Source organism: Anopheles gambiae, chromosome 2, assembly GCF_943734735.2.
Source record: "Anopheles gambiae chromosome 2, idAnoGambNW_F1_1, whole genome shotgun sequence".
Lineage (NCBI taxonomy): Eukaryota > Metazoa > Arthropoda > Insecta > Diptera > Culicidae > Anopheles > Anopheles gambiae.
In genome coordinates, this window is record NC_064601.1 from 108,276,309 (window position 1) to 108,379,020 (window position 102,712).

At 44.0% G+C, this 102,712-nt stretch overlaps 8 protein-coding genes across 11 annotated transcripts; 3 read left to right on the forward strand and 5 right to left on the reverse strand.

Annotated features, from left to right (window-relative positions):
• Nucleotides 1-291: 291 nt before the first annotated feature.
• Nucleotides 292-23,389, forward strand: LOC1270185 (uncharacterized). The gene is made up of 6 exons (XM_061644998.1): nt 292-987; nt 10,562-10,746; nt 10,835-10,907; nt 12,076-13,482; nt 13,550-13,769; nt 20,853-23,389. Exons 1-5 carry the CDS (start codon nt 900-902, stop codon nt 13,714-13,716), a joined length of 1,920 nt encoding a protein of 639 aa, XP_061500982.1. The 5' UTR covers nt 292-899; the 3' UTR covers nt 13,717-13,769; nt 20,853-23,389.
• A 3,648-nt stretch (nt 23,390-27,037) lies between these two features.
• On the forward strand, nt 27,038-92,860 carry LOC1270184 (EGFR adapter protein). 4 transcript variants are annotated; one of them, XM_061643182.1, is made up of 6 exons: nt 27,038-27,309; nt 30,408-30,912; nt 48,727-48,836; nt 90,717-91,119; nt 91,187-91,819; nt 91,918-92,860. In XM_061643182.1, exons 4-6 carry the CDS (start codon nt 90,817-90,819, stop codon nt 92,089-92,091), a joined length of 1,110 nt encoding a protein of 369 aa, XP_061499166.1. In that variant the 5' UTR covers nt 27,038-27,309; nt 30,408-30,912; nt 48,727-48,836; nt 90,717-90,816; the 3' UTR covers nt 92,092-92,860. The 4 variants fall into 4 exon arrangements, with proteins under 4 accessions (XP_061499166.1, XP_061499167.1, XP_061499168.1 ...); XM_061643183.1 differs by having other exon boundaries at nt 30,411-30,912; XM_061643184.1 differs by having other exon boundaries at nt 27,038-27,172.
• On the reverse strand, nt 53,233-55,490 carry LOC133391338 (uncharacterized). Its single transcript, XM_061644930.1, has 2 exons — nt 54,564-55,490; nt 53,233-54,486 (listed from the first exon to the last, which is right to left on the reverse strand). Exons 1-2 carry the CDS (start codon nt 54,930-54,932, stop codon nt 53,926-53,928), a joined length of 930 nt encoding a protein of 309 aa, XP_061500914.1. The 5' UTR covers nt 54,933-55,490; the 3' UTR covers nt 53,233-53,925.
• Nucleotides 70,464-72,780, reverse strand: LOC133392059 (uncharacterized). Its single transcript, XM_061649896.1, has 2 exons — nt 71,902-72,780; nt 70,464-71,119 (listed from the first exon to the last, which is right to left on the reverse strand). Exons 1-2 carry the CDS (start codon nt 72,732-72,734, stop codon nt 70,645-70,647), a joined length of 1,308 nt encoding a protein of 435 aa, XP_061505880.1. The 5' UTR covers nt 72,735-72,780; the 3' UTR covers nt 70,464-70,644.
• LOC133391004 (uncharacterized) lies at nt 74,760-78,454 on the reverse strand. The gene is made up of 3 exons (XM_061640538.1): nt 78,377-78,454; nt 77,444-78,302; nt 74,760-75,911 (listed from the first exon to the last, which is right to left on the reverse strand). Exons 1-3 carry the CDS (start codon nt 78,452-78,454, stop codon nt 74,791-74,793), a joined length of 2,058 nt encoding a protein of 685 aa, XP_061496522.1. The 3' UTR covers nt 74,760-74,790.
• On the reverse strand, nt 92,208-98,471 carry LOC1270183 (terpene synthase). The gene is made up of 5 exons (XM_308860.4): nt 97,875-98,471; nt 97,600-97,754; nt 96,781-97,289; nt 96,544-96,671; nt 92,208-96,402 (listed from the first exon to the last, which is right to left on the reverse strand). The coding sequence occupies exons 1-5, from the start codon at nt 97,944-97,946 to the stop codon at nt 96,292-96,294; spliced, it is 975 nt and encodes a 324-aa protein (XP_308860.3). The 5' UTR covers nt 97,947-98,471; the 3' UTR covers nt 92,208-96,291.
• A 436-nt stretch (nt 98,472-98,907) lies between these two features.
• LOC1270182 (signal recognition particle 19 kDa protein) lies at nt 98,908-99,733 on the forward strand. The gene is made up of 2 exons (XM_308859.5): nt 98,908-99,366; nt 99,440-99,733. The coding sequence occupies exons 1-2, from the start codon at nt 99,082-99,084 to the stop codon at nt 99,650-99,652; spliced, it is 498 nt and encodes a 165-aa protein (XP_308859.4). The 5' UTR covers nt 98,908-99,081; the 3' UTR covers nt 99,653-99,733.
• A 1,210-nt stretch (nt 99,734-100,943) lies between these two features.
• Nucleotides 100,944-101,680, reverse strand: LOC5667169 (uncharacterized). The gene is made up of 3 exons (XM_001688061.2): nt 101,598-101,680; nt 101,367-101,531; nt 100,944-101,290 (listed from the first exon to the last, which is right to left on the reverse strand). Exons 1-3 carry the CDS (start codon nt 101,674-101,676, stop codon nt 100,944-100,946), a joined length of 591 nt encoding a protein of 196 aa, XP_001688113.2. The 5' UTR covers nt 101,677-101,680.
• Nucleotides 101,681-102,712: the final 1,032 nt, after the last annotated feature.

The window sequence follows — 102,712 nt, forward strand, 5'->3', positions numbered from 1 at the left end:
ATTTTAACACTATGAAAATAGATTGATTTTGCTCTCACATCACATATATAATGTCTATGATTAAAATGGTAAAAAAGTCATTTGCTTTAGAAACAAATCAATCGTTGCGAGACAAAGCCAAAGCACAATAGCAATGAGCACAACTTTCTTCTCGCACTGGTACAATCATCCAAGAGTACTAAGTATGTTTGAATAGGAACAAAATGCGTGGCAACTTAATTTGATTCCACCGTCAGCTTGTTTTTACACTACTTAACAATCATCACGTTTCTTTTCCACCTTTACAGCTCACCGAACATTACCAATCGTCGGTTCCGGGTACCGCGGTCTACTCCGACACTCACACACAAACGCACGGACACCGCTCTCAACCCGTTCCGTTGAGCGCTGTGCAATCGTGGTGCAAAGGAAACCAAAGTAAGGTGTGCAGTGACAGCGAGCGACGACGGCAACCAAGGGCAGCTGCACAGGGATGCCGTAATGAAGTGCATACTCAACGGAAGCAGCATTAGCAGCGCCGGCAATGATGATGAAGCGAGCAGTTGACATGCAGCAAGTGCAACGAAGTGAAAGAAGGCATTCAATCGTGGTGATCGGTTCGAAGCTGTCAGAAATTCAATCGAACCCGAACAACGTTGCCCTGGAAGCTGGTGTGGTATAAGGCAGCAAAAAAAGCAACCAAAACGTAGTCCTTTGCTGTGTGTGTCTGTGTTTGCGCTTGAAGCTGTGACAGTGTAACGGTGAATTTTCGCTTTCGGGTGAGCTTTTTGTTTTTCCAGCGGTGGTTGTGCAAATTGAAAACAAGAAAAAAGGGGTATTAATTCTGTGCTGATCAGTGGAAAATATAAATCAGTGAAGTTAGGTTTCACTTCCCGGTTAAAGGAAAGTTGATCGATAAAATGGGAGGTAACATTGGAATAATGTCGACGGTGGCGGCTTTACCGGTAGTTATCGTGCTGCTACTAGTGACAAGGATGTCATTGTGTGGTAAGTTTATTTCCTCACTGAGCTGCTTATATTTTCAAACTGATTTTTAGGAACAAACTTTCTCACGAAAATGAAACCAAATGATTCTCCTATATATTTCTGTGGAGCTTTTCGCTGTGTAAAGTTGTTACCATCGTTACTCTTGTTGTAGTAGATCTGTCAGCGAGACATGATCCAATTCCATGGAAAATGGTTTGCTTTTTAAATGCAAAATTGCTTCTTTCACCCAAGAGACTGTTTGACTTTGGATAAGAAAATGGGAAAGATTATCATACCAATTTCAAATCCTTACTGAGCGCTAAAATAAAATATTCTCAGAAATACACATTCACCAAGTCCATTTGACCAAATAATGTACAAATAAATTAAAGGGCATCGCTAGTGAAGAAAGTATCAACAAAGCAAAAAACCCTGATCGATCCAAGGCTTATCAGATGGTGGAAAATACTTAAAGGGCGATGAACAGATTAACCTACCAGGAACGGGTCACCCAAAAACGGGGAAGCGGTTGTGGCGAATAATTATTCCTGAAAGCTTCATGCGCCGCTTCCGTTCATTCCGTTTGAAGCGGTCGGAAATGCAACCAAGCAAACGGAATCGCAACTGGAGGCACCAAAAGTCTGCACTCATTGCTGCCCATTTCGCCCAAATTCCTGGCCTATCTGAAATGACTGAGCGTTTTGGAAATGCTCCCGGTCTAATGAGCCTAGATGCTATAACGGCTCAGGCTTTTCCATCCGACTGTGTGTGTGTGTGTGTGTGTGTGGGTGCTTTGAACAGTGCCGTTCACTCATTTGTGATGCATAAAAGGGCGGCTCATCCATTCCCGGTAGCGTCCAGAAAAGCATCACCTCCCTTAATGAGATCGTTGACAAGTGCGAGGAAGCGGAAAGGAAATGAGCATTTAAATTGTCCATCCGGCCCCGGGGAAGGGGTTTTTTGTGGGCCACGGCACACACACACATACACACACTCTCACAAAGGAAACAAAAAATAATGGCTGAAAGTACTGACTCTAGCAAAGACGAACTGCTAGAGATAGGGAGAGCCAGAGAAAGCGAGCAATCGTTTGCTTTCGGAAGCTTTAACGTCCCTCAGGAACGCTGCCCGACGTCATGGCAGCTCGTTGCCAGGCGTTCATGTGCTTGGGGAATTCGATTATTGCTCGTGCCTTTTCCCTTACACCGGCACTGTGATGAGTTACTAATGAGAGCTGAAGTGTGATGGAAGCGAAGGTAATGCGACGCCTGTGACGGGGACTGATGATGTGCTGCGATGGTTGTTGCGGGGTCCGTTCCATTTTGATGCGGGCTATCTGTTTTGCATTCCTCACTCTGATGTAGTGTAAAAATTAAGTGTCTAACTGTAGCTGGAGACGGCTGGAGAGGGAGAAAGTTGATGTGAGGTTGAGCAAAAATTGTGTTCAAAAATAGAAGAAAGGCAAAAAAACAGCAACTGCGTATTTGATATCTACTTTGTTTGGAAGTCAGCCGGGGCTTCTAGCTGCGTCTCTTCCCTACAATGAAGTCTGCTTTTGATAAGGAGCTAAAAACTCTTAAGCTTCTTAACAGCACGATGAGCTCGCAAGCTTTCAATGTTTCAGTAGAAACACATTTGAAGAAGAAATGATATTTGAATAGTATTATTTTCGATTGACTTGGTGTAGATATTTTGAGCATGGAATTGAGAAGAAAATGGTTGACCTAAATATAATAATTACCATTGTTATTATTTGCACCTATAACTTTTGCATATATTGCTACTAAAGTACCGTTGAAAAGCATCAAACTAGGATAATAATAAATGTCAGTTTGTCGGTAGTTTGACACTGCCCTGCCACAACAAAGAGCCACTTTGAAATCACAATACAGCAGTTAAACGCTACCAAACTGCTTCGATAAAGGTTTAGCTAAAGCGGTTGCAATTTAGCGGAAAAAGTTATCGCAAAGCGCTTCCCAGCCTGGACGATAATACATGCTGCTCGGAACCATTTTGCAGAGACACACGATTAGGGAGGGATAGCGCGAGCGGGTAAGAATGGGCACAAACTTTACCGAACTCGATGGCCATTGTAAAAACTGCTGGCAAAGGTGCAGGCTTGATTAACGACACTTTTATTGCTTTGTGTGCTCCGCCGCTCGGCTTGCATTTGGTTGTTGCAGCTTAAGGCACACACACAGTGTGCAGTGTGTGACAGTGGCTGGGAGGCTGCATGGTTGGGACTAACCCAACCGGAGATGATGAAAGGGATTACCAGTGGGCATTGTTTGTGAGGATTCCATTCCCTTCTTCACGTAACACGTACGATAGCTCGTGTTTGGATGTGGCAACTTTTCCTATAAATATTGCCACCAGCTCGGTGCATTTCAGCTCCAGATGTTCGGTCTGGATCGTGGAGAAGGATTTACAGGATTTGAGAGCAAAACTGTGGTGCGTGTTTCAATGAAAGGAATTGGAAAGGGCATATATTAGTGGATTTGGTTTCCAATTGGGAAAGAATTCAGCTATAGTCATATAATTTTTATGTTCTAGGATTGTTGTTTCTCTAGTTTATCATCAACAGCAACATCAATTAAAGCTGTTAATGTAACAGTGATATTTTACGCACTTTTTAAAAGTTAAGTGATAGAGTACATACGTAAAAAAAGTATAATTCGGATAGATTGAACAACATCGACGCGTCTCTTTTCTTTGTTGATCGGCAACATAAAATATACACGGATTTGGGCTTGAATGGGAAGCCACAGAAACTTCTTCATTTTTGAACTGACACGAGGATCATCCGACGGAATCCCCTTCGTGACGTGTGTGAGATTATTATTGCATCCTCAAAGCAAGGTTCGTGCACGTGATAGATTGCAGAAGAAAATGTTATTTCCTTGCCTGGGTAGACTTTACCACAACCCTACTCCTGTCCGTCTGTACGCGTACGCTTGCTTCTGTGAGGGATAGAATTTACAAATCCAACGGTACGGAGAGAGAGAGAAAGCTCCGGTGTTCGTGGAAATGGTATCAAATCATCCTATTTACTCGTAATATCTAACCCCAGCGTATGAATACGAGATGAGACCGGGAACCTTTGCTTAACGCTGGACAAGAAAATCGATTGTTTAGCCCTGGAAAAAGATAGACAAAGGCGGACAGGAGGGCAATGGGGCAAGATTTGGATTCGTTTCCGAGAAAACCCGGTACATACGTGCTTGTATGCAGTGCGGTGTTGCAGTTGTTGCAGTTCCGTGTGCACAAATCCAGGCACTTCCTCGACAAGATGATTCCTCAGGAAATGTCTTCCAATTGCACACGGCGACCCGGTTGTAACCGGTTGTTATCACTACTGACACTAGGTTGTAGTGTAATCCCGTTGCACAATCGCCATTCACATGCACCATAGTGTAGCTGTAGTGTTTGGAGTGGCCGACCCGGGATGGTGGTGAAGGACATCGATTCCTGGCAGGCACTGAGTTCACCGAGATATGACATGCAAACAAACGGTACCGTGTGGTGACGACATTCAGTGCGCCCCGGCAACCCAGTTCGTACAGCTGCCGGCCACAGTCCCGCTTTGACAAGTGGTTGGCCGCGGTCGGAAGGAACACATGGAAAACACATACGGAGCAGCATGGGGATTTCGAATCAGAACTCTCAAATCTGCCGTCCGTTGGCAAGGGCATAGGGAATGGGTTTTGAAATTGGCTTAGTTTCTTGCGGTTGAGATGTTCAAAAGGGAAGTCTGCGGTGCAGCGTGGTGCATGGGACGCGGACGGATGGAACTTACGAGAGCTTGATTTGGTCGGCAACTGTCGGTCTATTCTCTGCGATGTGGTAGTTATGCGATGGGTTGGTAGCGTAAGGCTTACCCGAATTTATATCGGTATTATAAAGTGTGTGTGCTTCGCTGCTCGCTAGGGCACGGGGTTTTAGGTCACCGAATCGTTGGTCCGGAAAGCGGAAATCGAATATCGACCAGCGAGTCTGCTTCTGCTATTTACCATCATATGCTTCACCGGTGCGTGATGTTGAACGTGGACGTACGGTTGGCCTCCGATGGTCGACAAAAATCACGGCCGCACGTTTGGGAATAACAATTGGGAATGGAAAGCATCGAGGCATAACAAAAAAAAACTGCTACACAGCAGAGTGAAACAAAACCGGCGTCAGACAAGGTGAGACGTGACGTGTATTAGGTACCCTGCAGGTCGGCCTTGTTAGTGGACGAATTTCTATTTCGATCGCAAAAACCAGGTGCTTTAAGAATGTGCGGGGAAAGATTAATCGGCCGACGATTGGAGGAAATGTGACCGCTCAAGTGGAGCCTGTAGGGTTATGGTTAGGTAGACTGTCAAGGACGAACGGTGTTTGCTCGTGTATACGCTTGGGAAATGGAGAGCTTCGGTACGACGGAAGAATAGTTATTAGAAACACTTTACCTTATTTCATGCTCTGTGGAGTTGATGGAAAAAGGAAAACTATTGTTTTTGGGATTTTTGGCCAGTGCAACAACAGAGAAGGAAGAGAATTTTATCTTAGTGAATGTGGTATTTTGTGTTATTGACTAACATTATCTAGAAATCCAAAAATTTATCCAAATCATCGCGTTAAAAATGAGAAAAATCAAAGCCCCAAATTAGGATCAAAACGTAGCATAATGTACCGAAAACCGTATGTACTAAAACACGTTGCCTTGCTTTGCCGTTTCCTTTTCATTGCTTCTTCATCATTATTGTTATGCCTCGTGTCGATAAACTTCACACGCGAACGAAGCCAAACTTTCCTCCCGGTCCGGTTTTGGTTTATTATTTTAATGAGCCTTACTTTGACGGCCGCAGATCTCGCTAGCGGCAGTTGGCAAAACAGTCGCACGATGGATTTCTGCTGACTTGGCTGGATAATACAAGTTCACCATCTTGAGGCAGTTTTGGAAAAAAAAACCTGCGAAAGCATGGATCCTCCCTTCTTCCTGCGGTACGAATAAACTTTCCACTGCTGGTGCCCACTCGCGAGTAAGCGGTAAAGAGAGAAAGCGAGATTGGGAGTCACTTTGCTTTTTCTTCCACAGCAGAAGTTTTCTCCCGCCTCCCAAACGAAGTCCCTCGTCGACCTCGTAGTGTCTGGGTGGATTGTTTTTGGAAGGCGAAGTTAGGCAGCTACGTTTCCTGCTGCCCACCCGCGGGACATGGTGCTGTGAAATTTAGGCTCCCGTGGATCCGCTAAGACGGCAGCAGCTGATCCCAACATTGGCCCGCCGTGGCTCACCCGGACGGTGGCCCGGGTTTTGACACTTGCGCTCGGTGGGCGCTCTGCCACGAGCAAAGGAAAGCTCTTAATTCAATCAGCCGGAAAGCTATGATTTTCAATCCTCGCGAGAAAATTGGCGAGTTAGCGCGTGGAAAACTCGCGACGTGCGTGGGCAACGGGAGAAAATGCGACTGGAAAAACGAAATAAAACTGATCTCGAGTTCGGTTTCGTTGGCTCAACGGTTCAGCTGCACTTTGCAGCAGCAGCAGCAGCGGTGGGAGAAAAATTAAGCGCCGGGCATTCAGTAAAGAAACCATCGGTTACGCCGACACAGTCCCCATGTGGCCATGTGGAAGGCAAAGTTTTCATAAATATTAAAACTTCCTCTCGCGAGCACGACATTCACCCGGCCTAGTGGGGTTCCTTTCCAAGCCAAGCCAAGATGGATTAGAAGGTCAATAGTGTTAGGTCGGAAGGACGGTAGGTGGTGGTAGTTGTGCGAGGAAATTTGTTGGGAAAGTTTAATTGCATCTTATCAGCGCAGCTGATTAGGCTCTCACAAAGGTTTTTGTCGGCGCTGTCGGCACAGGGTACGGATTATTCGCGCTTGGATTATTTCGTAGGACGGACGCTCTTCCGCGATCGGACAGCTCTGATAGTGAAGTGTTATTAAGATTTAAGCGCAGGCTAGGAAAAGTTGGTAGCAAACATAGTTTATGATAAGCAAGTGATTGCGCAAAGTTGGTAAAATATATTGTCGAAAACGAATTTCGTTGGAAATTGGAAAAAATGTGCCGATCTCAATCGAATTCTGTTAAAATAAGATAGATTAAATTGTTTTTTTAATGGCATAAAAATGTACTGAATAAAGTAGTTTATGCTGGAACAATTATATTTATAAAAATATCCTGTTTTAATATCCTGTTTGACTCTACATGTTAAAATTTTAAATGTTAAAATGCGACCAAACTTGCTGTCCAATATGATATTGCCAGTAAAAACTGATGAGCCATGAGCCGAGCATTGTATGAAAACTGGCCAATTGCAATCATCAGCAACCGAAACCACTTACCGTCGGTTTCGCAGCGGGCACTTTGGAAAATTTCTATCTCTAAAACTTGTGCCGTCAACTTTTCCGTTTACCTGGTTGAATTCCTGCAGCACACCTGCGGGGGAGGTTTGAATTCTTCCTGCAAACTTAAACTGCTCCCGGTCCGAGTTTCCCTCCATTTATGCCACGCTCTTCTTCATTCTGCTTCTTGCAGACATTTCTAACCACAGTCTGAAAGAGTTAGCTAATATGCTAACATGTTGTGCGAATGTTGTAAAACTCCCTCGCTGGCAAAGAATGTCTTTTTTTCACAGATTTGCTAACAAAACCAACGTGCACAACAGCACGGGAGACAGGGTAGCCGCTTACCCGGATGGGCTAGCTGCAGTGGAAGGATAAACTTTGGCCAGCGGCTTTTGCAATCACGTACCAGTTAGTATGGCTAGCTGAAGAAAGTTTCATAAGTTTTCTTTTGAGCTGGTTGTTAATAGAAAAGTGCAAAGTGGCCCTGGCCGCATCCCAGGTGGCAATACTTTCATCGGTTTGCTGAGACACTTTCCGCGAAATGGTCTGTTCCGACTGGTGGGTGAATATGAACCCCTCCCAACTGGGGATTCCTTTGGAGAAGAAATGAGGTGGAAGATGAGAATAAAATTATAAAACTCGTCAACATTCCTGTGAGTGGAAACACAGATTTTTTCGTCGCTCTTTCTGAAAACACTAGGTTGACAAGTTGATGTGGCTTTCAAATGTTACTGCTTTTCTAGAGCGAAAGTCATATTTATGTATGAGTAGTAGCGAACGCAGAACAAGTGCTTAAAGCATTGAGGTGTGTTAAAGCGAGAGATATTATTCAATCATGTAAAGGTTATACAAACAAATTAAATCCAATGATAAAGCTATCCAAACGCGTGCTCATTCCCTATGAAAATGAAGTACCCTTGTATAATGACAACATAAGCATCCCTATTGACGACGATCGGTGATCTTGAGCATCCGGTTTTACAACTCAATTTTTGCACTTTATGCTCAAATTACGCTGAAAACCTCGACAAGGGGGGAAAGAAAACATTTGCTATAAAAATAACCGTAAAGTCCGCCCGATTTCGTTTACTCTGCGAGCCCTTGGAACGGGCAGGACATCCTCCCGGGGCGAGTTGAAACTTTCCAATCAGTTCAGCTATTGCCACCGGGGGATGATGGGGGCGGAGAGTGTGAGTGCGAGCAGCAGCCAAGAGCAAACTCTGCTCCCGACTACTGGGAACGAAAGACAATCGCTACAAGACAAATCCAGTAAGGAGGGGGAGGGGGGGTTTGTTGAAGAAAGTTCTGTCCAAAGTTACCACCCAAAGCCTCCTACCGGAACCCAGCTCCCCAGTGGTTGGTGGTCAAATCTGCTTTGCCCGGTGTGAAGTTCGGCCCGTTGTGCCCCATTGTATTGAGATATTCTTCTTCTTAGACTCGGCTCGAAGAAAAACGACCAGCGTCGTGGACGGAGCACACGGAAGGAAAATCTTGTGCGAATGGTTCGGTGGAGCTTTTTATCGCCCCATGTGAAAACATTGGGAACCATTATTTTCCTTTACTCCACGGAGCGTTGTGGTGGGTTTGGTTGAGCGGGTAAAGGAGGAAAGTGAAGGACATGGGTGTATGAATGTTTATGATATTTAAGGAAGAATGAAGACAACCATAACGCGCGCATAAAGAATCGAGCGTTGTAGCTTTATGCTTCGCTGCATGTTTTTGTTCAAGGTAGTTTACAAAAATAGTACAAAGTAAAGGGTAGCATTTATACGATTATCTAAGAGGAAAGCAAACCCTGTCTTATTGTTGTTCCTAAAAGCATTGCAACCTCCATTGCACTTTCTTATTTGTTTTCGTGGACATGAAGAAGACAAGTAGACGAAACAGCTTTCAGGCGCGCGCACACACACACACATCCTTTCAAAAAGGAAAGAGAGTTCAAGTACGCGCAAGCATGAATTGTGCAACGACCAAGTGCAAGCTGTGAATACTTTAACGCTCTGTCGCCGTTTTTGCCGGTCCGGCTGTCGTCAACCGGCTTCCCAATCGTTCCACAAGCTCTCCACAAACATCGTCTATCATTTTGGGTAAACTTGTAAGCAACGGTTGACGCTTTCGGTTCCCGCCTTCTTCTATTCCCCCCCCCCCCCCCCCATACCGTACCTCCTGGACGAGACAAGCAAAACTTGGAACAATTGTACGAACACTTGGCATACGATACGAGCGGAACGAAAGAAAGAGAATTTATGGAAAAAAAACATCGTCAAACGAAAGTCGGTGAAAAATTGGATCCTGTTCCTTCAGAGCAGGGCAGGCGGGAAGCGCTTGGAAAGAGTCCCTTTTTTGTGTGCGATCGATTTTTCACAGCACAGGCGAAGATAGCGGGAATAAAAAAGATCGTACAACTGCACTTTGTGGCTTTGATGGCAACCGATGGCGGCGAGGACAGGCTATCGGTTCGAGCATCCTTTTCTTGCCCTGCTCTCGAGTGGACAGACACACACACAAGAAGAAGAAGTGCTCTATCCATCGCGCTTGAGGCGAACACGGGCGAACAGTTGCGCAAGCATTGTAATGTGCATGTCCACAAGAAAACACGAATGCAACTGTATGGCGACGATAAGAAGAGTTGAACTTTTTCCTGCTCGTAGTTTAATTTTACCCGACTCCCCTACAGGGGGTGGAGTTTCCTTCTCTCATTTTCTCTTCCCATGTGGATGGTTCTGTGTGAAAGATGCATTATCTGCCGGGCATTTTGTTGTACTGAATTGAAGCGGAAATAATAACGATAAGCAAGTTGCGGCTCACCGAGTCGAGTCGTTTTGTGGTGAAAACTTAAATGGGCCGACGGTTGTTTATCATTTCAAGCAGCCGAGTTGCTGAATTGAATCCTTGCGCCATTTTTTTTGTCTTAGAGCGTTCTTCTAATGGGAGGAGCAGCAAAATGAACATCCAACGGCCCGTTGTTTTTGTTCCCAAAAATTCTACCAAGTGGTTCCCGCTCTTTGTATTGTTAATTCGTTTGCAGACGTGCTCCTTGATGAATGCTGTGTGTGTGTTAGTGTTTGGAGTGGATTACAAAGCTGTTCGCAATGGTGTGGCTCTGCTTTCGGGGTCGGATGAAAAATCACTCCCCGTGAAAAGTTTGCTCGTCCAATCTCGCCACCCCCCGGTGGTGGCGGAGATTGTTTCACCCCGAGATCGATTAATTAATGGAGGGATGCTTATGGTTTTTTGTTTCATCTTTTTCTTCTCTTTCCCAGTGCCGACACATTTCATGGAGATGGAGCAACACTTTCGCAACAGCATCGATCTGGACGCGGAGCAGACGGAAGCCCGGTACGATCAGGAGATGCTTTCCGACATCATTAACGATAACGATCGCGGTGAGCTGCAGAAGGCGGAATCTTGTTTGGTCGATGACTACAAGTACGACCATGGCCAGAAGGTAGGTGTTTGGAGAACGAGACAGGCTTTTCTTGCTGTGTTTTGCAACGGTAGAATTATAATATTTTTCTCCCTCCTTTTGTCGACAGATACAACGACTGGATCCGTGTGAAATTTGTCTCTGCATTGACGGGGAAATATTCTGCTGGTGGAAACAGTGCGGTAAGTGATGTACCGGGGACAAAGGACAGGGAAAATGATTGGATTCATTGAATGGAAAATCCGTTTTCATGTGGTTTTTATATTTTCTTTCACATGAAGCTCATGTAAGTGTTTTTAATACGGCTAAACCATGGTAAAGTACATAGAATCGATGAAATATGCTACAGGAAGACTATTTTCGATGAATATCTGATAAAGTTAATATCTTTCTAACCAAGTAATCTTGCATCATTTGTTGTATGTCAAACGTGGTGCTTACTATTTTCCTCCACAATCTTTCACCTATAAAGCAATGCTTCTATATATCTTGTATCGTTCGTACCGTTCTGCCGTTTATAGCTATAATTTAACTATTCCAAAACAAAAACGGATCCTCATGAACCTAACAATACAGGGTCCTCTTACACTAAACCCCTTTTCGGTCCGCAATCATACGTCACCTGCAGCGGAGGAGAATCTTTTATCTATCCGTCGTAAATTAATGCTGCCATCGGTTTACCATACTGGCACTGGTGCCGATCGATTTTTGCTACAGTCCAAAGACCAAACGAGCCTATCTCGTATGCTTTTTGGCAGCATTCAGGTCAACCAGCTACTAATCAGATGAACATTTTTCATCCACAAGCATGTGCTGCGGTGTACCAGGGCTCGTTCGGGCCTGTCGGAGTTTGAGTCTACTGTACCGGGCACTGTTGTGGGCTATCGTGATTTATCCTTTTTGCGGGAAACGGATCGGCACATCCCTTAAATTCATAATGCAATTTATGGGCATACTCTTGGTACGATAAGAGGGTGACCGTGGCCGGGATGGGCTGGAGATAGAATGCTGGCAAATTGAGAGTGTCACTTAAGGTAATGCAATTTTTCAACAGCTTTTTGTTACCGACCAGTAGGCAAAGGACGCTTTGGTACCGGTCCAAGTTGTGTATGGTGGTTTGGATGCGAAAAAGAATGCACATTATTATGGAGTTGGAAAAATAATGCGAAGGACATCAGCACATGATTCAAATTTGATTGTAAACGGGAAGGACTTGGATCTTAAAAGAGGGAATATTTGGGACATGAATATCTTAACAAAGCAAAAGTCCAAACTATGATGATTAATCCTTTTTAACTCAAATTATATTTCTGGTTGATATTTGAATGTAAATTCTTGACTTTATTGCAGATTCTTTGGCGAAAACAGTAGATGACGCGGATCCACAAATCAGTTCACCTCAGCAAGCACCCAAGAGTGATCAAACGTCAACGGAATTGATCTCCGAAGCGTCAACTGTCATGAGCACAGCGTATGAAGCAAAATCAAAATCATCCTTTGACGCCGTGGCCACAGAAGACAATAGGAACGGAGCTACACGGCTCGTGCTTCCAGATTCGCTTAGCGACGGCGGAACAACAGTCATAAGCAGCACCTTGCCGATTTCAACACCCGCATCGAGAGTGTCAGACAGCGATCATAGCTCCTCGGAGACGGTAACGCATCACGGATCGGTGCACACTACGGATGTGCTGGATGGAATACCAAAGAACATTTTAAGCTTTCCACAGACACCACCAATCATGATGTATCGTCCGGTATCGATGGGTCCCATCACGGCCACCACGTCGAGGGAGGGAAAGTATACGGACGGTGGTCGCAAGGTCACCAAGGTCGGGTCGGCGGCAACGGGAGTTCGAAAGGGGAAAGCCGGTACGTTGGGACACAAAAAGTTGAAAGAACACAAAAAGAATCTCCTGAAGGGGAAGTACGAAGGGGAATTTTCGTACGAATTTGATCGCAAACCGACAGTTTCGATTGCGAGTGACGCACTGCCGAAGATGTCCGAGATCGACTCTAGCAGAGAAGGTGACAAGTTCCGTGATCAGTCAGTGGAAGTAACCGAGAGAAACAACAATGCACCAGATGGCAAGAATGGGCCAGAACAGGAGCAGCAACAGTTCGGCGGGTACGGTTATGGGATGATCCACGAGTCGGAGTCCGAGCACCGACAGCCAACGGTTCCGATGCGGTCGCATGATCGGGATGTTCCACAGCACTACATAATCACCTCGTCCGGGCATGTGGAGATGTTTGACGATAGTGGAGCGATGGCAGGACCTGAGCTTGGGACCGAAAACCATGGCGACGGACTTGAGAAGCAACCGTATCGGGATGTGCTCAGCTTCGATGGACGAGTATCGTCCCGTGTGACTCAGGATCAAGCGACAAACGGTGATGAAGATTCCGACGTTACGGATAGTGACGAAGGGGACGATGAGGATGAGCGGCTGGATGACGTCGGTGCCGTTGCGCCAGCGATCATGCTTACTACAAACGTCACCCAGGGCAAGTACAGTCTCGGCGAGGGATTGCATTCGACGCAGCTGCCTCCGTCACCGTCGTCGGTAATTGATATCCTCAACTCAACAACGCTCGAGACGACGGACTATGTCGATGGAACGAATCACTCCGAGCTGATCTACCCGGAAGTCCCGTCCATGAGCAGTAGTGGTGGTAGCAGTAGTATCAGTAGTAGCACTATCACACCACCGACCACCAGACAGGATCAAAGTGAACAGCACTGCGTTGTTATGGGTAGGTTTGTGGAATTTATTTGCGGTTAAATGTGATTTAATATAAATTGAATTTCTCGTACGAACAGGCGTTACCTATCCGGTGGGGGCAGTGCTGAAACAGGAAACGGGCAACTGTCTGCAGTGTGTGTGTGTCGCCGGTCCCGAGAATGATCCCGCTCCAAGGGTTACCTGTACGCCCCTGAACTGTCCACCCTTGATACTGCCGGATATTCTGGATGGGGCAGGATTTTAAGTGGAGATGGGAGCAATCATACACAAAATAGGAACAAGATGCAAAATGTAATGGTAAGTGAAAGAACGTTGTTTAGATACGGTTTTATTAAGCTTTTGGTTGTTTACTGTATGATTTTGTGAGCCTTAAGTTCGACCAAACCAAGACTCTTCCAAAGACGATCGATATGCTTCGATTGTAGGACATGTACAACCTTTCAAAATTACCATACATTAGGTTATGTTGACATGACTACGCTTACCGCGGCCCACTTTCCGGTTCAATGAAATCGATATCTAACTCCAGTGTCATGCCAAAGCATTTACTTTTCCCGGTGAAAAGATGTTCAACCATAATTACAGTAATTGAATAGCAACCAGCCAGCTAACGACGACAAAATTTGCATTGAGAATTCAGATGGATTTCCCCCTGCCGACAGGTGTCTGCGGCTCTGTTCTAATGCACTGAGCTGGATGTAATGTGAGCGCAAAATTTCCATAACGTGCGAAGGGATTTCCCTGCCATGAAGAAGCAGTGAAATAAAAATCCCTCATCGTAATGTCAAATAATCAAGTATAAATTTGCATCACTTCGTTTCCGTGCAGTTCCCACGCGCGGCTCCGGCAGGGATGAGCTGAAATCGATCACAATTCGTCGCACACGATGCGAACGGCAATTATGATGCGCAGTTTCGCATAACAATGTTTGCAATGGTACCGGTGTTTCGGTTGCTCTTTTACGGTGAGCTTTATTGTGCTTTTAGTAAGAAGAACACACATACACACATGCGCGCACACGACCAGCTCGGATCGATGTACATTTTTCCATCAAAATTTTCTCACCAGCACCAGCTTCGGTGGCTTTCCAGTGGTGACAACTAAATCAATAAAATTTCAATTTCCTCTTACACCTCGAAAAAAAATCCCAATGCGATGGGCTTTTCCGCTGAAAAGGGGGATTGAAAAGGGACGTTGTAAGCCAAAGCTAAAGCGCTTTTTAGGCCGATCATATTTTTTCTCCAGTATTGACTGTTTGCTGGAACGGCGAATGTATCCGACAACCTGCACGAATGGACGCCATTTTTCATCCGTGGGGAGATTTATTTAGTGGTCAAAGTGTGTGCCGAATAGGGAAGACATGGGATGGAGATGTTTTGTGCGTGTGTGTGTATGGTTTCGATTTTGATAAGCCAGAAGTAGGTCTTCGGCCGCTCCGGATCATGGTCGTTTATGAGTCTTGCAGTTTTTTGTCCAATCGTTTTGCTACGAAGGGTAGGATTTTCCGTTTTGTTCAACATTTCATAGCTGAGAAAGCTAGCGTTAACGATTTACCAGATTGACCCACGTGCGACTGAGGGTGGCGTGAGCTCGATAGTAGGCATGGGATGGAAAGGAAGAGAGCCTGGAATAGGTTTTTGGTACAGAAGTGACATCTCAATTTTCCGCCACTTGAGATTTAGGAGTACTTTTACATACAGCGTGGTGCTGCCGGGGAATGGAGCGAATTTTTTTTGCGGGAAATGTGATCTTGCCTTTTGCATCAGTGCGAGAATACATTTGCGTAGCTGTTTGTATTTGCTGATACAAATCCTTTTGTTTTTTCTTTTGTTTCGGATTTTAAATTGGGAAGACATGCATATTGAATTGTTTATATTTTAATAAACTTCGGGTTTTCAACGTTTTCACAAACACAAATTCGCTGTTGAGTTTTATTTCATTGTATAGCATGATCTTAAAACTAGTTATTCTCATAGATATCATGAGCAGCAGTAATATCTTTCCAGAAATTAGACCTATCAATAAACCTGTAACTTCATCGCAAATTCTGAATTCTCTGTTTCCAAATTATAATAAATTGCTAACCGATTACATATCTAAGCATGGAGCAGGGGACAAATTTTATTAGGAGTTAGAGACGAACGTTCAAATTAACTGAACGAACGGAAAAAAAGAAACCATGAAACGAAGTTGCGTTACACAGTTTATTGACACGATTAAGCTAGCCTGAGGCGTAATACGTCGTTCGGATCGATGAAAAACATAAGCTTTATGAACAAGAAGCTTCCATCTGTCTTGATGTCTTGATAATGATTGGTTCCCGCAGCGATCCAACTTCCGGTCACTAAGGTAATCGTCGTCTGTGGGACATTATGGATTCTTTGATGTAGCATATCGTAAGATTCCATTTTGACCATGTTTGATGGTTTGATGTCACTTTTGCTAGATGGACATGTAATTTCCTCTCAGTCACTCACGTTGCAAAAATGTTTTACAATCTTTCTTGATTGGTTAGTAATTGAATGAAATATCAAAGATTGTATGTAGTATGTTTGCTGTAGTTTTTTTATTCATTACTTTGGTTAATATGATTGGTTGATACATGTTTTGCCACATAGTTTATGATGATGTTTACGATGTTGTACAAAATGTGGCGGCAAGTTTGCTTGTAATAATTTATTTATCATTATGTTTGCACCCGATGTTTTATGTTTATCTATTCTTGTTATGCCGTTCAAATTAAATATTGACTGTAGAACCGTATTTGTTGACAACAATGAATGTGATGACAACAAACAAATTGCATTCCACGTGCGTATTGTTGTACATGCCATGGGGTAAATTTTAATCTGCTTCATAAATTTGCATAATAGAGTAAACTACTTCATCATTGATAAATCAAACAAAAAGAGTGCATAATGTGATTGGAAATCCCTCCCTCCCATCCCTTTCTATTGCAATTGATCGATACCGTTTCTGCCTAGACACACGATACGCTTATTTAGCGCCGGTAGAGACTATGCTAGCCCGAGTTATTAATTTCCTCTTCGCTGGCTGACAGTTGTAGCAATCGATTTGATGCGGGATGGCAGCCGAATTAAGCTGTCAGTTGCATATGTGAGCGGAGGGATGGCGTACACAGCTGCGCATCCATCTGATCGGCAGCAGCAGACATCCAGCAGCGTTTGAACCAGCTGTGCATACGATCGAATGGTTTAACTACACGAATTTTGGTCCCAAATGACTGACGGGCAGGATTTGATCTGAACCAGAGCACGGAGCGCGAAAGACAAGGGAACGCTTGCTTTTCGCTATGGTTTGGGTGGTGGGTTTTGCGCTATTGTTCCATGGACCGCAACAAGCGGATACAAGCCCTGAACGGTGGAATCCTGACGACGAGATGTTGCACACTGGGCCGTGCTTTGGTGCAAGGGTAGAAAGCTGGCTCATTCGACGAGGAGAGCTTGCGAGCGCAGAGCGTAGCTGGCAATTGGATAATTGATGCAGAAACTCATTTAGCTGGCGCCTGTCGTTTGCCTAATTGTATTGTCCATTTAAGCGACTGGAAAATGGCGTCCATTACGATGCTCCATGATGCACGACGCGGAATGGCATAATTGATGAAGGAGTAAGCGGGAATCGTAGTTGCAAAGCGAGATGTGGAATGAAATGAAATATAAAAAAAAATCGCTTCATAAAACGGTACAGCATTTGAATTTTAGTGCTTGATTAATGTAAATTGATACTTTCTCCACACGTGACTTTTTTGTCGCAAAAAAGTCTGGAAATAGACTGACAAATTGTTCTAAAAATGCAGAATAGCCTTAACATTTAAATTAATTGCAAACGGTAAAATGCATCCCTTAGCGTTTGGCAACAATCAAGCACACAAAAACCAAAACCAAAAGAGCCGTGTTTTGAGCACGGCACGTAATTACAAACCCCCATCATCAGACACGATGTTGTAGCCTGTCGGATGAATTATAAAGCGGTACCGCCACTTAATTCGATCAGCACGATTAATAGCACGGAGCCTTTCGACCCCGTTTAGGCGCTGTGGGCATGGTACGGTCACCCCGGCTAAGCGATGGTTTGACATCCGTCCATCGTGGTGCCCTCGTGGGGCAGGACGATAATGACCAAACCGGGTGTCCAAAAATGCGTGATCGTGCCGGTGAATACGGGGTCAGCATGTTTGTGTATGGTAATTTCATTCAATCACGGGCGGGTAATCCTGCACCATAATCCTCGGAAAGGATAAATGAAGATGGTATGGGTATCCGGTGGTTGTCCAGTGTTTCCACGTCCTACGTGTAGGTTTTTTTTTGCTTTCTTCACATTTTCGGTGGGTGTGAAAATGGGTTGGTTCGCAAATTTAATGTCAATTAAAAGGCCCGATAAGGTGACAGGCGACAAGGCGATGCTTAAAACTGTGATTTGCCTGGCTTGCGTGTTAGTTTGTGCTTGGTTAATTAACATTCAAATTGTAATTGGAATCGATGAAACCATAATGCTACAATGTTGTATGGTGTGGTATGTTTTGTTCTTCTTTTCTGATCTACACTATGAAAGAAAATGTGAAAAGAAACATGTCTCAACGTATTTTCTTTTTGATCAGATTATAATTGTAGGTTACAATTAGCAACGAACGATGGCGATAATTAAATGCCCCGGTAACGATGGTTCCTATCATATGCTTGAATTCCAAAGAATCAATTTCCTGCTAGAGCATTCACAAAACATCGCCATGAGCAGCGTTCGTTTTAAATGTTGTGCCTGGTTTAGCTGCTGGGCAATCCATTACTGTAAAACGGAACCCCTCGATGTGAGGCGCCTAGTGTTATGCAATTTGCAGCACACACATCCAATTAGCAAATGGGCAGCCCGGTTCTCGAGTTCGGTTACGAGTTTTAGAAGAGTTATTAATTTTCCATTTTTGCTCGCCGTCGTGGGTGATACGGGGTCTACCGGTCCGGTTTGTATGCACGTTCTAACCTACCTGATTGATAGCCGTTGCCTTCTGATCGGAAGCTGAGGCATCGTTCCGTAAGGATGCTTTCGGTCCGAGCGGAAATGACCTCCACTTTGTGGTTGAACCCGGCGGTGTAGAGCGTACCAGTTCCCGGTGCTCTCGGTGGATGGAACGTTCCGAAAGGGTGTAAATTAAATTATCTTTTAACAATAAATCAGTTCATTAGCAAACCAACGGGATGCGGTGCTTAACCAGCCGGTGTAGTTTGACGGTGGGTAAAATGAGCGGGTGGTGGAGAGGATACTTAATGAAGTGGTGGAAAAAATCTTCCCATAATAGACCAGAGCATCCATAAATAATGCATTGATTTTCATAGGCAAAATTTTGCCATTTTAATTAATTAATAGAGATTTTGCTAAAACAAATCAATTAAAAGTGGTGCTTCGTCGCGATTGCCGTGCATCAAAAGGTTCAAATTGGAATGTGACGTGTTGCGAATGCTACCTGGAACGTTTTGTATCTTTCATGCTTAAAAGTCTTAAGTTATGCACAAACACATAATTCCTTGCAAATACCTGCTCGACGTAAGAGAACTGACAAAAATTAGCATTCTTGATGATAGGGGAAAATGTTTTATGAGAAAATTCCATCACTCAACAAGGCATAGTTGATCTTTGTTCAGTAATTGGTATTTCAACTCGTATCACGTAACTCCGTTCTGCAAGTGGAATGGCAGCAAACTGTTTTGCCCCAGGAGGTCTCGTTCACTGCGGCGGTGCTGGAAAGCCTGCCGGGGATTTTCCATTTTATTCTCAATTTGATGTATGCGCCGGGTGGTTTGTGGTTTTGCTCGGTAGTACCATAAATGTGTAGCAATTAAAAGCTAATGCGTAGGGAAAGGTGATTGAATAGTGATGTTTAATTTGTATGCTGTGGGTTGGTGAAGCATAAGAGAGGTTCTGCTCGTGCCAGAGCATCATGCGTTTTCCTCTGAAATGGTTATGGTTTGGGTCGGTTTAAATGGGGTACAAATCGTTAATGTGAGGTGCTTGCTACAAATAAACAACAAAGAGCTGCTCTATTAGCTTCGTGTTAGTGGAGTTAGCTAGGGTGGGCATCCAATGCAACAACTTTTAATGTTTTGGGGCAGAGTGCTATACGTTGAATAGCTCATTTGAATAAAATACCTCAACGGTTTCAAAATGGATTATGTGTCTGAGTTTTGCGCGTCGGAGAGCATAGTTTCTGCCATTTTGAACTGTTTGAAGAGCTTTTGAAACTTTGTTCGTCACCTTTTGATAAACACAATTGAATTAGGGGAAAGGAAATATCCGATTATATGTGTGGAATTTTCATGCTCCTTTCACCCAAAACTGGGAACCTCTCGATACATTGATAGAAAAGCCAATCCACCGAATGGCAGCAACCGAACATTCCCTAACCTCTGGCAATGTTGGCTTAAGTGTTTGTCTGTCGCGAACCACGCATTCCCGTAATGGAACCGACTTAAACCAAAACCTCCATCTGTCGTGTTACATCAATCTCGCGCTTCCTGTGGAGCGAGGATGGTCGCCCCGAATTGAACGGGATTTGGCATGCCCGCATTCCGTCGGCCATGAGCCGACGTCGAGAATATTTTCCCGCCACACACCACGGTATGTATCGAACCCACGGGCACGGGTTCTCCGGCTGCCGGCATTATTTCAAGCTAGGAATTTGGGCTAGGAATCGATCGAGCACGCTGAAGATGCGGGTACGGTCGTCCATATTTGGGGCTGCTGGATGCCGTTGGACTACTGTGTAATGCGAACGGCTTGAGCGACGTTTGACGGGTTCAAGTGTGTGTGTGTGTGTGTTATCAGTGCGGTTGGATAAAATTGCGTAAATTGGAAAACAAAATTGTTCCACCTTTTGCGGTAGTGGTGGGTTTTCATCAGGGAAAGTTGTACGAGTCTTATCTCGACGCGCTGGGCGTGTAAATGTGGATGAAGTTGGCATAGCTTTTGCGGAAACGATATGGGAAAAGTTGTTTCTTATCTCTCATACTTCCACGACGCAAATGGTTATCGTTATTCATTGTCGCGAGTGTAGAGGCGAGGCTGACTGGAGGTTTAATGGATTTGGGAGGGAGTGTGATGAAGTCTTAAGGCCACATTGGTGAAAATAAGTTAGCTGAAGCGTGCACTACAACAAGTTTGTAAAATGGGTGGGTTAAATCTGTAGAAAATTTAGAGCAAAAAATGACGATAATGACATTGGACTTTATTATTTGTTTCAAACCTACTATTATTATTTTAATGCATTATGATTTGGTAAAAGTTTGCCGCGTTTCACAAAGAATTGTTTTCGTTTAATTCTAATATCGTAAAAAGCAATTGCAGTATTTTTTTTCATAAACTTTCTCACAGGCAAAGTAAATCTTGATAATTCATCGCAGCTAACATCTTCGCGACTGATCACTCATGACACACTCCAACAAGGGGAAAGAGGAAAGGGTCTTGGCAAAAAGTATATCTAAACGTCACCATCTAGCCGCAACACAGTGAGGTAAAACTGTTGGAATGAGTTAGACAAAAAAAAAACAGGGGATAATTACATACATAGCGGATCAAACTTTTTAGCGTAGTGTTGGGAAGAATGGAAAGCAGAAGAATAGAGCAACAACAACAACAACAACATCAACCAAAACAATAAGCTAGTCTGCAACAAACGGACACACAATATCGAAGAAAAAATATCACACCGATAAGGGCTCAAACTGGGCTGCCCGGAAGGAAATATATCAAATGGTAGTGTAGAGCAAAAAACAAAACAAAACTTTCCAAACGCTAGCACTAGTGATACTATTAGACGAAGGTGCAGTTTAGTGTAGCGATAAGCCGGAGTGTTTTACGTTAAGCAAACATTTCCGTTTCCGTTCGTCGGGCCGGCAGATCGAGCCGTTCTCGATTAGATCAGTAGCAAATCTGTCAGATTGTTCGTTGTGAATATATAAAACTTGTTCTTACTTGCCGAACGGTGACAGCACTTTGGCACACAGCCATTCGACACAGCTCAACACGATAGGAAGCGTATTATGAAAAGCTGCAACAAAATAGACTTAAAATGTACACTCACCAATAACACAACGTGGCTCAAGCAAACTGAAGGTAAACTTTTCGTTTCAACCAATCTGCAAAGTATTAATTACAGATGGGCAGGAAATATAAACCGAAAACCGTAGCTTTTTGGGTGAGATTTGTTTTATTAAGAGTCTAAGGCAAAAAAAAACAGAACACTCCCTCAAGCATATTCTCTCATAGCAAAAACAAAAAAAAAAGTTTCACGAAGGACTATTAAAATGAGATTACCGGTGCAAAAGCTCGGCTAAAACCTCATCTACACGATGGCTTCAGTGGGGTTTTCGCTTGGACGTAGGATTAAACGACAGAATATTGCGGATGAACCCATTTCCTTCTTCCTTTCCGTTTCTATCGGTTGGTCAGCCTCTCATTTGGAAACGGTCACGTACGTCACGATTTGTTTGAATGGCGACAAAACGGTGGTTAGTATGGAATGGGAAGCGTTTTGAAAGATAAGAGTGTAGGTGTGTGTTGGAAAGGAACATAAAAGTTTAGTGGAACATTTAAATCGGAAAAGGATACTCCGATGATTTATGTGACGAAACGAGATATTCTCCTTACGAATTGTTGGCTTATACACAGCTTTGAGGTTGTATAATTTCAAAATGAATTACATATATGTTGTGTTCATTAAAAACGTTTTCAAACCGGAAAGTAATATTATGAAGAAACAAACGAATTTTAGTCTTCCAATACATTTGTAAACCGAAAATCCTGAAATGGTTAGCTTGATTGGCACTTATCCAGCAATTAGTTATCAAATGAAAAGCTTACTTGATTTACATTCATTGAACAATGGTTTCTTATCTATTACTGCCCACTCACACACTCTCTCCATACTACAGTGAGCTACAACAGTAAGCTTAGAACTGGTGAGGACAAAATGGAAAAGCCGAGTTTATTGAATCAAACATTTGATGTAAAACAAGTATAACTAAGGACCTATACTCTTTATAACCTACCACGTATATACATACTTAGAATAGTTCAACAAAGAAGGGTAAGGAACTAAGGACATTAAGAAGCGATCGAGAGTTCTCTGTAGACACTAACCCATCCCGTAACCCGTGTGTTATTCAGGTCGAATGTTTTCTGTCCTGTTGGCATCGGACTCTCTACAGACAGCTTGAGTGAAGGCAGCTCATAAAAAAACAAAACAAAAACAAATAGTTTGACAACCCCTTACATTCCCCGAGACACGTAGATCGCAGATGGCAAGATGAATTTGTTCTTAACTGTACTGTGCGCCCGTGTTGGGTGTTCTAGCGCGTTCGAGTTCAATCACTCGTGTTAGTAGTGTAATTTTCTTGCAGTTTAGTGCATTTTTCCCCGTCGAGCAGTGTACAAGACTCGATAGTGGAAAGAGTAGGGATGAAAGGCGTGGTGAAATATGACAGCCAGAAGAATCGACAGGAAGACAACAACAACATAAAGAAACACATCACGTACGGATCAAAGGATCGACTATTTATCCAATGAATGGTAATTAGGGATGAAGAAAATTGTACTCGATATATTATATATATACACGCATACATACATACATGCATACATTCATACAATACGGTGGTTATGATATGAAACACTTAGTACAGTGGGTGTGGGTAATGGGCTGAATCCCGATACATTCTTGATGGTAGTTTCGGTGCATTGTATTGCAGCCTAACGATTGCCGATCGCTCCTTGGATGTGTGAGTGTGTATGGACAATGTGCTGGAGCAAATGGGAGTTCCGGTGCGGTCGGGGTGAAGCAAAGTGAAAGTGTTACGTTATTTACGAAAAATAAATCGAAGATTTCTGAGAAAACTTACCGAGGACCGTGATGACGATGGATGATGGCGTTTTTAATTGTTTTTGGTTTATTGCTGCGTATGTAAAAAATCATCAGCGGTAAGTAATCGAAAGTTTTAACTTGTAAGGTAAGTGCTTCTTTTTAAGGTGCGTTATTAAATGGCTCGTAATTCATTTATCATTTCATTCCTTCATCTAAATGCTTGTTCATCTCGGTACTGAAAATTAAAGGTATAAATACTTCTTGAAATATGATTTGACAATCGAAGTATTATAACCTAAATTGTATCCTACACTGTCAGAAAAAAATCATCTAACATTGGTTAGATGAAATAAGGGATACATCTTTGAAATCACTGGCTTTAAAGTACATTTTTACATACTTTCATACCCGTAACATTATCGGAATTTCGTCAAAAGTCGGCCGTATCCGTAACGAATACACCACACCATGTAATCGAACGTTAATTATTATTATCATGATTATAAGATATAGTTTTAAGTTGTTATCTTATGAATTGGTGCAATAGCCGTAGTCAGTTTAGGCCAGCCTTCTTCTTTTCCTCTTTGGCGTAACGTCCTACGCGGAAATGCTTGCATGTACAGGCTTCCGAGATCTATTCACTACCACCTAGCAGAATAGGTAGTACTTGCTACGAGGGAACGGTCTAGGGTCTAGACTTGAACCCACGACGGGCATGTTGTTAAGTCGTGGGTAAGGGACGTGCAAGCTGACGACTGTACCATGGAACCGCTTCCTAGGTTTAACATAGTCACTACTAATGGGCTTGGCTATACAATAACAGTCAGTCCTGCTAATATGAAACATGATCCATACGGGGTTTGAACCCATGATAGACATGTTGTTAGGTCGTACGACGTGACGCTAAGTGTTCACCTTAATTAATGTGGAAATGGCCAAACAGCAACAATGTATCATTTCAAACAAAACAACAACCAAACATACAACACTAATCCATGTTTATTTCTGCATAATTTGCCCTCCTGTATGATAACCACCTGGTACGACCTTGTTTATTCAGCTAGCCTTTTGGCATTGGCAAGCACCGTTTGTCTACCTTGAATGCCACATTCCTGTACGATGCTAATCACGCTACGAAAGAGAGAACAAAAAAACTTGCATACATTACCCGCTGTCATACGGCAATATCAAAAAGCTTTTAAAATATTTTAAGAAGGGCGTGTGGCTGCTGCCACATTCCACCGCTGTACGAAACCTGCTGACCCGGTGACGCAGTAACGGTCTGGGGCGACTGATTGAGGTGAGCCGAGACAGATTGACGGTATTTGAGGTTTGATTGCCGACATGAGGTCAAACAGCAGAACGAGGTGGGCCGTTTGATTTCTACTTTTATTGGAAAACAAAAAAATAATCACACATTATCTTATCGAAATAATTAGTATAAAAAATATACAAAAGAAAATAAATAGAAAAAAAAACTGAGAAACAAACTCCACTATCCAGTATCGCCACCAACTCGTCGTGCACTGTAGATGCTTAAACGGTAGAATTAGTGTAGGTATCATAGCAACCGGCCATGCTCTGCCCCTGCCAGACAGCGCGAAGGTGGTACGAACGTTGCTCAGACTTAAAGCAGCGAATGTGAATGAAAGATCACCGAATTAAAGTATGAGCAGATCTTGGTGAGAGATTTAAGCGGGCGCAGGCAAGCCAAGACCTCACAGATGATAAAGATGCAGAAAAGAGAGAAGGGGCTACAGAATGAAGGAGTGGGTAAAAATAAGAAACAGTGCTGCTGGCAGACACGGGCCTAAGAGGCAAGACGGAAACCAGGTGGCAGGTGGAGTAATAGAGAAGGTGAAGGAATTTGGAAAACATAAAACCTATCGTCGTGTGGTGGGATTTTTGTTTTCTTGCCTTCTTTTGCCTCATAAAATCATCCAGAGCATCCAAACATTGTGGGAATTAACATTCAAATCCACCTAGAGGGTTTTCTGTTTCGGTGAGTTTGCTAACAGCTGAGTGTTGAGTAAATTTCAAATATTTTGATTTTATTGTTTCTACGTCAGTGTTCAAAGATCGCCTTCGTCAGCGTTTACATTCTGATAGTTTATAAGTATAAGTATTAGTTGAGCTGTTTGTGCAGACCTGCGGAGGTCCGACAATTTATCATAAAAAATAAATCAAATAATAAAAAAACAATCTACCATTCGAGATTTTTTTAACATTATACAAATTAGAATGACTTGTCAATGATTGGGTAAACGTGTATGAAGATTTTCCTCTTCAATCTTGCTCGACGGTGACAATTACAGCATGTTTTGAACCTATTTAACAGTCTTTAGGGACAAACGCACCAAGCAAGGGAAAATAGGGAGTCGCTGTGTAAAGTGAAGGGTCTGCACACATAACCACGTACTGTTTCATTTTCGAGGCGTAGGTTAGTTTCGGTGAAGCAAGGAAAAAAAGGCCACCGATGCAAAACTATGCAAAGATGGGGATGAAACCAACCCGCTCCAACCAACCAGCAGGCAGCAAAGGGGCAAGAATGACACAAGAATTCCCCCATTTTTTCCGAAACGGAACGGAAAGGAAAACGAATGCTGGAAGAACGGAAGAGACGAGAAAACGGATCTCCACCATACCCCGCCGGAGGGGGAGTTGAGGTCTCCACACGCCACACAGAGCACACAGCACCCGGCGGCCAGTGGACCAGGGATAGGAGTGGGAAGGGAAGGGTGGAAGAAAATGACTCGTCAAGGTGAAACGAGTTCAGGTGAAATGGGGCTTCCTTTTTGGCTGGGGGTGAATGAGCGGAAATCGCTCCAGAACAGTGTGTGTGTGTGTGTGGGGAGAGAGAGACAAAAAGAGAGAGAAGCTTGAGAAAATGGGAAAGAGCACCACAGGCACCCCGGGGCCCGAGCAACATGACCGTAAGCGGGGTAGCACTCAGCACACGGGCTGTGTGCTCCGGGAACGGGTTAAAGAGCAACGGATGATGATGAAAATTTAAAACAGAATGAGAGAGAAAGGAAACATGAAAACGGGCCCTAAACACTGCACAACACAGCAGGGCCGAACGAGGCCTTTTGCTGCACGGTCCCCTATGGGCCATGGTCGGTTGATGTAGTTGTAAAGGGTGTACTCGATCAGGACGGTTGCACACTGGGCACTCTGGTCGAGTTCTACGGCAGAGCTCATGAGAGGATTACTGATGTGGATTTTAAGCTGTTTTAGTTTGCTTTCATGTTTAGTATAATTTCATGAACAATACATTTAGGCTTTCTTTTTAAAAATCTTCAATAATAACTACTGGGAATGGTTTTGGTGATAATTTTTGAAGTTTAATTGCAGAGCCGAACAAGCAGTTCAATTAAATTGCAATCTCATCATGAATGAAATTAATGCATAAAACAACTATTCAAGAATTTTGCATGAAATGTTTTATACTTAATTAAAATTATTTGTATGTTATAATCTCTCAAAAGTTATATTTCACACATTTTATGTTCTTCGTTTTCAAAGCGTTCGCCATGGGCGGCACAATCGTTCTGCACTCTTCGCGCCCATTGCGCTTGACGCTCGAGCGATGCACCGAGCGTTGCACGGTCTCCGATTGAAGCGGACCGGTCTGCAGACCTGCACAGCGGGGGCAACCGGACCCGGCATCTGGACGCGTTTAAATGCGGCATTATTTGACGGAAAGCTCTCGCGCGGAACGGTAACGTTGGCTGGCAGCGCGTGTCTCTTGAGCGGATCGACCGGTTTGTTGTGGATGCGCGCGCGCGTCCGCTTTCGTTGTCCACGGTTACCGTGGTGGAAATTGTTTATGGTACCAGTGTGATGTTACATTCTTAACGCTGCACGCTTCGTGTTACCCCTGTGCTGTTGTGTGATAATTGTGCGCTTAATTGTTGGTGTGTCTGAGAGTGTTTGTATGAGAAGGAAAAGAATCTACACTGCCATCAGGTGAAATAATTAAAGCAGATAAAAGTGAAGTGATCATACGAAATCACAGGGAAAGATTGCAAGTGACTTGCTGTTGAGTATTAATTAACAAAAAAAGATTGCACAGAAATGATTAGAGGGCCCGTCAATGTAACGCCATGTGCGCGATCTTTCATCCCAATGATCAGGTGTTGTTGATTGCTCACTGAGTTGAGTTTATTAGATGAGAGAGAGAGAGAGAGAGAGCGAGAGCGCAAGGAGCGACGAGCAAGCGCTTGTCTTGATTCAAACGCACAAGGAGTGATTGCGATAAAACGTGCGTGAGTAATGTTTGATCAAACGATCGTGAAACTGATCTTGCCATGAATCATACCACCATCTACGATTGATTGCTGATTGGCAATGCTTTATCGCTTGAGGTGGTGTTCTAGTTTAGGTTTTCTTGCACTGTAGTAGAATTATTTCTTTCCAGTTGCTCGTTTGTTGGTACGATTAATGCAATTAGTTAAGGGAACGGGCCATGTTTGTTTGCTTGTTTGGAACATCCAGCTCATGTGTCGTGGACCGTTGCAGACTTCCCGTCTAGCAGTGAAAGACACGGAATGACGTTTCTTGGCCATCGGTCTTGGTGTCATGTCACAATGCTCCAAATCCTTGCACGGGGTTAGACGAAGGTCAGGGCAATAGGATCCTTATGGCGGCACTAGCTAAAGGCACTGGCAGCGGTTGTCTAGGTTGAGTGAACTCTTGAGCAGAGTGACAGGGAGACCTGGTAGGAGCTGCCATAAAACCAAACAAGTGAAGCTAGAATTATATTAATGCTGGAATAGTCATTTTGCAGCAAACGTAACTCCAATGTTGTCTTGTTGCTGGAATAAATTATTTAATGCAGTCAATATTTTCGGCTGGAATGCATCGTTGCGGAAATAATTTTCAATTCCAATGCAGTTTTCATATTTTTACGAGCCATAATCGCCATTTCCGAGCACCGATCGCTCGTTCTTCCGCTGCATTTGTGTTTACGGCAGGTTTCGGGCTGTTAGAGCTTCATTGAAAGCTCTCAAATCTGCTGGTCCGAAATGGTCGGTTTTAATGGGATGATTATGACAAAACGGGTCTATAAAACGTTGCCTCCCAGCCCGCGATGATATACGGCGTAATTAAACATGCACCACGGTGTAATTGTTGGCCCGGTTGAAGCAGTTAAACTGGCAAATAAATCTGCTTCGATACCTAATTAATGCCCGCGGTAGGGAATATGTCTCCCTGCCTCTCTTGGCAGAAGGCAGAGAAGCTACAGATAACCGTGGTGAGTGTGTGTGTGTGTGAATGTGTGTGCTTTTTAATGTTGCCTTCGCAAAAATGGCCGCCTGGCAGGCAAATCAGCTATACGGCTAAAGCATTCCCCAATTGCCATTCGGCATTCCCTTGCCGCTATATCACCGAAACCTGTTTGTGACAGATTTTATGTTTTTCGTCGTCTTCAAGCTCGTTTCTCTGACTGTGTGTGTGTGTGTGTTAGTTTTTCTTTTCTTTTTTTCTTCCTTGTTGTGCGTACAAGTATATCGATTTCAATATCTCACTGGAGCGTGGCAAAGGAACAGGGGACCCGGAATCCGGTAAGAGCGGGTGCTGGAAGGTGTCGCAAATCTCACGAGAATAAAAATCATCCCGTGAGGATTGGAAATGTGAACCGTTATAGCCCGTGCCCACGCACGCATAATCGCTTTCGCATGCAAATCGGATGGGGTGAGGAGGGGGGGGGGGAGAGGGGGAGAAAATAAATATGTTAGCCGTAAGAAATTGGCAACCGATGCGTTCGTTACAGGCAGCGTAAAGGGACGAGAGCTTACCAAAAACCGTTGGGACGCAAAAGGCCCACGCAGATTGTGATTATATTTGTTTTATCAATTTTAAACCAATTAATAATGTGAGGGAATAGGCTAAAATGGAAGTCGATTGGAATAGATGAATGCTTTATTTTTTATGAAATTAAGAAGACAGCTCAACAGATCAGTTTACTTCACACAGAAATGAAAAAAAGTATTTTGCATTGATTTTCAGTAATAAAATGGAACAATTTTGGCTAGAAAAGTAAATATAGCTTGTTGAAAAACACACAACTAGAGGGATAGACTTGTGCACACAGCAGGGACTCGATCTTGTTGAGATTTGATCTCACACCCACAGTGACTAGCGCTACATGTGAATCACCCCATGCAGTCTGAAGATGAGCAATCACTTCCCTTCTTTAATGTAGTTTCCAAACTAAAGTTTTTTGCTTAGGAAAGACCCTTAAAGGTAAATAAAGATGGCAAAACACTAAAAATGTTTATTACAAGATGCTTCTCTTATTGCAAGCTTTGCCAAGCTTTTCATTGAATAAAGCAAGATTGTTTTTATTTTCTTATTTATTCAATACCGTTGCCTTGTGCCAAAAGTCCGTCCGTTACTGTTGCTTCGGGTGGGAATAATGATTAAATAGAAAAATAAATGGCAAGGAATTAAAATAAAAAACAAACCAACAGCCATTCCCACCCGAATCGAGCCAGCCCGAACAGTCCGGAGCAGTTAAGGAACCGGTATCGGAAGCGGTCGAAGTACATAAATAACCACCTCCGGCCTTTCCTTTCCTCGCACGCGTTCGCGCGGAACTTTGTCATCCCTTCTTACCCCTATTCGGTTGAGGGAGGTACTGCTGGTACTGTGTCCGGACCGATCCGCTTGCGTGCATCTGCGTGCGACAAATATTCGCGCAACGGCATTCGTTGTGAGTTGCCCTTGCTTTGCCGAAGGTTGCGCCAATCGGGTTGAACGAAAATCCCCCCCCCCCCCCCCCCCCAGAATCGTTTGCCGTGTTCACTCGCTCACTCGCCGCGCTCATGTTCCGTTTCTCCTGCCTTCTCTATTAAATTATTTCTCCATTCTTCAAATGCGACAGACAACGATCGGACGGATCAGTTCGATCCCAGTGCGGTGTGTGTGTGTGTGTGTGCTCGATCCTCGGCCTTTGCATGGTGCAAGCACGCTGATGTCAGCGCCTTGAAAGTAATGTTCTTGTGTGTTTTCTTTCCATTTTGTGTGTGTGTGTGTGCCCCGTCCCATTGGCCCCACGCTAGCAGCAGGTTCCAGACCGGGGATCCAGGTTTTGTGCAACCTCTAGTGCAACGGCTTAGTGTTCGTGCTGTGGTGCGCACAATCCTAGTGTTTTCGATCGCCAAAGGTGAACCAGTGCCAGAGCTGGCAAAAAGTGTGTTGCGGCAGTGTGTGGGATTCGTTCGCGCCGAAGCGTTTGGCCGGTCGTTGGCCTGCCGGATGATAAGTGTTGTTTGTGTGCGATGTTGTGGTAGGTTTATGGAGTGTGCGTCTGCGGCTGTGTGTGTGTGAGTTGTGGCTTGTTGTTATAAATTTTACTTCAGTGTTGGCAAGGTTTTTCTCTAAGAAAAAGTGGAAGTGACGCAAAGGTTTAAGGAAAAGTGCACCTGGAATTGCAAAGAAATAATGATTTGAAATTACCTGCCAGTGAGAGAGTTACAAAGTTACAGAGAAAATCGAGAAAACAAGAAATTTATATAACTATGTTTATCATATAAGCAGAGGAATCGAGCGACATTGAACTGCAAAGTAAGTATAAATTATATACTATTTATCTCTGATTATACAGGATCTTTCATTAAGAGATGTATCCTGTGTATCTTCTGTGTTGTGTTATAATGTGTTATAAGTTATAAAAGTCTACGATCTGTTGTGCCGCATATTTGCATTGATTACAATTTAGTATCCAACTTTGTGTGGTGTCACTTGGTATAATGTAATATGAAGTAAAAGTAATGTAAGGCAAAAAAACATGTATAAATACAAAGTTTTGAATAATGTAATGGATTTGGTGGAATATTACAAGCATTCTCTATAGTTTTTCTATCGTATAATGGAATCAGTCAACCGAATAGTGGAATTTTGTAAGTTGTCAGGGGATCTTTGTATTTACTGGTGCAAGCAGCCTGATACATTTTAGTTAATTTTACTGCTTTATCAAGTTGATTCAGAAAACCATGTCAAGCATATAATTCAGTTTTTAATTTTTGCAGGGATACGAGGCAAAAACTTTTAAAATTTATGAGTTTTTCAATTGGTTTCGTCGATTTGTGCAAGCAAATATTTACACTTTGCTTGCAATTTTCCACTTAGGGCTTGAACTGTTCCAATATATGATTCAAACTTTTGTAAGTTCCATATATTCTCAATTATCTTAGATTACAAATTTAATAAATAAACTATACATTAGATAGTGATGGTGTTGGTGATAATTTCAAAAATACATAAAATATCAAAATATCTATTTAATTTAGCTTTTGCTCGCATTTTGTCATGATTGCACAACAATTCAAAACAATTGTGCTTAACAATATTGCCTCATTTTCTCTCCCGCCCTACCTTAATAAGCATTACCAAATATAGGCCGAAAATAAATAGTTGCAAGCTCCACTGCCTAAGTGCTTACCATATTTGATTATTGGCATTTTTATGGCAAGCAATTGTGCTTCCTTTACGTAAACCTTCACCCAACCGCGCAACTTCAGACTGCAGGGTGGAAACGAAAAACGACGATATTGTATTTCCCAACACGATGCAAAAACTGTAACAAAGATTTGCCTCCGCGCTGGCACGATGTAATTATGTTCTGCAAAATATTGCCACCCAAAATCACGATCGGTTCGTGCATTTGCAAAACTACACGATTATGTCACACTATCCCTCCTTCCAACCGGTGCAACCATTTAAGAGGCATTGCCATGCGGTAAGTACCGGTAATTACTGTTTAGAAAATTGAATTCACAGCCAATTGCTTGCGCTCTCTGCGAAAGCGGGGATGGGATTTTTCGTTTCTTTCTTCACTGGTTAGGGACCTCCCCAAAATCCTCAAGCCATTGCACTGCACGCATCATCATCATCCTCAGCAACAGCAGCAAACAACATAAAAGCGTATGCGGTGGGATGCAGAGGAGCAATTGGCTCCCCCAATAGACACAGCAAGCTTTTATTTGGATTTATTTCTTTCACGTTAGTTGCCGCACCATTTTGCCCCCGCGAATTCTACTAATTACACAACATGGTCGTGCACTGTTTGGCGATCGTCTTGAGACGGTATAATGCCCCCTCTTCCCTCGGCGTTTGCTTCCTTTTGCACTACAAATATGACATTCACGATTCTCGATGCGCTCGACGCGAAAGCTTAGATACTGCTGCCACCGGAGAACATGTTAACCGCCACTGATTCCTACCCTTTGCTGCGGTGCATAAACCACACGGTGCATCAATGTGACGCCAATCAGGGAGGGCGGGTGAAGCTTTTAGTCCCGATCGGGTTCAGATCGCTTCGGTGCACGCTGGCAATTGGCCAAATCGAAACTGATGATGAAAAATGGGCTCGCTAAATGCATTTACTTGGGGGTTTTAATTCTTCTGCTCCATGTTCGTCATTGGCCTGTTTGGGTGTGTTAGTTGAAAGGTTTTGTGGAGTGTTTAAATACAGTGTTTTGTAGAGATTTTCAGAAATTTAAGATAATTTCTGTTTTTTCCGTTTTCTATGTGTTATGTTATGCGTTCCTCTTACAGTTGTTTATTTTATTAAAATTGAAACTCATAAAGTAAATACCTTCTTCAAAGCTAAGAATTAGGATAAAACGAAATCTATATTACATTTAATAGAACTTCTACAAACTTATCAATCCCTAATGTCGTACTACTTCTTGGAGAACCATTTTCAACCCAGGATCTTCTTTTATTTACTGTCGAGATTGTTTTCCTGCACTTTTTTGGTGGGCGCACAGCTTCACAAGTCACCTAGGAGAAGTAGTACAGAATCTCCTGCTTGTCGTGCCCGGCACCCGACGTCATGAGCAAAGCTCATTCCGGCCTCGTAAGCCGACCATAAATCGCTAATACTTCAACAGCGAGAACAACGTGCAGCAGCACCAGCAGCAGCAGCGATTCGATGCGATTCCACTCTGCTTTTCCTCGCCGCCGTTCGAAACCGATCGATGGATCGATCGATTCAAATCGGCGGCCTGCCGCGGCTGCGTGTTGCCATCCGTTCGCGGCTCGTTTCGGGCGGTACCTTTCTTTTAATGTCGACTTCCAATGCCGGACGGGGCTATTAAGAGATTTGCTTCATTTTTCTTCATCATTCGCGTCAGCTTAAGAGGCCCCTCTGCCTAGGTCATCGTGGTTTAAGGCTGAATCGAAAGGAAAAATCTTCTCGATTCAATCTCGACCGGCACTGTTGGCATTGAGTTGGAAGGTGTAGAATATGAGTAAGGGAAGCTTCTGTTTTCTGTTGCAAGCGTACTGTGAGGGTTGAGTGTGTTTGTATAGTGTAGTGAGATCGATCTTTCGATTACGTTTATCGGAAGGGGCATGACATGATCGTGAAAAAGAATCTTGACGTAGTTGCTACTTAGGTTTCTGCCCACACCATTTTTCAACAACAAAATCATTTATTTCATAAAATTTGAAGCTATTTCGGAATCAAAATGTACTTTATTACTACACTCTTACTGAAGAGTGTCGGTTAAAGACTCAATTCTACCTCGCACCATGCTTTCAGCTTTCCACAACTGCAGCACAACCCATACACAGCGCGGATAAAGATGCTTCATTTCGCCATGGGCTGGCAGACGTCGTAAAGCGCGTTGAAGAGTTCTCCTTAATAAAGTGCAAACCTCGAGTGTACCGCCACCGTACAGGGCGTGTAGCGGCTCAGCCACATACACACCAAAAGCCAGACTTGATGAGATTTGAGAGGATGGAAAATCAATTTTACAACCAACCAACGCCACGGGCACACTGGGCGGCTGGGCCTGGCTGAGCAGCTAACCGTGCTGACGGAAGCGTGTCGAAATATCGGCAAAGAGGCGGCTCCTATAATCGAAGCGCCCGAAGTAATCGCCTGCTATCTTGGAGAGGAAAAACCGGAGCATCATCATCGTACCGCGCGCCATTGCGGTGGAGGGTTTGAGGGAACGCTTCCCGAGGCATGGGAAAAAGAAATTGCCCCCGTCTGGATTGGGAAGGAATGGGCTCTCAATATCCGTACGTGTGTGTGTGTGTGAGTGTGTGTTTCGTTTCTTACACACAGAGTTAGGCAGAGTTTTTTGTCGGAGCAGCGGGCAGAATTTTTCTTCACAAACCAGGGTGTAAAGGGTAGGTGCACACAGCATCTGCAGCTACACAGAAGCTTTTGCAACAGCCAATAGTTGATGGAGCAGCAACACAACAACAAAAAGCCTACACCCAACGCAGAGCTGCAAGTCAGTTCGTTCTGCTAAGTTGCGAGTTGTTTCACCTTTTTTTTTCGCTGCTGCTGCTGCTGCTGCCTGGAGCGCTGGACGTTTTTGAAGATCTTTTCGAAGAGTTTACTTCGTTTCTTTTTTTTTATTTCAAACCGTTTCCACTACGATTTACAAAGCTTTGGTAGATGGTGGTGGTGATGGTTCTGGAATGGTGCTCGCAGTTTTTTTTTCGCCAGTCTTCTGCTTCGTTACCACGGTGACCGTGTCTCGGTAAATGAGCTGCAATTTTTCTCCTCCGTAGGTCGGTGCCTACAGAGGCATTTTTGGCATTTTCGGTGTTCTGTGTGTGTGAGCGCGTATTTTCTTTTCTTTCTTTTCACCCTCCCTGCTGGCGGGGTGAAGTTTGAGTGATTAATCATCGCTCGGGTGGACGATGATCTTATTAATGTGCGCAAAGTATAGGGTGTTGGCGAGATAAGACTTTTGATTCGCCGGATGACATGAGATCATTCACAGTTAGGGTCGATGTGTGCGAGCAGGTCGTTTTTTTAGGGCAGTTGCGAACTTTGATCTTTTAGGTGCAGAGAAAGTGCATGATAAGGATGAATGCCATCAGGAAATTAGGTGCGATGGTAACAAATGTTCGTCTTGCTTTTTTGATGATTTCATTTTGCCAGTATCATTATTTGCTAAATGTTTGAGTTTCACTTGAAGTTATCAAAATATCATCATTTGGATTTTGTCTGTAAATGGATCTTTAAAAAGGATGATTTTGTTTCGAATAGTAAAAATTTACTCAATACTTCAATAATCTCAATTCTTTATCCTACGATTTGGTGCAAGCAACGAATCCTCACATTAAGCTACTCATGTTGCTATTCCTGATCGTTTAAAGACTACCTGCCGGAACATGATCGTAGCGCACACTTTGATACACAGTCCTTTGCAAGACCACCGACGATTGGCCGTCCCTTGCCGTCCTAGGGAATCTCCTCTTAAACGCATCACTTTTAATGCGCTGCTTGCTTTAATCGACGCGTGTAATTAACCTTCGAATGCTCGTCTGAACCTGCCTGTTGTTGTTGATGCTGTTGTTCGGCTGATACGTACAAGGTAAACCCATACCCTCCCTGAGGGGGTAAAAAAGGGAGAATCGGTAATGAAACACAAGCCAGAAAAACCGCACCGCAAAGCCACCTGGAATTCGATCCTTGCAATCGACCGGAATGCGTGAGTTTTTGTGTGAGTGTGTGTGTTTGTGTGTGAATACAGAAAGGTTCGGTTTAGTCTGTTTGATCGTTGTTTCGTAGAATGCTATCGGTTTGTTGGAGGAAAAGATATTGGAATTTAAATAACTCGTCAGCTGTTACATGCATTTGGTTTTGTATCATCACAAAAATTTGTTGCAAAATGCGCAAATTAGTATTTTTTTTGTTTTCGTACAATAAGTTTAATCAGCATATACAAACATGTTTAGAGCGTTTTAAGCTTGTACAACACATCGATCGTCTTGAAACACGTGATTGTAAAACACTTACAGCCTTTAGTGAAACGATCCTCTTGGCCTAAACTCCGAATGAAGCAGCTTACTACGCGCCATAATTCATCTCCCAACATCGCCGAAACGCGTTGTATGTAACGATTAATGGCTATTAACATGTAGCTAAAACGTGAGCCATCAAACCGTCGAACAGCACACCGGCTTCATGTACGACATAAAAGGTTATCCTAGTTTCGGTACGATAACTTTGAAAGAGAAGCTATTAACTAGTACATGCAGCACGTACAACATCACGATCTTACGATCAGTTTTAGCAGTGGTTGTGTACTCCATCAATGTACGCTGCAGATGAGATGGTGTGCCGTGTGAAATTACCAGCCTTTCGTAAATGAGTCAAGAGCGTTTGCTGTAAGTTCAATTTTATCAACTGGTTTAATCGATTTTTATCTTTCTTTTCGAGGGAAAGCGCGGGGTAAACGCCGCGATAAACAATTGATCGCGAATGAAAGCGATTGAATTGAAGCGAATGAATTAAAAAAGTTACTCCACACAAATCATTCAATACCTTTCGGTAAAGAAGGATTTTTCCACAAAATGAAGTGAATGCGAGCGACGAAACACAGTACAGTGCAGTGCGGTTGTCGAACAGCTTTATCGATAGCGCACAACAATCGCTGTTGATGACGCGATTGTTTCATTCGCCGATAGGAAACGAGGATCGGGAGACAACCCCACGGGACAATAAAATCACTTACTTCCCTTGTGTCTGGGGAGTGTCTTTTGCGAAGAGATTAATTTCGAAAAGCTCATAAAGCATCGACAAATAAACGGGAATGGAACGATAAACTTTTCCAATTCATCGCTTTGGTTTCGGGCTGCTTGAAGCTTCAGGCGTTTCGCAAGCGGCAAGCAGTGTTTGTCTTTGGCCTCGAGTCGAGTGTGCCGAAAGCGACAGGGCTTGGACTGTATTGTGTCTTGGCAAGTAAATTTCAAACCAGTTTCATCTGTAAAATGCTATCAGTTTGTGTGCTTTCCGTTCGATTGTCAATGGCAGTGCAACATTGCTAATGGCTTGGTGTACAACGCCTTCTTTGTAGGATGGTTTGTTCTTAGTAAATTGAAAATACAAGTTCGAAGACAGAACTTATCTCATTTTAGCACTTACTACGATTTATTTGAAGCTGGTACAATCACGGAAAGAGCTGTCAACTGTGGGCCAGCATTCTGTTTAGTTGTAATCCGTGCCAAAATCTTTCTCTTATTGTCTCTTTCTCTCTCTCTCTCTCTCTCTCTCTCTCTCTCTCTCTCTCTCTTTCTCCCTCTCTCTTATACAAACTCTCACTATTCATAGTATTGTAGTATCTGAATCCGAAATGGGGTTTTGTGTTCCAAGTAATTACTGTGTGTCGTACGAAATGATGTATAAACTGTTGAAATACAAAATATTTACTTGGTAGTGCAAACCGGTACGAGAGGGTTTCACGAGAGGGGTTCGCGTTGTGGCCGACTCGTGTGCGTGTGTGTTTGAACGATTTAATCATCATTTGAAAGAGGACCAACTGATGCTAGTGGTGTTAGTTTGGAAGTATCACCGCGATCGAAAACAGCTCGGAGCATCGAATCCTCAACACACATACACATACTCAACCAAACTTCCTGCTTGTTTGCCTTCCCCAGGCCAGGATGCTGTAAAACGGATGCAATTTGGGGTGCAGTTCGGTGCCACAGGTAAGCCACAGGGCAGTCCTGCGGTGGTGACCCGAAATGTCCTCGGTCGATGTTTGCCAGTAGCAGTACACACATTCTGGTTGAAAGCTTCATTCGGAACGGGGGTACAGGACACGTGGGGAGTGCACAGGTTTAATTAGCTAGCCTGGTCGCAGAATCGGGAAAGAGATGAGCTGAAATACTTGTATAAAGTCTTTGTTTTTTCTCTCTCCCTCATCTGCAGTGATTAACTTTCACTCGCGGCAAGTAAAATAGAACCAACCGGCCAAATGTAACTGGTACTTGGAGCATGGTTTTGTTTTCTGCAATCCCCTACGGACGCTGTTGTTGTCTGCTCTTTTCTGGCACCACTCTCTACTATCTTAACGTTTTCCATAGCCCGGTGGAATGAATGTGGCATACCGGCGGGTATGTATGGTTTTGTTTTCGTTTCGCATTCTCCGTGGTTGATGAAAATTTCCAATCAGGTCGTAATTGGCTGCCGGCTAATTTCCATCGCCATCGTGTACCGCCCATGTCCCTGTCCCTGTGGCAGCGATGTAATGTGTAGAACGACAGTGGAATGAAAACTACCATCAGAAAGCTCTCACTGCTGTTTGTTTAAGACAATAATGAGAGCACGGGCATGAAAGCCTTTTTACTGCTGTTTGCTTCCTACTGTTCACAGCATAATAACGGTTAGGAATGGTGTGGTTTTCATTTTCCATTAAATGTAGCGTCTGACAATGGATGGTTGCAAAATATGTGTAATGTGAGATGGAGTTGAAACAAAAGAATATTTGTGGGGATTTTTTTGGCACATTTTGTGTATGCGTATCGTTATGTTTAAAGGCCTTTAAAAAACTTTGTGAAAATTTAGATGTTTGAATGCTTTTTGCAGTAAAATACTTACACATTATTCATCTTGAAGAGATATAAAATGTATGGAATATGACCGAACCGTCCAAACGCTCATCTTAAAGAAACAATTTTGACAAAGATTACATCTTAGAAAGATTTCACTGCATTTTTTTACGATCAGGTGATATTCCACTGTGATTTGATCGATGATTTTCGTCTGCATTTTTGTCTGCAAGACAATCTGACATCATCATTGACATCATTCATCTGGCATTTGCGGCGAATGAGGATGGTCAGGCAATAAAGCAGCGGGATGATTCATCGTTTATCTCTTTTGCAACGTTAATCGACCAACCGTGTGGTGAAAGCTGTACGTTTGAAGGTTTATACAGTATTTATAGATTTTTTTTAGATATTTTGTTTATTTGTTTATTTGTAAATGTTAAGTGATTGGCCATAATTGGCCTTATCACTGATCTTATAAACTAAACTTATAATAACATAAAGCATCACGGTACAATGTAACATCAGCACAAAATAAATAACACAGAGTATCACAGCAAGAAAAACAGGTTAAATTAGGGAATTCCAGTCAAAAGAGTCATAATGTGCATTAAATCTGATAGCCATCGCAGTCAAAGGTTCATTATCGCTATATGCACGTCTAGTTTGGTCAACTCTTAGTAGCCTAAAGTTTCTTAAAATACGAGCAGGTACGTGGAAATTAACTCTAGCTAAAAGGTCCGGTGAATCTATCTCTCCTAGGATGATTTTTTTCATGAATAATATTTGCGCCGTTTCGCGACGAGTAGCGAGAGATTCGAGTCCAAAAATTAAACACCGGGCATGATAACTAGGTCTCGCTGCTACGTTACGCCAGGGTGTGAACCGTAAGACCAAACGGGTGAATTTTTTCTGCACTGACTCAATCTTATTCGACCATAACGACGACGATGGGCACCAAACTACTGAGGAGTATTCTAAGATGGATCTGACTAGTGATTTGTAGAGTGCGACAAGACAATGTGGGTCGGAGAATTCTCTCGACTGCCTGCGTATAAATCCTAGCATTCTGTTCGCTCTATCAATAATTTCGTTATGATGCATATGAAAGTCAAGTTTACGGTCAAGAGTAACTCCTAAGTCTTTTACTGCACTGTGTCGTTGTAATTGTGTACCGGAGATGCAGTAGTTAAACACTATTGGACAATTAGAACGGTGAAACGACATGGACAAACATTTATCAACAGAAATTTGTAGGTCGTTGTTCAGACACCAGTCGGAAAAAGAGTCGATCGATGCTTGCAGGACATAACAATCACCAAAACACCTCACAGGAAAAAAAAGTCTAAGATCGTCCGCATACAATAAACATTCAGATTCCCTTACTACAGTAGTAACGTCATTGAAAAATAGAGAAAACAGCAAGGGTCCAAGGTTACTACCCTGTGGCACGCCTGAACAACTCACGAATTCCCTAGATGTCATACAATCAACTTTGACGCGATATCGACGATTGGTGAGGTAAGATTCGAACCACTCCACTAAAGAGGCAGAGAATCCAAGACGAGCAAGCTTCGCCAACAACAAGCGATGATTCACCCGATCAAAGGCAGCCTTAAGGTCGGTATAGATGACATCCATCTGGGCTCTCGAAGCGAATGCAGCATGGCAGTGAGATACAAACTCCACCAAATTGGTGGTCACACTGCGGCGAGGGAAGAACCCGTGTTGGTTCAGTGTTGTGTTCTATCTAAAATAAAGATGAAATAAATTAACATCTATATTTAACACAATACATGAACAGAACAAACACATGTGCGATATCTGTGCAGAAGAATATGTAATGAGCATTGAATGATTGAAACGTTTTGCGATTGAAGCATAACAAAATGCTCACTCCTACTCCTACTCCTTGAAATGCTTCAGAAAGCTTATTTTCCGACGGTTAAACATCACGCGACCTGCGAATAATAGAACGAGTGCTAGCGAGGAATGGAAAACAAATCAGCTCTGTGATGGAGTGGATGCCAAATTTTACCCCAAAAACACACAATCACGATCCTTACAAGCGGGGGCTGGAGAAAAAAAAAGGAAATCGTTTCGCACCCTTCCTTCCCGCACCCCAGTTTGGTGGCTTTTTGGCTCTCTATGAACCTACCGTGACTGATTGGATTCCGAGCAACCAGTTGCTCGGGAGATAGATTAACGTGAAAGAGCATAGCAACCGACCCGGGTACGAGAACACAAGGCTCCATGGTTTCCTGCGCAGGCAGTGGCGGATTTAACGGTGCGCGGACTGAGCGGCCGCGGGGGGCCCCGTCTATGTAGGGGCCCCGTGTAAGGAAGTTCAGCATAGAACAATGTGTACAGTAGTCTCAACAAGAGCTTCTGTGCTAGTTAGGGGCCCCATGGATGAAGGTACTCTTAAACTATTGGGGCCCAGTACAGGGATTCTGAGCACACACCCCCCCCCCCCCCCCCGCCAGCAAACCATTGAAGTGGGTTTGATTCAAAACCTAATGCAACAATATGCACCCCCCCCCCCCCCCCGCTCGACACCAACCGGGGGGCCTCCACTCCTTTTAACGCTTAGGGCCCCCAACACCCTAAATCCGCCACTGTGCGCAGGGTAAGGCGAGTACATTTATGAATGGAAGTGATGATAAAGTGTGTTTACTTGTGCATACTTTCGGGCGCGTTGAAGGAATTTTGTTTATTTTTATACGCTCTTGTTCATGTGCATCTGTTTTGGGATTTTTTTTTGTTGGGGGAGCTGTAAAAATATGTAAGAAAAGGAAAAAAGAGAGACAGGTTGTACACCACAATAAGAAAAATCTAAAATCATCCCTAGCCCCAAAATAGTTAACCTTGCAAAGGATGAAAGCTAAAATTTACCACCGGCAAAGGACTGGCGACAAGCGATGGATAAATGTTCCGCTTTTTCGAGGTAAAGTGAGTACGACATAATGGGGGCTCATGTGTGACTGGGTGGTGCACCCGACCGCTTATCATGGGCATGAATATGAATGAGGGTAAATACACTTTAGAGTTGTGTGAATTTGATGGTGGCACAGCACTCGCTTCCCCTTACGCAAAGCACACGGGCAGAAAGCTCCATTATGCCGTTTAAGCTGTGTATGTGGTTGAATGGTTTGTATAAATACAGAGCGTTTTTTTCTCTCTCTCTCTCTTTCCCAAGAAACAATTTGCAAATTAGTCGGAAAATTAAGGTACCGAGATCTGTGCGGGCGACGGCATTTTACTGTTGAGTTTTGAATATTAAATTAATGTTGGAAGTGACTTCATCGTTACATGGAGAGCACTTGTCGCTGTTTTCAGCAGAAAAACACAAAGCAAGAATAAAACCCAAAATGCAAAACTGTGGTCAAAATTTGTGTAACCAAATTCCGGTTTGCTTGCTCTTCAAATCCGTCAAATAAAATGCTTCCGCACACGTTCCGGTTGCGGGCTGGTAAAGCATATACCAATTTCGGTTTCCCATTTACTGCTGCACACCGAGAACCACTTGAAATGTGTCACCTATCATCGAAGGCGTCCCTTCAAGAGTGGTTTGCTTCGAATGGCTTCGAATCGTTAGAAAGTGTGTATTCGAGACAATCTTACCCGTATGTGTGTGCGTATTTTTTTTGGGAAACCTGTAAGAGGTGAAAAGCAAAATATTCACATCCGGTCCAGGTGCCCGATTATCGTGCCCCGTTTGCGAGTGGGTATCGCGTCAAGCGATTCGGGTTCCGATACTTGAAATCGTTCCATCGCTTCGGAAGTGCCACCGGTTCACGCGCTGCCCGGGATGAACGGGCAGCCAAACATGCCTGGTTCGGGGTGGAATTTATGCCAGGTCACGTGAGAAAGCAAACTTTGGCGTACAATAATGTCAAAGTTTTCGTTTCCCGCTTTCTTCGCTGGTGGAAATGTGCTTGCGGCTTGGAAGCGTTTGTCATCGAAGGTACACTTAAACGGTGCTTACGAAAGTGTCGCTAGACGGTGTGGATGGGACTGGGAGAGTAAGACGAAGAAAAAAAAAACACACACACACATCTACGATCTTTCAAACATCGTTTAGTGGGTGCAAGTAGAATGGGAAAGAAAAGGAGACTCATCCGTCGTCTTACAGCCCAGGGACGTGGGGTGCCCGAAAACCAAAATTGACGGTGTTAAGTGAGATGAGATGTTTCTCAAGAAAACATACACACTCACGTACACAATCTTTAGTTGTGGTGTGAGGGGTGCCCACTTGTCCTTTTTCGATGGAGCGAAATACAAGATGTTTTTTGTGCGGTTGTGCGGTTCGACAAATCATTTAAGTTCGATGTGTATCGCTTGCACATTGGCCGGATGACGATAGGCTCCTTTTGATAAGTGTATCATTCGACGAATTGTAATAGAATATTGATAGAACAAGGGTCACGTTACAAACTTGTTGTTTAATGTGTAAAGTTTCATAACATTTAAAATTACCAAATCTTCTACTTTCAAGAGAATACAATTAAACACCTCAATTAAGGTTGATTGCCTCTGGTTCATTCTATTGTATTGTAATTTTTAATTAAATTACATACCAATTCCTCACACCCACTGCGTCACAACAAACACGCCGAGCAGGACGGTGCCATAAATTTGTCTTCTAAATGCTTAAGATAACATCCGGTTCGCTCTAAACAGCACTGAACATGATGAATAAAAAGGGGAAACGTTGAAAAAATTTAATTTAGACGCATCGTCTCGGAAGCCTTTTCTAGCATTTATTACGACTTCCGCGTGCCATAGTTTGGATAAGTAATTAGAGCGCTGCGACTTTACGGCGCGCAACCGCGGTTCTGACGAGCGTGAGCCCGAAGAGCCAAGTGACATGATTAAATAAAATGTTTCATCTCCCTATCCAACGGGCGGCGAATTGTGAATTCGGCAGACAAGGGTGTTAGCTTTTGTTCACACACACAAATGCGCGCCGCTGTGCCTGTTTGGATGAAGTTGATGGTTTAATGTGAAGTTGAAGTTAACCTACATTCGCGTCCAGTTTCAGAGCGAAATGGGGGAAAAAACACTAGTTCGGATGAGTTGAGTGTAGTGCGCTTCTAACGAATAATTAGCATATCCAGCATCGTTTGCTTCCCGGGTTTTGTTGTTTTTTTTTGCCTCGACCGCATCTCGCCTGGAAGATCCTAATGAATACATTAACGTAACACATCAAAACACACGGCGGACAAATAAATCGTCGGAATGTGCAGCAAAGTGAGGGAAGGATTGGAAGATGTAGCTCCAGCCTCTTTTGCCAATCTTGTTATGTTTCCTCATGCACTCGGGCCCGACCTGTGTGTGTGAGGCTTTCACTTTTGCCTAGTTTTCTCTGGATTCGTTTGGAATGGTAGAAGAAACGTACTTGACCTTTTTTCCGAAGCTGCACTACCAGTGGCGAATGCATGAATAGAAGGTGCCGGCCCGGGTTAAAGTTAGAGTGTGAACACATCTTGTCCGCTACACTGCACACCGTTACACCAACACAAAAGCAAAACACATTAAGAGGATGCGCAAAAACACTTGCAGCCTGGAGTGCAGCCTGTTCATTAGCGGTGCAAGGATATGCTAAGCAGTGCAGCAGCGGTGGCAAAAACTAGATGCGGAGTTAGTTTATATTTGCATACATACATCGAACAATATGGGCAGAGAATGTTGCAATGGTGGGCCTTTGGGTACTGTACAGTCCCTTCTTCACGATGTGTGTCAAGGTTTCGGCAAAGGAATGCAAAGGTTGAATGAAAGGCGAACGAGAGGATCATCTTTGATGTTGATGGTTTAATAAGCGAAAGACATGAGTGACACAACTGTGATCTGTGAGAAACCCAACACCCATAACAAGTCGGTTATGTTCTTTTCATAGCTGTGTTTGAAAAGAAAGATGAGCCAAAAAAGGAGTGGAGCAGTTGAGTAAGCTCTTATGCGTGACAGCCCTAATAACTGCTGAAAGTACTTATGCAACAAACTTGTCCCAGGTGCTAATTTCGCTTTGAGTGATTGCGTTGTTATGCGTTATGGGTGTATTTGATTCATGCAATAATCGACATTGCATTGCTTCGTTTCGTTTGAAAATGATATCAACAATGCATTTTTGGTTAATTTTTACGTCAACCTTTAACGACGCAATAATTTAAAAACAGTTCTCTGTTTTATAGTACATAAAAGTGTAAATAGTTGGAGAGTAAAATAACCTTTCGTTGGGTATTAATTGTTCAATGTTTTGAGGCTTATCTCTATAGAAGAGTTATATATTGCAATAGCATATGTTCTTCACAAATGAAATGAATTTATGTTTCAGGTTGATCACAATTTACGCATAAGAGTTTCACATAATTTACGATCAAAAAGTTCCATCAGACTGGGAGCTGTAAAAGTAATCATTTCTCGGGTGTAGAAGTACAACATAGCCAAGGAATTGCAGAACGATATTCGGAATGTCCCCGCTGTGCTCGTAAATGATCAGGCTATTGATCATACGGAATTGCGATCAATTGCTATGTACGCTCAGCCAGTCACCAGCGTACACGATTGATCCAGAACCATTTAATTAGCATCATCAAAAGCTTCGTTCAATTAAATGCTTGCTTTATCCCGTTCCCTTTCCTTAAAAAAGATTACCCCTATCGAACCCAAACGAAGTAGTTCCGTAAAGAAAATTGAGCTGCCTATTTCGCATTATATTCCGTCAACGGGGACAGGGATTTCAATTTATCATCTCCTATCGACAGGTTGACGGCTACAGGTAAGCGTCCCTGTAAATGCTTTCCTGGAAGCGATTCCTTTTTTTGTTGTTTGTTTGCTGCGTGCAACGAGGTACGTGATTGCGGTCCGGAAACATCGTGAAATGAATTTCTTCGTCGAGTGTATCACGCTGTCCCGAGACAGCACCGTCACCGTACATCAAACGAAGCTGCCGGCTGCATTTGCCATGGGAAATGGGATTTTGGTGGAATTTGGCCGGCCGCTGCTGGTGCAAAGCGTTGTTGCGTTGCGAACATGTGACCAAACATTTTGCCGAAAGGATACTTGTGCTTTCGGTGGGCAGATGTGATTGGATGCTAAGCTCGTGCTGGTATAGGGTGTTTAGTAAAGAGTTGTGGTATTGTTTGGAAGATATTGCTGGATCATTATTATTATACTTTTTCCGTTTACAAAGCCACAAAATTTTATTCCATTGTTCACATGCTAATAACACAGCACAAATATGATTAATTAATGTCCATGTTGTTTGGTCTTTTGGACTGGAACTACATACAGCTCCAATGTTTCTATAAATCACACAATGCCCATCGATGCACCCTGTACTGAACCGAACCAGCATGTGTACTGTAACATCGGTCGGCGCAAGATCGTTGCTCCTTTCTTCGCCGCAAATTCCCAGCATTGCAATCCTATTGCAGTAGTACTGCCACTTCCCCCACGAACAGTGTTGTCCGTGTAGTTGTGCGGTAATAAATCTCGCCACAACAAGCGAACTCCAGAAATGGGGCAGCCGAAAATACGTACTCCCAGTACAGCATCATATATCACTTTCACGTAGCCACCCGATCGCACAGTGTACGGGCGCGCAGCAGTCAAGTGGCTCGCACTATCCAGCGAACGTCCAGCAATCGGCAATGCGGAACTGCACTCAAGCCCTCCACTGCTGGGTTTTATCCGTCCCATCTACTGTCCTGGGTTGGGTGCATCCGACTTTACACCGACTGCTCGCTGCGATGCTAATGACAACCGAATCGGTCCGCTAACTTGCAGTGCCCCGTTGCAGCTGGTGAGTGCATCCTTCCAGCTCGTACTTGCCGGCGGGTTAACTTTTGGGCGGGCTTTTGTGGGGAGGTCAAACCCGTTCAGTTTGCCACCCTGGTGGGAGATTAATGAGTGCACGAGTGCACCACACATGCCCCGCGTTCGGCTTCTCCCCACGACCGAACTGTATCCTCACGGCCGCACAGTTGAATGTGTGTCACAGTCAGCTGATGAATTAGAAGCATGGACAGTGCACTGCACTGTCCGATATTAATTCCAACCCAATCGGGGGGCGAGGGGCGGGGGACCGCAGCAGCTTATTATAGATAATCAAATGAGCTTCCGATCGGGGTGCGTTTTGAAGAAATGCTACCACAGTTTAGCTATCCCGGACCGAGTGATACGGTTGGTTCGAGTGACTGAATTATGGACACCGTACGGTACAAACTAGTCCTGGACAGTAGGGATGCTAGGGGCGATTTCGATGGTCTGGCTTTGATTGCACCTAATAGAAGGCATTAATTTCCATGCACAACGAGTTTGAATGGGAGATATCTGGGCCGGATTTATGGGCGATATTGTACGCGTGGAGTAGATCTTGATATGAAGGGTTGTAGCGTTGTAACACTATTTGGTGGGACGTTGTGCCTGCAAGTCTGGTTTTTTCTTCTGTGAAATGAAGCTTTCGGATTTGAATTCAACACAAGAAATTGGAATATTCAAAGGATTTTTCAAATTCCATCCATAACTTTCCATCTCGATTATTAACCGCTTCAAACTCATTTAGTCTGCCGATCGTTTGCAGAGCCCAACGGTACTAAACTTTGCCCATTTATCCTGATCTCCTAGGAAAGCCAATCCAATCAGCAATCGAATCGATACGGAGAATCCGTTATCAGTCAAACAGCTTTCAATGACATTTGCAGAAACAAGCTCAAGTTTCTGGTAAAATCACACACACCCATCGTCCAAAAAAAAAAAAAAACAAAAAGCTATATATTTCCACCAAAAATTGAACGGACATTTGTTCACGTGGGATGGACAACTTTTCAGCTTAGTCACTTTGGAATATAGAAGAAAAAAACACAGCCAAGAAACGAACAAAATAAATAAAGCAAATGATATTACGCGGAAAACTTTTTTACCCCCAATGCCGTGGGGTTGTCCAAATCGTGACAACACGGCAAAGCGCCAAAAGGCGAAACGCCGCAATAACGATGCCAAAGCGGGACCCGGCTTCGTGATTGACACTTGATTTACTTACTTTTTCCACCTCCCCCCATTTCTCTCCTTCTCCCTGGGACGGCGGCCCTCTACGGTCCCATTCCGTGCATTTATTACATCTGTCTGGCAGTGTCGCCCGCGCGCGCGCCAGTGTTCCCGATTGGTGAAGCATAGTGAAAGCATGCTCATCATCATCATCGTTTGGGTGGAGCAGCAGCAGCAGCAGCAACACGCAATGTTTTTATTTCGTACTTTTCATCTGCTCGGCATTGGCTCGTGCCCTATGGTTTTGCTGTTGACAAACAGGGCGGTGTAACGGGGGAGGGGAGGGGACGGCCACATGACATCGAAATCTGACATTGAGCGCTGACGCGGGCTGTATAGATTTTGCCCGGTGCCCGCGGTGGAAGCGCCGCGAGGCATTTAATTGAATTTGTTCAGGGATTATTTTCAGCTTTTTTGCTTCCTTGGCGATTCGAGGGAAAATTATTGCCTTTTTGTTTAAAGTTATAGTACGGAGAAAATGAGTTTTTACCCGTAAAAGCGTTTCATTTCGGAGCAGCGCTTTATGTGGAATGTGTCAAACTTTTCGGGAGAATAAAGTTATTTAATTTTGTCACAAAATATGGCTGGAGCATGTGATTTATCAATCTGGGTACAATGATGATGATGATGATGTTGTTGATATTGCAACATCATCTATGTGGTTCAACTTTTCCTTTCGAATCGTACTGATGTTGTTCACGTTTTCCCTTGCTCGAAGTGCACAGCAAAGCATCTGATCTACAGTGCAATTGCATCATTGTGTAATGTGTTTGATCAACATTGTACCACATCTCTAGACTCTCCCCTTTCGAAGCAGTCGTGCTACAATTCCTTCCCGACTTACCATTCTTCAGGGTTTTTTCTTTCGGAAAAATCAAAGCACCAAAGGAATTGTGTATACACACTGCCCCCGCTGCCGCTCGTTTCGTACACCGTACGCTGTGTGGTACGGTTTTAATTACCTCCTTTTTTAGACATTGCCCATTCCTAACCACGCTCCCTTGTTTTTCCTTTCATCTTTTGTAGGTGATACGACGGTGCATAAGGGCAGCATACATTGCCGCGCGACGGTACAGCGCTGCAGCACTCCCCGTTTTGCAGCAGCAAGGGCAACTCAGCGGTAATGCTATGTTAAGGTAAGGCAGCTCGATTTATGCTTTTTTGGTTTGGCTTGTACATTTGTTTGTAGTTTTGTTGTGTGTGACAACAGTGTTGCCTCACAGCTGCAGGGTTTATGAGGTGTGTGTGTGCGTGTGTAACATAATGTATGCTGATCAAGGAACGGACATAAAAACGTTTATAATTGTGTGCCTTAATACAGTGAAAGGGATTTTTGTGCGATTTTTTTCTATACCACTATGTTTATTGCTTATTACATTAAAAGGGTAATGTTTCAATCGTATGTTCAAATGAAGAAAAATGCGAGCCACCAATTGCCATTTCACGCCTCGAATCGGAGAAATGATTCACGCCGGAAAGCGGTAATAAGGTTCTGCAATTTACACTAATGGGTAAACATCTTTCAAAATGACACCATTTTTTGTGCTGCTCAAAACCTCGCTTTGTCTTAAATTCTACAACTGATAGCTTCCGCACCGAGCGACACGAAAAGGATGTAGAGTAGGATATAAATTGCAAAGAGCAAACTCCCGTCAAAAAAGTGCATCACACGAAGGTATGCATTTAATTTTCGTTGACCCACAAAACAAAAGCAAACAAAAGCTTTAAAAACAACCACCACCGCGGGGAATAATGATCGTGAAAAACTTTCACAACGATCCGCAGAAACCCTAAAATCATAACGGGACCGCTCGAAAAGGAAATGGTAAAAGCGGCCGGCACAAACGCATCATCATCATAATTATCGTCCCCGCAATGCATGCTCCCCACGAACCCACCAAAGCAGCTAAAAAGGATAACACGCAGAGCGCTCGCGTCACACAACTAACCCGGAAGGCAGGCCCGCGTTGCTTGCCCTTTTGCTTTGCTTTGCTTTGATCGACTCGTCTTTGCTCTGAACTGTTAATCGTGCGAAAGTGCAGCGAAGAGTGAGTGAGTGAAATCAAAGAAAAACGTTAAGATGGGACCTGCTTTTGCTTGAGCCGTAAAGACGTTCCACCAGCCGGCGATGGGCCAGCACAACGCGTTGGAAAATGACACAACCTTCCCTTTGGTGCGATGGATTTGCTCGACCCATTGCGCCCAAATGTGGGACGAGTGAGCAAATGTAATGTATGCACATAAATAATCCAGCCAGCGTACAAAGCAAACCCCCCCAAACAACACTACAATCACATGCAAGAAGAAAAAATGTAGTATCAGGATTTGCCAACGGTGGATTGAGTTTTCTCGTTCGCTTTGGTTATTGTTCAAGCGCAGTCGATGACGCTGCAGCATAGTTATAAAGCAAGAACAAAAAAAAGCCAGAAATCGTCTCTTGAGCGAGCGAAAAACGATTTGACACACATCGGCAGGGGGTGAATCCCCCCTATGGGGACTGAGGCTGGCCCCCGATACCGTTAAACGGCAAGGGCAGCGAAAACAGAAACGAAGCAAAAGAGCGAACCAAACATTATGAATGAAAGCCTTTCTGTCTTGGCAGCACCGTTTGCCAAAAAGCTGCATTGTGAGATTGTTTTATGGCACCGCCGTCCGTTTATGCTTCTGGTAAGGATGGCGAGCAACAACAAAAAAGGGGGTGAAAATGAATTAAAAACACATGCATCGTGGGTCCCTTCGCTGGCGTACGAAAGTGGGCGCGAAAAGGGCCACGAAACTAAGGCTGCCGAAAAGAGCACAGAAAAAAACATATGTTTTAATGTTTTCCCCCAACAAGAAGGATGAGGATGTGTGAGCAGTGTAAAAAGTGCCCAAAAACGAACAGGAAAAGATGCAACCTCAGAATAAGGCAGCCCCCGCGGGAAGATTAATTTGAAATGCATGCGAAAGTGAGCAGAGTCGGGCTCGCGTACTGCCTGGGCCGCGTACTGCCGTTGCGCATCCGTTGGCAGGGACAGCGTGTGCCTCGGCGGGAGTCTGTCTGTGCGTGTGTGTTTACAGTTGCTTTTAGCTTTGGTTTTACACTACATGTAGCGGTAGTGTGTGTGTGTGTGTGTGTGTGGTTGTGAATGCATTTTAAAACAAACGGCTGCAGAAACATGTAATTTGTTTTCCCTCCCCAAAAAATCCCCTCCAGCGTATACGGCACAGCGTCGGCACGCGGATGAAAAGGAATGGTAAACCGACGGTCGGTCGTCATCTTCTGCTAATGCTCTTGTGCGATTTTTGCAGTCCCAGGTGGTAAGGTTTCCTTTCCCTTCCTATAGTCGCAGTGTGTCGAACTCGGGCGACTCGGGCGGACTCTGGTGCATACGCTACGATTTCGTACGGTTATTGCAGTACCCAGCTACAGGGGTTAAAGGGGGGGAGTCATGCCGAGGGAATGGGGCCCGGTGTTTGCAAGCGCGGCGGGTCATGGATCACACATGCTCCGATGCAACGGCTGCGGTACTAATGAGAAGGGGAAGGAGATGTCCTTTCGGCAGTTATGGTACGCTTTTATCGTCATTGTACGATGGAGGAATGTGGTTTCCCAGTGGCTGAAATGCATTTCTGTTTGGGGTGGTAGTTCAGAGAGGGTACATTGGTTTAAACTACTCAAAATTTGAAATGAATGATGCTAGCTATGTTTTTACAATTGTTTGTCTTAATGATGAGAGGTCTTTTTATATAATTCTGGGACTAAAATTCCAAAAGTTTTTGTAAAATGTTTCAATTTGATTAGCTTGGAGGACTTTTGGTCTTTTGATTTAGTCAGATTGCTGTAACGATTGAGTTGAAATATTATTTAACTAACATAATAATTGAAAGACTCTTTAACAAAATAATTATTAAAGTTCATCGCAGCAATTTTCATTTTGCCATATAAAAAATCAAAGCATCAACTCAGAAGAGCTGAATGGTCCTAAAGACACAAGTCTCAAATAAATACTTAAAATAAAATAAAAAAAGTACAAACAAGAATGACCACGGTAAAGAAAATGTGGCAATGATTTATGCTTGCAAATGAATGTCCCGTTTCAAGATTTCCACTTCGCTACATTCTTTCCACGCGTGCACAGGATGCTTTGGTGCGCTGTTCCTCTGGCAGCTTAAGGCTGACAAGATGCACCACCCGAACCGGAGGGCGGTAGTGAGGCTCATGTGAAGATGATTAATTCACCTCTAATGTGGCGATCCTTGATATGCATGTAATCGACGTGAGATTGCATATCGAATGTAGAAACGATGGGAAATATTATAAAAAACCCCCTGCACAACTCTCAAAGATGGAACGTCTTCGGCCGATATGCCAACATTACAAATTAGCAGGTATAAAGGTAAGGAACAGGCAAACAATACACACGAATGCTGTACGATGCAAGGGGTTGAAATGTAGAGAATATTAATGAAAGTGCACAATGGACCATGCGACGTGCAGGAGGGGCGCTTCGACTTCGCAATGCAATTGACACGCATTAATTCGTGTAATGCTGATAGATTGCATCGGTTCGTTGGTTCGGCCGGCCCGTTGTTATCGGTAGATGATTAATGGTAATTAGCGGGCCGTGGCGTATGTAGCGGCGTGTTTTTTTGTCTCTCTCTATGCGTGCTTTAATCCCCGTTCGATCTAGCCCGTACATCCAGGATGCGGAAATAGGGATTAACGCGAAATCAATAATCGTTTGCGATGTGCTTTGCCAGTAATTAGACAGCTAAGCAGAATTTGTGAGGAATGCGTGCATATACAAGCTTAAGTTAAATTAATCGAATGGTGAAGATGGTATGTGTTGCACGTAGTCTTAAATTTGATGCATTTTTGGGTCACTAAATTGATGGCACAGTTCCTCGATATGATGGACAGTTTTGTTGGTTTCGTTTGAGAAAATTATATTGAAATCAAATTTGTAGATTGATTTAAATACAAATTATGTTAAAATATGTGCATAATCAAACAAATTGTAGAAAAATCTAAAATACAGGAGAAAGAAATGTAACATGCTTTGAATTTGATGGCATTTTAACATTTATTTCCAGTTGGAAATACTGCCTGGCTATTTAGATCAGGCTAAATTTCTAAGTAGAATTGTTTCCAGCTTCTTCTCAAGATAGTTCATCAAACAATAGCGGAATCAGTTGCTGGATCAGCTTACATATTGCATCGTTTTCTGGAGTTAGGATAGGTTTACGATTTGTTCCTTGAATGAGACATGTACAGGTACAGTTCTTGAATTGGAATAAATTCAGAAGCAGTTCTAGGACATAGAAAGGGATAGAAGATTAATTCTAGGATCGGTATGGGTTCAATATCAGTTCCAGGAACGATATGGGTTGGGTATTTGGTATGTGAGGCATGAGATATGTGCCAGGATCTATATGGGATCAATATCAGTTCCAAGACCAAGACCGAAATAGGTTTAGGATCTATACCAGATTCAGGAGCAGTAAGCATTCAAGATCAATTCCAAGATCGGTGTGGTATCAGGAACATTTTATGGACTGATATGAGCTTGGTACAGGTTCTAGGACCGGTGTAGGTTCGGGAGCAAAGCTAAGGATTGTATGAATTTGATATCCGTTTCAGATATCAGAGCAGAACGGCAAGGGCTCCGAATCAGTTTCACTTGGATTCGAGCGACTGCTGGGAATTGTATTGTCCTTAAAAACACATTTGCTAGCACCTTGGAGTTATTGGATATTGCTATTGGATTGTGAAAATGATGAACACTTAAACTGAATTTTTTAATGCGATGATGTTTGAAGCTTCTTCATATTTCAAATCCATACTTTATTTATTTTGTAACTACTTTCAGAAAAAAAAAAAATCCTCTTTTATCATATTTATTTAACTTACAATCGACCAGCCACATTGTACTTTGTTTTTCATTACTCATCATTCATTTTGTCATATTTTGACACAAATATTCGTTAAATTACACATACTATCATCATAGAAATAACCGCTCAAATTAAGCTTGTCGACAATTACCCGCTGGTCACTGTAGTGTAAACCTTCCATTTTTCGTACACCTCACCACAATGAACCTTTTAGTGATTATTACTTCCATTGTGCACGGTTGCTGCAACCAGACCCTACAACTCACCACACCATAACGGATTGTTTGAACGGTCATGTAACACACGACACGTCACGACACGCGTCCTTCCCCGCACCCAGCTTCACAGCTACCCGAGCAGACGTCGGCAGTGGCGAAACTGTTGCTCACAAAGTTTGCTCTGCCGCTGGAATTCTGCCTCAGACGGTAGATTGGCGTGTATGCCTTTCAGTATCTCTTCCCCGTTTGGTGCCGCATGGTTGTCTGATGCCTGTTCGCTGCCACCGCCCGATGGACCCGGTCCCTTCGACAGTACGGTGTCCCGCACGACGTTCTGCATCTTCCAGATGAAGGGTTTCACCTTGCACATCAGCAACCGGATGCAGTCGGTGTCCTCTGGGTCGTACCGGTCGAGCTGGTCCATCTCGTGATCCAACCGTTCGGCCAGATCGGTATTCTTGACCTGGTCCAGCAGCACACGGAACCGCTTGGACGGATTGCGCAACAGCCAGTCGAGCGGGTTACTGTTCGTGCCAGACTGTTGGCTTTCGTTGCTTTGCGATGGTTCCGATTCGCCCGTCAGCGGTGGGGCCGTTGGAAAGGAGGGGAATGATGGGGAACTGTTTTGAGCGTTTGCTGATGCGGTGTCACCGAGGGACGGTGACCGGAAGGCACCCAAATTTGTCCCAATCTACAGACGGGCAAAAATGCAGGAGAAAAGGTATTACAACAGTTGCTTACAGAGGGAGTGATGTCTGTGTGCCTTACGATGTGTGCCAGGAACACGATACCGTTGACCAGCATTGCACCGAGCTGGCTACCATCCAGCCCGAGCAGCTTCATCATGATGGTCATCATGGAGGGCGTCTGGCCGAGCAGTCCATCAACGACACCGACGCTGTCGGTGGCTTGGGCCGCCGGCCGCTGCGGTTCCTGCGTGCCGCGGCGTGTGGCAAACCCCTTCGCCACCAGGTCGGCCACGTCGGCAATCGTGTTGATGCCGAACAGTTTGCCGGTCGTTTTCAACCCCTGCTGAATGTCGCCCATCAGGTCGGCTGCAATCCGATCGGGCATGGCCAGTACGAGCAGCAAGCCGGTCAACCCGGCCAACAATGTACCCCACGCTCGGTGTCTCATTACGTACTACACACACAAAAAAACCTGCACAACTAAAACAACACACACACGGAACTAGAGACACTGTTAGACGGAAAGGACGTTGGTTTTGGGTAACGTTTGCTGGCCAGAATTACTCGTTATTTTTTACCGATAAAGGAATCACACTCTTTGGCCACCGATAAAGCGGGCCACCGTGGGCGAGGTTGTTGGAGTTGTTCGCTTTTGGTCGCTGTCTCGTGCGCAACTGAAACCGAACACTCGAGACGCACGCTCGTCTTTCCTCGGGGTACGAATACTTGCCACATTTTCCGTCGGGGGGAAGAGTCGGGCTTCTCGGTTGGGCTCCGTTTTGCAAAATGGGAAGACACCGGAAAACTGTCATCATCATCATGATCGCTCGGTACGCCATTGTGCACTGCTGCTGCTGTTGCTTATTGTTACTCCACCGGAGGTGCTGGTGCCGCTCGAGCATATCGGGTGACGATGGTTTTGTCGGTGCGGTGCACCTTGAGGACACCTTTTCCTCAACTCTTTGGTGAAGCGGCGGGATTAGAGCACTTGCGCGAATGTGGCTTTTGTGGGCGACAGTTTACTGGTCGCTGGTCTGTCTGAAGTTGCTGCTTACCCATGCAAGGAAGTGCGTCAAGTGCGTCCAAGCCCGGCTGGCACGCACCCGGGTTGTGTAGTGATTTTGAGGACAACGGCACAATTTAACATGCCCTTCGGGTGCTGGCTAGCCTTGGCTGAATTTGCACATCCGCTGCGTTTTGTGTATTGGAATACCGAGTTTGATTTTTTGGCACCGAGATAAACTGGATTTGCTTCCAAAAGCAATGCCCCTGTAATGATTTAGTTCGAACTCTAGACCGAACGTCTATTTGATGTCTATCATTAGCGCTTACCGAGCTTGACTGATGCTTTAATCTTCATTGCTTTCCAATTTCTCCGAATTGTTGCAATTGACTGGAACCAAGCGTTAGCGTAATGAGCTTTAAGCTTGAACGGCAGTGGTGAGAAATCTGAAGTCGTATTCAGTCCCTAAAATTTATTACAGAAATAGTTTGAATTTATGGTGGTTCGTACGGATCCGATACCGATATCTTCCAATTTCGCTAGTTGGCTTAGAGAAATGTTAGTAGTCAAGAACTTTTTGTGCAAAATACGTATGCGCTTATCGACCGAAATGCCTCGCATATTACCAAAAACGGTTGAAAAAATAGTTTCGATGCACTAGCTATTAACATTGAATGTAAATCATCAAGCTGTTCGTGTGCTTAATGATTTACATTCAAAGTTAATAGCTAGTGCATCAGCTGTTTTATGCCATTTGTTTGCTAGTAACGTTATTTAGAAATCGTTGTTATACTTTCTGGTCCACCCTTTAGCAAAGGAAACACTTGTGTATGAAGGCTGGAATTAATTATAAATCTCCAAAAATCTGCTGTGTAGCTTTGTCGTTTTAACCATTACTTTGTTAAAAATCATTCTTATTCAATGTGATATAAATTGGTTTTATTATTCTCACTTAGAATTTAAAAATAATTTTTAACCTTTTTTTAACCTTGGACATTCTGTGAATCAGTACCGTTTGCAATGATCCTCTCTCAAAAAGACTCCCGATCGCTCCATAGCAACGTTCAATCCTCGATGGATTGCTATTAATTTGCTTTAAACGTATCGACCTGTTCTTTTTCAAGAACCTTGATTCTCATGATACCAAACGATGTTGCCGGCCCCTGCTTCAGGGTAAGCATCATAATTTTAAACGCTCAAAAGATGAAGCTGTTAATCGTAGCAAGCGTAGATAAGCCGATGATGAGGCTTAACTACAATCCAGCCCGTTGGAACGCTTGCTTAGGATAGCATCATTGCGTAGTCGCATTCTTTTTTGTTGCTCTTGAAGAGTGCGTATTACAAACGCGGCATGAGCGCAAACGAAAATTGATCGTTTGCCGATGGAACTGTAGCGAATTGCTTTGCGCTGTTCAATGCCTTTTTTAAGATGATGATGATACATGCTGAAATTAGTTCATCATCATATATTGAGCGCTAAATTCATAGCGTTAACCAAACAGTTTAATTAAATTGATGTGTTAAAACAAAGACAAACAAACACTTTGTGGTTCATACTCATTCATTATGCAATTTTAAAACGTCTCCCATAAAAGACACTCTAATTGAACACTTGAGATGGGACAAACGTTTGATGTTGCAGCGATTGCAAACCTGTCGAAAGATAAATGATTCTATCAGGGTGGGCCTCTGCCACACAACCACCCACCTCGCCCCACTCAATGCGCAACCGCTCGACCGGTAATTGGGCAAACGATTCCTGTCCAATTAGGGGCCAACGGCTAGATTTAATTTACCTTTAACATTTTCTCCCACCCCGGCCGGGGCGCGCATCTTATGCGGCCGCGTTGGTCGTCGCATGTTGCTTTTAATTACTTTCTCCCTGTCGGGTGCCGGTGTCAGCCCGTCATGAGTCGGCCACCAGCAGCACACACATCCCATCGCAGCCCCACCACACTTCAAGGGAAGGGAATTATCGTTAATGAGCAGCCACGTGGAGGAGGTGCGTTTGGAGCTCATGGGGCATAAGAAAATCGGACCCTCGTGGCTCCATGATGGAATGCTTCGTTTCTTCGCCAGCGGCAGAAAGGTGCGGTGGCACTGGCTTCTTGCAACGACAAAGGCTGGACAATTGCAAAAACGTTCGTTCAGATCGTCTGAAGCAAAACTCTTCCCTTAAGTCAGGTGCATTTTCCTGGTGAAGGGGAAAACATTAGATTAACCAGCGGTGGGGAGATGACGGCGGGGGCAAGAAGGTGTGAAAAATCGTTTAAAACTGTTTAGAGAGAAAATTACTTTTACCGTCCTGGTTTGCTACTTGATTTCAGTCGCTGTGTGTGAGTGGTTTTTCTTTTCTATCCCATCCTGTTACGAGTTTCTCGATTGGCTTTTGTGTAAGGTGGAGGGAGAATAAAGTAAAACTTTTACCGAGCGGTGAACAGTGTCGGTGTTTGTCGGGATCGAGCTAAAGTTGTGCGTAGTAATCGTTTACTGCTTTACGGCTGCTTTAGCTGCTTGAACGATGTTAAGAGTAATTGTAAAAAAGATCGAAGTTCATTATCATCAGAAAGAGAGCAGAATAACAGAAGGATTTTAAGGTGCTTTATTTAACAGCAAGGCATTGTTAATCGTTTCATAGCATCATAACCGAAGCTTCTAAAATACTTAAGTAGAATGGATTGCGCCAATTTGCTCCCTAACCTCTTCAATAGCTGATGAAACCATTAACTCAGTGTTCCGGTGTTCTTACTATCCAAGCAATCCCCAAAACAACACCATGACAGTGTCCTTTTCCTGCACATGTAAACATCTCAGCACTATTATCTTGAGTGCCGGTCGGCGTCCTAGTCAAACAGGATCATTATTCACGTATCGTGCGTCACTTCATCCCTGGAGCGAAACCCCGTTTTTTCACAAAGCATCAGGCCCGTTTGAAAGGGTCAGGGCTAATCGTAACACAGGAGGGTACACTTCCCAGAAGTCCCTTTTTCTACCCAAGAACACAAGCAGATTGTGTGGAGAGGCTAAATTGGAAAACAGAGGAAACATTGATTGGGACACTCTTGTTTGAGTTGTCTTCGGCGGCGCTTCATACAACAGCGTGGGTACTGGGCCAGATTTGAATGGAGCTTTCGTTCATGCTTTCGCTCAGCGACTGTAGGATGATGTATGATGGCTCACACCGCACCATACCAAGGGCAAAAAGTGAATAAGTCGTGAGTAAGATATGTCTCGCGCAGGCTCTAAAACATGAACCGATAATTGGACCGTGGTATGCTTGTTGGAATTGGACAACCGAGACAGCTGAGCGCATCTCTATGATGGACCTTTCGCGACCCCCGCGTGAAGGGCGCTTGTCCCGACCCAGCTCTCGCGATTGGATTAATACCGTGTCCCGTTAGGACCGGCTGCCTGGTCTGTCACGGTGTGCTGACAGGGTGCCATTTTGCCGTGTGTTACGCTAAGATCGGTTTCGTGGGTAATTGGGTTGCATCGTTGGGTAAACATTCGCTGCCAGTTCTGAACACACTGCTTCGCACAGATATTGCAAGACAAAACCCAAACACACACACAGCCACAAAGACACTGTAAATGGAGTGAAGAACGGTCGGCGTGGTCGGCCCAGAACAACCATTTGCGAAAACCGGATGAAGTGTTTCGACAATGAGCTTTATTCACACCATTCTCACCGTCGGCTAACCGTCCCCGACCGATGATCCTTGTCATGCGAATAATGTGTGTGTGTGTCCGTGAAATAATTAATATCCCATCAGCCGGTGACCGGTGCTTTCGTTGGGTGCGCCCCGAACCCCCAAAAGGACCAAAGAAACCCGCACAACGAGACGAAAAACGAAATGATGCTCGTTAAAAGTGAATTAATCTTCCTGCGCGCTCGCGGACGTGAAGAAAGAGTTTTATCTTACTCATTGTTGTCGACACCTTCTGGTTTCCTTGAAGGATGTGGCTGAGTTTCTTTTCGGTTCTCACTTCCTCTGCGGTTGTACAGGTTGTGTAGGTGTGGCGGTGTGTTTGGGCATCCTTTCGGAACGGCATTCTTAACCTGAACGCGTGGTGATGGAAGATTTGTTGTAGGTTAATTGTAATGCGTCTTCACAGTAGCCGGGGATACCGATCCGTTCGGTTACATTTATTCATGAACTTTCCAAAAGCTTTCTCGGCGCAAAAGGAAGCGTGTTTGCAAACATGTCGCTGTCCGGGTTTTGGTATTGTCATTTGTTGTGAGCTGTTGTTACTGCCGCACGACAATAAAGCTGTACGGTTGTCGTTTCTTTTCTTTTTTCAGCATAATGGCACCATAACTTATTGTGCGTGATGGTGAATCATTTATGCTTGCCTTTTCCTTTATCGAGGAAACAAAAGATTTTGTGTGAAGAAAGGATTGTGGATTTTTATTCATTATTGAGACTGAACCATTCCTCCAGTTAGAAAGGCTTTTTCTTTTGTATTTGTAGGATAAATTCTTTTTGCAAAAGAGCTTAAAAAAACACAGTTTTCACTAAAGCGTATGATGCATTCCTTCTCTTGGAATTAATCAATTTAAAATTAAATTTTACTTTGCCTTGCACTTTCCCTCTCTGGACGAAGAGCATAAGACTGTCTTGCAACACATGAGAAACTTTTAAGGACATGTTCCAGCAATTAGTGCCTATCCGTGCCTTCATCCTACCGACCACCGAGTCAAGCACGCACCCGCTTGGATGGCTGGAAATTTGCTACATGTGCCAGCGCCACTACTGCTCGACAAACACTTTGACCCAGTTATCCAATTACCATGATCTAATAAAACCGTCTAATAGCTTCCAAGACAATTGCGCTATCATGCTATCTTCCTCTTCCCTACCTCGACTACCGCCACTAACGATACGGTCCTCGGTGACCACGGTGGCCAAAGATTGATGGGAAAATTCCACCCAAAAACACGTCCTTTCTACCGCTGGTATCGTCGCCCTGGGTGCAAGAAGTACAGTTTGCATAGGTGGTACTTTCATTCTCCCAAGCGAATGGTTCCGTCCAGGCTGTTGTCTTTCAAACCGGGCACCGTTCATCACCGCACCACCCCGGGCGGGAAACAGCTCTCTCCGTTCGCTTCCGAAATGCGAGACAAATTGTGATTTATGATGTTTGATGTTTGCCACATAAGAAAGATGTCTCTCGTCACTCGTGGGAGTGTGTCGGGTGGATGTGGTAAAAACACTGCCGAAGCGACAAACGAATGCGCGTTCTTATCTTACGCCGTTACCCACTTCGCCGAAAAGAAAAAAAACGGGAACAACGGCCCACCGGACTGCGTCAGTGCGTGATTAATAACCACGTACGAGTGAAATCGTGTATTAATTTTGCTTCCATTCGTTGTCCATCGCGTCACCATACACCATCGTTTGGTCATTTTGCACTGTTTAACATCCGCAAATTGTTTGTCGTGCAGAAAGTCGTGGTGGAGGGCGGGTACGTTTAAACGCTTAAGCACGCACATAAAGAACTGGTCGTTTAAGAAGCTGGCCCTCCGCCAACTAGCCGTGTACTGGGCGATTGATTGATTGATTGATGTAAACTGAACCGAACGCATTCGGAAGAGTGTTGTACCATTTTGCGGTTGGTTTGATGTAATGGTTCAGACATTTTTTGGTATACAGTGACCCGATCCCACAAATCGATTGAAGAATGCTGATGGTGGATAATTTACGACGAATTCGAGTCTACAAAATGGATGCAATAAACGTGTCTACTGATTTATTGAAACTGGTTCAATGGTTTGAATGAGGAATCGAAATACTTGCCACACTTTGCAATAAGAGTTTGGTCAAGAATTGACCAAGAATTGTATGCAATCTGTAGTTTTAGTTTATTTTATGATTCTTGTGTTGATTATCCTAGTTATGTAATGTTTTCAACTGGGTAAAATAATGAATATTTTTATGAATTATTTCATTTTCTTGCTGAGCATCTCCATTATTAAAACAGCAACACTTATCAGCCACCCATACACCACCATCAACCAAACAATCTTGAAATCGTCAAAGTAAAACACCACTTCTGCCAGTGCATCCGGTGACTGTGCTTTCCTCAATTGCATCGCATAATGACGTGTCAACAGATATTGCCACAATCCCGTTTCATAGTACAAGCCAATATAGCGACTTATCGTTCCTGCTAACGGCGAGTTTTTGGCAAACTGCAGTCGATAAGGAGAAGGTATAATTGGTTCCTGTATTGTATAAAACTGCTTCAAATTTTCATGAAAGTAGGGCGAAAGCAGAAACGCAGCATCGCTACACTGTTGCATCATGCAATAATGTTTGTGAACGAGTGCACCGTACTGTGCTCTACCGTCTTCAAGCTCATCTTCACCGAGCATCATGAAGCGAAAGTCATCCAAAGGTAAATTTTGTTGGTGATCTTCGTACACCAAAAACTTGTAGCCGGACGCCTTAAACTCGGCAATCGTACTGGGCAGCTTGTAAAACATTCGCAGCGACATTAGAGATATCATGTTGCTGATGTACCTTCTGCAAAGGAACAACAGTAGAAATGACAGTGATGTGTGAATGATTCGAGCTGGAAATGGTTGATAATGTTCGGTTCCACCGCCCCTAAAGAGTGCCTGCAGAATCAACTCGTACCGAAACATGTTGGGAAAGAACCGTTTAAGGACAACGCAGACTACAAATACTAGCGCAAGACAGACACATGTACCAAACGAGAATGGTTTGAAAATATGCGGAAGGAAGTTTCGGTCAGTTTTTAAAGGACAGGACACGCACATGCCACCCATCTGATGAAAGTAGAACTCATGCTGGAAATGGTCCCGCTGGACGGACATTTCGAAATATACGTCTGCGTCAAAATCGTCCGTTGGTTCGATCAAGTGCATCGTGATCCTTAAATTTAAGATGTTGTAAAAGATGTGGAACAAAAGCCATAGTATGATGCCATCAAATCGACCTTTTTCAAGCAATTCAATTATGTACGGATAGTTGTTGCGATCAGTGGCAAAGCGAATGTAGAAGGCGTGCATGTTGGCGAGCTTATCTGGGTACAGTTGATACAGATGGTCAAGCTCGTCCAGTCTAACTGCGATCTCCTCCTTGGAGTATCGGTTTTGTGTGAAGAGGAATGTATCATGATCGAGATCTGAGGCATTCATTGGAGTTGGCACTATGGCGTAGTTAACTATGCCTTGATCATCAAAAAATTTGACTGCTGAAGAACGATCGTCGAAGAAGCACGATCGCGTCACAAGAACAATGAAGCGAGCATTGATGAAATGACACGGGTTATCGTCAAACTGCTTCCTTAGTAGGTCCGTTGGAAACTGCGAGAATAATACTTGTGTCATGGACTACAGTGGGATGTAATTGTGAAAGTGTATGCCTACCTGTTCCCATCCAGTGACGTCCAGTAGTACCACGTTCGCGTATCTTGGCTTGATTGCCGTTTTGATTGGTTGTTCCGTTGCAAACTGCACGGGATGTTGAGAGTTGAGCAACCTTATAAGCTCTGGATGGGTTTGAGATAATGTAGAAACGTTGGTGGTAACAATGCACACTTCGGCAGAAAAATTGGGTAGAAAGCGATGACGCGGTAGTCGAACTATCGCATCAATCGTTGGTGTAAGATTGCTTTCGCTAGAAACTGTTTCCAACAAACATATGACGTGTGTCGGGAAAAAGAGGCAGTAAACAATTTGCCATGAGAATAGCCTACAGATCCATTCCATTTTTGGTGCCACAATGAAAGTACTAAATCGAGTCTGTTGCCTAGTAGAATATGTTTGAGATAGAACATCTTCGTTTCAATAGTTTAATGTACGGAATATTACACTTTATACGGAATAAACATGATGAATTATGTATGCTGTACAGAGCTTTCATCGTGATTGAGATTAAAAATTTAAATCGGTATTTGACCTAGATTTCAAGATGTAAATTTAAATAGATACTTCACAACACTGCAATGAATTTACATATTATCATGAGGTTTTTCATATTCTTGACGAATTCATTTAAGAGCTGTTGTTTATTTATAAGTTTATAATTTGAAGATATATTTTTTTAACATGTTTTATCATTTCTAAGTTTTACCCAGTAACCATTATACTGCAAGAACAATGACTACAAACAATGACAAACACATAAAATTATCGAATAAGATCACAATTGGGCAGATATCGGGATCGTTCAAGTTAAACAATAGTGCATATATTGGGTGCAAGATTTTACTCGTTCCAGATCAAATAAGTTGTTGGACAAGCAGATTTATATGAAACAATGTTATGAACAACATTCTGAAGCAGCTTGAGTCTATTGGATTGTTAGTTGTTGATTATTATGTACTTTTACCTTATCGATATCATATACTATACGGTATGATATATGACCGGATGTTAGAAAGTTGATAATTTTGAAGTTATGTTATTGTAAAAATTCATCAAAGTATTACCAAATGCCAGCCAAATATCTTCAAGCTGTGCTTGAAACGAAACAATCATTGCTGAATCGTAATTAATATAGTTTGCAGAATCAATTGTTACTGGGAACAATCTATGAACATTTATATCGCAATGCATCCCTGCAAAGCACCACCACACGACATGGTTTTTGTTTTGCTTTATACATTCGACACCAAACAACCTCTCCCACAAATACGATCATACTGATCAACCATCCAACCACCACCAAAATCCAAACGCACTGTAGATCCTCGTAGTAGAAGATTACCTCCGAAAACGTGTCCCATATTAAAGAGAGTCCTACAATGATGCGATTGTAACGGTCCATTTGCCGCTGCCACAGGCCCGTGTCGCAGTACAGACCAAAGTAGCGCTTCATCGTTCCGGCGATCGGTGAGTTGTTGGCAAACTGCATCGATTGCGTAGCTTCGATCGCTTTCTCGCGCAACACATACATCGGAAAGGGCTCTTCCTGAAACTGTGCCATAGCAATCAACCAGGCATCGCCACATAAAATAATCGTACAATAGTGACGATACAATCGAATGCCGAGCTTCCGGTGCAGGCGAGCAGTTTCTCGAGAGCTGAGCACCTTTGGGTAAAGATCTCCCAAGATTTTTCGATCAGGTGCTTCAAGCACGATGCGATAATCCGTTGCCCGGAACTCAGCCATTGTTTCTGGCCGTTTATAGTACTTTGACAATGACATCAGTGAGATGATCTTTGTGTTGTACGCTTCGGAGAGAAAGAATAGTAACATGGCCAGGATAAGAAGGGCGATACGAAACGCAAACGCTTGCCTGTACTCAACGCCACCACCTCCGAAGAATGTTAGCAATGTGAGGTCGTAGCAAAAGATGGCTGGGTAGCGATGTTGCAGAAACTGGCAGACCAGATACACTGCTCCCAACACAATCCAGATACCGTACGAGAAAGGCTTCAGCAGATGGGTAAGAAAATCTCGCCCCGTATCAACGGGACAGAGCATACACATGCCTCCCATTTCACGCAAATCTATCTCGTGTTGAAAATGCTCTCGCATGATTGGGGAATTAAATGTGGCCTCCGCTTTACCATCACGTTTTTCCTGAAAGACATACGACAGGTTGAGCTTATTAGGCCCAACATCCTTAAAAAAGTGACTAATTATACCGCCCGTTTCACGTAATCCATGGCTCGGCAGAATAATGTACGGGAAATCACTGAAAACTGTTATGCGAATATGATAACGATGAAGGTTAAGAAGCTTGTTGGGGTACAGTCTTTGCAGATGGTCGAGATCGTTCATGGGAACGTAGATCTTTGCTCTGGAGAATTGGTTCTCTGTGTACAGGCTGATGTTATGCACTGGTTCGGTGCTGTTTGATGGCATTGGAACTATTGCGTAGTTTACGATGCCGTACTGAACGAAAAGCTTGACTATTGCTGGACGATCATTCACAAAGCACGATCGTGTGACAAGCACAATAAAACGAGCATCGATGAAGTGGCAAGGGTTCTCGTTGAACTGTTTCATTAGCAGCTTTACTGGAAACTAAAGAGAAACATCTGTATAACATGTAGTCGAACGATTAGAAGAGCCTAAATGATCACCTGTTCCCAGCCAGTAGCATCTAGCAGCACCAAGTTCGCATACTTCCGAAGTAGCATGCGTTTGATATGATTGTGTGTAGCAAACGAAACTGGATTCTTGGAGGATAGCAAAGGCACAACGTTCGGGTGGGTATGGCCTAACGTAGAAACGGCCGTCGTTATGATGCAAACTTCTGCATCGAAGTTGGGTATGTAACGATGGCGCTGTATTTGTACGATCGCGTCGATCGTGGGTGATAGATTGCATTCGTGCGAAAACGGTAGTTGTAATGCACACAAGGAAAACTGAAAACAACAATAGACTGCGAATAGAACTATCTTCTGCGACATTTTCCTATTACACAGTAAGATATGTTGGTGATATCTTCATGAATGCCTGTGAAATACTGTTGAAATCTAATAGTAGATCGAATGCTTTGCTCCAACATTACGTGATGATGCATTACTAATTTCCTGAATAATTAAGCTACCCTGTGACACGCTTTCACGATCGAAATGAATAATAAAGTCCAATTAAGGCAATTGTTAATGTTCTCCCATATGTTCATTTCACATTAAACCATGCCCTCGCTAAACGATACTTTCGCACTATTTGAAACTTTTTGACCACTTGTCGCCTTCTCCGTTCCCGCCATGCTTCCAGTGCAATCTCACCCACAAAACAGACCGTACTGAATAACCACCCAACCATGATCAATATCCAGACGCAGGATAAATCATCGAAAAAGAAAATCACCTCCTGCAACATTGTTTCCCAAGTGATAAACGTGTTAGGAAAAAGCAAGACATTAGCCTTTTTTAACATGTAAGCCCACAGTCCACACTCATTAACCAGCCCAAACATTCGCTCGAACAGGTCAAAGAACGGTGAGTGTTGCATGAGCTGGATGAGCAGCTTATTGATCATCAACGGCTCCGGTACCATGTATAACGATCCCATCAAGTCCATCATCTGGGGCGCTACCGCTATCCAGGCGTTGCCCTTATACATCATGGCACAGTAATGCTCGTACACCCCGTGCCCATAACGTTTTCGAGCGCGCATTGTAGCCGAAGGGGATAAGAAGTTGTTCTTGAGCGAGCTGAAAATATCAAACGCCCCGCGGCTGAACATGATGCGAAGATCCGACTGCTGTATCGCATCAAGTGTTTGCGGCTGCTCAGTGAACTTTTCGAATGACATCAGTGAGATAATTTTCGTATTGTACGCCTCCGACAGGAAGAACATCAGCTCTGCAAGGGTCAGCGTGACGATGCGGAAGGCAAAAGGTTGCCGATACTCAACGCCACCACCGCCGAAGAACGTTATGGCGATCAGATCGTACCGGTATATGGTCGGGAACAGAATCTCTGCCACACGGCACAGCGCGAACAATCCACCCAGAATGAGCCATATCCCGAGCGAGAACGGTTTCAGCAGATGCCGGAGAAAGTCACGCACGGAGCGCACGGGACAGACGAGATAAATGCCCGTTTCCTCTCGGAAGTAGAATGTGTTTTTAAAACTAAATCGTTCGTGCTGCATGTTAAAATTCGCATCCATTGCGTAGTGCATTTTGGCACTATCCGTGTAGAAGGTCGTGCCATTGCAACGCTTCCGGATTACAATGTTCAAAAAGTTTGGTACCAGGCCTTGTGCAGTCCCGTCCGGACCAAACATAATATACGGATAGTTGGTGACGCCGTACATCATAAATTGGTAGCCATTAAGATTGCGCAGTTTGTCGGGGAAAAAGCGGTGTACCGGACGATCGGTTGAACGGAAGTAGTGCTCCTGCCCGGTGTACTGATTCCAAGTATACACCGTGACGAATTTGGACGAATTTGTGACGGGAACAAGCACAAAGTTAAGAATTGCATAGGATTGCAAATAATCCAAAGCAAGTTCCTTCCGATCGAAGCTGGTGCCACCCATAAGGATCACAAATTTGGCCGATTTCTTGTAGCAGGGATGATGATTCAAGCGTTTCTGAATAAACTTGAAAGGAAACTAGTGTACAAACAAATCAATAACTATATGTTTGAAAGATCTCATCCCAAGAACCAGTATACCTCGTAGTGGTAAGCCGTTAAGTCGAGTAGAACCATCGTGGCCAGCTTACGGATCTCCATATCAACGTACGAGTTCATCGTCACAAAGGTTGTTGGATACTGTTGAAGTAGAGAAGGTAGCAACAGAGGTGAGATCTTATCGAGCGAAGAGTTGGTGGTGGTAAAAATGCAAAAGCTTGTGCCGGTCGTGTCGGTAGAGTTGTCGTACGCTGCTACTGCATGCACCATCTCTAGCAGGGACGATTGTGTGACACCGAATAGGACATTGAGGACGAGTAGGCTTTGAAAATAAACTGCAACTGGTTTGTTGTGGATGAGTTTCATTTTGTGACTGACGAAAAGGACATTAGTGAGGAGCTTTTCACACTGGCAGGTGAAATCGAAGGTGTAGATTTAATGGTGCTTTTAGAAAATGAAACGTTGTTAAATATTCATACTAATTGGTGAAAAAAAAAACAACTGAACGAAAAACTATTAAACGAGTTACTGTACCAGGTGACCTGTTCGATTGAAAATAAAATTTATTCTCAACGACGATCTTACTTCTATCACTGGTGTTGAAAGGAAAAAAAAACAACTGAATTGTAATAACCATAGTCATAATTGTTTGGGTAATGTCGATACAGATTGTTGAGATCCTCAAACTTGACGAAGATTTGCTCCTTGCACAATTGATTTTGAGCGAAGAGACTGATTCGGATGAATGAAATTATCGTGTCTACCGATTTAATGGAAATGGTTGAACGTTTGAAAAGAGGGTGCTAAACACTTGATGTATTTATTTGACAAAAATATTACTTGATGGGAGGAATTTCACGACAAACTGTATACAATCTGTAGTTTTAGTTTATGTTATGACTCTTATGTTGATTATCCTAGTTATATAATGTTTTTTACTGGGTGAAGTAAAGAATATCAATGGATCAACCGCGCATTATTTCATTTTCTTGCTGAGCATCTCCATTATTAAAACAGCAACACTTATCAGCCACCCATACACCACCATCATCCATACAATCTTGAAATCGTCAAAGTAAAACACCACTTCTGCCAGTGCATCCGCTGACAGTGGCTTTCTTATTAATAGAAAATCATGAAACTTCAATTGATATTGCCACAATCCCGTTTCATAGTACAAGCCAATATAGCGACTTATCGTTCCTGCTAATGGCGAGTTTTTGGCAAACTGCAGTCGATACGGAGAAGGTATAATTGGTTCCTGTATTGTAAAAAACCTATGTAGCAAATCACCAGCAAAGAAAGGCGACGAGAACAACGCAGCATCGCTACACTGTTGCATCGAACAGTAGTGTTCGTAAACATGTGCACCGTACTGTGTTATACCGTCTTCAAGCTCATCTTCACCGAGCATCATGAAGCGAAAGTCATCCAAAGGTAAATTTTGTTGTTGATCTTCGTACACCAAAAACTTGTAGCCAGACGCCTTAAACTCGGCAATCGTACTGGGCAGCTTGTAAAACATTCGCAGCGACATTAGAGATATCATGTTGCTGACGTACCTTCTGCAAAGGAACAGCATTATGAATGACAGTGATGTGTGAATGACTCGAGATGGAAATGGTTGATAATGTTCGGCTCCACCGCCCCTGAAGAGTGCCTGCAGAATCAACTCGTACCGGAACATTTTGGGAAAGAACCGTTTGAGGACAACACAGACTACAAATACTAGTGCAAGACAGACACATGTACCAAACGAGAATGGTTTGAAAATATGCGGAAGGAAGTTTCGGTCAGTTTTTAAAGGACAGGACACGCACATGCCACCCATCTGATGAAAGTAGAACTCATGCTGGAAATGGTCCCGCTGGACGGACATTTCGAAATATACGTCTGCGACAAAATCGTCCGATGGTTCAAACAAGTGCGTCAAAATCCTTAAATTTAAGATGTAGCAAATGTCCAGCAAAAGCCATCGAATTATGCCAAAAAAGTTACCCTTTGCCAACCATTGAAATATGTATGGATAGTTGTTGCCGCCAGTGGCGAAGTGAATTAAATGGTCATGCATGTTCACGAGCTTATCTGGGTACAGTTGATACAGATGGGCAAGATCGCCCAGTCTAACTCCGATCTCCTCCTTGGAGTATCGGTTTTGTGTGAGGAGGAAGATATCATTGTCGAGATCTGAGGCACTCGCTGGAGTTGGCACTATGGCGTAGTTCAATATGCCTTGATCATCAAAAAAATTGACTACTGCAGAAGGAGCGTCGAAGAAGCACGATCGCGTCACAAGAACAATGAAGCGAGCATTGATAAAATGACACGGATTATCGTCAAACTGCTTCCTTAGTAGGTCCGTTGGAAACTGCAAGAATAATACTTGTGTCATGGACTACAGTGGGATGTAATTGTGGAAGTGTATGCCTACCTGTTCCCATCCAGTGACGTCCAGTAGTACCACGTTCGCGTATCTTGGCTTGATTGCCGTTTTGATTGGTTGTTCCGTGGCAAACTTCACGGGATGTTGAGAGTTGAGCAACCTTATAAGCTCTGGATGGGTTTGAGATAATGTAGAAACGTTGGTGGTAACAATGCACACTTCGGCAGAAAAATTGGGTAGAAAGCGATGACGCGGTAGTCGAACGATCGCATCAATCGTTGGTGCAAGATTGTATCCATTAGAAATTGGAAAATTGAATCCTCCGATAGAAATTGCAATGCACAGTCCGTAAACAACTTTCAGTAAATGTGTAAACATGGTTCTATCCGTCTAACCGAGTGATTCCGGTCATGGCAGGAGTAATAGTGAGATAATCTGCCCAAGAAGTCTCTGGACTGACCTTATCACAATGAGAATTCTGATCATGATTTTTAAATGTTAAAAAATACTTTTAGCCTTAATAAACAATTGCTGAAAGCCATTCAATTACTAAAATCAGTACATATTTTATGAAAGTTGATAGAACCGCGACTTTGATTTATTCCGTATTGAATTGAATTTTAATGAATGATAGATTCAGAATCAGATGCCAATTTAAGCATGAAAAATTTACGTTTACCTGTATTTGTTTTGTGAAGTTATTACATCTTTTTCTTAGTTAGCAGCTCTAGCACAAATATCAGAATACCGACCAACCAACCAACCACTAACAGTACCCATACGCTCATCAAATCATCCCAACGAAACACCACACCTGAAATAGAGTGGCTTGCTTCTGGTTGGAGCAAGAGTGTACCATCATGCCGGTTGATGTCGAAATCCCACAGCCCCGTCTCGTAAAATAACCCAAAATAACGACGGAATGTGTCCAGAAGAGGGGAGTTTTTCGCAAACTGTAATCGGTAGGGCAAGGGTATGATTTTGTCCTTGAGTACGTAGAACGGATGTGCTAAGCCTTGGTACAACGGCGATGCTAGCAGCAATGCATCGCTGCATTCTTGCATCGAGCAGTAGTACAGGTGCATGTACATACCATAGACTCTTCGGTTCCGTTCTACTTGCGCATCGCTCAGCATCATGAAACGAAAGTCATCCAAAGTGTAATATGTTTGATGACTGTAACGGTCGCCATGTGGTATGTTTTGAGATAGTCACGGTATGTTCGATTTTTGGGACGGTTGCCATGCAGTAACTTTGAACTCGCGTTGGTCAGGGTGGCCTTCATCATCGTTTGCCGAATTAAGTAGAACTGAGGTGGATACTGTTTCGAAGCGGACGTTCGACACTTGATCGTCCAGGCGATCATAGAAACCTTTAGGAGGTTTCCCTTACTGGAAACGTTGGAGTTTAGAGGCCTTACCTTGGGTAGGGGGACATATCTAAACTCTTTAAATGAGAACTCGATAGATGTAGGATGGGCATAGTCCTATCCTGACAGTCCGAACGAATCTGACCTGCCATGATCGGAGTTGGTTTTATTTATACTCAAAAGAAGTTAAGGGTTTCTCACATTTGGTTCCGGGTTGTATGGTGAAAAGTTATTGTTTTCACTCAGCTAGTTACGTTTGTCTTTTGTTGACAAGAACGATGGTTCTTGTCACTAAGTTCCTGTTTTGGGTTTAATGCATATACCGTTCCTGCTTTGGGTTATAAAGCATAAACTGTTCCTGCTTATGTTGTACGTTTCGGTTGGTTCTGTTAAGTGTGTCACAATTGTTTTTATATGAACAGTTTGGCCTGAGCTCTTCCGGGTGTGTATGGTATGACCTGATTTACTGAGTGTGTTATAATGAATGTGTTACAATGGTGTGGCTTTCCAAAGTGTGTTACAATGTGTTTATAGCTGATAGTGTGTATTACAATATGTTCTGTATAGCAGATATGCTACAAAAGGAAACGCTTTCAGCTGTTTTGGGTGCACCAGAAACTCGTAGCCGGACTGCTTAAACTCGGCCATCGTATTTGGGCGCTTGTAGAACCGCCCTAGCGACATGAGGGCGATGATTCTGCTTAAATAGCGTCTGGAGAAGAATAACGCTAGCATGGAAAGGGAACCTAATATGAGGCGAGCTGCAAATGGCTGACCATGGTATGCTGTGCCACCAGCCCCGAAGAATATTTGTAGCATTAGATCGTGTTGGAAAATAAACGGGAAAAATAATCGAAGTACAAAACAAACCACAAACACAACACCGAGAAAGATGCAAGCATTGATGGAGAATGGTTTAAGCAGATGGGGAAAGAAGTAACGATTGAGTCTCACCGGACATGTCACGCACATTCCACCCATTTCGCGGAAGTAGAACTCATGTTGAAAATGTTTCCGCTCAACTGACATTTGAAAGTAGGCATCGGCATCGACAATCTCCGTATGCTGATCAAAGAAGGAGTAGTTTAAATTAAGTATCTTAACTCCAACTTCCCGAAACATTATATGCAGAATGCCCAAAAACATGTCAGGCTTTTTCCATATCATCATGTACGGATAGGTGTGGCGATCTACACCGATACGAATGAGAAAGCCGTGTAGGTTGGTAAGCTTGTTTGGGTACAGTCGGTGCACTTTGTCCAGATCGCCCAGATTGACGAAGATTTGCTCTTTGGAGTATCGGTTTTGTGTGTAGACACTGAGGTTGTACGCTGGTTCTGTGCTCGCTGATGGCATCGGTACTATTGCGTAGTTCACTATACCTTGATCATCCAAAAACTCTACTACTGTTGATCGATGCATGAAGAAGCATGATCGCGTTACGAGAACGATAAAGCGAGCATCAATGAAGTGGCAAGGATTCTCATTGAACTGGGTGATAAACAGCTTCACTGGAAACTGAATTCTGGGTTAGTTTAATTTATAATGTAAAATATGCTGTGTCAAATCAATCACCTGTTCCCATCCAGTGACGTCCAGTAGTACCACGTTCGCATATTTCAGCTTGGTTGCCGTTTTTATCGGTTGTTCCGTTGCAAACTTCACGGGATGTTGAGAGTTGAGCAATCTTATAAGCTCGGGATGGGTTTGAGATAATGTAGAAACGTTGGTGGTAACAATGCACACTTCGGCAGAAAAATTGGGTAGAAAGCGGTGACGCGGTAGTCGAACTATCGCATCAATCATTGGTGCAAGATTGCTTTCGCTTGAAACAGTTTGCAACAAACATATGACGTGTGTTGGGAAACAGAGGCAATAAACAATTTGCCATGAGAATAACCTACAGATCCATTCCATTTTAGGAGTAAAAATGAAATGATGCAGTCGAAAAGTCGAATGAGAAATGTTTGAGAGAGTTCATAGTCATTTGATCAGTTTAATGTACTGAATATTATTATACTTTATACAGATTAAACATGATAAAATATACATGATTTAGAGTGCTTTCATAATGAATGACATGAATTATTAAAATTTTTATATTTGAGGTAGATACCATGATCTAAACGTAAATGTTTGACTACACCTATATTTCTAGGTAATAATTTAAAAACATTAATTTTATTTGATCGTTCTATTTATTCGAGAAATAAACTCTGTTTATAAATGGATTGTTACGCTCGAAATTACCTCACACGAAAACATATTTGCATTAGAACATATTTTTGGAAAGTGTTTGAAAAGCATTGACGCAGACAGAAACGGATTCACCCATTTTACGAAACGCAAATACATTTCGAAAATGCTTACGGAAAACCATCAATAAGAATTTAACAAACTCATCGGAATCGTATTGTAAAAAATATTTTACTAATCTTAAAGATCATAAAGAAAGGAAAATCGTTTCAATACAGACCGATGCGGATGTGGCAGCCGAGCAGATTGGGGAGCTTTTTTGGGTATAGTCGATGGAGATTGTCGAAATCTTGATATTTGACGATGATCTCCTCCTTGGAAAACTGCTTTGTGTAAAAGGACTGATTTTCACCAACGCAGAAATCCTCAACGGCATCAGCACTGTTGCGTAATTTGCTACGATACCACGATCATTTAAAGAGTGCACTGTGTTTAATAATCCTTTACGGAGACATGATTGCGACACAAGAACGAAAAAGTGACCATCGATGGTGTAACATGGATTGTCTCTCAGAAGATATGATATTGGAATTTCATGATATATTGTAATGTAATACAATTAAAATGATTTCTTTTTTCCAAATCACCCGTTTCCATCCAATAGCAACCAGCAGGTCTGTATTGGCGTGTCTGAGTTTTGCTGGTGTTTTGAACGATTAGTCGATCACAAACTTCACAGATTATAGAGATCTTAGCAATCGATTTACGTTCTGATTTAAAATTGGGCAGATACCGAGATTGTTGTAGTTGAACAATAGTACAGTCTGCTCCCGAGTTACAAGGTTCTCGACATACGCGGATTGGGAGATACGCGGTTTTCTAAAGTTGACACATTAAATGTCATATCACTACAATTTGCTTCAAGAATTGTCCAATGCAGTAGATGTTTTTAACTATTTCGCTTTAAATCCATAAATATCAGATGTGTTCTACACGAATCTTAGCAAATTAATGAAAAAGTGTATAAAAGTACCAAATTTAATAAAACAATACCGATATATCAAATATTTTCGCGCTGAAAACCTTCAAACTGAATTTCCGAGGATTCCTCGGGAACGCATAAACCGCGTATTTCCGGAACTGACCGTATCTATGAAAAGTGGGCAAAAGAAAGCATTCGTTCGAGATCGTAGGAAGATAATTGACAACGCAATTTAAATAAAACAAGGCATGGAATAACATTCTGGGACAGCTTGCAGAAACCACTGTTACTGGAAATAATCTATGAAACTTTGTGTGGCAATGCATCCCCGCAAAGCACCACCACACGACATGGTTTTTGTTTTGATTTATGCATTCGACACCAAACCACCTCTCCCACAAACACGATCATACTGATCAACCATCCAACCACCACCAAAATCCAAACGCACTGTAGATCCTCGTAGTAGAAGATTACCTCCGAAAACGTTTCCCTCATTAGGGAAAGTCCTTCCAGAATGAGATTGTGCCGATCCTTTTGCCGCTGCCACAGGCCCGTGTCGCAGTACAGCCCAAAGTAGCGCTTCATCGTTCCGGCGATCGGTGAGTTCTTGGCAAACTGCATCGATTGCGTAGCTTCGATCGCTTTCTCGCGCAACACGTACATCGGAAAGGAATCTGCCTCAAACTCGGACAATGCGATCAACCAGGCATCGCCGCATGCTATGATCGTACAATAGTGACGATACAATCGAATGCCGAGCTTCCGGCGCAGGCGAGCAGTTTCTCTAGGGTTGAGCACCTTAGGGTAAAGATCTCCCAACAGTAAAGGTCTAGGTGTTTCGAGTACGATGCGAAAATCCGTTGCCCGGAACTCAAACATCGTTTCTGGTCGTTCGTAGAACTTTGACAATGACATCAGTGAGATGATCTTTGTGTTGTACGCTTCGGAGAGAAAGAATAGTAACATGGCCAGGATAAGAAGGGCGATACGAAACGCAAACGCTTGCCTGTACTCAACGCCACCACCTCCGAAGAATGTTAGCAATGTGAGATCGTAGCAAAAAATGGCTGGGTAGCGATGTTGCAGAAACTGGCAGACCAGATACACTGCTCCCAACACAATCCAGATACCGTACGAGAAAGGCTTCAGCAGATGGGTAAGAAAATCACGCCCCGTATCAACGGGACAGAGCATACACATGCCTCCCATTTCACGCAAATCTATCTCGTGCTGAAAGTGCTCCCGAAATGAGGCCGCATTGAATGATGCCTCCACTTCCTCATCGTCAATTATCTGAAAGACGTACGACAGGTTGAGCTTTTTGCGCCCAACATCGTTAAAAAAGTGACTGATTAAACCGCCTGCTTGATATGCACCATGTTTCGGCAGAATAATGTACGGGAAATCACTAAACACTCCTATGCGAATATGATACCGATGAAGATTAAGAAGTTTGTTCGCGTACAGTCGTTGCAGATGGTCGAGATCGTTCATGGGAACGTAGATCTTTGCTCTGGAGAATTGGTTCTCTGTGTACAGGCTGATGTTATGCACTGGTTCGGTGCTGTTTGATGGCATTGGAACTATTGCGTAGTTTACGATGCCGTACTGAACGAAAAATTTGACTATTGTTGGACGATCATTCACAAAGCACGATCGTGTGACAAGCACAATAAAACGAGCATCGATGAAGTGGCAAGGGTTCTCGTTGAACTGTTTCATTAGCAGCTTTACTGGAAACTAAAGAGAAACATCTGTATAACATGTATCCGAACGATTAAAAGAGCTTAAATGATCACCTGTTCCCAGCCAGTAGCATCTAGCAGCACCAAGTTCGCATACTTCCGAAGCAGCATGGGTATCATGTGATTGTGCGTTGCAAAAGTAACTGCATTCTTGGAGGATAGCAAAGGCACAACGTTCGGGTGGGTATGGCCTAACGTAGAAACGGCCGTCGTTATGATGCAAACTTCTGCATCGAAGTTGGGTATGTAACGATGGCGCTGTATTTGTACGATCGCGTCGATCGTGGGTGATAGATTGCATTCGTGCGAGAACGGTAGTTGTAAGGCACACAAAGAAAATTGAAAGCAACTGTAGACTGCGAATAGAACTATCTTCTGCAACATTTTCCTATTACACAGTAAGATCTGTTGGTGATATCTTCATGAAAGCGTGTAAAGTACTGTTAAAATCTTATAGTAGACCGAATGCTTTGTATCAACATTACGTGATGATGTATTACTAATGTTGTGAATCTGATATGAACATTCTGAATAATTAAGCTACCCTGTGACACGCTTTCTCGACGGAAATGAATAATGAATTTGTTTGACTTCAATAAAGAGAATTGTTAATGTTCTCCCATTTGTTCATTTCACATTAAACCATGCCCTCACTAATCGATACTTTCGCACTATTTGAAACTTTTGGACAACACGCCGCCTTCTCCGTTCCCGCCATGCTTCTAGTGCAATCTCACCCACAAAACAGACCGTACTGAATAACCACCCAACCATGATCAATATCCAGACGCAGGATAAATCATCGAAAAAGAAAATCACCTCCTGCAACATTGTTTTAAGGGAGTCATTTAGCATGCTTCTAAAAAGCTTCATATTAGACTGGTTTAACATGTAAGCCCACAGTCCACACTCATTAACCAGCCCAAACATTCGCTGGAAAAGATCAAAGAACGGTGAGTGTTGCATGAGCTGGATGAGCATCTTATCGATCATTAAAGGCTCCGGTACCATGTAAAGCGGTTTCATCAAGTCCAGCAGCTCCGACGATACCGCTACCCAGGCGTTGCCCTTGTACATCATGGCACAGTAATGCTCGTACACCCGTTGACCATAACGTTTTTGTGCGCGCAGTGTAGCCGGATAGGACAAGAAGTTGTTTTTGAGTTGGTCAAAAAAATCAACCCCCCCGCGACTGGACATGATACGAAGGTCCGACTGCTGTATCGCATCAAGTGTTTGCGGCTGCTCAGTAAACTTTGCGAACGACATCAGTGAGATAATTTTCGTATTATACGCTTCGGACAGGAAGAACATCAGCACCGCAAGGGTCAGCGTGACGATGCGGAAGGCAAAAGGTTGCCGATACTCAGCGCCACCACCGCCGAAGAACGTTACGGCGATCAGATCGTACCGGTATATGGTCGGGAACAGAATCTCAGCCACTCGACACAGCGCGAACAATCCACCCAGAATGAGCCATATCCCGAGCGAGAACGGTTTCAGCAGATGCCGGAGAAAGTCACGCACGGAGCGCACGGGACATACGAGATAAATGCCCGTTTCCTCCCGAAAGTATATCGTGTTTTTAAAGCTGAACCGCTCGTCCTGGAGGTTAAAATTCGCATCCATTACGTTGCGCAGTAGGGAATCATCGCTGTGGTAGGTCGTACCATTGCAACGCTTCCGGATTACAATGTTCACAAAGTTTGGTACCAGGCCGTATCCTTTCCCTTTGGAACCGTACATCAAATACGGATAGTTGGTGACGCCGTACATCGTGAATCGGTAACCATTAAGATTGCGCAGTTTGTCGGGGAAAAAGCGGTGTACCGGACGATCGGTTGAACGGAAGTAGTGCTCCTGCCCAGTGTACTGATTCCAGGTATACACCGAGACGGATTCGGACGAATTCGTGAAAGGGATGAGCACAAAGTTAAGGATTTCAAACTTGTGCAGATACTTCAATGCCGTTTCCTTCCGATCGAAGCTGGCGCCACCCATAAGGATCACAAATTTGGCCGATTTCTTGTAGCAGGGATGATGATTCAAGCGTTGCTGAATAAACTTGAAAGGAAACTAGTGTACGAACAAATCAGTAACTAAATTTTTGAATGATCTCATCCCAAGAACCACCATACCTCGTAGTGATAAGCCGTTAAGTCGAGTAGCACCATCGTGGCCAGCTTACGGATCTCCATATCAACGTACGAGTTCATTGTCACAAAAGTCGTTGGATACTGTTGAAGTAGAGAAGGTAGCAACAGAGGTGAGATCTTATCGAGCGAAGAGTTGGTGGTGGTAAAAATGCAAAAGCTTGTGCCGGTCGTGTCGGTAGAGTTGTCGTACGCTGCTACTGCATGCACCATCTCTAGCAGGGACGATTGTGTGACACCGAAAAGGACATTGAGGAGGAGTAGACTTTGAAAATAAACTGCAACTGGTTTGTTGTGGATGAGTTTCATTTTGTGACTGACGAAAAGGACATTCGTGAAGAGCTTTTCACACTAGCAGGTGAAATGGAAGGTGTAGATTTAATGGTGCTTTTAGGAAATGAAACGTTGTTAAATATTCATGCTGATTGGTGAAAGAAAAAAAAGCAATAGCTTAGCTCAGAAATAAGGAAACCCTATTGAACAGCTTGGTGCAACAGAGGACTTGGTTTAGATATTGTAAAAAAAGATTCTCAACCATGATCACACTTTTGCTATGGTTTCTGTTGGTCTTACTAGATCCTTTTCAGTGCGTTGATATTGTAAGCGTCGTTTTAAATATCGCTCAACAAGAACACACCATTCGTTCAGAAGGGCTTGAGGTATGTTTTGTGAAGCTTCGTGCTTACAGAGAACAGGTGAACTTGGATCACACGATGGGTTCAATATTGCAAGGATTAGGATCGAACTATCCCATCACAATTGCACAACAAACTCGGCCAGTGTTAATGTACGGTGTAAGAGATGCAACGCTAGTGCTGATGGATGCGACTGGGCACGGGGCTAAGGTACAATCAGTTCATTATTATTTGATTTGATCATGTCCATTTCGCAACGATTGATTGAGCTTTTGATGTACGTGACATTTGACTGTAACTTTCAGTTCCCGTCCACACTCGCCACACACCGTTTGGATACCCACGAATGCTACAGAAAATCGGCCAAATTCATCGTCATTGTAGATACGGCCTGTAACCGAACCGAGCTTACAAGCTTTTTCCACCGCCACGGGGTACTTAACTATGTCGCAATACCGCTCGAGCCTCCCGAGCCAAACTCCGCCACACCCATCGTCCAGGAACTGTACACAGCGAATCCATTCACGAACGAGTGGCACCTGTTCAACGGGCGCGATCACAACCGCTCCAGCACCGCCCGCTACTATCCCAACAAGCTGGCCAACATCCACGGGTACGAGCTGCTCGCCTTTGGGCTGTACGAGTTCCCGTACATCTTCGAAGTTACGGGTAACCATACCGCCGGTCTGCTGATGGAATTGCTGCACAATCTGATCGTGCGCAAGCTCAACGGCACGGTGCGCATGGTACGGAGCGAACGCACCCCACCGCTGCCCGGCCGGACCGAGTTCGATCTGACCTTTGCCTACACCAGCTTCCGAGCGCACTACATGCACGACGTGTCGCTGAAGGAGCGCGGTGGCTACTGTGTGCTGTGTCCCTTCCACACCGAGCGGGACTTTCTGCGCCACCTGCTGAAACCGTTCTCGTTCGGTATTTGGGCCGTGCTGGGCGCCCTGCTCGTCGGCTGCCGGTTGCTGGGCCACCTGTTTCCCGCCCTGTTCGAGCGGAACCTGCTGGAGCAGATCTTCTTCACTGCCGGCGCTTCCCACCGGCAACCGTTCCCAACGCGCATCGTGTCCTTTTCCGCGGCCGTCCTGATCTTCTTTCTGTCCGAGGCGTACAACGCCAAGATCGTCTCGCTGATGTCCGACTCGAAGTACTTCGATCGGCCGGAATCGGTGCGCGAGCTGATCGAGTCGGATTTAAAAGTTGCCATCCCGGGCGTTCGGGCATCGCTGCTGGCGGAGTCGTTGCCCGGCAAGCTGGTGAGCAGACGTCGCGCGGAGGCACTGTACCGCGAGCGGGGCCCACTGCTGTTCAACGAATACTGTACGGTAATGTACTGCTACCTGGCCTACCTGCAAACGACCGTGGGGCGCAATCTGCACGGCTTTCAGCAGTACGTTCTGCCCGATATGGTGTCGGAGCAGCTGCGGACACTGCAGCTAGCGACACACTCGCCATTCTATGACACATTTGCGGAGTACTACGAGCGATACTTTCAGAGCGGCATCTGGATGTACCGGCTGGAGTACATGAACCGTAAGCTTGTGCGGGAGATGCGATCGCTTGGCAGTCGCCTGGAGGAGGTCGTGTTCCATTTTGAGGATCTCGTCTGCGTCTGGGTGTTGATCGTGGTCGGTTGGGTGCTGAGCACGGTTGGTTTTGTGGCGGAGCTGCTGTGGGTGTGGCTCGAGCACAGGTACGGCGGCTATTTGTGGCAAAGGTCGAATCGGTTGTTCAGAAAATCAAGAATATAATGGAGCAAAAACATAAATCTATTCTATGTTTGCGAGAAAGAGACAAGCTTGAGCCGTAGAAAGGGATGAAAATGGAAAAGAATTTGCAAAGGCATACAAAACTGTCCTACGAGTTAGTATGGTTGGGTAGTCAATACAACCACTCCTTGATAGATGGCGCCAGTCGATTAAACGAGCAATGAGTAGCTTCAAAAAGTCTTGTGTTTTGACTCTTGGGTGAGCTTTTTTCCAATTTTCCGCCATTCGGATCAGTATATCATCATCTTATTTGGAATTAAAACTTGGTCTGCCTTATCATCATACTTATCATAATCAGTCTAATAAAATTGCAATCCATACTTCCATTTATTCTAGTTTCATTCTTTTAGGGTCACAATTATTGTTGTATTAAAATTGGTTCTTTCATAGAATATGAATGTATATTGCTTTGTAAACTTCCTTTAAACATCACAATTTGGATGTATTTTGTAGAAATAAACCCTTAACTACCACCACCACCACACACTGGTGACCGCAACCCGTCAAAGATGGCATGCCAGCATGGTGTCCACATTCTAGCGACCCCTTACACTAACTGGCTTTAACGCGTCCGATGCTAGTTTTATTTGGCTGCACACCTTATAACCAGCTCTGCCCTTTCTGAGGGCAGGCGCGTGCTCGCGCCCGTTTTGTGGTGGTTTGTTTCCCTGGAATCCAGCTGTGTTTTGAGCCTTTAAAGCGCTTAGCTCGACGCCTGTCGCGCGTGTTGGCTGGCATTTGAGGCATGCAAAATACCTTATTCTACTGAGCGCATTAGTCTCGCCTTAAGGTGCCAGCGTTTGGAGTGTAATCTGCACACACACACACACACGCCTCCCCCATTGGCAGGAGTAGATGGTAGGTTCGCTTGAACGCTTGAATGCAACCTAATGCGGATGGCATGACGCGAGCATTGGGCGAAAAGGGAAACAAGGTGAGCCCCAACAAGCCGAACAACACACCGGCCACATATCATGTCACCACAGCATTTGTTTCGATCGTTTGCGATTGCTGCTTTGAAAGGTAATATTTTGCACATGGTTTTCCACTCATTTGAAATGATATGTTGGAAAGGTTGTCCGAATCATTTTAAGTCTCAAGAATTAGGCACACAATTGGACACACCACAAACCATATTGGGGCTCTGCTCTCACTGGCTGCCATCAAAATGAAGCACAAAAGCAACAGATACTGGTTAGGTCGATTCATAACCGGAAGCAATTCTAAGCATGAGCACTCCCTCAACACTCTTACCCCAAAACGAGCAATCGGTTCATGAGCCCTTGAGGGGAACTTTTTTGTGTTCGGAAAACTTTACCAATCTCAATCGAGCTTTTGGCCCGAAAAAATCGAACTGCATTTAAAAGCTGATGGTTGTGTTTTGTTTCTCCTTGTTTGCTCTCCATTGGCAACTTCATTTCGTGCACCGCTTTTCAGCAGATTCATTGCTGCAGTTGCAGTTTGCTAAAATGCAAACAGTATCAAGCAATGGTGTATGGTGTGATAACGACTAGTAGCGAAAGCACCGAACAGAAAGTCAATTTTGGGGCAATGGTTTTGTTTGGAATTGTTTTTTTTTTTGTTGTCGACTTCAATCCGGCACCCTGCTTCGGGAGGTAGTTTGATTTTCATCCCGATGCCGAATCCGTGGTGGCTTTTTCGTGGTGGCAATTTGGGTGGCTGTTTTGAATAGAATGGTTTAGTCCCACTCCTCCGACCAGGGAATCAATATGAACCGCAACCAGGACCGTCATCAGTGCGGCGGGTGGAACTCTACTCTGCACAGAGAGCATGGCAACACTTGCATTCAACAATTTCTCATAAATGCAGTCGGACTAGGAGCATACACACACACACACACACACACACAAACTCTCCATGTTTGGGCATCTGTTTCCATTTCGATTGGTGTTCTTGTATTTCTGTGTTATTTTTGGTTTTTCTTCAGCTTTGAGGAAAAAAAACAACGTCTCCCCACACCAAAGGCCATGTTATTGTTTTGGGGTCGGTTGATGTTAGCAGCTGCTTTTGAAACGTTTGCCTCCCGCTCCTAGACCACAACGCAAACCGCTCCCTGGAGCCCTGGAGGGCATCACGTGATGCGGGTGTTAGTTATGCTGCAGTTTTCGATGTTTCGATGTTTCGATTTCAAACCCGTTTACACCAGCAGCACTTGGGAACGCAATGCATTAGAAACGCAAAACTCACCCACCACCACCCAGCCCGTTGAGTGATTTCGGGCATCGTCATTCACCGGCTCACACCGACAGGTCATTTATTGCACTTGCACTTGCACAGGATCTGCCACTAGCGCCCTAGCTCGAGATTGTGTTTGTGAATGCACGGGGGCAAACGGGATATTTGCGGTGTGGTTTGTGGTGCGGGGGTGTGGAAAAGGTCGGTACCGTCTCGCGTGGAATGTGTAAAATTAAACTGTCAGCACAAGTGGGTAGCGTTTGGGTTTGAATGGTGATTGGATTTTAAGCTGGACGATGGTTGAAGTTGGACATTTGTAGAATGTTTTGGGAAAGCTGTCGTTTCCCGTGGCGTATTTTTTTCAATTAATTTTATGAATTTTAATTGCAATGAGGCGAATGTTCTTAATGGTTTTTGAATCCATTTTATGCTGTACTTAGTGTTATTTATTTCTGTTCTATCGTTTCATATTTTGTTTTATTTGTTTTCATGGTGTCTCATTTTCGCCTCTCTTTTTTATTCCTTTGGATCATTGAATTTATATATCTTGTCTATTGTTTATGTCTTCTTCATAGTTTTTGTTTTAGCTTATATGTTGTTGCATTGTTTCACTTGTATCTCTTGTTTATTCCTTTGGATGTATATTTTTACATACTTCTTTTACTTTTTTCATTCGTATCATTTTCATACATTTAAGTTAAATATTTTCATGTTGTCTTATTTTTGTTTTTCACTTATGATATCACTATTCCTTCATAAACCTTCGGTAAATTTATACCATCATAGCTTTTGTTTATTCAATTTAATTAATCATTGAAAATAAACGGATTGTTTTGATGCAAATTAGTAATTCAAACTTGTTATTAACTAAAAGACATAAACAAGTGTACATTCATGTGAGTTATGAACCAAACAATAGAGGAGACAGATACAATTATTTTCATTTCTCCCCATTTATGGACTCACGACCCATAGCCCATACCCGTGCAGCAAATCAGTGTGTGAGGAATAATAAACAAACATAAAAAAGTGCCAAAAGCGCGTAACAATTGTTAATAATTTCACTGCAACACGCAAACACTTCCCCAAAAAACTACAAAACATGGTATAAAAACGTGTACAAAATAATCTTTGCGTTCAACGCACACAAAACCCGTTTTCCAGCTAAACAAACGATAAAACGAACACTAGAAAAGCAAACTTTAGCCGTTATAGTCTCGGAGTTCGCGGGCACACACGGCTTGAGCAAACCGGAACTACCCCCAGAATGTGTACAAACGCACAATAAGACGCACCAAAAACCTAAACAATGGTGCTCGTAGCCCAGTAAGAAGCGGTGGAGCTTCCGGGGGGGGAAAGCAGCATACAGAAACGACACTGGCACAGCACATTCTCACACGCCTCTCCGTGTGCGTTGGAAGCTTGGTTGGTCACCTTCTGGTTGGCTCGAACCAACTCCGACGGACCGAGCAGATCGATCCGGAAAGGGCATTGAATTCTAAACACGAAACTGCCCACACCCCTTCAGATTCGGTAATGAACTGTGCGTGTTGTGGAGAGTATCCGTATCGGTATTTGTTGGTGATGGTTAGCGGGTTACGCTAACAGATTGATTCCCACCGGCTAGGCCCACCGATGGTTGGCTGGCTGGCAAATGGGCGAGGAAGGATCAATAAAATACCGAAATACACTGGCCAACTGGCGTACTTAGCAGCTGTGGGAGGGCAGGGGAATGAGAGGGTGCTAGAGGGTACAGGGCAAATATACACGCACGTTACGCGTCTGCTTGGGTACGTGTTTATTTGGGTATAAATCATTGCCCGGTGGGTGGGCGCTTCGATAGGAACGGTAGAGGTTGTTGGATTGCTGTGCTGGAAAGTCCTTTTAATTCCAATACGTGCGCCACAGGTTTCGCCGATGGGTACGGGGTGTGCAAACATCAGCTGGTTCTTGCCACAGAGACTAGAAGAGGCTTAGAGTGCGAACTCACAGGTGACACATGTTAGTACACAGATTGTGGACAGATGGCAGTGGCTTAAAGTAGAAGTGATCATCGAAAGGTAGAAAACGAGAACCAATGGAATATATATTATATCCATGTTTAGTACGATATAATACATTCCTTTACCATTACTGGAAATAAAGCATTCGTGAACTTCCAAACCAACACGTTTCATCATCAATTGGATGTAAAAATTGGAAAACCAAACCCCTTTAACTATCATCATCCTCACCAGCTCCCCCAAATCAATCTTCCGCACGAACCGGAACAGAACACAGGAAGGTGAGAAAACAAACGAGCTGCGAGAAGGCGGCGGCGGCGGCTGCAAACGGATGATGCTTGAACCCCGCGTTAAGCAAACAGGACGAACGTGCCTGCTGTCCAGATTCTATCACGTGTTGCTATCTGTCGAACCGACCCTCTATCCTGCGCGTGTTCAAACGCACGGTAAACGATTACAAACCACGGCCGGTGTACGCACGCACGCACGCACGCAGTCTTATGTGATCGTTGTCAGGTGGAAGGAAGGAAGCAAGCAGCACATACCAAATGATTCTTGATGTGTGTGTGTGTATTTGTGCGCATGCAATGGAATCGCAAAGGGAAAGCACGCATAAAAATATTTGAATTGAATCAATAATGGCTAACGGGTGGAATGGATATTCCGGGCCACGGTGGAATGTGTTTCTGGTGAATTGGTTTTTCCAACCGATTGACCCCCCCCCCCCCACCGAACCCACCTTCTTATCCATGCACCCTTTTTAGACCTCGCACTGCCTGCTGGCTCAAGTGATGAGGGAAAGCATGAGTAATGGGGGACCCCGTTCTGAGGGTTGATGTTTTCATTGATGCGTTCTGGTTGAAGGGCACGGATTGGGATGGGAAGGATGGGACTGGTGAAAAAAAATTGGACGAGAGAAGATATATTTGCAACAAACCATAAGGCAACAACAACAATGCGTTGGTGGGGTGGGCTAGGGGCCCGGGCCTATCGGCAGATAAATCACGTACCGGATTGCAATCAATTTCGCTGAGCACGCGGCTGGCGGGAGGTTTAACCGGTTGCGTTTTCATGTTTACCTTTCCAAAAACGGGGCACCGCACCGGGAGGATAAGTTCGGAATCAAATTCGTCTGTGAGTAATATTTGTGTAAAAATATACATATCATCGTATGCGATTGTATTTACCATCTGCGTACGTTGGAGGGTTTTATCCAGCGGAAAAGGGAAAGGATAGCTGCCGTGCCCGTTGTTTCTAGATGTAAATTCGTTCACTGGAATGTGCCGGCGTAGCATGCATTACAATGTGCGCGACAGTGAGCATCATCACGTACATTTGAATGCACTCGGTTTAATCTGTGCCCATGGTAAACCACATTAATTACAGCGGAATAATTTAGTTCGTGATTGAAATATATAATTTACCGTTCAGAAAAAAAGCAAATATACAATTTAAACGAATTCATTAAGCCGAGATGTTTACAGTTTGATTTTGACATGAATGAACATTTTCAATGGAAATTGTGGAAAGTTTGTTCAAAGCATCGTATTCAACCGGTTCATTTCGCATCGTTGCTCTTAGCTAAACGCCTACAGTTATGCAAAATTATGCTTTAAATGTTTTTAAATCATACAATTGCATACTTTTAGGCGTAAAATTCCGAGAAATATTAGCGATTTTTAGCATTTGGCAGTTTCTAATCATGTTTTAAAACAATTTGAATGAACTTTAAAAGGCGTTTAAATTAGCTTACGTTTTAGGCATTTTCTTCGCTCAAGACCTTTCCTTCCATGAAGTCATCAACGATAGTAACATATCGTTCTCGCCAGGTCACTTATAATCGAACTTCAATTACATTTTAATTTCAAATAGAGATATTTATTAAATTCCGTTTCGTAAGGCTGCAACCTTTCTCGATTTGCTTCCCTGAAACACAAACACACATACAACTTGGCATGCATTTATTATGCAAAACTTATTCAACCCGGCTCGATGTACGTACTCCTGCGGACGGTATCCTTGCAAACCGTTCCGGTGAGTTTCCGGAGAAAAGCATGTTGTACTGTTAAACGTCAGCTTGGCCTTTCCAAAAAAAAAAAAGGATGAATAAGATAGGAAGAAAGAAACAGAACAGCACCGAGGAACGTCAGCCTGTAACCACCCGATCTTCCTTCCGAATTTTACTAGGTTCCAAATGGGATGTTACTAAAAGTATGCAGTGACCAGTAGGTCACAGACAAACAAATGGTTGAACAAATGTTGAACGGCTAGCAGCATCTTGCCAGCAGCGAAGCTAGCCAGAACACGGGCACGTAATCGGTTACCGTGGTTTGCCGGGTGCTGCCGGGTGCAGCCTCTGCCCAAGCTTTCTTGTAAAAGAACACAGGACGTGTCAAATATGTTTCCCAGAGCAAAGGAAGACATTCCTCTTCTTTGCTTGCTAGCAGTGAAACAGGACAGCTGCCCCGTGATTGAGTGGGTACTGCAGAATCATCTTCCGGCCCCTTGAGCAGTGCGTTGACAAAGCGCTCTCCAGGTAAGGCGATGAGGATACAAGCTGGCGGAGAAGAAATTTATTATCAAATTAATTTGATATCTCCTAAAGAGCCGTTCTGTACTTTCCCTCAGCTCAAAACGCTGCCCCTGAGTTACTTGAAAATACCAATTGAATCATCGGTGCATTCAGCATAATGCAACTTTTGCAGCAATTTGCAATTTTGTTGCCGTATTCTGCTCACTCACTCACAGGTCGGGTTTAAAGGGGTACTGAAGAACCCAACAGCAAGTGCACCGATGGTACCAGTTTACTGTGCAGGAGAAGAAGAGGCAAAGGAGCACCCAGCCAGAAGCGGAGCGTGGATGTACACTCCAAAAACTGAAGAAACTTTAAATTAGTTTCCCTCCAACCATTGAGAAGGTCAAGGAGCTCTTTGCTTGTTGGAAAGCTACAAAAGCTACGGGAGTCTACAAGAGAGTTTTTGTGGAGGATTTTTCATATCCCCCCCTTTTTCCAGCACTAAAAGAGGGAGAAGGTTGTGCGGGCTTGTCCCATTTTTGCACTGTATACTAAGCTGCCCTCTCTGCTGGTGGAGGGCTAACAAGTTTTGCTAATACCGCAATTAGGTGCATGATTCAATTTGTGTCCAGTGGCTGGATTTGTTTGTTACATTCCAGTGCGACAAGCATTTTTGGCGGTTGGAAGCTGGTAGGTAGACACCCCAGCGGCCAAAGGGATGTATCATCAATTAGGCAAATAATCAGCAAATTAGAATTTAAACTTTTCCAAGCTTTCGGTGCAAATCTCATGAATAAAGTTGTTGCTAAAAGACTACAATTGTACGTTCGTACAGCACGGCATGGCTTTAATTAGAGGGAAATCTTAAACATCCAGCAAGCGCACGGTTATCCATCTCGTCGGTTGATCGGTCCACGTGCCCGTGCAGCAATGGTCATGGACGCTACGACCGCAAGCGCAAGGATGCGAACACTTTCGCTAAGTAATGAAATCTAGACAGTATTCGCCACCTCGGGATCGAATAAATTAATACCATTAGCGTCTGGGCCGGTTGGTCGGGGGACCACCACCAGCACCAGTGCTACGTCAGATGCTGTGCGCGCCCCGACCGTGTTGTCACCGACACAGACGTTCGTTCTTTGCTTGATGCATTCCAATGGTGTGTATGGAAATTCACGAAATTTAGCTTCAGGAGAAGAAGCTAAGGGCTTGAATGTTAAACGGTTAAACGGCGCTTTACACCATCATCGTGGATTCGATTCTGATTCCGCTTTGTAGTGGAGAGCTGATTGATTTTTGATTGCAATTTAACTTCACCCAGTGCCTTGATCGGTGAACTTGGAATTGGGGGAAGATTGATGGGTGTGCAATTGCAGTTGAATGAAATGCAATTAAGCTAGCACAATCGTGCATTACAAGCCCGGTTACTATGAATTCAATGTAAAAACCCATAACGAAATTCAAACGAGCATTTACTCAATGTCTTAAATGCATCCTTGAAACATGTAATCAAACAACCGGAAAGCTTCCGCATGAGAAGTTCCGCGCGAAAAAACTTTTCTCTCGAGCGCTCCCGTTGGGCGAAAGCATTAATCCAATTAACGTAAGTGCCTTCCCTTCAGTGGGCCCTCCGCAGCGTGCAGGCTGCCGGATTCGTCGTTTGAAGTCATTTCTATTAGCTCACTCGGTAAGTGATTCAGTCAGCGGCTCCTCCTCTAATGAACTATTTGCACATTTGGCAGGGTACGAATTCGAATCCGTTTCCACGCTTACATGTTAACCATGGCCATGTCACAAAATGGCACAGCCGGATATTCCAACCGGTTTCCTAAACAGCAGAGATTGGTGTGTATTTGCCTTGCAGGTTTTTCTGCCGATAATTATGATTGATGATTGATCGGAGCAGTACCCGGAATGACCACCGTCTGGAACTTCCTCCAATACCTTAAACGGAACTAGAAGCAAGGGGGTGCTTCCCCTCTCTCTTTGGCGTTGGGAAAACGTCGGAAACGTTGTAACCACTAATGTGACTCCTGACACTGAAGGCCATTAGGTGGTGATGGGTGGTGGGAAAGGTTTCACATTTCAGCAAACGAGTAGTGACACACCATTTCGATAGGTGCTGCTGAAGGGGAAATGGTAGCCGAATTGAGTTAAATTAATTAATTGGAGTGGAGGTAAAGGCAACGGGCTTGCAATATTTCGCAATAGAGGGAGACGTTCGTTTCAGTATGACTTTCGAGTTAATGCAGTTCATTAGCTAATTTAACGGGAGCTGGATTACTTATGGTGATGTACTGCTTACTTAATAGACTTTTCGCTCTTGGTCTTTCTGCTCTCTGGTTGATGGTGTCGTTTACCAATCCGATATTCCCAACATTATTGAGCAGAATGCTATCTCTTTCACGATTTTATGTTATATATGGTCATTCGTTGTCTAGCAAATGATACGGTTGGCCCACAAGGACCGAAATAGTCTTAAGTAGCGTAGTGTGTCAAGAATAGTTCGCAATGATTCATCTATATACATCTTCAGTGATGAGTGAATTAATCTCAAATCGAATATCCAAAGATTTATGAAGCTCCAAAGAGTTCATAAGTCTCTAATTCATCCAATACTTAACATTTATGATCTTCTAAATCCCTGAAGACTCATGAATCTTTCAAGATTCCAATAAATCTCAAAGCTCCACGAACATCTAACGCGTATCTCATGATTTGTTTCAACTAGACACGAAAAAGAGCTCAAATTTACAATTAATGCATGCAACCATAGTGAAACAAGCAAAGAAATGAAGAGATAAAGTCGATACATCGATACATCTTCAAGTATGTCGTTAGATTTTCATGTTACTTTAGACATTCATGAATCTTGTGAGGTTCTTTTTCTTTCAATATTGAAATATTCTTGAATATTGATATTTGAGATTGAGATTCATTGTTTCTCTTCGAAGATTCATTTAGATATATGAATCTGAATGAAATTTGCTCATCTCTAGTCTTAAGATTTCAACAACAGTGACAGGACCTTCAAATAATCGACCTTCGTTTGGAACTCCAACACTTAATTTTGTCTTAATTTTGTCTCAATTTGGCTCAATCTTTCAATAGTGTTAGTGTTAGTTCTTTAGAGACAAAAGTTTATAAAACTTACGAGACATATTACAACATTTTCTTTCCCTTTTTTATCTTCAGCTTGTGAAGCACCTTCCACCAGTTGTTCCAGAACAACACTCAGCACAGAACGGCGGCTTGTGATGTGAGCTCGACATAACCGCACGACATCCCGCTAAATATGAACTGCACCGCCATCAATAGCAACCAGATCGAAACGACACCAAACAACCTGCCCCGGCTGATGGGGGGCATGGGCACGGCGACACCTCTGTCCACCAGCCACACACCAACCAGCCGCACGGCCAAAGCGACCATCTGCAGCGGCCCGGGCGGTACGGGCGGTAGCGTAGGGACGACCGTGTTCTTCCACCGCACCACCAACAACCTGCTGGATGTGCCGCGCACCGCCAACAGCTCCGAGGAGGAAAACTCACCGACGGAATTGAACACCTGCCGCAAGCTGACCGAAAAGCCCCCGCTGGTACTGTGCTGCAGGGTTAGCGTCCGAGAAAAATCGGTTCACTAAACCATGCCCTTCTCATTTGCAGGTGAAACGACTAACGATGGGTATCCTTAGGACGGCCGAAGATAGCCGACCGCTCGTGCACAGTTCGTCCTCGCCGTCGAGCTCGTCCAGCTCCTCCCAGACGATCTCGGACGGGTACGTGAACGAGGGCATCTGTGCCGACACGGCCGAGACGACGCTCTCGACGACAGTGTTCACCACCTGCAGCAGCAACAGCAACAAACTGTCCGGCTCGGCAACATCGGCCACCATCACCACCACTCCGACGATGGCCGCTGGCAGCAGCACAATCCGAAGTCCGCTCACGCCGGGAACGTCGCTGGGTGCGGCGGGAACCAGCATACTGTTCGATGCCGGTGGCCCCCGCTACAACCATACGGCGACCACCCTGCTCTACCCACCGGCCGTTCCGCTGCGCAACGATAGCCTCAGCCTGAAGGAACAGCACGAGCTGAAAGGGGCGCCCTGGTTCCAGGCGGGCATACCGCGCGAAATTTCGCTCGAGGTGCTTTCGCGCCAAAACCCGGGCGCATTCCTGGTGCGCCAAAGCACAACCAAACCGGGCTGCTTCGCGCTGTCGCTACGTGTACCGCCGCCGGCCCCGAAAGTGGCCCACTATCTAATACTAAGAACGATACGGGGGTATAAAATTAAGGTACGAGCATACTGTGACTGACTTACTCCGGTTCCGGCGTTATCGCTTCTTGTCACTTATGGCGTACTTTGTTTTTCTCTCTCCCTCTCTTTTTACAGGGTTTTACGAAAGAGTTTACATCCCTGAGGGCACTGATAACGCATCATTCGGTGATGCCGGAGCTGCTGCCCGTACCGCTAGCACTGCCGCGACCGCCCCAGATCGTTCACCGGCAGGAAGACCCGGAGACGTACGGTTCGCTGAACGACTTTCAGAACATGATTACCGAGTGATTAACTGATTTCGGAACGCACGACGTGTTTCTTTCCTGTTTCTTGATGTTGATTAGAAAAAGAGAGGAGAAGAAGAAGAGGTTAATTAAATCCCACAAATCGGACACAGTTTGAAGTGGGAAGTAAGCGATATGTTTTGCATTTATTCGTTTCGTTCTATACTTTTTCTCATCGCCTCTGGTAAGCCAAAACGTCTGAATAGTCTCGATCGGAACGGTTCTACATTACGTTACGGACCAACACTCGGAACTAGAACTAGAAATAGTACACCATATTTAACGCCTTTCTCCTTAAAGTTGGTTTTAAAAAGTGATCTTACTATGTTTTGCCTAATTCTTTAAATTTCCTGCCCCATTGTTGGTAAAATACTCTATAAAAGAGAATCTCAATACTGTATAACCGGTTCATTTACTACAGAAACGGGGAAAAGGTACAGAATGGAACACAAAATTAAGAGAACGCTAGTCAAAAGGCAGATCGAACAAGAAGGAACGCTTCGGGACAGGTTTGAAAAGAACGTGATAGTCTGTATGTAGGAGGCGAGTGTAAACAAAACGCTAAAGAAAATAGTAACATGATGCAAAAGATTATTAAAAGAAGCAATATTGTTGGAAAAGAAACGGTAACTCAAAATTATAGCCTAAGCTTCACAAATGATGAAGAGAAGTAATGTAGAAAATTATAAACGATAATATGTAAAGTAAGAAACACGATAAGCTAATACAGACAGAGCAGTACGGCAAAAGAAAGAAGTAAGAACAAGAACAAACAAACGATAGACAACAGAAAAGATGACGAAAAAAGCAATGAAACAACGGCATATGTGAATGATAATACCAAAAAACAGCGTAACTGACACCCGGTTAGGGAAGAATGAGTGCATTATTTAATGTTGTATTTTAATTGTACGATAGAGAGGCCGAACGGTAAGTTGGATGTAGTGCTAGGAACTCGTATGGCATTGGGTACGAAAAACGGATGATAAATTTCTCACACATTTTGTACGGTTTTATACGTTACGAGTGTTGTGGTTTGATATGGCAATACACTGGAGGATGATAGTGGTTAGTAAAGATTTGATTCCTATCTTTTCATTCACCCCACGACGATGACGCTGGGGAGCTTATTGTCAATCACATCTTCGTTGTTTTGAATACGTTACGCGGCTAGTTTCGCTTGCGCCTAGTTTTCATACGTGTAAAGTGAGGTACAGGTCTAAATTCAAGCCATGCAAAGCACTGTTTTATCCATTTCTTTTGCAAAGCCGGTAGTACAGAGGGCAGAAGGATTCGCAATAGTCGATCGCAATGAGTTTTAGCAGTATTCGTTGGCTTTGTATGTGCATTTTTGACTTAAACTATACTTGTTCGAACTAATTAACACGGTGCACAGCAAAGAACAAACGGATCTTTTGCTCCACTACCCCTACCATGCCTACCATACTAAGGAAGATTCGTTGGCCTCTAATTAGATAATGTTTAGTGATCTGATGCAGCAATAAAAATGCATTAACAATAATAGGAGTGAATGGTCAATTACTCAGCAGTATCACACACTGCAGAAGGTGATTACGGTTTTAACGGATTAAACGGTTGGTTTTCAATGGCAGAATGTTCTCACAAACAGTTTTTCAAAAGCCTTTCCCTTCATCTTACTACAATTCACCATTATCCCTTATATGACTAACTAATCCGATTTATTTCCACGCTTTCCATTTCCGTACCTTCCTGCTACGCTAATTGTGCTAATAAAAAACCACACAACGTGACCCATGCAGGAACTAAATATAATATAATACAAGCCATAACCGAATCGAAAGCAATGTTTGTGAAATTCTATCGTAACGCTGCTACACCTAATAACTTAGGACAAACGAAATTGACGATCCGAAACCAATGGCTATCAATCGCTTGCTTAACCTTTATAATCTCCAATTTGCGCATTTGCCACCCCTGGACTGGGCAACATTTGAGCGAAATATAATCCTATATGTACAAAATATATAGCAAACTGAAAACGAATGTTAAAATATGTTAAATAAATACGATCCTTTCACTATGGCCACTGCGCCTACACTAAATAGAAGAAGCAGATAATAGCATTACACTGATTGCATACACTGCTTGGAGAACGTTTCGTAGGATTGTACCACAACACAGCCGTTGTGGCCGTTGCGAAGCTTTTGGCAATTCGTTTCTCTCACCCTCTCACACACGTAAATGCCATTTCCATTAAAATTATTTTCCTTTAACATTCATATACCAATTGTGTTTGCAAAGGGTGATAGGGAAAGCTTAAAAAGGCTAGGAATAAATTCCCTCAAGATACTGCAACCAGTGCTGCAAAATGTTACTGTCAATGTCATAAAAATTGTGACTGAAAATTCTGACATGTCAGCGTCACGTACTCAATTGTGGTGATCAGAGGTGATACTCAAACAGTTGTTGTGACCAATACATTCTTTGTGACATTTTAGCAGCCAACGCTTGGTCAGGCACTTTGTCATGATTTTGTTCACTGTGATCAGTTCTGCAAAATGTCACTTATGACTATACCAAATTTCGCCTGAAACAAAATCATATCTACTGTGCCAATCAGAGGTGAGACTCAAACAGTTGTTGCGACCATCAAGTGCTTGGTGACATGTTCTGCGACCAACTCCTGGTCAGTCACTTGGTTGCGACATTTTCTGTCGATGATCATCACGATAGTCATGGGCGATATGCGGTGCGTGCGAGTGGTCCCAAGCAACAAAATGAACATGTTTTTATCGCTCTGTTTGGCCCGACAGACCATCAAACCAGACTGAGTGAGAAACCATTGTCATTTCGTTGCTTGGGATCACACGCCTAGTATATTCCAAAAATGTCGTGATTATCACCGACTGAAAATGTCATGACCATGTGAGTGACCAAGAGTTGGGTGCTAAACAAAATGTCACCAAGCATGTGATTGGTGCACCAACTGTTAGAGTCTCACCTCAGAGATCATCTCAGTTGTGTGCGTGAGCTGTTTTGAGCTTCGTTTCAGTCATGAGTGTTGGTGATTGAAAAAGTGGCATTTGGCAGCACAGCCAGAAAAAAAACGTGATTATGCTTGCGCCGGCATTAAGCTCAGCTTGTCAGACAGAGTATCGGGTTTGACTCAAGCACTTGCACGTCGCGTTCGGCTTGTTCGGTTTGAATATCAAACTACCACGGATATGTTCATTGTTTTCGATGGTGATTCTCATGACATTTTGCAGCACTGACTGCAACGTGCTGAAAATGGAATAGCTACTGTTAGCGGGGACATGAACGTAACAGCACGTGTTTTAGTGTAGTTTGTCTCTTAATTTCAGATAGCTGGCACAATTTCTCGAGCCTCACGGCCATGCTACGTAACATATTGGGCATGCAATTACATGATTTGTCTAGCTAGCTCAAGCTTTAAATCTACTAGCCGTTTTTTAAATCTTATTTCCATATTGTCAATTGTAAGTCATATTTTGTTCTAACAACGAATTTTCTGTAACCATTCCAAGAGCCGCTACAGAAATAGTTGAAACGTGTAAAGAGACGAATTGCAGTGCATGTTTTACTAAGAAAGTGTGCCAACAGCCACGTTTAAAGTGAGAAACCTGCTGCTATACTACCATGGTTTTACCGCATTGGAAGATAATGTATGAGTAACACCTCCACTATTATTATACTTATTGTCGCTCACATTTTGGTCAGCCGGAAAGCGCGCTACGCCTACAATTAAACGACTAAGAATTGGCTTCATTCTAAAGCCCGAGTTACAGAGCTTTAGTGGAATTGAAAGTGACATTTCGGATTTTTATTGATATATATCAATACATATTAATCAGAATATGGCTTTTCGTACATCAAAAGCTAGGACATTCTATAAAATATAAAATATATTGAAATAATAAATTAAATGCATTCCCTTGTGATTCCCCGCATTGTTCACGGCGGAGAATCACAAGGGAATGCATTTAATTTATATTCTTTCTTTTGGTATATGATAAGCCATATTCTTATAAATATTAAATGGTCTGTAGCCTGAATATAGCACAAAAAAGCCCGAAATTTCACGTTCATTTTCACGCAAGATCTAAAGCGGCTTCCTTTAACTTGAAATCGGGTTTCCTCGCAAAATTCCGCATTATTAAAAGAGTTCCTTAGCATTTTTTTCTTCTTAAATGTAACAAGCTGATTACGGTGGCGTCGTGTCGTCATCTACCGTCATACCGTCGGAAACTTGCTTCCAGCTGAGCAAATCGTTCAGCAACGCTTCCATAATTGGATTCGGTCCAAGACTTTCCACCTGCGAATGAATCGATAGTTTAAAATAACATTAGCCATGCGCTCGGGGAGGGGGAGGCCGATTCAAAACACCGAGAATGAGCAAACAATTTCGAGTGCACCGTATCGTGCGAACGTGCCCCTTCTTCTTCTTCTTCTTTACCTCCTTTCGTGCTTCCTTGTCGAGTGACTCTAGCACGTCACGTGTGTACTGAAAGCTGCCCAACTTTTCCAGCAACGTTATGCAGTACCGCTTGACCTCGACATCGCGCGTCCGTTGGCGTAGAATGTCTGGTAAGGGGAAACTCAAATTATTCGCTCTCGCAAAAAGACAAAGAACACCGCATGCCCATTTGGCAATGGTCCAAAAACGGTGTTTCCACGGGCCTCAAATACTCACGTAAAACCTGCTTGTCGTACTTTTGCGTCTGTATCGCGTGTATGACCGGAAAGCTAAACTTGCCCTCGGTCAGATCCTCGCAGTAGCTCTTGTTTTCCGAGTACTCCTTCATGCTCAGGTTGCAGTAGTCGTCCCGTATCTGGAAGTACAGTCCCAGGATCGCGGTCAGCTTGGTGAAATCTTTGCGATTCTCGCTAAACAGCTGCATCAGCCGGATCGCCAGCATGAACAGGCCGCCCGTTTTCCGTATCGTCATCTGCTTGTACTCCGTCTCGGTCGGGCAGGCGTAGTTGTCGCGCCAGTAGATCTCCATACCCTGGCCACGGTGCAGCTCCAGCAGCTGCTCCGTGTACACCCGCGTCGCATCCGGATGGCCGAGCTGCTGGACCTTTTCCAGCGCTAAAAATAGCACATAGTTGGCCGCATTGATCGTGCTCGCCACGCCGTAGATTTTGTGCGCCACCGGAATGCCTCTGCGAAGGATAGAATTGTCTTCGATATCGTCGATGCTGGAAATAGAACATCGAGAATCACACATCACGGAGCGTGCAAGTGAGGGCGGGGCAGGCACGAAAAGCCGAAGAAAAAAAAAACATTCATTAGTCACGGGCAGTTTGTTAAGTGCGCGGCAGTTAATTGGGATAGGAAAAGCGAGAAACGGAAGAGGCGGCCAACATAAACAAACAACATTCATGCTGCTTTTCGTCGCACAGCACACTTTCCGTTGGCGTAAACACATTTGCCTGCCGCACGGGTAACCATCGAAGCAGGCGGGGGAGGGGAAAACAAGTGGGCGTGGAAACGGAATGAGTCACTTACAGCAAGCTGGAATTGTGCAGCATTTGGACAATCTCACTTATCGCCGCCAGCTTGTCGTTCGGAATGTGTAGCCAATGGTTTATCGCTAGCGCTAGCTTCGACCGGACCTGCTTTCCGGGAATTTGCTGGATGTACGAAAATGGTTGCAGCAGCGTCTGGAATGAAACGAATCGATTTTATTGCTTTCTCCCATATCCAAGGCTTGCTTGCAGGACGATTCTACAACCCCACAGAGAACACACAAAGAGACAAAGGCGGACGAACGGCCGACTTACCTCATCCTGTTCCTTCTGGGATGACTTGTCGTGACACTTTTCTATAATTTCATACAATTCATGCATATTCATCGCGACTCGTCCAAGGATCACGGGTTTCTCTATTGCAAACGCACACACACACACTTGTCGCGACCTTACTTTTTTGTTTAAACTTTATTGCAACCGCTTCCACCGGATGCCACAAGGTGATTTCTCAATGCGGACACGAGCAAGGGGTAGAAGTTTTTTCAAGATCACCACCACACACTATGTAGCGCAAATTCCGATCGATAGCTGCTCAGTCGCAGACCGTGTGGCAAACCAATCCTTTCTGCAGCTTCCACTGCAGTTGTCCGCAATGGAGATGAGTTGACTGGGGCTATTTTTTGCCTTTGTCTCAAGCCGGATTCGATCGATAATTCTGCTGCTGTTCGTACACGAGATGCAGACCGTGGCACGGTATGATAATGAACGTAAACACCTTCGCGGTAGAGTCCACACTTGTGAGTAAGCAGAATGGCACTCTATTTTGTTGCTAAACACGCACTGTCAGCTATTTGGATGGTGGTCCGCGCAGCTAAGAGAGCGACCGTGTGTGCAGGGGTTTGTATTTCGGACGTAAACGAGCCACATGCGGCTGTCAGATTCGGTGGATGAAAGAGGGTAGGGGAGGGGGAGGAATTAACACCACTCACAGGAGAGAAAAATATATTCATTCAAATAAATCGAAAATGTGGCAGTAAATGTACCATTTTTATCACTCTTTATCACAGCACTGCAAATCTCTACGGGACTCTCTTTGTTGAACGGGGAGCGACGTTATGACAGTTGTACGATAAACAAAATTCATATAGCTTGTGGCTCAGTAATGAAGCTTTTTTCCTCTATGAAAGACCTTATGTTGAGTTATGATTCTCATATTATCCATTAAAAGAGTTTAACAGTCGTAAATTATGATTTGTTGTATCAGAAAAAGTCTTTTGCACAAAATCAACATGTTAATTGTACTAACCACCCTGTGTTTGCCAGTGACGCTGCTGAAGGGAGCACTGTTGTCATTGGCGCTCCCTTCAGAAACGTTTGACACCAAAATAATACCCATTGACGACGACGTGTCAGTGCAAGTGTATTCGAATGTTGTTTTTCTACGGCAAGAACGTGCTGGACCTCGTATTTTTACTGAAATACCGTGCAATTTAGTCAGACAAACTACTAGCAAACAGCGATGGCCACCATGCATGCGCATCCGGGTCATCCAGGCGGCTCGCGGATGCAGGGACCGCCGCCCCTAACGCCCTGGTCGCCCGACAAGAAGCACAGCGACCGCGAACGATGGGTCTGCATCTATCCGGCGTACATCAACCGGAAGAAATCGCGTCAGGAAGGGCGCCGCATCCCGAAACAGTACTGCGTGGACGATCCATCGCCGCAGGAAATACGCGACGTACTGCAGGCGCTGAACATGAACGTGCTGGTTGAGTTGAAACAGTATCCACGAGAGCGAAGCAGAGTAAGTGAGCACATTTTGTTTGCGGGGTGAAGTGAAAGTGTTTTTGCTAACGATCGTTTGCTTCTCGTTGCAGGAGCTACAATGCCGCGGTCGGATTCGCGTCCAGCTGCGTAACGATGATGGCGCACCGCTTAACTCGGAGTACGCCACGAGGGACAGCATACTGCTGCATCTGGGGAAGACCATTCCGTTGCTGAAAAGCAGACAGGCCAAGCCACAGGAACAATCGCAGGCCGCAGCCTCGTCGAGCGCTGGCCAGAAGAAGGGCAAAGGAAAGCGTCGATAAACGGCACGTATGAGGAAATGGCAATCGAAAGGCGGTATGGAGAAAACAGCGCAATAAACATACAAAACACGCAAGCTTCAACCGTAAGTTTATCTATTTCGGCCAGAGGAAAATGCTTAACCCATTGGCGGGTGTTTTAGGGTTTTCTGCGGGGTGGTTTTGGTGTGACTGGAGGAGGTGGTGGAGGTGGAGGAGAAGAAGCTGGAGGCTTTGCCATAACAAAGTTTTTCACCCTATACGCCTGGAAAGAAACAAGGTATCACCTGATTGCAATCAGAAGCGCCTCCACAGGGGTCTCCGCCGCCAGTTACGCACCCTTGGACCGGGGCCACAATCCTTCGTAAAGTTTCGTCCGCGACCGAAGCACGGCCGACGTCTACGGGCTGGCACGAAAAACCCCGGCTGGGCAACGATTTCGTCCTCCGCTCCGTCTTTCGTTTCCTCAGCGGGAACAGCGACTGCTTTCTCGTCACGTTTGGCCCGTGCCTCTTTCTCCGATTGAACTGCAACAGAGAGAAAGCTGACTTTAGTCCCTGTTTCACTAACTAGAATAATATTGCTATCGCAACTTACTTTTGTCGAAGTATTCCAGCGGCAGACATTGTGGGTTGTAGTCGTCCTTCTCACCAGCGGCGGAAACTGTCTCGCCAGCATCGTCAGCCGCCCGCTTGCTCGGTAGTCCCCATGCAACACTCACCCCAACAGCCCCCAGAACGAGCGAAAGGGTCAGAAGCTTTCTATAGATAATCATGGTTCGTTTTTGTTCGCAGTCGTACAAACAGTGAGCAAACAACAAGCCGGGAGTAGCGTTGTGCACGCTAAATTTATACCGCTTCCAAGTGATTTATCTCAAACGTGCCTTGCCATTCGCTGGCACGAACAATCAGGACTCGGTAGTTATCGTTGATAAGTCTTCCGGTTTTCAGTTGACCGCTTATCCGCACCGAAACGGACGTGTCTACGTGTCTGTTTGGTGGTGGAGTCTAGCCTTTTTAGAAGATACCTGAAGCTTTGGTTTAATTCTTGCCGCATAAGGGCACTTATTTCCGTATATAGAGTTGGGGCAAGAAATGCTTTAAATACAGAACACTACCAGAATGGTTGCACTAGTAACAGAACACAAAGCCCGCTCTAATTCAAGTTTTTATTGTTTTTTTTCCTTTTTTTAAGGCATATTGTAAAAAAGCATTTTGAACATCAAATTGATCTTTTCAATGTAAAACTTTATTCCTTAATAGTAAGAATTAATCATAACACTAGTTCGGTTTTCATTTCGATTGTGCTAGCCATATCAGTTGAACAAAAGCTCCACAACTTCGGACTTTTCCAGCGGATCTTTGCCGATCCGATCCTCCTGGACGGCCGTATCGCTCGATGCCACTTCCATCACCGTACTACCGATGGCCTCCTGCTGGGGCTGTTCCGGCACGGTGACCTTCTTAGCCGTTGCAAAGTTTGAGAACAGAATCTTGTGAAAACCGGACAGCTTTCCACTGTCGTTCGTTTCGGCCGGTGTGGTTTTAACCCGCCGCCCGAATCGGGTACGGGTAGATCGTTTCTGTGGCGGCTGGATGAACAGATCGTACTCCAGGCCAAGCTGTTCACTGTTGGCCTTGATTTTGTCGATACACTTAGCGTCTGTGGCAAGAGGGAAGAGATTGAGGTCGCTACGATCAACAAAAGAGCTCTTTCAGCGGTGGTTAAATAGGCTTACGCTCTGTCGGATCCTGACTGCACTCGCAGATACACTCCTCCCCACAGTAGAACCCATTGCACGTTGGGCAGAAGCTGCACAGATCGCGACAGGATCGCTGTTGATCGAGGAAGTGGGCACTGCTGTCGTTGAAATCCGGCGCATAAATCGATGCCGTTTGAACCACTGCAAAAGCACGTTGACGTTGTAAGCATGTTCGAATTATTTCGCCCCAATCTTCCAATCACTTACCATCCACGTGCAGTGACACCAGCAGCACTAGACAGGCCGCCCCAACAAGTAAAAGACAAAATCGTCGCTGTAGCTGCATTGTGGTCGCTTGCAGGTCTGTAGACTAAGTGAGCAGCACGGTACCCAAACCAGCAGCACGGTTGGTTTGTGTCCGTTGTTTTCGCGGAAATTTATCATCGCACCAACATGTTTAGACTTTCCACTACGAGGTTGTACCTCGCCTCGGTTTATGTTTTTTGTTTTGTCCCGGTTAGCGTTCGTACCTAACGTTTTTGGTACCGTCAGTAGTATCTCAAGGTTACAAAACAAGCGACGAACCCGCGGCCGCGTATCGGCATTGTAAACCAGTGGCCTAGTAAGAGCCGGTGGAAAGGAATGTTCTACCTGATTGCTTGCTTGCGTACCTCCACATATACAGAGAGAGAGAGAGAGAGAGAGAGAGAGAGAGAGAGAGAGAGAGAGAGAGAGAGAGAGAGAGAGAGAGAGAGAGAGAGAGAGAGAGAGAGAGAGAGAGAGAGAGAGAGAGAGAGAGAGAGAGTGTATCATTTGATGTGGCTTCATTTATCTTCTTAAACGCAAATGGTTCCACTTTTGGCACCCGCTGAAGGGCTTAGTGTTGTTCAGCTAGAAGTGTTACTTTCTTCGAAAAGTGAGTTTGTTGCTTTTCTGACACGTTGCTTCACGTTGTTTGGTTGAAATGCGGCTGTATAAATACAATTTGTATATATGTACGGTGCCGGTGAGGGCGTCTGCTATCAAGCGGGAGCGACACAAAGCAGTGTCTTTGTTGGTCCGAAACTAATTCATAAAGCGTTTGTTGTGAGAAAATTGTAAGAACCGCGTTTGATTTATCGGTAAAGAGGATGAAGAAACTTTGATAAAATGGTTCGAGAAAAGTTCTCGATTCAGGCCAACATGTGGCCAACAAGCTGTAATGGCTAAATAAGAAGTAGAATTAAACGAATCTAATCAATTTAATTCAGTTGTATCACTGTTGGAACTTGCTATATCTTCACAAGGAATGGTCCACAATACCATAACCGTTAGATGAAAGGATTGCTTTAAAGGAGCTCAACATTCCTTTGACGTTTTTGTTTAAATAGTTCATTAGGCAC

Bases quoted from the DNA above. Each gene is read 5' to 3' on its own strand.
- LOC1270185 (XM_061644998.1), top strand. From the start codon at position 900: ATGGGAGGTAACATTGGAATAATGTCGACGGTGGCGGCTTTACCGGTA. The intron at 988-10,561 runs GTAAGTTTATTT...TCTCTTTCCCAG, and splicing joins GACAAGGATGTCATTGTGTG to TGCCGACACATTTCATGGAG. The intron at 13,483-13,549 runs GTAGGTTTGTGG...TCGTACGAACAG, and splicing joins ACAGCACTGCGTTGTTATGG to GCGTTACCTATCCGGTGGGG.
- LOC133391338 (XM_061644930.1), bottom strand. From the start codon at position 54,932: ATGAGACACCGAGCGTGGGGTACATTGTTGGCCGGGTTGACCGGCTTG. The intron at 54,487-54,563 runs GTAAGGCACACA...GCCCGTCTGTAG, and splicing joins TCGTGTTCCTGGCACACATC to ATTGGGACAAATTTGGGTGC.
- LOC133392059 (XM_061649896.1), bottom strand. From the start codon at position 72,734: ATGCATCGATCAACAGTAGTAGAGTTTTTGGATGATCAAGGTATAGTG. The intron at 71,120-71,901 runs GTTTCCTTTTGT...CGACCGTTACAG, and splicing joins CACCCAAAACAGCTGAAAGC to TCATCAAACATATTACACTT.
- LOC133391004 (XM_061640538.1), bottom strand. From the start codon at position 78,454: ATGAACTCGTACGTTGATATGGAGATCCGTAAGCTGGCCACGATGGTG. The intron at 78,303-78,376 runs GTATGGTGGTTC...TTTCCTTTCAAG, and splicing joins TAACGGCTTATCACTACGAG to TTTATTCAGCAACGCTTGAA. The intron at 75,912-77,443 runs GTATCATGTCCA...ATATTCGCATAG, and splicing joins GATACAGCAGTCGGACCTTC to GAGTGTTTAGTGATTTCCCG.
- LOC1270184 (XM_061643182.1), top strand. From the start codon at position 90,817: ATGAACTGCACCGCCATCAATAGCAACCAGATCGAAACGACACCAAAC. The intron at 91,120-91,186 runs GTACTGTGCTGC...TCTCATTTGCAG, and splicing joins TGACCGAAAAGCCCCCGCTG to GTGAAACGACTAACGATGGG. The intron at 91,820-91,917 runs GTACGAGCATAC...CTCTTTTTACAG, and splicing joins TACGGGGGTATAAAATTAAG to GGTTTTACGAAAGAGTTTAC.
- LOC1270183 (XM_308860.4), bottom strand. From the start codon at position 97,946: ATGAATATGCATGAATTGTATGAAATTATAGAAAAGTGTCACGACAAG. The intron at 97,755-97,874 runs GTAAGTCGGCCG...GTTTCATTCCAG, and splicing joins CCCAGAAGGAACAGGATGAG to ACGCTGCTGCAACCATTTTC. The intron at 97,290-97,599 runs GTAAGTGACTCA...TTCTATTTCCAG, and splicing joins CTGCACAATTCCAGCTTGCT to CATCGACGATATCGAAGACA.
- LOC1270182 (XM_308859.5), top strand. From the start codon at position 99,082: ATGGCCACCATGCATGCGCATCCGGGTCATCCAGGCGGCTCGCGGATG. The intron at 99,367-99,439 runs GTAAGTGAGCAC...TTCTCGTTGCAG, and splicing joins ATCCACGAGAGCGAAGCAGA to GAGCTACAATGCCGCGGTCG.
- LOC5667169 (XM_001688061.2), bottom strand. From the start codon at position 101,676: ATGCAGCTACAGCGACGATTTTGTCTTTTACTTGTTGGGGCGGCCTGT. The intron at 101,532-101,597 runs GTAAGTGATTGG...GTGCTTTTGCAG, and splicing joins GGTGTCACTGCACGTGGATG to TGGTTCAAACGGCATCGATT. The intron at 101,291-101,366 runs GTAAGCCTATTT...CTCTTGCCACAG, and splicing joins CAGTCAGGATCCGACAGAGC to ACGCTAAGTGTATCGACAAA.